The sequence below is a fragment of the Ranitomeya variabilis genome, chromosome 2 (assembly GCF_051348905.1).
Source record: "Ranitomeya variabilis isolate aRanVar5 chromosome 2, aRanVar5.hap1, whole genome shotgun sequence".
NCBI classification, from domain to species: domain Eukaryota; kingdom Metazoa; phylum Chordata; class Amphibia; order Anura; family Dendrobatidae; genus Ranitomeya; species Ranitomeya variabilis.
Genome location: NC_135233.1, coordinates 24,676,288 through 24,820,466, shown reverse-complemented (window position 1 = coordinate 24,820,466; position 144,179 = coordinate 24,676,288). Strand labels below are relative to the sequence as shown.

Genomic DNA, 144,179 nt, shown 5'->3' with positions numbered 1-144,179 from the left:
TTTTCTGTTCAACAACAAAAAAATGGTCAAACCAAGAATTGTTTTTCTGGAGGGAAAATCAGTGCACTCTAAAATAAACACCCTCTTCTTGTCTTTAAGTAGAGGTACCGTCACACTCAGCGATGCTGCAGCGATATAGACAACGAGCCGATCGCTGCAGCATCGCTGTTTAGGTCGCTGGGGAGCTGTCACACAGACAGCTCTCTCCAGCGACCAACGATCAGGGGAACGACTTCGGCATCGTTGAAACTGTCTTCAACGATGTCGAAGTCCCCCTGCAGCACCCGGGTAACCAGGGTAAACATCAGGTTACTAAGTGCAGGGCCGCGCTTAGTAACCCGATATTTACCCTGGTTACCATTGTAAAAGTAAAAAAAAAAAAACGCTACATACTCACATTCTGATGTCTGTCACGTCCCCCGGCGTCCACAGGGTTACGCGCTGCTGCTCAGAGCTTCCTGCACTGAATGTGTCAGCGCGGCCGGAAAGCAGAGCACAGCGGTGACGTCACCGCTGTTACTGCCAGTGCTGACACAGTCAGTGCAGGAAGCTCTCGGCAGCAGCGCGTAACCCTGTGGACGCCGGGGGACGTGACAGACATCAGAATGTGAGTATGTACTGTTTTATTTTTAACTTTTACAATGGTAACCAGGGTAAATATCGGGTTACTAAGCGCGGCCCTGCGCTTAGTAACCTGATGTTTACCCTGGTTACAAGTGAACACATCGTTGGATCGGCGTCACACACGCCGATCCAACGATGGACAGCGGGTGATCAGCGACGAAATAAGGTTCTGGACTTCTAGCTCTGACCAGCGATGTCACAGCGGGATCCAGATCGCTGCTGCGTGTCAAACACGAGATCGCTATCCAGGACGCTGCAACGTCACGGATCGTTGTCGTTCTTGCTGCTAAGTCGCTTAGTGTGAAGGTACCTTAAGACATCCTGTGTTAGTCTTATCTCTTTATCATCTGCATGTCCACTTCAAGTGGGACACTAGTATAGAGGGAGGTGACAAAGCAAGTACAAAATAATAATGGCCATGCTCTCAAGTGAAAATCAATTAAGTGCTCTGAGTCCCATAAATAAAAATGTATTAATAACACATTTTTTGCAGTGATTTTTCAAAATAATATATAATTGGTATAAGTAAATTCTTTATATTCAAATACCGTATTTGAATCATTTTTCTGACGGGATACCCTCCAACCCTACTATGCCAACAATTCAATATTTTTGTTTTTTTTTTGATCCACTTTCAGTGTTTGTTAAGTATTTGGCTTGTTGAGCAGTTGGTAAATTTCCTCATAATAATCTCCTATCTCTTGATGGGCATAATGTTGTGGATTTTTATTATGGCTCATTGCCCCATTGTACACGACACTAGATAGTTCTAACAGGAATGAACATAATTTCTGTTTTGGTAAACCTTTATTATGTTCCCCCAGTTTATAATAATATAGGGGCCAAGGTCGTTAAATGCCATCGCATGCTATAATAGTTCCTCTTTGATTGCCAAGAAAGACCAGTCCATTAATTTTTTTAATTAAATCTCTAATGGGGGTGCCACTAAGGGCTCTTATTTTCTTAATTAGATCTCACCCCAGAGGATAATTTTATTGATATTTACTTTCATATTCCCTTTTCGTATGTCTCCTCTTATTGTCCTGATTTTGAGCTTTTTGTAAACATGACATTTGTCCCTCACACTATAATTTTTCCTGTTATCTAGGGAATCCCCCTGATTTGTTAGAGGTGAATCCTTCCCCTCATCTAAATTATTTTTATTCCATTTATATACAGTTTTATTTATATAATGCTTTATTTTTAAAGCCTTTTTTTAATTCTTTACTTAATTTCTTATATATTTTATATTCCCTTTGCACTTATTTGATAATATCATATAATCATTTTGTTGATGTTTTTCATGTCATATAGATAGGCCTATAGTAAAAATACCAGAAAAACATCATACTCAAAGCATGCTATCTGTATATATAGAAAAATGTAAAAAGCCCCCAAATGACACCTAAATGCCGCAAAAATGCATTTAGCCTTTGCCACAATTTGGTATAGATCTTCAAAAAACACTTGGGTCCAGAATTTTTGTAAAATTGCAGGTAAACATTTTAGTAAAAACACTGCAAAATGGAGCAAACGCTGTGCATGAATCCAGTCTTCATTAGTAGCCCATTGTTCAGCAATCTGTCTTCATTAAGCTCCTGAGCTCCACCTAGTGGTGGCAGAAGAAGGCAGAATCAAGTACATTTTAGTGTAGTTTATCTACCTCTGATTAAAGGAGCGTTCTGGGCAAAACTTATACATTATCTGTAGGGATAGGTCATGTTTAATAATATATCCTTGTTTTTCTTCTGTTTACAGAGCACGTATGAGCTTCACAAAAAGCAATAGCTTTAAAGCTTCATCCATTTATCCTATGGGCTCTGTGGAGAATCCATGGAAGTTTCACAATCAGGACTTTGAAACCCTAAAACAGTTTCACCTGGAGGAGGGCGTCCTATTTACAGATGAGTATTTCCCTGCAAACAAGAACAGTATTGGTATACGCCTGAAGAATGAGATCGATACTAACAATATAGAATGGAAAAGACCTAAGGTTAGTAATGTCAGTAAAGTAGTGTTTTAAAAGATCTGATTATCACCATGGATAAGAATCACAAAAACTGAAACAGCAGGAATTACTGAGAGACATAAAAGTCAGAGCAGAATTCTGAATACAGCTCTGGATGTGCTTGATTATGTAACTGTTATGCTCGCACCCAGACTGGTTGGCGCAGGCGTGCAGGGGTGTGGCCCCACTGTGCCACAGACCAGACTACCCTGGAAGGGGCATAAATAAGTAGCTTCCTAGGTGTTCGCTGGAGCCTCTGATGGTGAGGTCAGACTTGTGCGGAAGGAAGCTACCAGGTACCACTCCAGTGTGGAGTCTGGCTGTGGCTGTTGATCCCACCGGGGAACGGAACATAGACAGGCAAGCGGGCATGGCTGGCACTCTGGCAGACCGGCGGGCATGGCTGGGACACAGGCAGGCGGACGGGTACAACAGAGAAACTGGCAGGCAGATGGGCATGGCTGGCTGTCTGGTAGGCAGGCAGGCACGGCTGGCTCTCTGGCAGGACAGGCGGACAAGGCAGGTACACTGGAAGAACCGGTAGGGACCGGTCTGCAGGCAGGTATGTAAAATAGGTAAGAACCTGTTCAGACAGGAGGACTTATGAATAAGTAGAGAAAGACCACAAGAGCGGATGCAGAGCGAAAGCACAGGAGCTAGAGCCAAGAACAGAGACGCAGGAGGCGGAACCAGGAGGAGGAGCCAAGTGCAGAAACGCAGGAGGTGGAACCAAGAGCAGGAGGTGGAGCCAAATGCAGACACGCAGGAGGCAGAGCCAAGAGCAGGAGGCGGAGAACCGCAAGGAACGTAGCCAGGTAGAACCGCAAGGAGCAGAGCCGCAGAGCGAGTCCACAGAGTGCAGAGCTGAGAGCAGGGCAAAGTCAGAGTGCAGAACGGAGTGCAGAACAAAACTACAGAGAGCAGAGCCGAGAGCAAAGTCACAGAATGCAGAGCAAGGAGCAATGCAAGGTCACAGAGAGCAGAGCCGAAAACAGAGCTAAACAAGACACAGAGTGCAGAGCTGAAAGCAGAGCAAAGCCACAGAGTGCAGGGCACGGAACAAAGCAAGGTCCCAGAGAGCAGAGCCAAAAGCAGAGCAAAGCAAGACAAGGACATAAACGAACATAGGAACAGGAGTAGACTAAGACAGGAACAGGTCAAGGCACAGAGACATGGACGCAAGCCAGGGTAGAACGCCCCTCTGGGTGGCGGACATAGGCCAGGGTACGAGGCCCCACTGGATGGCAAACAAAGGACACAGACCAGGGTACAACGCCCCCCTGGGTGGCGGACATAGGCCAGGGTACAAAGCCCCACTGGGTGGCTACACAAGGACAACAGAGACAAGGCCTGGCACCTCAGCAGCTAAGAACTAACTGAGGGAGTAAGTTGCACAGGCCCCCACCAATGGGTGGGGAAGACTTAAATACAGGAAGCCTCATGGCAATTGGCCGGTGACACCATAGCAAGGTGCACACAGTCTCAATAAGACACAGGAGTTGCCGGTGCTGCCCACTTATGCACACAGACAGAGCATGCACAGAGCAAGCAGCAAACATGAGGCACACAGCATGGAGCTGGCAGCAGAGAGAAGTCACAAGATAAGTGAGTTTGAGTGTAATGCAGGTGAGGGATGGGAGGCCATGCAGTGATGCCAGCAGGGTTGTTACAGTAACCCAAGATCCATACAGGAAGATCAATGTATTGTATATAGAGTATAAAGCTCTCTTTATGTAGTTGGAAACTGTTGTCAAAAGGTTCTCTAAAGCTTAAAGAGGTAGTCCACTTCTTTAACATTGATCAATAGGGGGCGTATATGCAGTACTCCCCTGCTGCCTCTGTACAGTAGATGTAGCTGTGCAGCTCCATAACTGGTCATATCCATCTGCCGACACTGAGAACAGCTGATCGGTGGAGCGCCGCGTGTCGCACCCCAACCAATCAGATGTTAATGACCTATCCTAAGGATTATTGCATTCAATGTATGGTCGGTTTACAGGCAGAATTTTATCATGCAGCTCAATATAAAAACATGGTGGTCTGCGGAAGTCATTCTTTTGAAGAGTTCTAATTTTTGTACTTTCATACAGGACATTTGTAAGGAGCCGTGCTTCACCGTGGATGGGTTCAATCTCTCTGACATTGTACAAAGGAGACTCGGTAAGACTGCTTTCTCAATGCAAAGATTTTTTTTTTGCAATTCAGGTCCTTTATGTAAATTCTTTGGCCAGGACAGGGTGGTTTGCTGGCTTCCTTCTACAACCCAAAATTTTGTGCACATGTTTCTCCCACCCCTGCTTAGGTTCAGCTTCGGGACAGTGTGACCTTAAACAAAAGTGAAGATGGAAGTGTTTTTGGGATGTTGGGCGGTAGGTAAAGTGAGTAGATGGGTGGTAGGTAAAGTTGATTCTTAGTTTAAAAAATTTGTAGCTTTGTTCACATTTGCATTTGGAGTGCATTATTTTGCCAGAGTCTGAATCCCCTAAGCTCAGGCCCAACCCTCACTGTGCAGGATGAATAACTAAATCATTAACGCTCTATTTCACAGGTAACTGCTGGGTACTGTCTGCTATTGGATCTATTACCATGAAACCCAGACTACTGGAAAAAATCATTCCTCATAATCAAGGATTCAAGAAGCGCTACGCCGGAATCTTCCATTTTAGAGTAAGATCTTAAAGATTGTATTTCTTACCTTTCCAGGGGATACAAATTAATTCTAAAAATAATAAGACAGGTTAACAAATATATATCTAAAGCGTAATAGTCATCCTAATTGGTCTCCCATATATCCCACATGATTGCCTACCCATTGTGCACTCATTTTCATTCCTGAATTGCTGATTCTGTCAATCACTGGTCAAAGTGGGCATCCACCTCAGCCAGTGGATGTCTATGATTGATAACGAGCGTTATACTTGGGTAACGCCATCAGATTCATAGACATTGAATGGAGCAGCAATGTACAGGGGATTTAGGACCCTCATTCCGGTGATAAGTGACAGTCCATGAGGTGGGACCCACAGAGATGAACAACGTGACATCCATCCTGCAGATAGATGACAAGTTGTAATGGTTGAAGAACCCAATAAATGGACCAATTGACATACCAAGAAAATGTACTACCCTACTACTCTGCCACCTTTACACCTACCATATTACATACAATTTATCTCAGACATTTTTTCATTTTTGCACTTTCACATTTTCTCCTCTTCTTCCAAGAGCCATAACTTTTTTTTTAAATTGACATCACCATATAAGAGCTTATTATTTGCAGGACGAGTTGAAGTGTTCATTTAACTATGTAACGGACTGAAAAATGAGAAAATAATTCAAAGTGAGGTGAAATAGTGAAGAAAAAAATAAATTCTGACATTCTTTTTTGAATTTTGATTTTACAGTGTTTATTCTGTAGAAAAAAATTACATAGCAATATGATTGTTGGGGTCATTACAATTATTGCGACACCAAACATGTTATCTTTCTTTATAATTTAGTGGTTAAAAAAAGATTCACAACCTTGTGAATGATATAAAAAAGTGTAAGGGATTAAAAAGGGTAAGAAAAAGTTAGCTCACCAATTTGGATAACCTTTATCCGGAGCTTGGGACTCATTGAACGAGTAATGGCTTGGCACAAGCCGCTATGGAGATTAATAGTACAAGAAAAGGAACAATCCAGGGTAACGGTGAAGTCCCAGGACGGTAGTAAAAATTAACATTTATTTCAACATTTAAAATCTGGTTAGAAAAATTCAGACACGGAGGGAAACACAGAAAAAAAGAACCTACATGTTTCGACAATGAGCGTTAATCATGAGTGAGGTTCAATGCTGAAACATGTAGGTTTCTTTTCTGTGTCCGACTTTTTCTAACCTTTATTGAGATTTTAAATGTTGGAATAAATGTTAATTTTTAATACCTTCCTGGGACTTCACTATTACGACGGATCATTCCTATTCTTGTGCTAAAATAAACAGTGTCGCCATTTTTTGAGACCTTGTAACTTTTTTATTTCTTTAGTTGATGGAATTGGCATTTTTATTGATACCATTTTAGGCTGGGATTTTGATATTATTTTATGGTATTTCTTTCTAGGGAAGTGTGGTGAATAAAAAACGTTCATTCAGCCTCTCAAAAACATTTTTCCAGTGTTTAATGTACAATTTAAAAAATTTGATAGATGAGATTTTTCAGACACAAATATATCAAATATATGTTTTTTTACTTATTTCTTTTTTTCAAGTTCTTTATTTTTTATGGAGAAAAGGAGGCTTGAAAAATATTAAACTTTAATATACTATTAACTGTTAAACTTTTATATATTTTTCATTTTTTTAATTATTTTTTTAATCTTTACCTCTTTTAGGAGACTTTATCTGGTGATTGTTCAATTGCTAATATTGCAGTGTATAGTGTAGTTGTATAATTGTGGCTCTACTGTGAAGCCTAGCCTCTGGCTGAGCTTCACAGGAAGGATAAGATGGTACACTCACTGCCCACCGGGTTACCGTGAACACCCTATCTAAATGTCGCTGTCCGACATGATCAGAGTCAGCTGATGTTAGAGACAGATGCTGGCTGTATAACACAGCCGACATCTGCTGTATATGAACCGTGATCAGCTTCTCGGTGTCCTATGACGAAAATGTAGGTCATTAAAGAAGTTAAATATTTAAAATGCTGAAATTAGTTTACTAACTTTTGACTTGCAGTATACGATTGTTCTATCTTTTCCTTTAAATATTCAGAAAACTTTTCAGTTACAAAAATTACATTAACTAAAGTTAAGGAGGAGAAGAGATGGAGGAGCGAGGAGGGGGATGCAGCTGCATATAGTTAGCATTTGACTTCCTGCTGTGAGAGGGGAGAGGGAGCATCTTCTCTCTTCTCCAGATCCACATCATGTAGATCCTGCCCTTTCAGCACAGTTATAGAACAAAAATTCACATGTATAGAAATGAGAAATAGGGATGGCTGAAAGTAAACCAAAATATCTGTAAGGCAACCAACACAGTCACCATCACAGCTGCCTCTTTAGTTGTCAACCAGGTCTAGTATGTCAATGACAGAAACATCGGAAGTCTTTCATTCATGTACTATATGGGGGTTACATTACTGATAATGGAGGCTGTCACCCAATATTCCTTAAAACAATAAAAAAGGTTACAGTTTTTACTGTTTTTTACTACTAAATATCATGACCACCTTTCAGTTTAGACATCCAGAAGGTTCATGAAAACTTGATCTCATTTTTTTGTTTTTCAGCTTTGGCACCTTGGAGAGTGGATGGATATTGTGATAGATGACAGGCTTCCATTCCTAGATGGAAAGTATTTGACTGTGAAGCCATCCTGCGAAAATGAATTCTGGCCTTGCCTTCTGGAGAAAGCGTATGCAAAGTAATTATCCATCTTCTTATTAACTTGAGGATTGAAGGTCGTTTAAGAATGAATTGCATCGCTACCTTGATGTGAGGTCACTCGAGGGTATCTTGGGCCAACTGAGGTTTCTCAGGAGTTTCTCTAAGAACTACTGAGTTTTTACTTCTCTACGAGTCCATGAATAAATTACTTAGAATTCAAATATTGATCTCAATTTTTTTAATTGAGGATTGTACTTAGGTCTTTGTGATTGATGCTCCATTTTAATGACTTGGATCCATGTAAGGTCTCATGCACTCAACATGTACAGTGCAACGTAGAAATCCATATTACAGACCGGTAGGAGCTCCATGTGCCATCATCAGGCATCATACTCAGAATACTTCTAGATGAGAAGAGCTTTGTAAGGATAGGAAAAGATTCCGCCAATATTAAAAAGGTAAAGAAAAATAAAAAGTATAACATTTTATTAATTGATATTTTTTTTTAGATTTCTGGGATCATATGAAAATTTACACTGGGGAGACCCAGCAGGGGCCTTTACTAACCTGACCGGTGGACTGACTATGACACTTGATCTGAAGAGCACCAATGCCAAAAATTATTGGAACATGATTTGGTTGGCTAGTCAAGACACAATGTTGGCTTGTATCAGCGACAAGCAGGTAATGGGAACAAGGTTTGGCTGTAAAGAGGGAGATGACATGCTGAGCTTGTGGGGATCACAATAAGGATATGTAGAGTTTATTTTTGCAGAATTTTCTACACTTTCCTTGTATTTTCCAGTTAAGAAAAAGTCCTCCAAGCTATTTTTTCTTCATTGTTCATTTTTAATATATTTAATGTCTTCTGATTTGCAGGATCTTAAAAGCAAGAATCAAAATGTAAGACCGGTAAGATCCATTGGCTCATTCCATATAATTGTATCCCATGTAATACTTCAGTTCTCCTATGGTGGCACTGCGGGGAAATTAAACCACTCTGGATCTCGGCAGAAGGACACCCCGTGGACAGCATAGTTTGATGTCTTTCAAGTTTAATTTATCCAAAACAGAGAATCCCTTAGTTTGTCATTTGATTCTTTCCTCATTTTTTTTAATTTAATTTTGATGTTATTTCAACCCTACTAATTATGTAAATCTGTATCTTACAGAAGTTCCACGCACGAAAGTGGAGGAAAAATATAATGGAGAATGTAAGTAAAAAAAAATCTTCAGGTTACATAGTAGTCAGTGCCCGGCAACTGTGATTTACAGCATTTCTGAATAACCCCGCAGAAAGTTTTGCTGTTCTAGGAGGATTTTCTTGATGTTTTCTTAGTTACATTTTACATCAAAGGCCATGGTCTGTAAACAGCTGACAACACAGCAAAGGGATGTCAATGTTGAAAAATATCAGTCATGAGAAAGGAACCAAAAAAGGCATTAAACCTATCATGGAGCACTGTGAAGACAACATCAAAAGGTGGCTTAAATTTGGCACAACAGTGACATTACCTAGAACTGGATGTCCCTCAAAATTGATGAAAGTGCAAAAAGTAAATTGACCCAGTAGGTTGCTAAGAGGCCAGCAGCAACATTAAAGAAACTGCAGGAATTTCTAGCAAGTCCTGGTTGTGTTGTGCATGTTACTACAATCTCCTGTATTGTTCATATGTCTGGCCTGTGGGTTAGACAAGATGGAAGCCTTTTCTAATGAAGAAAAACATCCAAGCCTGGCTATGTTATACCAAAACATACAAAAATTCTGCCAAAAAATCATGTGGGAAACTTATTATTTCTGATGAGACCAAAGCGGAAGTTTTTGGTTGTAATTCCAAAAGATATGTTTGGCATAAACAACACCGTGCTTCACAAAATGAACACCATACCCACAGTGAGGCATGGCAGAGGCAGCATTGTGCTGATAGATGCCAATTAAAAAATGCTGAATACTGCCAGAACTTCACAGGGGACTGCATCAAAGTATTAGCCTACTTTGTGGTTGAGCATATTTGTGCAACCACATTATTTTACTTCTTTATTATTAATTTTCCACCCAACAAGTTTGTTTCTCAATGGATTTGTATAGATTATTGAGGACATGAAAGTTGGAAAAAGTTCTGAAATTCTTCCTGGCAGGATTTTTTTTTTATGACAAAAACCTGGTATTTTATCAGGGGTGTGAAGTATACCAGAGACTACCCTCAAATAACTATGAATTTAGGGTATAAGATAGACAAAATGTCAGAGCAAGCTCCACATATATGATGCTGTATACAAAAACTAATATCCATAACTCAAAAGGATAATAAGTCACTGGTCTAAATTATAAGTTAATTATAACACAAAAAAATGTTGAAGGATTCATTTCATAGGTACCCTACAAGGGTATCCTTATCTAAACCTTATCTGTAAAAAGAATTGGTGGCCAAGCTCGATGAAGACTTTCCGTTGATATCCCTAACTTATCCCTAAAAACAGAATAAAAACAATAATAACATACACAGAGCGAGGATTATGCATAAATTCCTCCATACTGTATTACACTAGACACAAAATACCCAATAGAAAATCTAAAGAGATAAACTGGAATATAAGTTGGTGAGCATGCAGCATGTAAACACACTGGCCACAAAACAGATAAAAATATAATAAGCAAATACCCTGCAGAAAATAAATAAACAGCAATAGTGCATGAAAATAATATGGGGTGCATAGTTAACTTAATTTTGATTAAAAAAAATGCAAAATGCCATCCCACCACGCCACGGTGACCCTATTCGAGATGGTCCTAACTTCTAATATTAAAACCATTTTCATAAATGTTTGATTTTTTAAATTATTTTTTTGCATTATTGCAATACAAAAATGAAGGGTAAAAGTTTATACACTCTAAATATTTGTCATTGCTGTCTGTGTCCCTTCCAGAATTGTCCAAGACGGCGGCACTTAGACGTCGTCACTGAGGACTTCCATACAAATAATGTCACAGAGAGCAGACAGGTAAGTGATGTGGATGCGATGATGGCACTGTATTCGTGGGGGGGGGGCGGGAGCGGCGGTCCACACATGAACCTGGACCCATTGATATACAAGATAATGTCATGTATATCGGTACAAAATGACATAATATAATCTTAATACAAAGTTTCCAACCAGCAGACCCCCACCATGATACACTAGATAAAAATCCTCCACCATAACACATCTCAGCCATAACACTCTGTGCAGCTGAGAATCGGGGTCCTCTCACTATGTCGCTGTACCCTGTGATCTCCTACTTGCCTCCCATTTCCCTCCTATTATTACACCGCCACCGGCACACACCATCTTGCGATCAATCACGTCATCACTGGACATATTAATTAACGCAATAAATGTATCATGTTTTTTAGAGAATTTATGTGAATAACCGGAGGAGACGCTCGCAGATGGATGTAAGTAACATTGTGCATCACCGGCTGTCATTCCACGTACACATTACATACTATATATTCGGGAATGATCAAAAACAACTCTGTGTTTTCTTGAGAACTTAAAGGTCATCGATCACCAAATTTCACCCCTTTTTATTACATCAGTGATTAAATAGACAGGTTTCTAAATAGAATTAATTTAAAAAATAATAAAGTAAAGTCATTTCCTTATCATGTGATTTTCCTAGCGCACGGAATGCAAAATGTCCACTTTCTATTAAAAGTCTCCGGAAGTCTCCCAGCGGCGCTGTGTAGCTCCACATGATCGTCTTTCTGATATTCTTCTTTTCTCTATCCCTATGCATTTTAGAGAAAAGGAGAACGATTTATTACAATAACTAAATAAGGAAAAAAGTTTATTGGTCATATTAACAAATGTATGAAATGAAGAAAAATGTAGCCGGTCATGAATAGCAGAAATGGTTAAAAAAAAGAACAAAACCTGTAAGAGGGCCCACACCGTTCCTAATGCAGTCTTATGTGACAGAGGAGCGTTTGGGTCCCCTTAGTGCTATTTCTGCACCCTATAAAGTTAGCCCTCTACTGTTCCTTTTAGAGACATTTCCCTGTTTTTGGACTCTCGGAGCAACAGAGCCACAGTGATGCCACCACCTACTGCACTCTCTAATAAGAATGGTGACATGCCCTGGCATGTGGCTAGATTTGCCCGGTGATGGTGAAGTTCACTTCTTGAGTAGAAATAGGGATGAAATTTACAACATGAACAAAACTTTCCCAATGTGTGACTCTCCTGTCTGTTCCCACCAGAAACTCCGAGAAAATGTCCTCCAGGAGAACGGCATCGTGGAGCGTCATGCCTATACTATAACTGACTGTGCAGAGGTAAATAATGATGATGTGGTAATAAATGATAGTGTTCAGTGTAAGACCAAACATTTGGTACATTGAAACCATCAGCAAGCAGGCTGGCTCATATTAATAGCCCCTTCCTACGCCACAGGCAAAAAGTCAATCAGTGTTGACAATGTAAGAAGCCTCCCTCTGTCTCGTTACTCTAAACCCCGGTATTGGGGAGAAAAAAAAATCTTATAGTTTTCAAAAATCCTGAAGAAGAAATAAGACTGAACTTTTCTAGGAAACTAATAGCAGAACCGAAGGAAACATATCTCATGGGATTTTTTGACAAGGCTCTACAGATTTCCAAAGGGCTTTACCAACCCAATAACAATTTTACTAATTCAAGTTTTACTGAACCCTCAAGGAGTATAGTGACACCACAAGAGTTCACTAATGCCATAAGTGTGACGCTAGTCACTTCTCACGGCCAAGCCGTGAGTCAGAGGGGTCAAGGAGTCCAAAGTCAGAAGCCAGGAGGGTACATCATAAACAGAAGGAAGAGACAAATGCGTAGTCAGGTAACGTTCCGAGATCAGAGTGCCGGGAGGATAGCGGATCAGAGCTGAAGGGGTTAACAGGCAGATGGTCAGAACAAAGTCCAAGGTCAGGCAACAGATCAAGCATACAGAACACAAGGCACAGGAGAACAAACCTCATAAGCTGAATGTACATCTAGTAGAGGTCTGGGAGAAGCTGCTCAGTTAAGTAGCCTGGCAATCACCTGGGACAGTGAACACCTGGAGTCATCCGACGCCACCCAGTCACAGATTGGATAGTTGATCTGTCAATCAACACACTGACAGCTCAGCACGTGCCTGTACCAGATTGGATGGCCATGCTGTCCATCAAAGTACTGACAGCTTCCTTCAACATGCCCCAGTACCAGATTGAATGGCTGAGCTGTCAGTAAGTGCATCCCAGACACCCTGAGGGGTGGAACCATTACTATAAGTACTTTACTGACACCTCAAGGACTTTAATGATCTCACAGGGGTCTTGTTGAATAGGCTGCAATTTCATAATTGAATGTAAATTAGGAAATCCAGCTAAAAAAAAATGTTTCCCTTTTCTTGGCACAGAACCACACTTGTGGAGCTGAAATGTGGGCTGACATTTTATAGGGCTGATTGCTATACTAAAAGTTTTTGACATTTTGCAGAATTAAAGTGGAATTAAATGGGTTTTCTGGGACTACAATATTAATTGAGAAGTCATCAAAGTCTAATGTGGGGTCCATCTCTTTTCACCAAATTAAATTGCCCTTGTGTGGTTGGGGCATAGCTAATAAACCAAAATCAAAACCACCTTATTTTTTTGTCCTCCTGATTCAATTTAGAATTTAGAAATTAATCCAGATGAGCAAAAATAATAAAGTAATGTTTAAGTTTTGTCTCAGGTTCTTTTTAGGAATGAAGTTGTGAGACTCATTCGATTATGGAATCCGTGGGGATCTGGAGAATGGAAGGGGGACTGGAGCAACAGGTAAAATGGACAATTTATGGAGAATTCGTGGACTATCAATGGTGTCTTAAGAGGTACTCAAATCGTGTGTGAAATGCTCCGAATTTGTCAAATTGTCAGACATAGTACAACTCACGTACTGTAACTGACAAACTTCTACACCGAAAATAGTGTCTATAGAAATAATATTTGTATTTAATCCAGTTCTTTGGTACAAATTGTGAATTTTTGCTGTATAAAGCTCCATATATAACATTTCATACAGTTGATGGGTATGTGGATTTTTCGGAACTTTTATTCCATGTGCACACAATGTCTTTTTTTCGGTGGCAACTGCTTGAAAAACGTTCAAAAAGAATGAACATAAGCAATTCTTTGTAAAAATGACTCGCTGTGCAAATGTTCCGGCTTTAGAACTTCTTTTAACCTCTCAGGTCTCTAAAAACGCCAAGCGGTTAAAAGAAGCGACCTGTCCATTCTTCTGGTGTTTACCGCTCAGAAGACGCTCTGTACTTTACGATACCAGTCAGTGGAATATTTTGAACATTTTTTTTTGTTTTTGTGTATTGCTATTACTTTTGCTTAAAAAAAAAAAAAACAGCTGGTAGTTTCTTCATTATTCAATGGAGTGAAAAAAAAATAACAGTAAAAAAAGACATTGCAAAAAACATGGAAAAACCTTTTTTTTAAAAATCGCTGGTGGCTAAAACCATCAGGAGAGAACCCCAAAAAATGACACAAAGGATACTTCAGTTAAAAAATTTCCAGTTTCCTGAAGCATCTTCTGCTTGAAAGACGTATCGGGTTCGCCTGATTTTAAAGACGTAGTGTGCACACAGCCTTAGGTTAAGTTCTCACAATGAGATGTGCTTGACACTGTTAATTTTCACTACACAAAAAGCGCAGCGTCCTACAATTCCAGCAAAGTGGACGGCATTTATAGAGCTCTGCTGCCCACTGTGCTTCTTTTTTTATGCTGCGTAAACTCACGTTCTTTTCGTTTTTTTAATTCCCCAACATGTCAATTTCTCTAGTGGAAATGTGAAGTTTCCTGTTCGGATTTTATTCATAGAATTGTGTTAAATGCAGAAAATCTGCAGGTAAAAAAATCATGTAATCTGCACATGACTGTATGAATAAAGTCTGGTCAAATCCAAATACCAGAAAGTATCAAAAACAAAGCAGCCTAACTTAAAATATGACACCAAAAAGAGAGAAAACAAACAGCGTCAAAAACGCAATAAAAACTCAATGAAAAAAAAATGGAAGTAACTGAATTTTCCTAAAAATCTGCAACATGAAACTGATCAAATACTCATGGTAAGGACTTAGCCTTAAAAAACAACAAAATAATGTTAAGTCTCTCTGCATTTAGGTGCCCGTTATGGAAGGAGGTGAGCGAGAAGGACAGACTGAGACTGCAGAGAATCAATGAAGATGGGGAGTTCTGGTGAGAATCATTGTTATTTTAGGACCAATGTAATTAGTGCATTCATTGAGCAGAAGGAATATTTTTCCAATCAATGTATTCAATTCTTACCTCTATGGTTGAAAAGTGAATAATTAGAGCAGTGTCAGACTGGGGTGCTACGGGCCACCGGTAACATAGACTCTGGGGGCCCACTGTTCAGCTACATGCAAATGATATATCATCCGCATTCACAAATTTACCTCTACTTCTATAATAATAAAGCATAAACAAGCCCTTCACAATGAGGGAAGGGAGATAATAAATATTACTATTTACACATATATATTCATACATCAAATCAACATTAATAAAAGGATGCCTCATGTCAGAGAACTGGCAACAAATAGCTACCCACTCATTGGGAATTATAGAATTGCCCAGGTCTAAATGGCTCCATATATAACATACTTGTAGGTTTTGCTAGATGATAGCAGGTACTATAAAGTACACACTGAAAAAAAAACGCCTATATATACCCTTTGACAGTACGTTAATAAATCATTAACATTTCATATACGTAAAGTGCTTTAGTGCAATATTATTATTATTATTATTTATTTATTATTATTATTATAGCGCCATGTATTCCATGGCTCTTTACATCTGAGGAGGGGTGTACATAATAAAAACAAGTACAACAATCTTAAACAATACAAGTCACAGCTGGTACAGGAGGAGTGAGGACCCTGCCCGCGAGGGCTCACAATCTACAAGGGATGGGTGAGGATACAATAAGCGAGGGCAATATATAGGTATGTATCAGGCAGGTACTGAAAAAGATGTAAACAATGAATGTACAGTCACTCTCAAGTAATCAAAAAAGTGCCTCAGTGCATATAAACTGAGTTGAAACCTAGATTAGAAGCATAAGGAAACCAGAAGAAAAGGAAGGTGCATATACGTTTCTTTACCTTAGTGGAAAGCCAAAAGAGTCTCCCACCCCAACGCGCGTTTCCACTTTCTTCTTCCATACAGAAACTTTACATTCATTGTTTACATCTTTTTCAGTACCTGCGTGATACATGCAGAAATTCCACAGTTGTCTGATAATTAATTACATGTTCACTATAGTTTTTATCTTTTTTAGGATATGCTGGGAGGATTTCATTAATAAATTTTCCAAACTCATTTTCTGCAATCAAGTTCCTGATTTTTTTGATTGGGGACATCAACACAAGAAATGGTACAAAAACATGTTCCGAAGCCAATGGACAAAAGAGAACATTTCCTGGGATAAAATGGATAAAGGTAATTCTGACCAGATTTGGGGACCTCTATAGTGGGAACATTATACTATTTTAGAGATAACCCCTTATAGAATGTGACCGATGGGACAACAAGCTGAATGATTCAGGTCCCATTCCGGGCGCCCCCAGCAAACAGCCAACTAGTGTTATACGGTGATAATTCAAATGAATGACTGTGAATGTAATAAAAGGATGAATTGAATTTGCCAGAATATTTTGACTCATGGAGTAGGGTCCTGAAACATATAGGTCCTTCATAATGTTCATATGACATTATAGAGCAAATTTCCAAAGAATGTTTTGATGAGACTGCTTTTTTAAGAAATTGCATTATTATTTCACTATTTCTGGCTGCAGAACCAGACAAAGGTCCTGTTTTTTTTGTACAGGACCTGTTTCTTACATTTTACAATCTCTTCATTGTCTTTGCTGCAACTTTTTATATTATTTGTTTCATACTTCTGTATATATAAAGATATGATTTCATCACTTTCACTTTAGATTTCTTCAACAAAAATCCTCTGTACAGTATAAGGGTGACCGCATCTAATGTAGTCAAGAGCGGAGTAAATGTGGTTGTATCTCTCATGCAAGCCAGCAGAAACCGCCACAAATATGGTGACTGGCTGCCGATCGGCTTTGAGCTGTTTAAGGTAGGCTGATTGCTCACTGCTCTTAAATATCTAGCTGTTAATGTGGCTCTATCATGTAATTGGGCTGGTCACCCTCTCTTGGAACAAATAACATTGACATCAGTTGGACCCTTCTCCAGTAGACCTTGGTCCACTTTGGATTTCTTTAGAGCCCTGAAGTGCACTATGTACCCCCACTAGTAGCTAGCTGTGATGCAGACACCATTTGCAATTCTTCTTGGTAAAGATTCTACAAGGAGTTGAAATTGTTCTGCAGTAATATTGGCCCAATGGAAAAAAGAAAGTTTATCGCAATTCCTGCAAATCAGATGGAGGAAGTGACATTCTGTGAACAGCCCATTGTACTGCATCTTCAAAAAAGCTTTATCGGAATAAGATCTGGGGATTGTAAAGACCAATGAAGCAATGAAAATTCACTGTTCTTGAAACCAATCCATGTCTATGAAACCCCGGTGGCATGGTGCATCACTCCACAATATAGGACATAGATCAGAAGTTGAACATTGGAGATTTTTGCCATTTCATTTGAAACATTAACTCATTTAGAAATTGATGGCAGTGACACAACTCAAGTTTTGCCCGGACCTTCTTTTTACACCAGCCTGTAATTATCGAAAAAGTGAAGAGACTTTATGTGGAGTTTTGGAGAAGGATCATTGTCCCATTCTTGCCTGATGTTGGATTCTCACTGCTCTATTGTTTTGGTTTTTGCTGGATTTTTTGTTCCTTAATGCGCTAAATGTTTTCCACTTGTGAAAGGCGCGGACTGCAGGCAATTAATTTCTCACCAACACTTCTGAATTTCCATGCTGCTTTGATGGTTGCAGTGCGTGTAGCATTGTCTGGCTAAAATATACAAGATCTTCCCTGAAATAGTAGTTGTCTGGATGGAGCAGATATTGTTCTAACGCCTCTGTAAAATGCACAGCATAGATGGCGCCTTTCATGTGTTCGCGACCTCTGCCATTGGCCCTAATGCAGCCTCAACCATCAGAGATGTAGAACTGTGCGCTGATAACAAGCTGGATGGTCCCCTCTCCACCTTAGTCCACAGGTCACATAGTCTGTAGTTTCCATAAACATTTTCACATTTTGATTCATCTCACCACAGGAAAGTTTTCCATTTTACTTTAGTTCATCATAAATTAGCTTTGGCCTAGAGAAGATGGCAGCATTTCTGGATTTCGCCGATATTTGGCTTCTTCTTTGCATGATTCTGCTTTCCCTTGCATTTGTGGATTGCACGGCAAATGTGTTCACAGACAATGATTTCTGGAAGTATTCCTCAGCCCATGCAGTGATTTGCATGACCATTCATGGCTGCTATCAATGCAGTGCAGCCTGAGGGCCTGAAGATCTGGCAGCTATCAATGCAGTGCAGCCTGAGGGCCTGAAGATCATCTGTATTGACTGTTGGCCTTGACCCTTGGGCACATGGATTTCTTCAGAATTTTTTAAAGATATTATATCCTGTAAATGGTGGGTATTCAAAGTCTTTGCAATTTTTTTACGTTGAGGAACATTTTCTTGAAATTGCTCCACGATTGATAGATTCAGTTGTTCACACATTGGTGACCTCTGACCATCTTTGCTTCTGGGAGACTCTGCCTTTCTCACTTTTTTTTATACAGTCATGTGACTTATGTGAAAATTGACCCTCCAACTCTTTTTCATTAATACCACTTACTTTTTCAACCCTGTCCCAACGTTCTTGAGATTTGTCATTGCCATCAATTTCTAAATGAGTTAATTTATTCAAGTGAAATGGAAAAATGTCCAACGTTCAACGTCTGATCTGTTCTTTGGTGAATAAAATATGGAGATAAGAGATTTTGGAATTATTGCGTCTTGCTTTCGTTACATTTTACATGGTCCCAACTTTTTTTGAATTGGGATTGTATAATATTACAATTATTATTTTCCACATTCTATTCCTATTTTTATTAGCATACTTATTAATATTATATAGATAATGACTCCGGTTGTCCTTGCATTTCACAGTTTCCTGGCTCTCAGGATAAAATCCCAGATTCCCTCTTGACTCCAAAGAACATATCCAGAATTAAGCCTTGCAGGAAGTACAGTATCACTGAAGCTTACAAGCTGCCGGCGGGGCGGTACGGCATCATACCGTATACTGCTCAGAAGGAGCACGAATCTCAATTCCTCTTTCAAGTTTTCCTGAAGAGTGAAGACTGCACAGAGTAAGTAACTCCACGCTTCTTCAGCACCGGGTCCTATGGTCATTATTAGTTCTAGTAAAATGACCCCAAATCGCATATATTTTAGATCAGGAGACCAAAAAAAGATTTAAATAGGTGATTTACTAGGTGCATAGTAGATTATACATAAATGACATCTTAACTTGGTTAAAGTCCCATTTTTGCCCTCATGAAAAATGACAGCAATGCTTTAAAACATTGATCCATTTGTTGAAATTTTGGTATTGATTTATTTTGTATTATATAATTTTCTAGTAGTAAGAGCTCCGCTATATCTGACAAAAGCTCCAAATTCCTTTGTAATAAAAATTATGACTGACTCAAGCCACCTGTAGGGGGAGTCGCACTGCATACAAATGTTTTATTGAGATTGATGTGCGCTCCCCCTAGTGGTGGATGCAATCCTTGCATATGTGATCTGTGTTAGACGTGAGAAAAGCCCATATGGAAACAATATGTCACAGGGTCATTACTCACTATTACCATTAAAACATTAACATGGGCATAAACCAGAATAAATCTTCACTAATTAGATAAATAAAATTGACAACAATAAAAATTAAGTGCTGCTATTTGAATCCGGTGATATACAAAATATCATTACACCAGCCAGGACGTACAGATCACACTAGTATTATAAGTACCTGACATAATTATGACCCCCTGCAACACAGATACCTTAAAAACTCCCTACACATTAAATGGACTAGGTTTGTGTGACATATAATATTATAGTAATTACCAGATTAGGGTATAAAGTGACTGTAAAGAGAAAGTCAACTTTTTTTTATTTAATTCTTCCTTAGGCATTGGGAAGTCATACATTTTTGTAACATAATTTACCTAATTTGCTTTATTCTCTCCCAAACTAATGTTGCAGAGCTGTTGCAACGTTCACTTTGTGCTCCTTTAGAAGCATTTTTTAACTGCTGCTCAGCAAAGATTCATACTGGAAATCTCATCTAAATACAGGGGTGGGAAGCAGACAGGCTCAGATTGGGAAAGTCTTGTACATAGACTGCTTGAATGCACTGGACGAATCTTGGATCAGCAGCAGTTGAAAGCAGCTTCTAAAGGAACATCAACCGAGCAATGAAACAATATTGCAGCACTGTGTTTTGGGAAAGAAGAATGCAAAATAAGGTAAGAAAGTATATGACAAACATTTACTTTGCAATGATTGAAGAACAATTTTAAAAAACAAACAATAGAGTTATTCTATAAATTAATGTAAACATCAAACTTTTCCTCTACGCCTCAAAATACACAAAACAATCAGTGTTTCCTTTGAGGTTAGAAGTGAAAATGAGGCACACACGCCTATTCTAACCCCGGAAGCTCCTGTGGTTTGTGCAGTAAAGGAAGCTTCTTAGGTCATCTGACCAATGAGACTTGTGATCGGCTGCAGCAATCAGATGACCCACGATTTTCCATTCTAGTTACCTGATCGCTGCAGCCAATCAAGGGCCCTGGCGATCAGGTAATCAAAAAATGGGATATCATGCTGAGCCCATCATCTATAAAGAAGATCATTTCACCTCATTTTATTGTTTTATAACGGAACCTTCCATCTTGGAATTTTTCCTAGAAGTTAGACAATCCATTTTAATCATGAAATAAATTGCAATTTATTTAGTAAATTGTATATATATTATATTATATTATATATTTTAGTGTTTCTTTATTACCAACAACCCCTTAAAAATAATGAACTTCTATAATTAATTTAAATAAAATTCCACTTTTTTTTGTTTTTTTTACAGTGGCGGCAATTAATGAAGTAGAATTAATTTATAATCCTAATGGACACTGAATGTGTGAGGAATGGATGAGCAAAGCTTGGGTCCAACTAGCTGCAAGAATCCTGAATATTTCGTAATACCGAACCACTCAGGTTTCAAGAAATTAAAAAAAAATGTAATTTTGATCCATTTTTTTTTTTTTTTTTTTAAAGTGACAAAATTATCCTATTTTTGAAGTTTCAAGTTTTGTACACTACGAAATCTGCTTGTAGAAATTCACATGTATTTTGAAACTCTTCTGTCATGGATGTCCAGTTTTTCTGCCGCCACCATGGACCTGTGAGACTATTAGTGCCCTAAGAAGGCACCGGGATTGGACTCCATGCACATAAATGTTTCCACTTATGTTCTTAAACCTTCAGATAAGTGAAGAGTGAAGACTCCACCAGCTCAAAAAGGGCAAACGGGCAACAACAAATGTCTACGTCCAATATATTTTTTGGGGATCTGTAGGGCGTTTCACCGAAAAGACTTTGCCTGACTTAAGATACAGCAATTTATTACCAAGCCATCATGATCATGTTCTCCCCTCCGGTGATGCTTGTGTCTATCATGTGACTCGTTTTTATATCTTGTCTTTTTATGTTTATACTAGCTACTAACAAACTATACTAACAAACAGATGTATTTTATTATGATATTTATTAGTTGCCCACTTTCAGTTTTGTATTGGGCTTATACTTTACTTCCATGCACCATTTAGTGGTAGCTTTAAATTATTTTCTATACTTTTCACACTTTTGTGCCGTGTTATTATATTGTCTATTTTTGTATTGATTTTAATAAACAGATTGTTGTTCGAAAGCTTGTTTGGTCCACAGTTTAGGCGTACTATTAAAAAAGTTATATTCTTGTACATAGGGGGCAGTATTATAGTAGTTATATTCTTGTACATAGGGGCAGTATTATGGTAGTTATATTCTTGTATATAGGGGCAGTATTATAGTAGTTATATTCTTGTACATAGGGGCAGTATTATAGTAGTTATATTCTTGTACATAGGGGCAGTATTATAGTAGTTATATTCTTGTACATAGGGGCAGTATTATAGTAGTTATATTCTTGTACATAGGGGCTGTATTATAGTAGTTATATTCTTGTACATAGGGGCAGTTTTATAGTAGTTATATTCTTGTGCATAGGAGCAGTATTATAGTAATTATATTCCTGTACATAGGGGCAGTATTATAGTAGTTATATTCTTGTACATAGGGGGCAGTATTATAGTAGTTAAGTTATATTCTTGTACATAGGGGGCAGTATTATAGTAGTTATATTCTTGTACATAGGAGCAGTATTATAGTAGTTATATTCTTGTACATAGGAGCAGTATTATAGTAGTTATATTCCTGTACATAGGAGCAGTATTATAGTAGTTATATTCTTGTACATAGGAGCAGTATTATAGTAGTTATATTCTTGTACATAGGAGCAGTATTATAGTAGTTATATTCTTGTACATAGGAGCAGTATTATAGTAGTTATATTCTTGTACATAGGGGCAGTATTATAGTAGTTATATTCCTGAACATAGGGGCAGTATTATAGTAGTTATATTCTTGTACATAGGAGCAGTATTATAGTAGTTATATTATTGTACATAGGAGGGGCAGTATTATAGTAGTTATATTCTTGTACATAGAGGCAGTATTATAGTAGTTATATTCTTGTACATAGGAGCAGTATTATAGTAGTTATATTCTTGTACATAGGAGCAGTATTATAGTAGTTATATTCTTGTACATAGGAGCAGTATTATAGTAGTTATATTCTTGTACATAGGGGGCAGTATTATAGTAGTTATATTCTTGTACATAGGGGGCAGTATTATAGTAGTTATATTCTTGTACATAGGGGCAGTATTACAGTAGTTATATACTTGTACATAGGAGCAGTATTATAGTAGTTATATTCTTGTACATAGGAGCAGTATTATAGTAGTTATATTCTTGTACATAGGAGCAGTATTATAGTAGTTATATTCCTGTACATAGGAGCAGTATTATAGTAGTTATATTCCTGTACATAGGAGCAGTATTATAGTAGTTATATTCTTGTACATAGGAGCAGCATTATAGTAGTTATATTCTTGTACATAGGAGCAGCATTATAGTAGTTATATTCTTGTACATAGGAGCAGTATTATAGTAGTTATATTCTGGTACATGGGGCAGTATTATAGTAGTTATATTCTTGTACATAGGAGCAGTATTATAGTAGTTATATTCTTGTACATAGGAGCAGCATTATAGTACTTATATTCTTGTACATAGGAGCAGTATTATAGTAGTTATATACTTGTACATAGGAGCAGTATTATAGTAGTTATATTCTTGTACATAGGGGGCAGTATTATAGTAGTTATATTCTTGTACATAGGGGGCAGTATTATAGTAGTTATATTCTTGTACATAGGGGCAGTATTATAGTAGTTATATACTTGTACATAGGAGCAGTATTATAGTAGTTATATTCTTGTACATAGGAGCAGTATTATAGTAGTTATATTCTTGTACATAGGAGCAGTATTATAGTAGTTATATTCCTGTACATAGGAGCAGTATTATAGTAGTTATATTCCTGTACATAGGAGCAGTATTATAGTAGTTATATTCTTGTACATAGGAGCAGCATTATAGTAGTTATATTCTTGTACATAGGAGCAGCATTATAGTAGTTATATTCTTGTACATAGGAGCAGTATTATAGTAGTTATATTCTGGTACATAGGAGCAGCATTATAGTAGTTATATTCTTGTACATAGGAGCAGTATTATAGTAGTTATATACTTGTACATAGGAGCAGCATTATAGTAGTTATATTCTTGTACATAGGGGGCAGTATTATAGTAGTTATATTCTTGTACATAGGGGGCAGTATTATAGTAGTTATATTCTTGTACATAGGGGCAGTATTATAGTAGTTATATACTTGTACATAGGAGCAGTATTATAGTAGTTATATTCTTGTACATAGGAGCAGTATTATAGTAGTTATATTCTTGTACATAGGAGCAGTATTATAGTAGTTATATTCCTGTACATAGGAGCAGTAGTATAGTAGTTATATTCCTGTACATAGGAGCAGTATTATAGTAGTTATATTCTTGTACATAGGAGCAGTATTATAGTAGTTATATTCCTGTACATAGGGGGCAGTATTATAGTAGTTATATTCTTGTACATAGGGGCAGTATTATAGTAGTTATATACTTGTACATAGGAGCAGTATTATAGTAGTTATATTCTTGTACATAGGGGGCAGTATTACAGTAAAAACAAGATAAAGTAGTACAACAACACTTTAACATGGATAAAATAATTTCACGGTTTTATCATTCAAACATTATAAAATCTAGTATAGACTGAATGGTAAAAAACAATGAAACTCCTCACATCACTTGTACACAAGAACAAGTTTCAAACAGCCTAATTGTTCTTAGTCGTAGCAATGTTGAGTTTCACATTAATACAATTTCTATTGACAAAAAAAGAAAAATTTGGAATTACTAAAAAGTTTGTGAGAGAATTGGCTTAAATGGTAATATAGAGATCAGCCAGAGTGTTTATGTTACAAATATTCATTAACCTATAAAATGGCAATAAGCAGCACAATAAATCACTTTTGCAGATTAATTCACATATTACTATTATAGTAATAATGATAGTAATGCAGATACTTAAATATACATAGTAATAATAGCTTATATCATATTACATTATTTGCCATAAAATGTGAAGAAATAAATTTTTTTTTATTATAAACATAATTTTTGTAATTTAATGATAAATCCTGTTTGTTATTGTTTAACCCTTAGATTGTAAGCTGGTGAGCAGGGCCCTCAGTTCAGAAGTCCCCTCTAAAATGTAAAGTGTGGTGGAATATATTGGCGCTATAGAAATAAAATTATTATTATTATAATCCTTGTGGATTTTTAATTACCACTTTAAAATTCCAACATTTTCCAGCGATGGTCTCCTCCTCTAGAGGGAGCATTTAACTCTTTCAACGCCGTGAACAGAAAAAAACTGAACTATTGCCTTAGTGAACAATAGTGAAGAAAAGGGAGTCTGAGGATACATTGGGATCTTTGCTTCCTATGTCAAACACGTGTCTTCAGATGCAAATTTTTGACTTGTAGTGCATCATTCATGTTGTACTTTGTTTTCCAAACATTTCTATTGAACTTTTTAAAGATAAAATATGGGGAGGGAAATTGGGGGGTGGACAACGTAAAAGAAAAATATTTATTACTGGGAGGGAGGAAGGAAAAAAGAGGAAAAGGGAAATTAAGGGAGAACTTGGCTCATATAGTTGAAAAGTTACACCCAAAATAACATCACATACAAAATCAACAATAACATCGCTAAATAATTGTAAACAGTCAACAATTTCCACAGCACAAAAGTGTGCATAGATCTGAAAAAGTCGGAAATATCTGTAATTTTACAGAAAAGAAGAAATCCAACATTCACATTTTTTTGTAAACTTTTTGTGGAAATTATTAATGATAACATATCTATACTCAAGAGTCTTATGAAGTGAGATCTTTTCAAGGATATCAGAGAATTTGGGTGGAGTAGGGTTTTTTTTTCCAGAAAAAGGCGACATAGTTTTTAACTACCAGGAAGGTGTGAATTTACACATATCTATATGACGGGTCTATGTTATCCATATTGAAAGGAGGACTATTTGAGGGATGATTAATAATTTTCTATTGAGTAGTTTATTAATTAAGGAAGAAACATGATCCGATAAATTCGTAAGTTTTGGACAGCTCCAGAAAGTGTGGAGAAGACGGCTATGGAGACCACAGTTTCTCCAACACAAGGGAGAATTGTCCAGACTTATATGGGTAAACCTAATTGGGGTATAATACCACCTGACAAACATTTTGTAAAAGGATTCGTGGAGGTGCATGGAGATGTAGGAGAATATTCTCCCATCCTTCTCGGGGGAAATTTGAACTTTTAGGTCAGTTTCCCATTTAAGCAAATATGAATTCTAGTGTCGTTATTGAAATAATTATATAAATTTCTCGTGCTCCAAAAAATGTTATGGTTAATGCTGCTTAAGAGAATGCCTATAGTTTCCGATAAGGCTACTTTCACACTGGCATCTTTTGACGGACGTCGCAATGTGTCGTTTAGGAGAAAAAACGTATCCTGCAAAGTTGTCTGCAGGATGCGTTTTTTCTCCATAGACTTACATTAGCAACGCATTGCGACGTATGGCCACAAGTCACATCCGTCGTGCGATGGATGCGTCGTGTTTTGGTGGACCGTTGGCACAAAAAAACGTTCCATGTAACTTTTTTTGTGCGTCGAGTCCACCATTTTCGACCGCGCATGCAAGGCCGAAACTCCGCCCCCACCTCCCCGGACATTACAATGGGGCAGCGGAGGCCTTGAAAAACTGCATCCGCTGCCCCGTTGTGCTTTTTTTTCACAGCTTGCATCGGTACATCGGGCCGACGCATGGCGACGGCCCCGTACCGACGCATGGCGACGGCCCCGTACCGACGCTAGTGTGAAAGTAGCCTAAGGGAAATTTGCTTGTTAGAAGTTTTTGCACAAAATCTTTCAACATCAAGAAATACAAAAAATCAGTAGCCGTAAGGCTGTATTTACCGTAATTTTGAGGTCCTTGAAAGGAATGAATTTTTCTCCATTGTGTACATCTCTAATTTTATTTTTAAGGCCAGCTTGAGCCCAGGAAGGGGGAATTATGGATTTGTTCATCAAAGCGATTGAGGATAGAGTGAAATTTTGGATTTGATCAAATTTTGAAATTCTTTTCCTGGGTTTCTCAAATTTTTTTTCCAGATGTTTGCACTAGCTTTGCAAATTAGATGTATAGGCTCATGTAGAGACAGATTAATTAAATGATTGAAAATCAGATCCTGAAGACGAAGATTATTATTCTGATCTTGCTTTAATTCTGACCAGGAAATAGAAAAATCTTGTTTAAATCAGTTTGTACTCTGATTAGATTGGCTAGGTAGTATTATGAATAAAGGCAAATTGATTTGCTGCAATTCAAATTTTTTGGAAAATTTTATGGAAACTGAAGAATTCAAATTTCAAGAGATTCAGTCATTTCTTTTGGCTCAAAATGGCTCAAACATATTGGTTACTGCCATGTGTGTAAAAGTCCAAACTTGAAAACGGTAACATTAATTTTGCATGGTGAATGCCGTAAAACAAAAAATCTGAATCGCAGTTTTTAAGGTACCTAACAGGCCCCAAAAATCAATGAAGTGCATTTAAAGAGTTGCGCTTACCCTAAAATCAACTCAAAGTATTTATATAGAAAATAGGTCAGATGCATCCAGGCTCATTAATGCATTTCTTGGTTAGGAACTGCATTAGTATCTCTCTTTAAACGTCAAGCTCTGCAATTATCTAAGAAGCGCTATCTGTATAGACGATGGTTAGCAAAAAATGGTTATATCTGCACAAAACCCATATAAATGTAAAAAAGTCATTCCAGTGATAACTTCTTAATTCTTTGGAATAAACATTTACCGCATTTTTCACTTTATAAGACGCTCCGGATTATGACGCACCATTTTGAGGAGAAAAAGAGGAGAAAAACTTTTTTTAATAAAATGGTGATGCTTTTTATAATCCATGTGTCTTATTGCTTACTGGGCGTGGTTGCGGTGAACCGGGGGTGACAGGGTCGCTGGTGGAGGAGGCAAGAGTGGAGCGTTGCCCCAGGCTGGGATGAGTGGGTGTTCCAAAGTGCGGGATGCCGCTCTGGGTGTCCCTATGATGGTGCTGCGCTGTGTCCCGTGACGTGCTGCTCTGTGTCCCCAGTGGCGATACTGTGCTGTGTCCACTGTCCACAGTGGCGGTGCTATGCTGTGCTGTGTCCCCTGTGCTGCGCTGAGCTCATCTCCCGAGATCTCGGCGCCTAGATCTCAATCTGCGCATGCGCCGCCTCCCGGCGGCCACTTTCCCGGAGTCCCAGCTACACAGGAGTCAGGAAACCATGGAAGAACATGGGGGGGCTCTGGCCTTTCACAAAATGTCGGCAGAGCCCCCCGAAGCACCGGGGACACAGTGTAGCACTGCCACCGGGATGCAGCACCGCCCTTGGGACACCCGCAGCGGCATGCCGATAAGGTATATCCGCCTTATAAGACGCACCCCCATTTTCCCCCCAAATTTGGGGGGGGGGGGAAAAGTGAGTCTTATAATACAAAAAATACGGTAAGCATTATACCATACTGAATTGCCAATGTTAACACTTACGTGGAAGAGATAACAGTATAAATAATATTGGCTATTTCACAATGATTAACTTTTAACATGTGATCAAGTGAATTTAACTTGTCACCAGATCAAGAGTGGCCATTTTTCTTAATCTTATGTTATGCCTACTGCTCCTCTGAGTATTCTTTATTTTCTTTTTTAGATCTGACACATGGTTCCAGGCATTTTTATTTATCTGGTTTTTACCAAGGGATAATGACTCACAGGATTCTCTGGGGGGTAATCTTTAAGATGCTCCATGTAATTACCCCCCTTGGTAAAGACCATAACAATTAGCACTAAACCAGAAGCCAAATATCTCTGGAACTGTATAGTGGTTTAAAAACAAACAAACAAAAAAAACCTGAATATTCATTGGATGAGCGGGAATAAAATAAGATGAAAAAAAAAACTGACCACTTTTGACCTGATGACACTTTGAGATCCAAAAAAATGGTTTCTTCTTTTCTCACCAGCCATTTTATTATCACCTAAAAGAGTGGGTGGTAATATTAGGTCCTGGGAGTCAAAACCACGAGAGAGTGAAAAATACTATTGGCATCTCTGTACACACTTCATGTAAGTACCTATATTTTATCACGAAATAATGAAATTATGGCGATGACCGTAATAATAAGATGTGCAAATAGGACATAAATAATTTCTCCTCACACATGTCATTCAGGTTTCAACCTTATAATTATTGGAAGGAGGGTGGTGGCTCATTAATAGATATGTGGTAGGAATTCCCCAACTGTTTACTGTTTTTGGAGTCAATTTTTGACCTAATTTCACACCTGACACGTCGACACCTGAATTACAAGTACTAAAAAGGCTCCTATTCTGATCCATAACTAGGCTGTGAGTGTTGGGTTCTTGAGACAGCATTTCTATGGATGAACCAGTGCTCACAAGAAGTGTCGTCAGATTGATTAACTTGACTGCAGGAGGCACTTATGGAGATTCCAGAAGACCAGAAGACGTTTTTATTTTCAAGCTGAATTCTTGTATTGTTCACAATTGTAGTGGGCAAAAAGATAATTCTGAACCAGAGATGTACAGAAATGAACCTCCGACAAATATGGCTGATGAACACTTACACAAGAGGGAGACATGACAAGCTTCTGAAAGGGGCAAACCTGATTGTATAGAAGTATAATAACCACACAATGACTTTACCAAACTGTATGATTCCCAAGTCATGGAACATGACACACGCCATCTGAAATCTTTAGATTCATAATCCAAACTTGACATGATGTCCATCGCTGTTCTTGAAATCTTAAAGACAAAAAAAGAAATACAAAGACATGCAACATTAAAACTACAAACAGATGAAATGTACAAATTTATAGTTGGTGGCCTATACTCCACAACAGTGTGATAATCCAAGTTCAATTGGAAACCCGTCTCCTGATTGGTTAGGCTGCAACTTGCAAACACTTCCACCAACCCAATAATCCAAATGATAAATGTTCCAAGTTCTAACACAGCTGGTAGTATGTGGAGGTATGCTCCCTGTCAAAAGTTGTATCCACCAGTAGTGTCCTACTTCATGCGATGCCTTCTCTTATCAAGGTTTGAGTGATGTACGTCAGACAAGCAACAGATAACAGATAACCAGCTTGAGAAGAGGTCAAAGCGATGAGACATCAGCTTCAATTTTGATACCATTGATGATCGATGTGCAGCGTGTAGAGACGACTGGTCTGATCTCCCCATCGGACTCTAGTTCCACAAATTATTATGCATGGCTGTCATCGATTGAACAATGATTTTCAGATACAGTAGGAAACTTGAAGCTGACGGCCACGTATTGTCATTAAGCCTAGATACAGCCATGAGTCCTGTTCCTTGATCAGTTTTGCCCAGACATGTGGTGCCACCGCTCAGGAGCAGAGAAACTGATGCACTCCACTCTATTGCAAACACATATGCAGAACTGTCCTGTTTTGTTGTTCATGTAACCAAGCACTATTCTACTATCTGCGTAGAATGTAAATGAATCAATTGCAATGTCTATTTAGTCTTTTATAACTTGGGGCAATTTCCACAGCCAGTACAGCATTACAAAGTTCAAGCCTTGGTACAGAGTGTGCGGGTTTTGGGGGTTCATTTGACCTTACACAAAACAAATCCACAATGTACCTTGCTGGTTTCTGAGGTTCTCAGATACTCTACTGCAGCTATGGATGCATCATACAAACATGTGGATTTCTTTCCTGATGTCTGCTGAAAGCAACCTTAAGGCTGTGTGCATGCGTTGCAGATTTGGTGCGTTTTTGTTGTGTTTTGGGTGCCTGGATTTGTGACAAAACCTGATGCCAGCAAAGTGAATGAGAAACCTGAAGTGTCATGCACATGTTGAAAATTTTTGACTTGCGGATTTGGTGCAGAGAATAATCTACAGCATGTAAATTCTCGGTGTGTTGTTGCCCTGCGTTTTTCACCATTGACTCAATGTCAGTTAAAAGAGCAGGGAAAAAAACGCAGGCTAAAACGTGGCAAAAATACAGGTTTTTGCAGCTGCATTTTTCTTGCCAAGAGCTGCACAAATGGTGCAGAAATTTTACTCAACGTGGGCACATACCCAAAAGCATAACAACATGGGACTTGGAGATGATCTAAGACCTTCAGAGACTTCTTCCAGGTCTTCCACCTTCGTTGTTTCTTGGACAGTAGCGGAGTGTCCCAATCTGTGTTCTCAGCTATAAACTAGATATAGAGTGCTCTCAGTGTGAGAGACAAAATAGGAATCTTGAGGGTGTGATACCTTAGTTTTAATGGCCTACAAAATATAGTGAATGATGTCAGAAAGCAAGCTTTTGAGATGGCTTGGGTCTCTTCATCAGGCTGGTATAACAAAATATTTGTAAACTCTATCAGCAGTATCTTGCTTTGAATGGTGATGGGTGCTATAAACCCAAGAGGATCATACCCAGATTGAGGTCCTTCAAGCTCGTTGCATGGTCCTCAGATGGAAATGCTCTAATTATCTCCTGGCTGCTGGAGATCATAATCAATTACCTCTTCACTTGTGGGCAAAGATTTAAGTCTGTCATCTACTGTACATAGAAGTTCTTCTCCACAAATTGACAATTGCGACTGTTTAGCAAGATATGAGTCTTACATGAGAAAATCTTGGTTGGTTTCTTCATCTTATCTATGCAAACATTGCCTATGATAATTCAGCCTAAATCAAATGATAGCGAATCATATTCTCTGTTTATTTGCTGATGTACCTTATACATCTGGAAAATGTCTCTGCCAAGCAGAATCAGGATATCTGCCCTGTTGTCGAGGGCTGGTGTCTTCTTGGCTACAGTCCTTAGATAAAGGTGATGAAGAGTAGCCTCTTGTGTTGGGATCTCCTCCCTATTGGATGGTATCTGGTTGCACTCAACAAATATGGGTAAGGATATCTCCAAGTTGTTTTCAAAAGAAGCTACTATAAGACCACTGGCTCTTCTTTCAGACACCTCTGCACCACCACTTCAGGTGCCAGACCAAAGCGTTCTGACCTTGCAAGTGATCGGTTGCTCTGATCAAGCAGAATTGTGTAAACCTTTGCGGTTTTCTCTGGTCGACTCTTGGGATACACGTTCACCAGGCATATCTTCGCACATGACTTGTCCCAGAGGCCTTCTCCACAGACTTCTGTGCATGAAGAAGATACTATGGTAGGACCTGCTGCTGGATCTGCATCCTCCATGCCATGTGTTCAGGCGGAAGAAGGCATAAGCGGTGCAGAGTTAATTTGGGATGGATGGTGCACTTGTACACTCACTGGCCACTTTATTAGGTACACCTGTCCAACTTCTTGTTAACACTTAATTTCTAATCAGCCAATCACATGGCGGCAACTCAGTGCATTTAGGCATGTAGACATGGTCAAGACAATCTCCTGCAGTTCAAACCGAGCATCAGTATGGGGAAGAAAGGTGATTTGAGTGCCTTTGAACGTGGCATGGTTGTTGGTGCCAGAAGGGCTGGTCTGAGTATTTCAGAAACTGCTGATCTACTGGGATTTTCACGCACAACCATCTCTAGGGTTTACAGAGAATGGCCCGAAAAAGAAAAAAAATCCAGTGAGCGGCAGTTCTGTGGGCGGAAATGCCTTGTTGATGCCAGAGGTCAGAGGAGAATGGGCAGACTGGTTCGAGCTGATAGAAAGGCAACAGTGACTCAAATCGCCACCCGTTACAACCAAGGTAGGCCTAAGAGCATCTCTGAACGCACAGTGCGTCGAACTTTGAGGCAGATGGGCTACAGCAGCAGAAGACCACACCGGGTACCACTCCTTTCAGCTAAGAACAGGAAACTGAGGCTACAATTTGCACAAGCTCATCGAAATTGGACAGTAGAAGATTGGAAAAACGTTGCTTGGTCTGATGAGTCTCGATTTCTGCTGCGACATTCGGATGGTAGGGTCAGAATTTGGCTTAAACAACATGAAAGCATGGATCCATCCTGCCTTGTATGGAGCATCTTTGGGATGTGCAGCCGACAAATCTGCGGCAACTGTGTGATGCCATCATGTCAATATGGACCAAAATCTCTGAGGAATGCTTCCAGCACCTTGTTGAATCTATGCCACGAAGAATTGAGGCAGTTCTGAAGGCAAAAGGGGTCCAACCCGTTACTAGCATGGTGTACCTAATAAAGTGGCCGGTGAGTGTATGTGGTCTGTCATGGTTCCCAATGGCAGGGGAACATCAGGAGCATAGAAAAACGGACAAGCTCTCGGGTGATGGAAACTAGAGCTGACCACGATGCTAAACCTATCACACAACTAATAGTAGCCAGGGAACATATCTGCGTTTTTGCTAGACGTCTCGCACCAGCCGGAGAACTAACTACCCCTGGTAGATGAAATATAGTCCTGGCTTGCCTCCAGAGAAAATCCCCACAGGAGATAGTAGCCCCCCACATATAATAACGGTGAGTTCAGATGAAAAGACACACGTAGTATGAAAGCAGATTTAGCACAGCGAGGCCCACTAACTAGATAGCAGAAGGATACAATAGTGGACTTCGCGGTCAGCTACAAAACCCTATCAAATACCATCCTGAAGTTACCTTAAACTCATGTGCCAACTCATGACACCGGAGTGGTAACTTCAGCCCACAAGAGCTTCCAGCTGCAGAGAATCACATAACTGCAAACTGGACAAAACATACAAAAATAGACTAAGGACAAAAGTGTCCAACTTAGCTGGTCAGCAGACTGGGAGCAGGTACATGCAACAGAATGACTCTGGTTACATTGATGGCCGGCACTGGAAAGACTGAGGAGCAAGGCTAAATAGGAAACTCCCATATCCTGATAGAAACAGGTGGAAAGCACACAAGACACCAGTACCACCAGTGACCACTGGGGGAGCCAAATAACCGAATCACAACAGTACCCCCCCCTTAAGGAGGGGGCACCGAACCCTCACAAGAACCACCAGGGCGATCTGGATGAGCCCTATGAAAGGCACGGACCAAATCAGAGGCATGAACATCAGAAGCTGTAACCCAAGAATTATCCTCTTGACCGTAGCCCTTCCACTTAACCAGATATTGAAGTCTCCGTCTGGAAACACGGGAGTCCAAGATCTTCTCCACCACGTACTCCAATTCACCCTCAACCAGCACAGGAGCAGGAGGCTCAACAGAAGGCACAACTGGCACCTCATACCTCCGCAATAACGACCGATGGAAAACATTATGGATAGCAAAGGACGCTGGGAGGTCCAAACGGAAAGACACAGGGTTAAGAACTTCCAAAATCCTATAAGGACCGATGAACCGAGGCTTAAACTTAGGAGAAGAAACCCTCATAGGGACAAAACGGGAAGACAACCATACCAAGTCCCCAACACGAAGACGAGGACCAACACGACGGATGGCGATTAGCAAAGTGCTGAGTCCTCTCCTGGGACAACTTTAAATTGTCCACCACCTGACCCCAAATACGATGCAACCTGTCCACCATAGTATCCACTCCAGGACAATCCGAAGATTCCACCTAACCTGATGAAAAACGAGGATGGAACCCCGAATTGCAAAAGAAAGGGGAAACCAAAGTGGCAGAACTGGCCCGATTATTAAGGGCAAACTCTGCCAACGGCAAAAAGGTGACCCAGTCATCCTGATCAGCAGACACAAAACACCTCAAATAAGTCTCCAAGGTCTGATTAGTACGCTCCGTCTGGCCATTCGTCTGGGGATGAAATGCAGATGAAAAAGACAAATCAATGCCCATCCTGGCACAAAACGCCCGCCAAAATCCGGACACAAACTGGGATCCCCTGTCAGAAACTATATTCTCCGGGATACCATGCAACCGAACCACATTCTGAAAAAACAGAGGCACCAACTCAGATGAGGAAGGCAACTTGGGCAAAGGCACCAAATGAACCATCTTAGAAAAACGGTCACACACCACCCAGATGACAGACATTTTCTGAGAAACAGGGAGATCAGAAATAAAATCCATAGAGATGTGCGTCCAAGGCCTCTTCGGAATAGGCAAGGGCAACAACAATCCACTAGCCCGAGAACAACAAGGCTTGGCCCGAGCACAAACATCACAAGACTGCACAAAAGCACGCACGTCCCGAGACAGGGAAGGCCACCAGAAGGACCTAGCCACCAAATCCCTGGTACCAAAAATTCCCGGATGACCTGCCAACGCAGAAGAATGAACCTCCGAGATGACTCTACTGGTCCACTCATCCGGCACAAACAATCTACCAGGCGGACAACGATCAGGCCGATCCGCCTGAAACTCTTGTAAAGCACGTCGCAGGTCAGGGGAGACAGCAGACAAAATCACCCCATCCTTAAGGATACCCGTAGGTTTAGAATCACCAGGGAAATCAGGTTCAAAACTCCTAGAAAGGGCATCTGCCTTCACATTTTTAGAACCTGGCAGATACGAGACCACAAAATTAAACCGAGAGAAAAACAACGACCAACGCGCCTGTCTAGGATTCAGACGTTTGGCCGACTCAAGATAAATCAAATTCTTGTGATCAGTGAAGACCACCACCTGATGTCTAGCACCCTCAAGCCAATGACGCCACTCCTCGAATGCCCACTTCATCGCCAAAAGCTCCCGATTACCAACATCATAGTTTCGCTCGGCGGGCGAAAATTTTCTAGAAAAGAACGCACAAGGTCTCATCACTGAACAATCTGAACTTTTCTGTGACAAAACCGCCCCCGCTCCGATCTCGGAAGCATCAACTTCCACCTGAAAAGGAAGTGAAACATCAGGCTGGCGCAACACAGGGGCAGAAGAAAAGCGGCGCTTAAGCTCCCGAAAGGCCTCCACAGCAGCAGGAGACCAATCGGCAACATCAGCACCTTTTTTAGTCAAATCAGTCAAAGGCTTGACAACGCTAGAAAACCCAGTTATGAATCGACGATAAAAATTAGCAAAGCCCAAAAATTTCTGAAGGCTCTTAAGAGAAGTCGGCTGCGTCCAGTCACAAATTGCCCGAACCTTAACAGGATCCATCTCAATAGAAGAAGGGGAAAAAATGTACCCCAGAAAAGAAATATTCTGAACCCCAAAAACACACTTTGAACCCTTTACAAACAGAGAATTGGTCCGTAAAACCTGAAAAACCTTCCTAACCTGTTGAACATGAGACTCCCAGTCATCCGAAAAAATCAAAACATCATCCAGATACACAATCATGAATTTATCCAGATATTCACGGAAAACATTGTGCATAAAGGACTGAAAGACCGAAGGGGCATTTGACAGACCAAAAGGCATTACCAAATACTCAAAATGGCCCTCGGGCGTATTAAATGCGGTTTTCCACTCATCCCCCTGCTTAATTCGCACCAAATTATACGCACCGCGAAGATCAATCTTAGAGAACCACTTAGCTCCCTTAATGCGAGCAAACAAATCTGTCAGCAATGGCAAAGGATACTGATATTTGACTGTGATCTTATTTAAGAGTCTATAATCAATACAAGGTCTCAAAGAACCATCTCTTTTGGCTACGAAAAAGAACCCTGCTCCTAAAGGAGATGAAGAAGGACGAATATGTCCTTTTTCCAAGGACTCCCTAATATACTCTCGCATAGCAGCATGTTCAGGTACAGACAGATTGAATAAACGACCCTTAGGAAATTTACTGCCAGGAATCAAATCTATGGCGCAATCACAATCTCTGTGAGGGGGAAGAGAATTAAGAGTAGACTCCTCAAAAACATCACAATAATCAGACAAAAAAGCCGGGATCTCAGAGGGAATAGATGAAGCAATGGAAACCAAAGGTACGTCCCCATGATTACCCTGACATCCCCAGCTTAGTACAGACATTGTTTTCCAGTCAAGGACTGGGTTATGAGTTTGCAACCATGGCAATCCCAGCACTAATACATCATGTAGATTAGACAACACAAGGAAGCGAATCACCTCCCGATGGTCAGGAGTCATACACATAGTCACTTGTGTCCAGTATTGTGGTTTATTACTAGCCAATGGCGTAGAATCAATACCCTTTAAAGGTATAGGGACTTCCAGAGGCTCTAGATCAAACCCACAGCGCCTGGCAAAGGACCAATCCATAAGACTCAAAGCGGCGCCGGAATCCACATAAGCATCCGCGACAATAGAAGATAACGAACAAATTAAAGTCACAGACAAAATAAACTTGGACTGCAAAGTGCCAATAGCAGAGGATTTATCAACCTTCTTTGTTCGTTTAGAGCATGCTGATATAACATGAGTAGAATCCCCACAATAGAAGCACAACCCATTTTTGCGCCTATAATTCTGTCGTTCGCTTCTGGACAGAAAACTATCACATTGCATACTCTCTGGTGCCTTCTCAGAAGACACCGCCAAATGGTGCACAGGTTTGCGTTCCCGTAAACGCCGATCAATCTGAAAAGCCATTGTCATGGACTCATTCAGACCCGTAGGCGCAGGAAACCCCACCATGACGTCCTTTACGGCATCAGAGAGACCTTCTCTGAAATTTGCCGCCAGAGCGCACTCATTCCACTGAGTAAGCACAGACCATTTTCGAAATTTTTGGCAATATATTTCGGCTTCATCTTGCCCCTGAGAGAGGGCTATCAAGGCTTTTTCAGCCTGTATCTCTAAATTAGGTTCCTCATAAAGCAACCCTAAAGCCAGAAAAAACGCATCCGCATTGAGCAACGCAGGGTCCCCTGGCGCCAATGAAAATGCCCAATTTTGAGGGTCACCCCGCAATAATGAAATCACAATTTTAACCTGCTGTGCAGGATCTCCAGCAGAACGAGATCTCAGAGAAAGAAACAATTTACAATTGTATTTAAAATTCAGAAAACAAGATCTATCTCTGGAGAAAAACTCTGGTATAGGAATTCTAGGTTCAGATATAGGAGCATGTATAACAAAATCCTGTAAATTTTGAACTTTAGTGGCAAGATTATTCAAACCTGTAGCCAAACTCTGAGGATCCATTTTAAGCAGGTGAGATCAGAGCCATTCAAGGGTTAGAAGGAGAGGGAGACAAAGACTGCAATTAGAGCTGAAATGCAACTGATTCAACTATAGAGCAAGTACAGAGGGAAAAAAAAAATAAAATTTGCAGACTTCCTTTTCTCTCCTTTCTTCTGCCAACAGTTTTAACACCAGGCCGGCCATACTGTCATGGTTCCCAATGGCAGGGGAACATCAGGAGCATAGAAAAACGGACAAGCTCTCGGGTGATGGAAACTAGAGCTGACCACGATGCTAAACCTATCACACAACTAATAGTAGCCAGGGAACGTATCTGCGTTTTTGCTAGACGTCTCGCACCAGCCGGAGAACTAACTACCCCTGGTAGATGAAATATAGTCCTGGCTTGCCTCCAGAGAAAATCCCCACAGGAGATAGTAGCCCCCCACATATAATAACGGTGAGTTCAGATGAAAAGACACACGTAGTATGAAAGCAGATTTAGCACAGCGAGGCCCACTAACTAGATAGCAGAAGGATACAATAGTGGACTTCGTGGTCAGCTACAAAACCCTATCAAATACCATCCTGAAGTTACCTTAAACTCATGTGCCAACTCATGACACCGGAGTGGTAACTTCAGCCCACAAGAGCTTCCAGCTGCAGAGAATCACATAACTGCAAACTGGACAAAACATACAAAAATAGACTAAGGACAAAAGTGTCCAACTTAGCTGGTCAGCAGACTGGGAGCAGGTACATGCAACAGAATGACTCTGGTTACATTGATGGCCGGCACTGGAAAGACTGAGGAGCAAGGCTAAATAGGAAACTCCCATATCCTGATAGAAACAGGTGGAAAGCACACAAGACACCAGTACCACCAGTGACCACTGGGGGAGCCAAATAACCGAATCACAACAGTGGTCCTCACTTCACACTTCAAACACTTAATAGTAATTTTTCAGTCTTTAGCAAAGTATTCAGTAGAAGCAGTAGTGTAGCTAGCAGGGGGGCAGAGGGTGCGGTCGCCCCGGGCCCACCACTCACAGGGGCCCACCTGGAGCTATGCATTGCTACACTTAATTATATCAGCATGCACAGACCGCCGATATAGTTACTGTAAGCTCCGTGGTAGAGAAGAGGGAGACATGATCTCCCTGCACTACCGCGGGCAGTGGCTGAAGAGAGAGGAACAAATTCCCCAAAGCAGCCCCCCCATGCAGTGCCAGCACTGTACCTGACAGCTGCCTGCCTCCAGTATACTGAAGACACGCCCACATTGCACGCTGAGTACTGGGCATGTCCGCTGCAGAGCAGACAGGAAGAAGGAGCATCTTTTTCCAGTGAGAGAGGAACAGGACACAGGGGTGTAAGTACAGCTCCCACTACTACTCTACTCTGCTGATAAGACCCATCAGGATTCCTGCGCTGTATCTGCAGTTTTATGGGGGCTGGTCAGTAATGTGATGTGCACTCACCCTGGCTGCAGGACCCCACAGAGGAGGATATACGGTATGTCTCTTTCCTATATATACCATATATGGGAAAGGGTCAAGTATCCTCATGTGTGGGGTCCTGCAGCCAGGGTCACGTTCATGAGTGCACATTACTGACCAGTCTTGTCAATATATATATATATATATATATATATATATATATATATATATATAGATATATACACACACACACACATACATATATATATATAGATATATATATATATAGATAGATAGATATATATATAGATAGATAGATAGATAGATATATATATATATATATATATATACACATACACAAAGACACTGGTCTGATAAGACCCCAACCCATTTATATGTTCTATCCTGTAGCCTGGGTTGGGATCCCATCAGACCAGTGTCTGCAGGATTTCATATCAGTAAATCTAAGGTGGTAAACATGAAAAATAAAAAACACGAAATATGAAAAATAAAAGGTAAAACCTTTTATTAAAAAAGTTGAGGATGAATATATATTTACTATATGGAGACCCGATGCTATGGTGTGTCTGTGTGTGGTGTGTACGGTGTATACAGTGTGTGTGTGTTGCGTATGGCGTATACTGTGTGTGTGGTGTGTACGGTGTATACAGTGTGTGTTGCGTATGGCGTATACTGTGTGTGTGGTGTGTACGGTGTATAAAGTGTGTCTGTGTGTGTGGTGCGTACGGTGTATACAGTGTGTGTGTGTTGCGTATGGCGTATACTCTGTGTGTTTGTGTGTAGTGCGTACGGTGTATACAGTGTGTGTTGCGTATGGCGTATACTGTGTGTGGTGTGTACGGTGTATACAGTGTGTGTGTGTTGCGTATGGCGTATACTGTGTGTGGTGCGTACGGCGTATACAGTGTGTTTGTGTGTGGTGCGTACGGTTTATACAGTGGGTGTGGTGCGTACGGCGTATACGGTGTGTGTGGTGCGTACGGCGTATACAGTGTGTGGTGTGTACGGCGTATACAGTGTGTGTGTGGTGCGTACGGTGTATACAGTGGGTGTGTGGTGCGTACGGTGTATACAGTGGGTGTGTGGTGCGTACAGCGTATACAGTGGGTGTATGTGTAAATGGGTGCGGGTCCATTTACATATACTCAGTCTAGACCACAAGATCCCCAAGGGGGAGAAGAGGAAAAAGGAACAGAAGAGGCAGGGGGTGTACTTTTTTCTTTAGATTGGTAATATTCTACCTCCCCCTCTTTTTTCTGGTTCCATCATTTCCGTTTCCCTCTTTGGGGTCTTGTCCAGACAAGAGTATTCCTTTAGGGTTACCTGGACACATTCAGGGAACTATACCCATATGATGGCCTCTATACACACCCACTGGCAGTTTCTTCTATTTAGGTCTTTCTCATATATTTCAGGGCTGTGCAAGTATCAGCCCACAGAGAGGGACAGACAGTGACCAGAATCCAAGGAGTGGGAGCTACAGCGGGTTCCATTATACAGCGTGGAAGCTAATGGAGGGGTCATTATGAAGTGTGGTAAATAATGTGGGGGCCGGTACACAGCGTGGGACCTAAGGCAGGAGTCATTATACAGTGTGGAAGCTAAACACTATACAGTTTGAAGGCTGCTGTCGGGCCATCATACAGTGTAGGCCATCATACAGTGTGGGGACTACTATGGGGGCCTGTAAAGAGTTTGGGGCTACCGTGAGAGCACAAAGGAGACATTGTACTATGTAAGGGCACAGTGGTGGCATTACTATGTGATGCAGTATGAGGAGCATTGCATTTGTATCACACAGCAGGAGCAGTAATAGGGACACATACGGCAGCAGCGGCTCAGTATTGGGGTATCGGGTGCAGTAATAGGGACACATACGGCAGCAGCGGCTCAGTATAGGGGTATCAGGTGCAGTAATAGGGACACATACGGCAGCAGCGGCTCAGTATTGGGGTATCGGGCAGTAACAGGGACACATACGGCAGCAGCGGCTCAGTATTGGGGTATCAGGTACAGTAATAGGGACACATACGGCAGCAGCGGCTCAGTATTGGGGTATCAGGGGCAGTAATAGGGACACATACGGCAGCAGCGGCTCAGTATTGGGGTATCAGGGGCAGTAATAGGGACACATATACGGCAGCAGCGGCTCAGTATTGGGGTATCGGGCAGTAACAGGGACACATACGGCAGCAGCGGCTCAGTATTGGGGTATCAGGTACAGTAATAGGGACACATACGGCAGCAGCGGCTCAGTATTGGGGTATCAGGGGCAGTAATAGGGACACATACGGCAGCAGCGGCTCAGTATTGGGGTATCAGGTGCAGTAATAGGGACACATACGGCAGCAGCGGCTCAGTATTGGGGTATCAGCAGGATGAGGAGTTTGTGCAGGTTGGGAATAGATGGTGATGGGGCAGGAATATGAGATGTGAAATGTGTCTTTGTTGTATTCTCTGCAGCTGAGTCCTGGGTGGAAGAAGTCGCCATGTCGGTCTGGGCCAGATGGAAAAGTGAACGATTCCATCAGAAAGAACGTCAGTGGTAAGACACCATCTGTAACTGTGCAGTGATCACTTGTATGCTTTGTAGGACTGGTATCTACCCCTATGTGGTCACAATATGGTGGTAATATCAGTATTGGTCTTGTGGAGATTTTTTTTTTTTTGTTGAACCAGGATCATCTGATGAGGTTCTCCTACGTCCACTATTAGGGTGCATCACCATAGTTGTAATCAAAGGTTAGGGGCCCACTCAGATGTCTCGCCCCCCCTGGGCTGAATCCCTAGCTACGCCTCTGAGTAGAAGCATAACATCTGAAACACACCTCAAACTTCTTTAGAAGCTCCTTGTTCCTGGAGCCGTTTCTTTCTGAAGCAGAAGCATTTCTTTAGAGGATGTGGCTTCTTATAAATGGGACACAATCGACTAAGGTTTTTAACATTTTTGCCTTTGTTGCTCTTGTCTCGAGCTGATGTAAGTGTGGGAAGAACATCAGCCTTTTTCATTGACACTGGACCTCTGAGGTTTATGCTGTTAGAATGTGGGCTCTCATATCTAGAAGGAAATAAACCAGAGCCTCTGGGTTCTCCATAGGAAAAGATTGGATCAGTCTTATACTCTGCAATATTCCAAGTCATGGGACATGATAGCTCCAATTGCCTTGCAAAGACACTTATGACAATAATCTTTTGTCTTCACATACTGATCTCCTTCACTGCTGTGCTGTCACACACTCTCCGTGCAGTTTTTTTCAGTGTTTTATGGCTTTATCTCCCTATCTCTATGGCTTAGAAGTGAGGTGTGATGTTGTTTCTAGTGATGAGTGAATATACTCGTTGCTCGGGTGATCTCCGAGTATTTGTTTGTGTTCGGAGATATAGTTTTCATCGCCTCAGCTGAGTGATTTACAGCTATTAGCCAGCTTCATTACATGTGGGGATTCCCTAGCAGCCAGGCAACCCCCACATGTACTCAGCCTGGCTAATAGCTGTAAATCATTCAGCTGAGGCGATTAAAACTAAATCTCTGAACACTAACAAATACTTGGAGACCACCCGAGCGTGCTCGGGAAAACCCGAGCAACGAGTATACTCGCTCATCACTAGTCCTTTCACTATAGAGATTCACCACAAAATGGCTGCTACATTTCCTGCTTAGGCTTTTATACAGGCTGTCCCTTCACATTACCTGTACTATACCATGTGGTGTGATAGATGTAATGCACTACCGGGAAGCACACGTGGCCATATCTAAAGTTGTGTTAATCTTCTCTGGTGGATGTAATCTTTACATGTATAAAACTGTGACGGACAATTTTGCTGATTCAAGACAAGAGAAACACAAGCTGGACAAATTCCCAGCATTCATGAGTTCAATTTGTACCTAACTGATTCCCTCATATCAAGTCCTAGGCCAACAATAAAAATGTTGCCTTTCCTGTACTAATCTGATATGCTAATGATAAGAAATGAAAGACATATACTTGGTCCAATTATTATTTCTTTTACCCTTTGCCCTTATATGTAAAATTAATTTTTTATCTAGTTTGCACCAAAATCAACAGTTGAGGCATTTCTCTAATAAATTGGAAAATTATTTTAGGCAAATTTGAGAGTTTTTAAAAAAATAATTGTGCACAGCTACTTTACCGCAGGGGCGGGTTAGATGACTGGAGCAAAAAATATTATTATATTATTATTTATTAAACATTAACATCAACATTGTAGCTATAAAAATGAATTCTTTTATAAAGTTTGGATGTGAAAGTCAGATTTTTAAATGCAATTTTATATACATTTTGATGTTTTTTCATTTGAATCTATATTCCCGAATGGCACTTTTTAAATATACATTTTCAATTGATGTACAAAGGTTTTTTTTTTATTGCCTTGACGAGTTTTACTTAACGGAATTTTTGGGTATAAAACTGTAAACAGATATTTTTTTAAAGGCGAGGCGACCTACAATTCGTTTTCACTTTATGAAGTTCATCATTTGTGTGATATTTGAATAGTCTGCTCTAGTACAGGTGCAGAAATGCAATTTTTTTCTGTATCTTTCCCTTCAGCCATAAGAAATATTTGTTTTCTTCTGACCATCAGCAGACATTTCTACCACTCCATGCGTTGTTTTGAAGTTGTGCCAAGTTCAGCGTACACTGTGGAACATTTTGATTAATTTGACGCAAATTCAATTGGCATTTAAAAAAAGTTCACTCCAAAAAAGAGACTTCAAAAATTCCTCACGGGAAATTAGCCAATGCTGATCAATATGCTACATGCCACTTCCACTCTGGATTATTTGTCCTTCCTGCATTCCAAATTCTTGCTTTTAACTATCATCATTAATATGTTTCTATGGGATAATGTCAGCAACATTACTGCAGACAAAAACTCCCTAATTTACGTGCCATGTCCTCTATCTTGTTCTGTCAGCTTCTCTATATTGTTTTGTTTTGCATGTTGTGTACGTTCAGATTTTGGACCTTCCCATTTCAAGTATTTAACTGCTGGCATCTTACAGAGAGAAGCCTCAGAAAACAGGACATTTCCTGGAGAAAAAATCAGAAGGAAGAGAAGCAGTGAGTTGTATGTAGCTATGGATATGATATTTAATAGAATTGTATCGTACAATGCACTAGTTATTTATTTTATAGTTGTACTTTACGTTTTTTTGCATCTTTTTGGCATAAGGCACCAGGCATTATCTGTGCTGCTCTATTGTGCCACTGTAGAAAGTCATACATACATTGAGGAGGAAAATAGTTTGTTAACACGGTGCCATATGGGTTTCTATTATATTAAATAGATTTACATAAGAGCAGTGTAGAATTTTTTTTTATATACGGCTTTACCATTTAATTTGTTTGTTTTTGTATTATTATTACAATTATTATTCCACAATAGAGTAATATGGTCGTGTGCAATAAGGATCTCAGAATATTCCATTCCTCAGCAGCTAGCTTAAATATTTATTATTGATATTTATTATTTTACTGTCTTTTTATTTGAACTCTGACAATTATTATTTTTAAATTATTGTTTTATTATTTTTTATAATTAAAAAAGTTCAGTAATAGACTGATTGTCCTGCAGATTAAAATTATGTTTGCCATAACTTGTAAAACGATGCTCACTGCAAACAATCCCTGAATCTCCCATTCCAATGCTGACTTGTCAAATCCACATAGAAAGGAAAGAAAATGTGCGGCACTCACCCAGCTTGCGTGAAACTGAAGTCTTTAATAGTCCAATCAGCTGGCTACAGTCATTGCATGCAGTTTGGCAGAAAATGGTGAGGGTGCGGGGGGTGTGAGTGGGACGACGGCTGTTTCGCACAGTGTGTGCTTCTATGGGTCCATGTAGAAGCACAAACCGTGCGAAACGGCTGTCGTCCCACTCACACCCCCGTACCCTCACCGTTTTCTGCCAAACTACATGCAATGACTGTAACCAGCTGATTGGACTATTAAAGACTTCAGTTTCACGCAAGCTGGGTGAGTGCCGCACATTTTCTTTCCTTTCTATGTGGATTTGAAGATTGAATCATTCTATATACATATGCTGAGCACCAACCTACCAGTGGGGCGTGACGCCGCATGTCAATAGGTAAAAAAAAAAAAAAGGGTGTAAACTGAGAGAATAAAATCTCCTCTATTGTCGGCAGTATTCCTAGTGCCATTCAATCCACCAATGCTGACTTGTCCCCAAGAGGTTCTATATAAAAAAGGCAATAAATATTCACTCTGCTAAGTAGATTCTGAAAAGTCAGTATAACTGGACAGAGGGAATCTACAGCGTGGTCCTGCGCTAACATGATGCTCAGAGGAAGGAGCACCTGTGCACTCTGTCTTCCCGCGAAAACAGTGGCACCTACACAACTAGCGCATGATGACTCCGGTTTCATCCTGCAGAAGCTGGAGGTCCGGTTCCCGGCGATGGCAGTGAGTGCTCGTTGTACCAAGTGGGGTCCTGGATCCACGGATCGTCATACGGGGTGCAGCACAGTCTCTAACACCGGCGGAGCATGACTCAGCTCGGCAGTAATATGCGGGTGAGAAATGACACAGTTCTGCTTGAGTCACCTGGTCTGTCTTAGGCGGCATGCGGACAGTAACCACCGGCCTGGAGGGTCTGTAACTTGCAGACATGGGGGACAATGGGCACCCGGCAGAAGTCTGTCCACAGTCAGTGTAACTGGACACAGGGAATCTACAGCGTGGGCCTGCGCTAACACGATGCTCAGAGGAAGGCGCACCAACCTTCCCCTGCTGAACACTCTGTCTTCCCGCCAAGTCTCCTCTCTTTTTCCCGCGAGGAGGGATGAATTGAAAATGAGGGAAAAATTGCAGAAGGAGGTAGCACTTGGCAGAATGGCTGGACCTTTTGCTACGCCTCCGTTGCCTAATTTACATGTTTCCCCATTGGGAGTTGTTTTGAAAGGAATATGATAAGTTTAGATTGATACACTATTTGTCGTATCCGTCTGGGGAATCTGTTAATGATGCAATTAGCCCGGTTTAGTGTCAGTTTTGTATGTGCATTTTGGTAAAGCGGTGAAGCGGGTTCGTAGTCTGGGCCAGGGGTTTTTGATGGCGAGGACAAACATTGAGTCCGCATTCCGGCTGCTCCCGATGCACCCCGGGAGTTTTCATTTGCTAGGTTGTTTTTGGTATAAACAATTTTATGTGGATTGTTGTTTACCCATGTGGTTTTCAATTTCTTAGCTCTTTTCTGAAGGAGCAATCTGGTGTAGATTCAGTTTTACATTGTTTGGAAGATGTTTTTATGCATTGGACCAGCAAGGTTCCCAGTATGTTTGTAGCTTCTATGGACGTTAGAGCAGATAGCTCAGCGGTTCGGTATCCCTTTGGCACTCGAGAAAACTGAGGGCCCTTCAACTGTGTTGAGGTTTTTGGGAATTTAGATAGACTTGATGAGGATGGAATGCCGTTTACCGGCTGACAAGCTCATGGATTTAAAGGAGAGTGTGCAAAAAGCTTTGCGAGCTAAAAACTTCCAAACTGTCAGTTGCACATCCATAAACAGCAGACCGCCATGACACTTCGTGCTTTTACTCACCAACTCACTCACACTGAATGCACAAAAAGATTTGATTTTTTTATAAGCATTTTTTTCACATTTTGTTTCATTTGCAACATGCGTTTTTTTTCTGATGGTTTTCATGTTGTACAAATAAGCCTACAGAAAAAAAAAATGGCAGGAAAAGTCTGTACTCACAGCATGATACCTGAGTGTTGAATAAAATGTCAGAAAATGTGTCAAATGTGTCAAAAAAGTGTAATTTCCACAAAAATGATACCCCCTTGGAGTCATGGCAGTAATTTCATATAGACCATAAAGTGACATTTGAAAATTTGCAGGAAAAAAAAAGTTTAAATGAAAGCACCACAAACATGGAGGAAATTGAGTGTGTGTGTGTGTGTGTGAATCCTGCCTCACACTAGCTTCATTAGAAGCCCATTATTCAGCAGTCTGTCTTCATTATGCTCCTCACCTCCTCCTAGTGGCGGCTGAGAATAGACAGAATCATGTATATTACGGTATATCTACCTCTGATTAAAGGAGCGCTCCAGGCAAAGCTTATCAGTAGGGGTAGACCATGCTTAATAATATATCCTTGTATTACTCCTTTATTCAGCGCAAAAATGAACTTCACAAGTAGTGGTGATAGCTCGATGGGCTCTCTGGAGGATCTACAGAAGTTTCACAATCAGGACTATGAAATGTTAAAAGAGTTTCACCTGGAGAAGGACAACCTGTTCACCGATGAGTATTTCCCTGCAGACATGACCAGTATTGGTATATGTCTGAATAATGAGATTGATACTAACAATATAGAATGGAAAAGACCGAAGGTTAGTAATGTCTATATATGTCTAATATAATCATATAAACACATCTAAAAGCTTTTTTTGTAAGTCAAAAATCCCTTCAAATGTTAAAATTGTGTTTACCTGCAGACTCCACTATGGGGAGCACATTATTATTATCATGCAACTTTTTGTTGTTTTCAGCTTTGTATAAAAACATGGCGTTCTTAGCAGGTCATTCTTTTTAGGAGTTGGATTTAATTACAATTTTTGTTGTTTTGTGCAGGACATATGTAAGGAGCCGTGCTTCACTGTGGATGGAATCAGCCTATCTGACATTTTGCATAGTAAACGTGGTAAGACTGATTTCTCAAGACAGCTAACTCAGTGCAAGTATTTTGTTTGCGATCCTTTATGTAAATTCTCTGGCCAGGACAGGGTGGTTTGTTGGCGCCCTCCTATAACCCAGAATTGTGTGCACATGTTCTTCCAGACCCTGCTTAGGTTTACTGCCAGTAAAGTAGGACCTTGGCAGAATTAATATTTGGGGATTTTTTTGATGTGGCAGATTTTCTGCACATCTTAGAATTTTTTTCATTGTTTAGTAAAAATCTTCTTTAATAGCTTTGATCTTCCAGGCTATGGGGTGTTCACTGCCTAGAAAATAAGGCTGCCTCCGGTCTTCATTTAACAAAGATTTCTCCTCCCTTTCTCTTCAGAAGCCATGTGTGCGTATTCTTCCTGTTGTCTCTCCCTGTGGGGAAATCACCTTTACTGTGCGCTGGAGATGACTGGGACCAGAAGATACAGTGACTTTCTGGGTCCTGCGCACATCAAGATGGAAGAAGTGCCCACACAAGGGTGGAGCAATACAGAGGAGAGATGGCAGGCAGAATACGCAGGCGTGAGATTTCCGGTGGCGCACATGACGTCAAAGGGACATCTGAAGAGAAGGGGAGGAAGACTAGAGGCAGTGTTATCTTCTGGGAAGCATACACCCCATAACCTGGTAGGTTGAAGCTATAAAAGATGATTTTTACTAAACAAGGCATCATTCAGGAGGTATGCAGGTATGACGAATTTCAGCTGCATGCAACCTGTATGCCCATATTATTAACTCAAAAAAGCTCAAAAGGGATACAGATTTCCTTCAACCTGGGAATGATGGGGGTAGTACTTGATTCGTAGGTAAAGTAAGTTTTAAAATGTTTAGTTTTGTTCACATTTGCTCTTGGAGCCCATTGTTTTGCCACAGTCTGAACTCACTGGAGAATCCCCCAAATCTCAGGTCCAACAATGACTGTTCCTCTTGGTGCCAGTTTTGGCTCTATATGCTTTGATCTTTAGCTATTAGTTGGCTGAATACCCTTCTCGGCCATCGATGCATCCTGGTGATTACACTGAGTGCGAGCAGGATTGATTATCAGATTATTATCCATGTATTTCAAAGGTGATTGCTGGGTGCTATCTGCCATTGGATCCGTTACCTTGAAACCGGAAGTACTGGCAAAAATCATTCCTGAGAATCAAGGATTCGCCAAACGCTATGCTGGAATCTTCCACTTTAGAGTAAGATTTTCATGACTTCTTTCTTTTATAGTTTGCATGGGACACAAATTACTAGGAAAAAGGTTCAGACAAGTTAAAAAAAATAGAAAGAGTAATACTCATCCTTCTCGATCTCCCATATGATGGCATTCTTCACTGGTCTCCTTTTTCTGGCCTCATCTTGAAATGTGTGAATTGCCCTTTCATTCAATCTCTGACCAAAGTTGGCATCCACCTCAGACGTGATAATTTACGGATTGCTGAGGGACTCAATTCCTCTACTTGTCTATAACTGATTGTTAAGCGCTACACTTAGCTATGTCCATCAGTTAAACTGAATGGAGCATCCATGCATAGGGGTCATAGAACCCCCGTTTTTGTGCCCAAGAGGTGTGACCCACAGCAATCAGAAATCTTTTCCATGGATCTGTTCAGCAAAAGTGTTCACTACTAGTTTATATATTGCAGAAGATTAGCAATCTAATCAGACTCCCAGAAATGGCATGGGTCCAATATAACAAAAATCTAAATCCTAGTGAATGTCTAGTTATACCCATGTGAATTACAGGACAGTAAATGTATACTCCCGATACAATTTAGAAACAAACAAAAAATGGAGTTCCATATAATGTGGTAAAATCAAAATGCACAAATACTTTATTGCACATAATAGAAAAATACAAAAAATGACACAAAAATGTATATAAACTAGAATATAAACAAGGAAAAAGACCCTAGTAAAAAGCACATGGGTCCAAGGCATCAAAAAAATGTATATAGTAAATATAATCATGGTATTAGTACAAGGCACCCATCATGTATACAATTGAGAATTGATGTCAGCCACATATATTAAAAATGGAGTTAAATTCCATATAAGCCCATCACGTTAATCATCATACAATGAAACTGCACAGTACATAATAGATTTCCTAAGCTGCCTTAGTGACAGTGTGGCGCCCTCAAAAGGAAAAAGTATAATGCCCCTAATAGCAAAACTGCTTACCCAAGATGAAGAGGTGACTTGATGTCTGGGACCCCGGTCTGCCCCCTAACGCATGTTTCGCGTAAGCTTTATCAAAGAGGGAATCTCTTACTAGGGTCTTTTTCCTTGTTTATATTCTAGTTTATATACATTTTTGTGTCATTTTTTGTATTTTTCTATTTTGTGCAATAAAGTATTTGTTCATTTTGATTTTACCACATTGTATGGAACTTCATTTTTTGTTTCTAAATTGCAGAAGATTGCATCAGCCAGAGAAAGATCCCATGACTTCAGGAGTGGTCTGGGGAAGGCTTACCTATAATGCTTAGCAGCTATCACATCACATGATATAGAACAGCCAATCAGAAAGGACTACCATAGCCTGTATAAAAGCAGAGCCCGGGAATGCAGCAGCCAATTTGTGGTGAATCTGGATAGTGCGAGAACTTCACAGGTCACAGATTAGCCATAGGCACAGGGAGAGAAAACTTTAAAATAACAAATTCTACAGATAGTGTGTGAAAGCGCAACAGTTAAGAGGATTATTGTGTGATCAAAAGGCTTTCAGTTACTAGGAGATGTCAGAGTCTTACACACATCCTTTAAGAGCAATTTGAGTACTTGCAAATGGTTTCAAAGCAAATCAAATTTGTTTGAAAAATTCAGCAAAGTTGAATTGTAAATTTAATCTATACCAAAATCAGACTTTTGACTTGCAGCATGTCATTCATATTTATCAGCCTACAGGATCCCTGTAAATATTCAGAAAACATCCCTAAACTCAAGGAAAAGAGGAGATGAAGGAGTGAGGCGAGGCATGAAGCTTCATTTAGCTGAGAGGGGAGGGTGAGCATCTGATTGGAAGGGATGGAACCAAACTAAATTAACTGGAGGGCAACCAACACGGTCACCATCACAGCTGCCTCTCTAGCTGTCAACCAAGTCTAGTATGTCAATGACAGAACATCGGAAGTCTGACTATATAGACATGCACATTGTTATTCATGTAACCTTCTGGGGTTAAGTTACTAATAATGGAGAAAAAATAACAGTTACACTTTTTACTGTTTTTACCCCTAAATATCATCATGGCCGCTTTTCAGACATTGTTTAGACATCCAGAAAGTGTTCAATGTAGCTTGTTCTCCGTTTTTTGCTTTTCAGCTCTGGCACCTTGGAGAGTGGATGGATATAGTGATAGATGACAGGCTTCCATTCCTAGATGGAAAGTATTTGTCTGTGCAGCCATCCTGCGAAAATGAATTCTGGCCTTGCCTTCTGGAGAAAGCTTATGCAAAGTAATTATTCATCTTCTCATCAACCTGATACCTGAAGGTCTTTTATGAATTAAATGCACTACTACTCATGATGTGAGGTCACTTGAGGGTATCCTGGGCCAACTGAGGGTTCTCAGGGTTTTCTCAAAGAAAACGCGTTGCTTTGTCCTCTTGAGTGCTGTCCAGGAGCATTTATATGTTTTAACATAGAACAAATACATTTTGGATTTTATGTCAATGGAGCTCGAGCATCAAACTTTTTCCATGGTTGATTACGTCTTATCAGGACGGAGTTCCGTGCACCTCTATTAACTGAGGGTGAGTTGGCTATTTCTTTCTTTGTTTCTCAAAGAACTACCGAGTCTTCAAAAACTGTATTTCTTAGCATTCAGATATTTTTATTGAGGGCTGTACTTAGGTCTTCTTGACCAAGGCTCTTGGGGAATCCATTGTATTGACATGGCTCCATGTAAGGCCTCATGCATACAACATGTAGAGTGGCTGCAAAACCATATTACTGACCAGGAGGTAGTCCAAGTGTCATTTCCAGGCATCACACTCACAATACATCTAGAGAAGAACGTCATAATGATATGTTCAGATGTGAATTACTGCAGATTAAGTCAATATGAAGCAAGTAATAGACAAAAAACAACTTGTTTTTTAGGTTTCTGGGATCATATGAAAAATTACATTTGGCAGATCCATCAGAGACCTTCGTGAATCTGACTGGTGGGCTGACCATAACACTTGATCTGAAGAGCAGCAAGGTCAACACTTATTGGAACATGATTAGTTTGGCTAGTCGAGACACAATGATGGCCTGTATAAGTGACAAGCAGGTAATGGAAAGTGGGTTTGGCTGTAAAGAGGTAGATGAATGCTGAGCTCGGACTATAGACATGCATTTTGCAGCTTTTTATGCAATTTCTTTTGTTTTCTTTTTTCAGTAAAGGGAAAGTTCTCTAACATAATTTTCTCAATTTTATAAATCTGTTTTATCTGTTTTCTAGAATCATTCAAGGAAGAATCAAACTTTAAGTCCGGTAAGATCCATTGCCTCATTCCATATACTAGCATCGCATGTACTTCATCTCTCCTGTAGTGGCACTGCAGGGTAAATAATCTCTCTGGATCGGGCAGAATGAGACCCTGTGATCAGTTTATTAGACCACATTCACATGTTCAGTATTTGGTCAGTATTTTATATCAGTATTTGTAAGCCAAAACCAGAAGTGTAACAATCAGAGGAAAAGTATAACATAGACACGTCACCACTTCAGTATTTTTTACCTACTCCTGGTTTTGGCTTAGAAATTCAGATGTAAAATACTGAACAAATACTGAACATGTGAATGTGGTCTAACAAGGTCTTATTCTGCCCGATCCAGAGAGATCCACTGATAGAAATGTGATCATATCCTTGCAAAACTCCTTCCTCTTCTAGAAGTGTGTTATTACGTGTGAACATGACCTTAAGAGACCCTTCGAAACCAATGGAATTATCCTAAGCAGATAACCCCTTGACTTGTAATTTTTTTCTTTCCTTACTTCTTCTATAGTTTATTTTGATTGGTTAAGATGTAATTTCAACTCTACTAATGATGTAAATCTGTTTCTCACAGAGGTTCAACCCAAGCAACTGGAGAAACATCTTCAAGAAAGTAAGCAGACAACCCAACTATATGACAATCAAAGATGAACTTGAAGCTTCTGTGTTCAATGCAAAATCTATGGGTCACACCTGCCACAAACCTTGTTATGTGTTAGAGGGTACTTATTAAGAAACTGCCCCAGTCACAGACATCTCCTCAGTAATAACATTACATGAGTGGACAAGTTATTACCCCCCCAAATGTTCAGTACACTCCTGTCCTGAAATTCTCTGTGTTACTAATAATCCTGCTTCTTCTAAGAAACCAGTTCAACATTTTACACATATAAATTAAAGAGGTTGTCCACTACAATAAATAATGTCCCCATTGATTTGAACAGTGGAAAGAAGTATTTTTGTAAATACCTTTTGTTGCCATTATTGCCTATGAGTGGCGCTATTGCTGACTGCTCACTGGGCATTACGTGACTCTGGCTGCAGCCTGCTAGGACATCTGCTGATGTCATGTAAAGTTGCAGGAACCCAGAGGCATGACCCAGAGGCACGCACCCCCTGAGTGACTGGGCTGTGGGCGGTGTATCGCCGCACGTCACAGCCCAGCATCCAGCACCCGCTTGCGGCCAATGAAGGCAGAGGAGAGAAGGAAAGCGTACTCTGGATGCTGGGCTGTGACGTGCACTATTTTGGGCCCACTATACTGTATGGAGCACTATGTGAGGCTCATTATACTCTATGGAGCACTCTGTGGGGCCATTATACTGTATGGAGCTCTATGTGGGGCCGTTAAACTGTATGGAGCACTAAGTGGGGCCCTTTCTACTATACAGAACACTATATGGGGCTCATTATACTGTATGGAGCACTATGTGGGGTCATTATACTGTATGGAGCACTATGTGGGGCTTTTTATACTGTATGGAGTACTATGTGAGGCCATTATACTGTATGAAGCACTATATAATGCCATTATACTGTATTGAGCACTATATGGGGCCCATTATACTGTATGAAGGACTGTGTTGTCCTATTATACTGTATGTAGCACTTTGTGGGGTCCATTATACTGTATTGAGCACTTTATACTGTATTGAGCACTATATGGGACACATTATACTGCATGGAGCCCTATGTGGGGTCATTTTACTGTATGGAGCCCTATTTGGGGCCATTTTACTATACAGAGTCCTTTGTTGGGCCATTTTACTGTACAGAGCCCCATGTGGACCTATTATACTGTATCTGTAATTATACTGTATGGAACAGTGTATTGTGGCCAATACACTGTATGGAACACTATGTGGGGTTATTATACTGTAATGTGGGACCATTATACTGTATGGTAGGCAATGCAGTGCCCTGTAATACTGTATGGAGTACTATGTGGAGCCCATTATACTGTATGGAGCACTTTTTGTGGCCATTATACTGTATGGAGGACTATGTGGACATTATAATGTATGGAGTGCTGTTTGGGATTACAGTTGGAGAATCATACTGTGATGGGGTCACCATTATTTGTTGGTAGTTTTGAAGGGTGTACAGTAGGGTATGGTATTGTGTGTGTGGAGGGTACTGTGGGGGTATCATACCGTGTTTAGGGGGGCACTTTTGTTTGCATCATATTTTATTATCTGTATTATCCAAACATAGCATACTTTATTATATGGCAATATTTTGTTTCTAACATCTATTAATTAAAATGTACTATGTTCGTGGGACAACTCCTTTAAATTTGTTTCCATATGAAAAAAATTATAGTTATATTTGATGATAAGGAATAACTTCCTCAACTGTAGAGATTTTTTTAATAAATGTCAAGGTTTGCGTTTGATATCCTTGCTTCAGAGCAAACATGTACTTGAAAGAACCTGTCTTCTGGGGGCTCGTGGACTTGCACTGCAATTTACTTATTTTTCCCTGAGACCCAGATGGGGGTCTGCTCCACGCAAAGTTTAACAGTAATAAGCATACAGTACACGTGAACTTGGGCTCATGATGGACTCTGGTACTCAGGTTGGTCCTATGCTCGTGCCTGTCCTGGTAAAGTTAGTTATGTGAGAGAAAATAAGGATTAAACTGAAGTATTTCACATAATCAATACTACTCTAACATGTCTCTGTCCTTTCTGTTCCTAATAGAAACTCCCACAAAATGAACTCAAGGACAAGGGCCTTGTGGAGGTAAAAAAAATGAAGAATCGATAAATGCTAATTACTTTATTCTTATAAAAGCTGTGAAATTATATTGTCTTTTTTCAAGATTTACCAAATCTGCTCCACTTTCTAATTTATATATTCTGGCGCTATATTATCAATAGCTTCAGAAGTTTACACCCCTTAAATAGTTATGTTATTGTCATCGTACTCCTCCCAGAATATCCCAGTCTCATTTAAGGGTTGAAGCTCTCTCTCAGTTACCTCAGATATAATGGAAGTGACTCTATCTCTCATGCCTCAGATAGAATGGAAGTGACTCTATCTCTCATGCCTCAGATAGAATGGAGAAGGCTCTCTCTCTCTCTCTTGTGTCTCAGATAAACAGAGGAGGCTCTATCTCTCTCTTGTACCTCAGATATAATGGAAAATGCTTAATCTCTCTCTCCTACCTCATGTATAATGGAGGAGGCTCTGTTTCTTGTACCTTAGATATAATGAAGGAGGCTCTATCTCTCTTGTACTTCAGATATAATGGAGGAGGCTCTATCTCTCTCTCTCTTGTACCTCAGATACATGGCAGAGGTTCTAATTCATTATTTTACCTCAGATATAATGGAGGAGGCTCTATCTGTCTCTTTTACATCAGATACATGGCAGAGGTTCTAATTCCTTATTTTACCTCAGATATAATGGATGAGGCACTCTCCCTTCTACCTCAGATATAATGGCGGAGCCTCTATCTCAGTCTTGTACCTCAGGTAGATAGCGGAGCCTCTATGTCTTTCTTGTGCCTCATATATAATGGAGGGGCACTATCTTTCTCTTTTCCCTCAGATTTAATGGAGGAGGCTCTATCTCTAGCTCTCTCATCTACTCAGATACAGGGAGGAGGCTCTATCTCTATCTCTCTCGTACCTCAGATATAATGGCGGAGCCTCTATCTCAGTCTTGTACCTTAGGTACATAGCCGAGTCTCTATCTCTTTCTTGTACCTCATATATAATGGAGGGGACACTATATTTCTCTTTTCCCTCAGATGTAATGGAGGAGGCTCTATCTCTATCTCTCTCATACCTCAGATATAATGGCGGAGCCTCTATCTCAGTCTTGTACCTCAGGTAGATAGCGGTGCCTCTATCTCTTTCTTGTACCTCATATATAATGGAGGGGGCACTATCTTTCTCTTTTCCTTCAGATATAATGGAGGAGGCTCTATCTGTCTCTTGTACCTCAGATGCATGGCGGAGGTTCTATGTCTCTGTTCTACCTCAGATATAATGGATGAGACTATTTCTCTCTTGTACCTGAGATATAATGGAGGAGGCTCTATATCTCTCTTGTACCTCAGATACAATGGCTGAGGTTCTATCTCTCTCTTGTACCTCAGATATAATGGCGGAGCCTCTATCTCAGTCTTGTACCTCAGGTAGATAGCGGAGCCTCTATGTCTTTCTTGTGCCTCATATATAATGGAGGTGTACTATCTTTCTCTTTTCCCTCAGATTTAATGGAGGAGGCTCTATCTCTAGCTCTCTCATCTACTCAGATACAGGGAGGAGGCTCTATCTCTATCTCTCTCATACCTCAGATATAATGGCGGAGCCTCTATCTCAGTCTTGTACCTCAGGTAGATAGCGATGCCTCTATCTCTTTCTTGTACCTCATATATAATGGAGGGGGCACTATCTTTCTCTTTTCCTTCAGATATAATGGAGGAGGCTCTATCTGTCTCTTGTACCTCAGATGCATGGCGGAGGTTCTATGTCTCTGTTCTACCTCAGATATAATGGATGAGACTATTTCTCTCTTGTAACTGAGATATAATGGAAGAGGCTCTATATCTCTCTTGTACCTCAGATATAATGGCTGAGGTTCTATCTCTCTCTTGTACCTCAGATATAATGGCGGAGCCTCTATCTCAGTCTTGTACCTCAGGTAGATAGCGGTGCCTCTATCTCTTTCTTGTGCCTCATATATAATGGAGGAGGCTCTATCTCTCTCTTCTACCTCAGATACAGGGAGGAGGCTCTATCTCTCTCATACCTCAGATATAATGTCGGAGCCTCTATCTCAGTCTTGTACCTCAGGTACATAGCCGAGCCTCTATCTCTTTCTTGTACCTCATATATAATGGAGGGGGCACTATCTTTCTCTTTTCCCTCAGATGTAATGGAGGAGGCTCTATCTCTCTCATACCTCAGATATAATGGCGGAGCCTCTATCTCAGTCTTGTACCTCAGATACATAGCCGAGCCTCTATCTCTTTCTTGTACCTCATATATAATGGAGGGGGCACTATCTTTCTCTTTTCCCTCAGATATAATGGAGGAGGCTCTATCTCTCTCTTCTACCTCAGATACATGGAGGATGGTCTATGTCTATTTCTCTCGTACCTCAGATATAATGGCTGAAGTTCAATCTCTCTTTTGTACCTCATATATAATGGAGGGGGCTGTATGTCCCTCTCATAAAACTTCATGTACAATAAGACCACCAAAATATGGCTAGTTGCGAAGAAAGGAAAATGGTGCAGCTTTGAAATGGTAAAAAAGTGCAACATCTGTAAAATAATGTGTTATTTATTATACTAATATCTCATGTGGTAGAGAGGCCTATGGATCCCATTAATCACTAGGGCCCGGGTACAGCTGTTACATCTGCAGCCCCAGAAGTTTTGCTTCTGATGATCTTTCTAGAGACATATCCCCTGATGTACGTGGAGCTTAATGAGTTCCTATCTACTACTAGTGACACTGGCCCATGAAAGCCCAAGGGGCCCTGCTCTGGCATGTACTTGGATTTTCCTGGTGCTAGTCCAGTTCAGTTTTTGACTGGAAATTGGGATGAAATATTTAACATAAGCAAAACTTTCCCAGTGTGTGACTCTCCTGTCTGTTCCCACCAGAAACTCGAGGAAAATGTCCTCCAGGACAACGGCCTTGTGGAGAATCATGCCTATACTATATACACATGTGCAGAGGTAAATAAAGATGATGTGATAATAAATCATATTGTTCTGTATTGGATAACACATTTGGTAAATGGAAACCATCAACAAGCAGGTTGGCTGCTGACAGATCCTCATATTAATAGCCCCATTTCATGTGACTGGCAGGTAGTCAGTCAATGTTGATCACAGTGTTGACAGTAGAAGGAGCCTCTTTTTGTCCCGTTACTTTAAACCCCGGAATCGTTATTGGGAAGAAAATATTTTATAGTTTCAAAAGCCCCGATGAAGACCCAGGGCCGATCTCTTGGGGCGATTCTGTAGGAAAGGATCCCGGTCATCGGGAATATGGCCAGATGACAGTTCATGTATAGAGGATTGGTTACAGGAAGTCTCTGGTGCTGATCATAGTACTAAATGGATACCTGAAAATTGCAGATCCATTAACAGCAACTTGTTGATGGTTTTCAGATTTTATTTTAGAGATAGTGTAAAGCCCATATATTGGAAAACAGAGCTTTGCTTTAAGTTTTTACATGCTACATGGGCAAAACTTGTCACTGACCCAATGGATGTAATGGACCCAGGACTGATAGTTATGAAGTTCTTATCACAGATGGTTTACTAGAAGCTGATGGAAAGAACAAATATCAGGATTCAGGACCACAGTAATGACACCACATGTACTTCACTGAAACCACAAAAGCTTTACTGACCTTTCCAAGACTTAGTGACACCACAAGGACTTTACTGAAGCATCAATGCCCATGGTGACCACACAAAGACTACACTGGCCCCTCAATGACCTCTGTATCCCCACAAAATCTTTACTGACACCTCAAAGGCCTTAGTGACTCCACAGTGATTTTGCTAACCTCTCAATGACCTTAGTGACCCCAAAAGGACTGTACTGACCCCTCAATGATCTCAATCACCCCAGAAGGACTTTACTGACACCTCAAAGTCCTTAGTGACCCCACAGTGATTTTCTAACCTCTCAATGGCCTTAGTGACCCCACAAGCACTTTACTGACACATCAATGGTCTTATTGATCCCACAAAGACTGTACTGACTATCAATGTGTTTAGTGACCCCTACAAGGACTTTATTGACATCCCAAAGGCCTTAGTGACTCCACAGTGATTTTGCTAACCTCTCAATGACCTTAGTGACCCCAAAAGGACTGTACTGACCCCTCAATGATCTCAATTACCCCAGAAGGACTTTACTGACACCTCAAAGTCCTTAGGTCTTATAAATTCTAGTTTTTGTCACTAACACTGGACCAGAACCAAAAAGAGAGTCTGCAGATCCCTTGGTTCCTGGAGTGATCACTTCATTACTTATCTATCCTTTTTTTACTTCCTTTTAAGCACACTTCGGGAGCAAATATATGGGCTGACTAATTGCAATTCAAGAAGCCAAACATTTTAAGAACATTTTGTAGAAAGTTCAGGGACAAAAATATTAATGGATTGGTTGTTGAAATCTAATGTGGTATGCAACTCTTTTCAGCACCACGCACCAAGAACTAGTGCTATGGTGTGATGGGGGGCATAATTAGCTAATCACTGATTTGTAAGTTCTAATCATAATTACCATCTTTTTCTGCCCTCTTGATGCAACATACAATTTATAAATTCATCCTGTTGTGAAAAAATGATGAAGTAATGTTTAAGTCTTATCTCAGGTTCCCGTTGGGAAGGAAGTTGTGAGACTTATAAGATTATGGAATCCGTGGGGGACTGGAGAATGGAAAGGGGACTGGAACGACAGGTAACTTATACCTGGCAAAGTTTACTAACACAATTCACAAGGAAGCATGGTGTTGCAATGTTTTTGTATCAATAGTGTCATAAGATGTATTCAAATGGTGTGTAAAATGCTCCAAATTAATCAAATTGTTGAACATAGTATAAATAGTACAACTCATGTATAAAATTGTATACAGTGTTTGGATGTGTTAAATATGCTTATTTTCACACATTTATTTAATCAAGACTATTCACCAGGTGCATTACTCTTAAAGAAAAATGTCATGATATTCTCATAAAAAAGGTAGTGGTTTGTCCACAGAAAAACCACATTGCAGCAAAACATAAAATAGATGAAATAGTTACGAACAGATTGTCCATGTGTAGATATCAGCGTTTGTTACTCATCTTTCCCAAAGTTCTGAATGGTAAAAGCCGTCTGTGTGTGTGAAATCTGAAGGTCATCATGTCTACCAGCTACCAGCTCTTGCTTCCTTATCTGATGTCCATGGAGAATGATGGTGAAGGCAGGAGGTGACAGCCCCCACGTGACAAAAAGCCCCCACACCCTCCTAGGAGACGTTTATATATGTGTCCTACAGACCACGTGTTGCCCTTTATATGGAGTTGACTTATACTCTGAGCTTCATGCACAGAAATAGCCCTTTGTAATGTCAGCAAGAAGCAATGTGCTCAGTACAGGATTGAATAAGAATAATTCAATTAATAATTAATATTTAACAATTCCCCCTTTTGAGGGTGACAGACATTGATTGGAACCCTCAAATGAAACATATTAATAAGATCTTCTTTCTTCTTTTCTTCTTCTTTGGCAAAATAATTTAATGTTCATAATAATATAAATAATAATTATAATATTGTTATACGTACTCAATAATATAATGATATGTAAATTCATGTTATGGTAAGCCGTGACTAATATTCATATAAAATATATATAATTATACTTCCCTATATCTACTTGAAGCATCTCAGGTCTGATCATCATCTGATGTCATCTGGTCTTCATGTTGATGTCTTCTTCTTGGTTCTTTTAAAACAATCTTTATTATAATTCTTTTGAAACTGTGTGTCATGTGTCAATCAAAGTCCATAAACTCAAATGTTGATAAGAAAACAAAGTTCATAGATGAAATGTAGCTTTAATATCTGTGCAGTGTCACCTTTAGAGACCTGGACTTACATTGGCTCGCCTTGGATCTGGAATCCTTCCATATCATCCGCATTGGTCTCAGAACAGGTGTGACGTCTTTGGTCGGCACAGCAAGGGTTATATTGACTCTTCCCTGCTAAACATAGCACCATAACCAGTCCTTAGTGGACAGGACACATGTCAGGGTTGTAGCGTCCTGACAATTACCTGATTGTTCACCAGCTTTCATGGAAGTCTTATAGGTGATAGGAAACCACTGGAACATAATAAAACATAATAACACCGTTCATCTTAGCAACATTGGATCATTGTCCTCTCCAATTGTTGTCAGTTTAGATACTGTAATCATAATTGTCAGTGATGGATGCTGCCATTGACACAGTCTATTATTACTCAGAAATCATAGCATTGTTACCTTGTGGAACATCTGGATAACGCTTTTTCTTCTTGCAACTTTTAAGAATGAATTGAATTTAGAAATATAAAAAGTCTTTATTAACGTCTTCAGTATCTTGATTGAAGTCTTCATTCCCTATTCTATACCAAAACTGGTAATTTTCCTAACTTATAATATCATAGCTTACCATAGCAATCAATAATATCCATATAATTATTATCAGAATATTAATATGGATTTCATATTTGGAAAAAATAAAATAATAAAAAGTGATAATAATAATACATGATAATTAGTGTTGAGCGATACTTTCCGATATCGGAAAGTATCGGTATCGGAAAGTATCGGCCGATACCGTCACAGTATCGGAATCCAATCCGATACCGATACCCGATCCCAATGCAAGTCAATGGGACTCATGTATCGGACGGTATTCCTGATGGTTCCCAGGGTCTGAAGGAGAGGAAACTCTCCTTCAGGCCCTGGGAACCATATAAATGTGTAAAAGAAAGAATTAAAATAAAAAATATCGCTATACTCACCTGTCCGACGCAGCCGGGACTTCAGCGAGGGAACCGGCAGCGTTGTTTGTTTAAAATTCGCGCTATTACTTGGTTACGTGAATTCCCGGCTTGTGATTGGTCAGGTCGGCCATGTTGCCGGGACGCGGACCAATCACAGCAAGCCGTGACGAAATTACGTCACGGCTTGCTGTGATTGGTCCGCGTCCCGGCAATATGGCCGCCCTGACCAATCACAAGCCGTGACGTCACGGGAGGCTGGACACGCGCTCATTTTAAAATGGGCGCGTGTCCAGCCTCCCGTGACGTCACGGCTTGTGATTGGTTGCGGCGCGGTCAACCAATCACAAGCCGGGAGGCTGGACGCGCTCATTTTAAAATGGGCGCGTGTCCAGCCTCCCGTGACGTCACGGCTTGTGATTGGTCAGGGCGGCCATATTGCCGGGACGCGGACCAATCACAGCAAGCCGTGACGTAATTTCGTCACGGCTTGCTGTGATTGGTCCGCGTCCCGGCAACATGGCCGACCTGACCAATCACAAGCCGGGAATTCACGTAACCAAGTAATAGCGCGAATTTTAAACAAACAACGCTGCCGGTTCCCTCGCTGAAGTCCCGGCTGCGTCGGAGAGGTGAGGATAGCGATATTTTTTATTTTAATTCTCTCTTTTACACATTTTAACATTAATGTTGTTGCGATACCCGATATCCGATACCACAAGAGTATCGGAATCCCGGTATCGGAATTCCGATACAGCAAGTATCGGCCGATACCCGATACTTGCAGCATCGGAATGCTCAACACTAATGATAATACATTATTAACCATATTCTTCATGTGATAGGACATTTTTATGTCATAGGTGTAATTTATTTTTGAACCCATAGATGTCAGTGTGTTTTATTATGTAACAAGTGTTTTCCATATTTATTACTAAAACTTTATTAATAAACTATATTTATTAGATCAATAATGTGTAAGAATGTGTAGCCATGAACCAAAATAAGAATATATATATATATATATATATTATAAATGAATGAATGAGTGAAAGAATTGTTGTATTTAACTCAGAATTGAAACATTTCTTATATAATGAAACCATATGATCACTATATTTGATAAAGCAATAGCCATGTATTAGACATCACTTTATTAAATATTGATTTTTTTTTTGGAGTAAAAAATTAAAAATAAGAATAAAAATTGAAGAAAAAATGAAAAATGGAAAATAAAAATGAGAATAAAAATAAAAATAAGGCCTTATATGTTGATGATAAATGCAGAGGTTATGTCTCAATAACACATTCCCTTAATATTTTCATCATTTAAATGTTTTCATAACCTTGGATTACCAAAATATTGAAATTATGCAGCTTTGCATATAATATCCTTCATTGGAGAAAAAAATGACTTTTATAATACTTAATGTTATTATACCCAATAGTACGTTATTAATATTTCTTCTTTATTAAAATATGTGAAGAGGTATTGATGAAATGTAATGATGTAATCTGGATCAAAAACACATTTCCCCCTTAATACCAAAAAATATTATTTTATGAAAAAAATAATTTGTAAAAACCAAAATTAAAAATAATTAATTTTATAACTGTCATGTCAGCTTGTGCCATATCTTTGTTTGAAGATGTGTATCCATCTATGTAACTAAAAAACACTGAATATAAAAAAACTATAATTTGGAAAAATTATTCTAAATGTAGATTTTCTTGATAAACCATATTGATGTGTGATTGCATTTATTCACTATTAACTATATCAAGAAATAATAATTACTAAAGAAATATAGAAATATATGTTGAGTAAATAATATATATAATACCATGAGGCTGAGAGAGACCTGTACATACTGTACATACATTCCACACTATAGTCACTCTTACATTAACTTCACTCTTAGCAGCTGCTCATACGCTCATCTGTCATCTGTCACTCAGACTGTGACACACATAGAAGTTCACAATACATATTTCACATACAAAGAATAAGAATACATGTATATTAACCCAAAATTTTATCCTAATTATTAATGCACATTGTAAACTATTAAATTTAATATTCTAATATTTTTTGAATATTCCCCAAATATTATCTAACACTATCTACAATTACGCTATGTTCTAACCTATGGATAGGACTCATCCATAAAAAAACTTGAGCATTTGTTCCACAGCTATTCCTGGTACAAGGCCTGCAACTGAATCCATTCTAAAGCTTCTTCTTACAGCTCTAAATTAAAACAGGAGTGTGACATGTCATGCCATGCAGTGGAGAAAAAAAACAAGTTTTAAATTATGTTACAGAAAAATTACAGTACACAAATTTTAGATTGTTAGTTATATATTATTTATTTTCTTAAGTGTTAAATATATAAAATCATGCAGTTATTATAACTTCCTGTGTAAATAAAAACATAAATTCATGTAAGAATTTTTTTGTCCAATTCCTGCTTTGAAATGAAACCTCTAAGGAAAAATAAAAGATAAGATTAATTTCATATTTATTCAGAAACAAAATAATTTAAATATGTTATACATATGTATATATTTAATAAATGTATTTAATGTAATTCTAAATATTATTACTGGATTAAATTCTAATTTCACTATACATATAAAAATACAGTTAATATAATCTCTTCTTATACGAATATGCTACAGTATTTACTGTATACTATATTAATATATATATATATGTAGAATTATATTGTTTTCAAATAATTTTTATTATTAAACATTATACAGAGAAATGTCAAATACATGAAGAAATATACATTTTATAAAGGTAAGGGAAATGGTGGGATAAGGGAGGGGAGGAGGGGAGGGAGAGGGAAGGGTAAAGGGAAGTAAACCAAGGAAAAAACTGGAGAACTTTAATTCCAATATTATTTTCCAAGATGGGATAAGAAGTAAAACCATAACTTCCATTATAAGTAAATACAATCTCAGACATCGCCAACAGGGAATGTAGAAAACCCAAGAACCCACTTAGAAGTTGGTATAACAAATTAGCAATAGAGGAGATACCTAAAAAAAGAAAATCAAATGACCCAATAACAACAGATAAGTCAAAAGACAATCTATGTTTGAGGAAACATAGCATTCCACCTGTCCCATTTTAAACCGTACTTGGATAAGTTTCCGTTTACGACTGCAAATCTGCGTTCCAATGAATTATGGAGATAGAGCCTGTCGACAATGTCAGAGAGTCCCGGCACCATTTTATTCTTCCAATAGAGGGCAATCAGATTTTTTGTAACTAAAAATATGTGTACAATCACATATCTTAGGGAAGGGTGTATACAGTCCAGGTCAATAGAGAGCAAGGCAGATTGAGGGGTGAGAGAAAAATTTTTATTGAGGATTTTATTAATGTAGATGGATATCTGTGTCCAGAGGGGTTTAATTTTTGGACAGCTCCAAAATAAGTGCAGCAAACTACCTGGAAACCCACATTCTCTCCAACAGAGAGGGGAATGTGCGTTATTAAAGTGAGACAGCCTTACCGGAGTCAGATACCATCTAGTCAATAACTTGAAGAAGGATTCATGGAGTGTAAGTGATATATTAGATGTGTAGGTATTGATTATAGCTCTTTCCCAATGCTCTTTACTGATAGGCATTCTCAGATCCTTTTCCCAGCGGTTGAAATAGGAATGTTTAGTAAAAGAAGTATCGTTGTTAAAATAATTGTAAAGATACTTAGTACTCCAAAACAACTTATGGTCAATATTATTCAGGAGTAAGGTTGCTATTTCTGCTTTGGAATATGGCCCCTTTATGAATTTATTAATTTGTTCTTTTAGCATAATATATGCCATGAAATCCGAAGACGGAAGATTGAATTTTGTTTTTAATTTTTCAAAGGTAGTAAAGTTACCGTCATATAAGTCTTTGACTTTCTTGATACCCAGTCCTGGCCAGTTCGCTGGTAACTGGGAATCATAGAGGTCTGTAAGAAGTTTGAGTGGAAAGTTGTATAAATTTTCTGATTTATTGGAGCCTCTCTTGGGTCTTGCCAATTTAATCCAAGCGGCAGAAATAGCTTCTATAATGGGGTGTGAAGAGCTAGGGGGTTTGGATTTAAATATTCTATCATATATACAGTATTTTAGGGGGCGGTAGTTGTTATAAGAGGTTTCCAAATCTACCCAAGCCGGCTTTGAAGAGTGATTAAACCAAGTGTGGCTTTGCTTTATGAGATTGCTAAGGTAGTAGGCCCGAATGTTCGGTAGTCCCAAGCCACCTCTGGATTTATTTTTATATAGAATATTTTTAGCCACCCTCGCTCTTTTGTTACCCCATATGAATGAATTAATCGACTCTTGGATTTTGTTTAAGAGGGCAGTAGGGATTGATAGTGGAAGTGATCTAAACAGGTAAAAGATTTTGGGGAGGACAATTGTCTTGGCTGCAAGAACTTTACCAGTCCATGTCAGCTCAGACTTAGTCCAAATGAGAAAATCTTGTGAGATAGTTTTTAATATTTTCCTAATGTTACTTTTAACGGTGAAAGAGAAGTTTTTAGCGAAAGATATACCAAGATATGAGATTTCAGTCTCTTCCCAGGTGAAGCCCGTTTTTGTTCTTAAGAGATCCTCAGATTGCTTGTCCAAGTTAAATTGAAGTAGCTTGGATTTTTTATTGTTAATTTTAAAGTAGGAAACCCTAGAGAAAAATTTCAGAGTTTCCAACACATTTGTAACTGAAATAACTGGGTCCGAAAGGGAAAGTAGCAGGTCATCTGCGAAGAGACTAATTTTGTGTTGACGATGAGTAGTGCTGATACCCTTGATTAAATCATTGTTCCTGATTTGGATCGCCAAAGGTTCGATAGCCAGCGCGAATAGAAGGGGTGACAATGGGCACCCCTGCCTGGTACCATTACTTATTGAAAAGGTTTTAGACATATGGTTGTTGATATAGATCCGCGCGTTAGGAAAAGAATATAGAGCAAATATGGATGTGATTAATCCATCCCCAAAGCCAAAACGGGTCAAGACAGCTTTGAGATATTTCCAATTGACTCGATCGAATGCTTTTTCAGCGTCTAGTGTAATTATTAAAGAAGGGATTTTAGATATGTTTATTTTATTGATAATATTAATAAGCCTTCTGGTCCCATCTGAAGTTTGTCTTCCCATGATGAAACCCAATTGATCATTGTGGATCAGCTTGGGAAGGACAATCTTCAATCTCTCAGCAAGAATTTTTGAGTAAATTTTAAGGTCACAATTAATAAGAGAGATGGGCCTATAATTTTGGACCTTGTCTAAATCGTTTTGGCTCTTGGGGATCATGACTATAGTTGCCTCTAACATTTCCTTTGGGAAGGAGCCGTTAACAGATGCTCTGTTAAAGATCTTTTCCAGATGCGGGGACAGGGCATCTGAGAAAATTTTGTAATATTCACCAACAAAACCATCAGGTCCAGGGGCTTTTTGTGACTTTAAATTTTGAATTATATTTTTTATTTCATCAGTATGGAAAGGTGCGGATAGGAAATCCAGATCTACCGGGTCTATTTTAGGAAGGTGCATGTCCTTCAAAAATTCTTCAATAGCTGCTTTATCTGGTTGGGGAGTACTGGAATCTAATTTGAGGTTATAAAGGTTATGATAAAATTCTGCAAAGGTATCAGCAATTTCTTTTGGGTGATATTTAAATTCTCCTTGTGGATTTTGAATTTTTGTTACTCTATTTTTAATTCTCTCTCTTTTAAGCTTATTCATCATGAATTTTGTCGGCTTATTTAAAGAGGAGTACACTTTGAATTTAGATGTTTTAATTAATGAATCAAAATCCGATTGGATAGTCGCTTGCAGTTTTTGCCTGAGTTTAAGGATATCAGTATGGATATCCGAAGATGGCGAGGGAAGGCTATTTTGGGCTTCTTCTTTAATTTTAATTTGTAATTGTAGGTTTTTTATGTTCTCTCTCCTCCTTCTGTTACATATGGAAGAGATCTGTATGAGTTTACCTCTCAGAACAGCCTTGTGGGCATTCCAGAGTGTGAAGGGGTCAATTCCCTCAGTGTCATTGTCGACAAAGTAATTCCTAATGGTTTCCTCTAATTCTGTTTTGAATTCGGGGATATTAAGATGACTAGCGTTGCATTTCCATGTGTGAGAATTTTGGAACGGCGGGAAAAGGCTAATTTCCGTCAACACTGGGGAATGATCAGAAAATGATTTATCTAGGATGGCTACTTTTTTGAATTTAGGCAGGGAAAAAATGTCCGTTAAGACCAGGTCAATCCTCGCAGAAGTCTTATGGACAGAGGAGTAGTGTGAGTACTCCCGGGAAGAGGAGTTGAGGCATCGAAAAGCGTCATATAACTCATTATTCCTCATCCAGTCATTTATGGAAGGCGCCAGATGGCGAGTGGCTGAGGAGGAATCAATGCGCCCATCCGGGACAATGTTGAAATCCCCCATTAGGAGCAGAACCCCTTTTTGGTGTGCCTTAATTCTTTTTAAAAGTTTATTGAGGAAGATTTTCTGTCTAGTGTTTGGGGCATAAATGTTGACAATAGTATGTGGATGATTGTTTATCAGACAGACCAAGATATGGAACCTGCCTTGCGGGTCTTTGATTTCTTCTGTTAGCTGGAAAGGAACTGAGTCCCTAACTATGGTGATTACTCCGGCTCTCTTTTTTTGTTGTAAAGAAGAGAAGATATGTGGATAGATTTTGTGTGAGAATGGAGGATGTTTACCTTCAATGAATTTGACCTCTTGGAGGCATATGATATCTGCCTTGCTCTGCTTGATCTCTTTCCACACCGCAAATCTCTTCCAAGGGCTGTTTAAACCTCTGACATTGTACGACAGGCTCTGTAGGGACATTAGACACTAACTGACCTCTCCTCTATAAGAAGCAATGTGAAAAGAACAAGTTTATTACATACAGTTGAAACAACAAAATTATGAACTCTTAAACAGTAAGGAGTGAGAACCCACTAAAGTTCTCTTGAAGGATCTCACTCACAGTGAGATCTCTTCTAATATGGGGGAAAGTTCGTGTAAAAAGAGACTCCCAATTTCCCCATGGTGTATATTAGAGAGCTTCGGAGTGACGCGTATCAAAGATTGCATTCTAGCTGTGAGACTTCTCAGAAATGAAGTTGAGGAAGTCAAGGCCTTCCTCCGGACTGATCAAATGGATTATCCTCCCTCCGTGCGGAACCAATAATTTGGTAGGAAAGCCCCATTTATATTGAATTCCCTTATCTCTCATTTTAGCGGTGATCTCTCTGAAGGATCTACGTACTTCAATTGTGTGTTTCGAGAGGTCCGCGTAAATTTTTATGTGAGCGTACGGCTCGGGGAAGGAACCTTTTTCTCTTAGAAAGTTCTGGACCTTTTCTTTTGTTTCGAAAAAGTGGATCCTCAGAATGGTGTCTCTAGGTTTATCACGGGAGACATTAGAAGGACGTGGGAGTCTATGAATTCTGTCTATAGAAAGATCCAAATCTGTTAGATTTGGTACAGCTGACTTAAAAAGTGATTTGGTATACTCAGATAAGCCTGCTTGTGGAATATCCTCAGGGATGCCACGAATTTTAATATTGTTCCTTCTGCTCCTATCCTCAAGATCAGCCAATTTAAAATGAAGATTTGTGAGTTCTCTTTTCATGTCTGAATTTTCTTTCTCAAGAGTTTCTGTTCTAATTTCTAAGTCCTTCACCTTTTTTTCACTTATTTCCAGTCTTTTTGTTATGCGCTCACATACCACCGAAAACGAACTTTGGAATTTCTCTAGACCACCTTCCAATTTCCTATCGATGAGATCAGAGATTTTTTGAAGAAAACTCTCGTCAGAATCCAATTTCCCCTCATCCAGCAGTTGTTTTGAGTCAATCTTTCTCCGAGTGGCGGGGCTCTCATTAGGGGAAGAGTCTCTAAAGAAATCAGATTCATCAGAACCAGAACCATCAGTAGAGACTCTGTTTGATGTGGACCTTTTATTAGATTTGGAGGTGTCCATACCTTCTGAGAAGGCAGTATTCAGGTCAACGAAAGTTTGTTTTTTGTTCTCTTTGGTGTTTTGAGAACTATTAGTGTTGGTTTTAGTTGATAGAGAGGTCAGGGTTTTTTGCGGGTTTGGTTTCGGAATGCCACTGAAAGTAATCCCAAGTGTTTTGTGTTTATCAGATGAGGGAGAAAATGGTTTGGCAGGTGATCTGGGAGATCTAGGATGGTCGCGTTTGTAACGATTTGAAATATCCTCTGTGGAGTGAGAAAAAGAGTTACGTGAAGATTGTTTATTTTCAGTAAATTTCTTTGTGTCCTTTTTTTGATCCATTTTAGATGGCTAAGTTATAAATAGGAGTAGTGGTAATTTATGTAATAACAATAGTGACTGTTTCTTTAAATATTGAAACTGAATGAAGCTGTAGACTATATGATCCCAGTTGTTGTTAAAATATAATAATACTGCCACCAGGTGGTGCTATGGCATTAAGGCCCCGTCTCACATAGCGAGATCGCTAGCGAGATCGCTGCTGAGTCACAAGTTTTGTGACGCAACAGCGACCTCCATAGCGATCTCGCTATGTGTGACACGTACCAGCGATCAGGCCCCTGCTGCGAGATCGCTGGTCGTGTCGGAATGGCCTGGACCTTTTTTTGGTCGTTGAGGCCCCGCTGACATTGCTGAATCGGTGTGTGTGACACCGATCCAGCGATGTCTTCACTGGTAACCAGGGTAAACATCGGGTTACTAAGCGCAGGGCCGCGCTTAGTAACCCGATGTTTACCCTGGTTACCAGCGTAAATGTAAAAAAAAACAAACACTACATACTCGCCTTCTGATGTCCGTCAGGTCCCTTGCCGTCTGCTTCCTGCTCTCACTGACTGCCGGCCGTACAGTGAGAAGTGAGAGCACAGCAGTGACGTCACCGCTGCGCTCTGCTCTCAGTGTACGGCGGCTCAGTCAGTCAGAGCAGGAAGCAGACGGCAAGGGACCTGGACACCGAAAGGCGAGTATGTAGTGTTTGTTTTTTTTGGTAACCAGGGTAAACATCGGGTTACTAAGCGCGGCCCTGCGCTTAGTAACCCGATGTTTACCCTGGTTACCCGGGTGCTGCAGGGGGACTTCGGCATCGTTGAAGACAGTTTCAACGATGCCGAACTCGTTCCCCTGATCGTTGGTCGCTGGGGAGAGCGGTCTGTGTGACAGCTCCCCAGCGACCACACAGCGACTTACCAACGATCACGGCCAGGTCATATCGCTGGTCGTGATCGTTGGTAAATCGCTAAGTGAGACGGGGCCTTTAGGTCTTCCAAGGCAGTGAGCTGATGTAAGCTCAAAATAATTCCACAGCACTTGCTCCTGTCTCTTTGTAGAGAGTTTATATATACATATATATATAAATATATATATATATATATACATATACATATATATATATATATATATATATATATATATATATATATATATATATAGTATAGCACACTGAATCACAGCGTTTGAAATGCTCTCAGCCACTTTATGATAATAAAAATAGAAATATGATTCCACAACTCTGGCTCCCGCTTATAAATATCTTATATAGGTCTCCACAGCAATAACTCCATGTCTGGGAAGCTCTGTATATTCCACAGCAGTATGTCTCTGTCACTATAATAATACAACAAGTTCCACAGCGTTGCTCCCTGTCTCCTGTAAGCCGACCTGATAGTTCCACAACAGCGCTCCCTATTCAGGAATTCAGAGCGTCCGCTCTGCACGTTATTCTGTCCGTCTATCTAGGGGAGCTTCCAGCACAGGGTTTACCTCAGCCTGCAGGCGTGTTTCTCCGGTCTTTAGTGCCGCTGTGCTACGGGGAGGGAGGGAAGGATTCGGCTCCTAAGCTTCTCCCTTCTTCTGTGCTAGCCCCAGTGAGCAGGGGAAACTAGCACCGCAGACGATGAGCTGCATAAACCAGTCACTTGGTGAGGAGAAACGTGGCCAAGATGGCGGCTCCAGGCTCCCTCAGGCAGGCAGAGAGGAACAGGACAAAACTTCCTCTGCTTTGCAGCTAGAAGCTTGCTCTTAGTCTTGTTTTAAAGCCTATGTAATAAAGGCAGTTTAGTAGCATTAATATAGATGGTTTGACTCTAATATAAAGCTTTTTGGTCGCTTTGGATGGGGTTTTTGAGAGAGCTCCAAGCCTCTGCGTCCTCACATGGCAGAAGCTAGGCCACACCCTCTGTAGAATTATATTGTATAAAATAATTACATATTACTAAATAATACATTGTATAACTCATTTACACATCATATAATATAATTACATTTTTAGCTAATTCCTAAACTAAATCTCAACTCTGTCAATAATTTGTTGAAAAGCGCTATTTAATAAGGTCATTTTTAGACTTATGGACTCTTTGAAGAGCTGTGATAATGGAGTGTTCAGTTCACCCCCTATACTCACCTGTTTTTTTCCTGTCAATTTCCGCCATCTTTACAGAGAGATCTGAACCTTCAGCTTTTAACCCATTCAGAGCAACTTCTTTAATGGACTCATAGGGTTTGTAGCAAATATGTAATTTTCTTCGTACTTCATAGATTTGATTTTGGGTCAGTTTTGGAGATTTTGATTTTGGTTTCTCATAAGATATAATTCTGCCCAGTTTAAAAAACTTAGTATGATTTGTTTTACTTTCAAGATTCTCATGTTTTCTAGAAAAATCAAGGGATTGCGCACATTCAAATAAAGAATCTTTTTGTGACGCAATAACACGAGATACAGGATTTAGGAATCTAAATTTATTTACAAAACAATTTATCATTGATTGTTTATTCAAATTCGTACTGACCATTTTGTACACCCTTTCAAATATGGACATGAATGGAAAAGTACATTCTTTCTGGCCAATCTTCAATTTTAGAAGAATATCAAAATCTGGATAATTTTCTTTTAATCCACAGAATATCAAAATTTTTAATCTTTCTACATCAGTCATTTCTTCGTGGAACTCATCACTCTGCATTTTTAATGAGAATCTTCTGGAAAAAATTACTGGAAGCCACATTTTAAGCAATTGATTTTCTGCTCATTAGTCAAATCAAACTTATCAGCAAAACTCTCAAATATCTCTGAATTTCTGCAAACATGGATTTTGTCATTATATGCAGGAATGATTTTGCATAAGATTTTTCTAGATTTAATTTGGAGTTGGGCTTCTGAGTCGTCTTCTATTTTTAGTGGCCCTTGTACATCTGTCCCTCGTACATCATCTTTGTCAGATGTCATGTCTCCTACGTGTCCTCCATCTTGTTTTTCATCACATGAGACACAAAGTCAAGGTCACATTGAGTGGCCATTAAAGACACGTGCTTCACTTCTTGTTCACTCTCCACATCACAGTCAATCTTGGGAACATCATTAATTTCCATTTCCTTAGAAATTCTTTCTACACAGTCTTTTTTGGACTTCTCTGTAACAAACTCGTTAAATACATAAACCATATGTAATATATTTTTCAGTTGCTCTTTTTCTTTTTTCCTAGATATTAGCTTAGAATCTAACTTTAGATTTGCTATCTTGCATTCTGCAAATAAGCTAAGCCAGAAAATTTCTAAGCTAGATTTGTACAAACTTACAAATTCTGACTTGATTCAGCATATGAATTAATGAAATCCATTTTTCTTACCTTGAGTTCCTTTGAAATATCTCAGCTTGTCTTTACAATGCTGGGCTCTGGACTTCAGCACGTCTATTTTCAGCACTTCCAATGCTAGTGCTTGTAAATCCGTCTGACACCTGTTAAAGTCTCCGTTACTCGTAGGTTCTTATGAAATCTTTGTGACTTGAAGTTTTGAAGTGGAATTCCTGAAAACTTGCACAATATCTAGCGAAGCTCTTCTCTCTTCCCCCGTGCGCAAGATGAAGGAAATTCACACAAAAATAGCACAAAAAATCGAAACTGGCTGGCTTGGCCAATGTTAAATATGCTTATTTTTGCACATTTATTTAATCAAGACTATTCACCAGGTGCATACTGTTAAAGAAAAATGTCATGATATTCTCATAAAAAAGGTAGTGGTTTATTGTATTGTCCACAGAAAAACCACATTGCAGCAAAACATAAAATAGATGAAATCGTTACGAACAGATTGTCCATGTGTAGATATCAGCATTTGTTACTCATCTTTCCCAAAGTTCTGAATGGTAAAAGCCGTCTGTCTGTGTGAAATCTGAAGGTCATCATGGCTACCAGCTGTTTCTTCCTTATCTGATGTCCATGGAGAATGATGGTGAAGGGAGAAGGTGACTGCCCCCACATGACAAAAAGCCCCCACACCCTCCTAAGAGACGTTTATATATGTGTCCTACAGACCACGTGTTGCCCTTTATATGGAGTTGACTTATACTCTGAGCTTCATGCACAGAAATAGCCCTTTGTAATGTCAGCAAGAAGCAATGTGCTCAGTACAGGATTGAATAAGAATAATTCAATTAATAATTAATATTTAACAGGATGTGTGGATTTTTTAGAATTCTTAAAATTAAAAAAAAATCATTATTTATTGTCTCACTGCTCTTAGGTGCCCATTATGGAAGGAACTGAAAGAGGAGGATAGACTGAGACTGCAGAAAATCGATGATGATGGGGAGTTCTGGTAGGGTTCATTTTTACTTTAGATAACAACTCATATAGAAACATCTCATGGTTACATATAGTTAAATAGGTATTAATACCATTAGTACCAAGGACTATATGACCTATCATCATATTTTACATATCAACACTGAAAAGGATGACACAAGGTCAGAGCTATAGCTTAGAAAAAAACTTTATTAAAGATTACAAACAAATGTACGGAGGGAAATATGGCTACACAGAGGGAACGCTATAAAGATGACAGGGAGGCATGTACCTAGGACAGCAAGCCTTAATAATTACACCGCAGTGTTACCCATAAAAAATAATCAAAAAGCTGTATAAAGTAACCTTAAAAAAGAAATAAAAATAAAGAAAAACACATGGATAAAGTCATACTATGCGGTATGCGGTATTTAAATGCGGTATTCCGTATGCAGATTACCATAGGACGCACTAATAATCATAGTAGTATATATAGTCATAGTAAAAAGTCCCAACTGGCAAAGAAAGGCATTATGGCTTAGTTAGTCCGCAATGTTATCCATAAAAAATAAACAAAATGTATAAAGAAACTTAAAAACAAAACAGACATAAAGAAAAAAATGGGTAAGAAAATGCTATGCAGTACTTAGATGTGGTATTACATATGCCAACTATGAGCGGACACAATAGTAGCCATGATATACAGTCACACTAATAGTCCTGACTAGTGGCATAATACTAGTATAGTAAGTGCGGCTCAGTGACCAAGTACCTACCGCAAAGAAAAGGCTGACAATCCCAGGGACGTACCTCCCGCCTCATTTTTACTTTAGGACTGACATAAATTATTTGACTCACTGGAGAGTCATTCTCTCTGCTCACCCATCGAGTCTTCTGTTACCTCTATGGTTGGACAGCAAATTTTCAGAACTAGGAGAAGTCTCCTTGTATATTATTGGTGTGTATTTCCAACCTTCTTGTTCCAGCAGTCCTGGAGTTTAACTTTCGCTCTTGCCAAAGAATCACTGACCCATCTAAGAATGAGGCACACAGGTGACTTCACATGAATCACAATGTGGTTGGGTGAACCAGGCACTCTACATGGGGTAGTTGTGCCCACCTAAAAAAGTAGGATACAGGGGCCTTTAATGGTATAGTGGTTTCAGAGAAGAGTAATAGAATACAGAGATACAAAGGAGAAAGTTGCTAATGGTTACAAACATTCTCTAATGAGAAAAGGCTTTAACAGAGTAAGAATAATTGGCATTTACAATATCAGTGCGCTTGAGCTTGGGACAATTTACACAACTGTTGGAGATATCTTTAGCATTTTAATCCTTTCAGAGAAATAAGCCTCTATTCTCCCTTCTATGGTGAATCTCTCTGCCCTCTCTCCTGTGTCTCAATGTGTCTCACCTCTACTGGTAGAATAAAGGAACTTTTTATTTTATCACATTATCAAAGGCATGGGCACGTATTCTCTCACCCTATCCTGTCGTCCGACACAGCCATTTCACCAGCAATTTAACTCCTGAAAGGACACAGTGCAAAACCCTCTCTTCTAATGAGTGGTACCTTAGAGCTCCTCATCAAATTCAGCTTTACGCTATGTAAGATGCAGACAAACCAATTTTAAACCCTATTACAGCACATTTTCCCTGCACAACACTATTTTAACAAATTGTATGGAGTCAAAAACTACTTGGGCCATGGTCTAGTGTGGCTGGGATTTTGAGTTGTGTGGGCTTTGAGAGGAAAGAGGGAAAAAAAGTACTGTGGTAGTTCAACTCACTCAGCAGTACACTGAGGTAGAAAACAGGAACACTGTCTCTTTAAATCTTTGGTTGGTTTACTATATGATGACATAAGCCAACAAGAAGGGGAAAGTAAAACACAGCCCTTAAGGCAAAAACAGGAAAACAACAAAGAAAACAAAAAATGTTGTACACAGTTCATACATTTCCTGGGAGCTGCCCGCTCTGGAGCAACACAGGTTCAGTCTTTCCTCCTCAGGACACAAATCACTGGAGATCTTCTCTCCAGCCCTGCTGAACCAAGATTGCCTCTGGAGCCCAACTAGTTAAGCCCCAGACCACACCTTGGGGTGGAGATAAGGTGGACATCCACCCACCCGCTCTATGGATGTCCACATAAAAGCCAGCCCATTATATATTAGGCTAACCCCTCAAGGCACTCAGTGTGCTGGAGGATATAAAACTCCGGGTTTTATATCACTGACGCCATTAAGCGTAGTGACACATATCTCCCCTCCAGCACTTTACCAGTGACTTTGTCACAGTAGTAACACAATTTGAGTTCCAGAATATCAGCTAATGATACAGACAAAAGAAACGAGATTTCTCCCACTCGATAAAGGTCATCCTGATGATGTAGTTTCTCTACCATGACACAGATCATTTTCGGATTTCCACAGTCTACCAAGAAGACCAGTATTTAGGAAACACAACCAAACTGACCAACAATCAGTAAAGTAGTCATTATACCAAATTCACCAGCAATAACAGTTATCAACTCTCACAACCAATATAGTTCTGTGCCATTATGAGACCCCAATGGATGAAACTATAGGTGGTCTCTTTACCAAAAGTTAAAGAGACATATCATTAAAAAAATCCTATTAAAATTCTGACTATATCTACCTTTAGATAATGGCTGCACTCAAGTTTATTGTGCTAAAGCAAGGAAATGTGCAATACATGAAATGTGAACAGCATAATGGCTTGTGAAATTTATGAAAAAACACATGAGATTTTTAGCACAAAATTTGGCCAAATATTGTGAGCCCATTCACCAAACGTCAAGGTAATCTCAGATCGAATGGGTAACTAACCTGTCTGCCTAGTGTGAACACCTACCTATGGCTAATAAAACGGTAAAGCCTGTATTTATAGAGGAGGTTAGAACCAACTGTGTTTGGATGTAGTTAAAATCACAGCATGGTGAAGGGCGGGGCGTTCAAGTCAGAAAAAGCAATACATAGTAAATATAGAAAAACTGACTGAACAGCCATCTAGTCTGAACTGGTGCATAACCAAAAAGTCTTACATAGCAAATAGATAATGGCTGCACTCAAGTTTATTGTGCTAAAGCAAGGAAATGTGCAATACATGAAATGTGAACAGCATAATGGCTTGTGAAATTTATGAAAAAACACATGAGATTTTTAGCACAAAATTTGGCCAAATATTGTGAGCCCATTCACCAAACGTCAAGGTAATCTCAGATCGAATGGGTAACTAACCTGTCTGCCTAGTGTGAACACCTACCTATGGCTAATAAAACGGTAAAGCCTGTATTTATAGAGGAGGTTAGAACCAACTGTGTTTGGATGTAGTTAAAATCACAGCATGGTGAAGGGCGGGGCGTTCAAGTCAGAAAAAGCAATACAGTCAGTTTTTCTATATTTACTATGTATTGCTTTTTCTGACTTGAACGCCCCGCCCTTCACCATGCTGTGATTTTAACTACATCCAAACACAGTTGGTTCTAACCTCCTCTATAAATACAGGCTTTACCGTTTTATTAGCCATAGGTAGGTGTTCACACTAGGCAGACAGGTTAGTTACCCATTCGATCTGAGATTACCTTGACGTTTGGTGAATGGGCTCACAATATTTGGCCAAATTTTGTGCTAAAAATCTCATGTGTTTTTTCATAAATTTCACAAGCCATTATGCTGTTCACATTTCATGTATTGCACATTTCCTTGCTTTAGCACAATAAACTTGAGTGCAGCCATTATCTATTTGCTATGTAAGACTTTTTGGTTATGCACCAGTTCAGACTAGATGGCTGTTCAGTCAGTTTTTCTATATTTACTATGTATTTCTACCTTTAAATGCACAATTTCTGCACTGCACACTCAAGAGTTGTTTGATTATTACAACTATACTAAAGACTGTATTTTTTTTCAGGATTTGCTGGGAGGATTTTATTAAAGAATTTTCCAACCTCATTATCTGCAGTCAAGTACCAGATTTTTATGATTGGGGAGATCAACACAAGAAATGGTACAGAAATATGTTTAGAGGCCGATGGACAAAAGAAAATCTCTCCTTTAATATATTAGATAAAGGTAATTTTGTTTGGATTTGCGGACGTCTATAATAGGTATATTACGGGTGGTGCGGTCTTTATTTTTACAGATGATTTCTCATATAAAATGTGACCGAGGGGGGTGTATTTTTGAATATAAAAAGAAAGACTCTCATTTCTTACACGACGCAACCTCTTCATTGTCTTTGCTGCAACATTTCTACTATTTGTCAAATACTGTGTATATAGATATGGTTTCATCACGTTTACTTTAGATTTCTTCAACAAGAACCCTCTGTACATAATAACGGTGACCGCATATGATGAGGTCAAGAGCGGAGAAAACGTGGTTGTATCTCTCATACAAGCCAGCAGAAACCGGCACAAATATGGCGACTGGCTGCCGATCGGCTTTGAGCTGTTTGAGGTATGTGGCACCTCGCCGGACGATAACTGGTTCTCAAGTAGACGAGGACGACAAAGAAAATTTATGAATATGATGAAGTAGATATATAATAGTATATATATATATATATATATATATATATGATGTCATGTATGAGGGCTGATCTCCCTCACCTGGAACAAACAACACTGGCATCAGTTAGGCTAGTTTCACACTAGCATTTCGAGGAGCTGCGGAGGGCTGCGGACTTCCTCCGTGAAGCCCCGCCCTCGGCCGCACCTCCGCCACTAGTTCCACCTACTTCTGCATGCGGCCTGCATGCGGCCTGCGTACCTATCTTTAACATTAGGTACGCAGGTCGTGCCGCTGTATGCGGATGCTTCCGCATGCGTCGTTTTGACGATGCGGAGAAAAAAAGAAATTGCTACCAGCTGCGTCGTACGCTGGTCGCCGCATCGTCAAAACGACGCATGCGGAAGCATCCGCATACAGCCGCACGACCTGCGTACCTAATGTTAAAGATAGGTACACAGGCAGCATGCAAGCCACATGCAGAAGTTGGCGGAGGTAGCGGCCGAGGGCGGGGCTTCACGGAGGAAGTCCGCAGCCCTCCACAGCTCCTCGAAAGGCTAATGTGAAACCGGCCTAACATCAGGACCTTTCTCCAATGGACATTGCTTCACTGAGGACCTTCTCTAGCATATGTTACTCACACTCACTACTAGCTAGCTGTGATGCAGACATTCTCTGCAGGTTTCCATTCCTTTGCCAGACTGTTAGTCTGAGTATGTCTAATGTCTACTTCCACACAACAGGACAGTGTCACCTTATGTTTACTATTATCATTTTTATGACACTAATCCTATTATTATGTTTCTTAAATTAATATATATTAATTATTGTAGAGATAATGACTCCGGTTGTCTTTTGGTTTAACAGTTTCCAGACTCTCAGGATAAAATCCCAGATTCCCTCTTGACTCAAGAGAAGATACCTAGCATTGAATCTTACAGAAAGCACAATGTCACTAAGGCGTTCAACATCTTGCCAGGACGGTACGGCATCATAGCGTATACCACCCAGAAGGAGGTCGAATCTTCATTCCTCTTTCAAGTTTTCCTGAAGAGTGAAGGCTGCACAAAGTAAGTACTTCTAAATTTGTTCAGTAAAATGGCCTCAAACCTGATGTTGATTCTGGAGACCAAATAATAAATAAGCAGTTTAAATAGGGGCTGATTAGATTATCAATAAATAAAACTTAAACGGTTAACCCCTTCATGACCAGAGGTATTTTCGGTTTTGCATTTTCGTTTTTTGCTGCACTTCTTCCCAGAGCCATAACTTTTTTATTTTTTGGTCAATATGACCATGTGAGGGCTTGTTTTTGCGGGACAAGTTGTACTTTTGAATGATTCCATTAGTTTTAACATATCATGTACTGGAAAACAGGAAATAAAATTGCAAGTGTGGTGAAATTGCAAAAAAAGTGCAATTCCATTTTTTTTTCTATTACCATGTTCACTAAATGCTAAAACTGAGCTGCCATTATGATTCTTCAGGTCATTATGCGTTCATAGACACAAAACATGTATAGGTTCTTTTTTATTTAAGTGGTGAAAAAAAATCCAAACTTTGGATAAAAGAAAAGAAAAAAAGGGCGCTATTTTCCGAGACCCGTAGCGTCTCCATTTTTCGTGATCTGGGGTCGGTGGGGGCTTATTTTTTGTGTGTTGAGCTGATGTTTTTATTGATACACTTTTTGTGTAGATACGATCTTTTGATTGCCCATTATTGCATTTTATTGCAATGTAGCGTGGACCAAAAAAAAAAGTAATCGTGGCATTTTTCATTTTCTTTCTGATTGTACCATTTAGCGATCAAGTTAATTCTTTCTTTATATTGATAGATTGGACGATTCTGAACGCGGCGATACCAAATATATATATTTGATTTTTTCTTTATTGTTTTATTTTGAATGGGGCAAAAGGGGGGTGATTTGAAATGTATATATTTATTATTTTTTTAATATTTTTAAAAGCATTTTTTTTACTTTTTGCATGCTTCAATAGTCTCCATGGGAGACTAGAAGCTGCAGTTGTCTGATCGGCTCTGCTATATACAGGCGATGATCAGATCGCCTGTATGTAGCAGAAATACATACTTGTTGTCACGGCTCCCGGGTATTAATGCTGCAGGGAGAGCTGCACACAGCAGCAAAGGAGCTGAGCTAAACGCCAGGTTACTAACCTGGTAACCTACACCTTAGACATGTGACAGAGTGGGAGGAGGTCAGGGGGAGGAGCCAGATGCCGGGGAACAGAGAAGGGATAAACACTAGAGAGTCATCAAACAAGCAAAGATCGGAGCCAGGAGATCACGAGGTACCAAAAAGGAAGAGACAGGGGATAGTCAGAAGCAAAGCCAGAGTTCAGTAATCCAGAAGAACAAACAGAGTAACGCACAAAGCAAGATAAACACAATGCAAACCGGGCACACACTCCAGGGGTCAAGCACACAGACTAAAGCAGAACATATAGCTGACAGAGAAACCCAGCTAGGAGTGAGTATAAATACCCATCCCATCTTGAAAGAGAGACCAACAACATTAACGCTGAGGGAACAGGACATTAACCATGTCCTAACCATGACAAATGCTATGACAACCATAGAGGTCTGCTGGAGACCTCTGGTTGTTATGCCTACCCATTGGTGACCCACGACCAGGTCACCGATGGGCGATATTTCCGGCACTCTTCCCGGAAGCATGAGTTAACAGCCGCTGGTGGATTTCAATTCTACCTGCAGCTGTTAGAGGCACATGCCAGCTGTTCAAAACAGCTGACATGTGCAGGGAAAGATGTGGGCTCAGCGCAAGACTGGGGAGTGGCACTGGCACCGGGCCTCCCTGACTTATGGTTACTGGCCCTGATAGCTATTAAAGTGAAATTAATATTCACCCCTCTCCACGCCCATGGGGGCATGGGGAAGAATGAATATTTGTTTCTCATTAGCAGTGGGGACAGGCTTTAGCCACAGCATCGGGGGCCCCCAAAGCAGCTGCATGGTGTGCCGCTGTTAGTGACATGCCGCTGGCTGTGGGCCCCTGGAGCAGCGGGGGCCCTAGGCAGCTGCTGGCCCTATATGCCAGCAGATGTCAGTGCCTGGGCCCACCAGAGAATCCTCCGGTTCTCCGGTGGGCCACTCAGACCCTGCCTCCCCACACGAAATCTCAGGTCCTCATGAAATGTCCTTCTTGTATGCTCCTCAAGTAACCATCTCCAAGGTTTCTCCTGTGCTTCCCTTGAACTTTGAAACTCCTTACCCAACTGGTCAGACAATCCTCTACCAAATGCAACCAGAAAAGCTTATAACCTAAAAAAACCTTGCTGCCTCCAAACCATCAGCAGCTCCTACCTTCTCCTACTGCCTTCTTACTCCTTCCCTGTGGATTGTAAGCCCTCTGGGGCAGGGTCCTTCCTCTCCATCTACCAGTCTGAGTTTATCTGTACTAGTTTTGTACCTTCTTTTGTAAAGCTATGTTTATGATATGTCATGTAAACCCTGTGTCCACATGTACATTGCTCTGGAAATAAGAGAGCTTTAGAATAAATAATAATATCTTGGACAATAGAGTTATATTTAAACTGGGTTTGTCAAAAGAAAACTCTATAAGAATTCAAGGTAAAAAAAACAGGAAAAACTAGCTAAAAATGGAAAAACTATTTTAAGCAGTTATCAGAAAAAGCAATGATTCTCATAAAGCCATGTATATATCTGCAAGTCCTTTTTCTAAGTTTGCCGTATGGTGGTCTTCACAAAGAATAACACAATTTCCATTGTTTTGTTGTAGTAAGATGAGTCTTCGGCAGAGCAGTAATGTACGTATAGCATGACTGATATAATTCCCGTGTGATTGCAATATTCACTCTTGGAAGATTAGCGAAGGATATTCTATGGAGACAATGCATAATTCAGCAGCATTCAGTAAAGCCTATTAGAAAGAAGTGTCACCAATTTAGTGTTGATTCATTTATTATTATATCTTTATAGCGGTCATATGTCCATTTTTTCCAGTTTCTAATCCTTTGCAGCCATCACTAGAGGGAGCTCAAGAGTTTCCTGCATGCAAAACAGTATGCAATAAACTCCCTCTAGTGTTGTTGGCGGGCAGCAGAATTTTATCATTTAATTCGATGTTTTTGAAGGGGATTTGGAGCTCTTTGACATAAAAAGGTGTCCTCAGCATTATACAGATTTAGTAAAAAAAAAATAATAATAATAATAATAATAATATTTATTTTACACTTCAATAACCAGGACCATAACTTAAACTATGCAGCATGATTCCTGCCAGCTAAGTGCTTTTTTAATATTTTTGGGGTATTTTCTTAAGGGGTAAAAGGGCTTTAGGTGAGGGCTCAGGTATGACTGCTTCTATTCCTTCCCACTCTGGTTCCTGAAGTGGAATCTATAAAAGAAAAATGAGGCAATTAAAATTTAGTCAAATGCTGCTAAACTATTAGGCCTGTGTCTGTTATGGGCAGAATTGTAAATGCAGCTCTGGATGTTACTTGCTTTATAATATAACTGAAGTACAGCCAGGTATATAGGTGATATTGAGATGAAGAGGGAAAGATTCAGAATATGAATGTGATCACAGCTACGCGATTTCCTTATGTCCTCTTAATTTTTCACTTTACTTCTTGATATTAGGATCCTGAAATAATCTTCAAAATGTACTCCTCTAAGGTAAAGTTTTTATCCCTCCCTATATTTCTGTTTAGACCTGAGGATTGTAAGCCTTTATAGGTGATTATTGCCAGATCAGTCAATGTCCGGCAGCTGGGACCTCACTGATCGTCAGAACTGGGAGATTCTCTATTATTTAGCTCAAGTCAGTTCCAGACTTCAAAATAATTTCCAGGATGATGTGAAGGACACAAACAGGCAACAATTTATTTGCAGCATTGACAGAAATGCCAACCTCAATATTCCACATATGACTAAAAGGACAGGGGTGCCAGGTACCAGAATATGCCATAAAGCGTCAGAAAAGGCTGTTATGCTAACGTTAAGAATGTTTATTCATCATCTGTGATACCCTCCTTGGGGAAATCTGGTCACAATCTTATACTATTGTCACCAGCTTATCAACCAGTCATTAGTAAACAACCTGCTACAATTAAAAAAATCAGAAATTGATCTCCGGTAGCAAAGGAAGCTTTACAAGAATGATTTGATCTTACAGACTGGGACTTGTTGTGTAGGACTATAGGAGTCAATGCTAATGTAGCTGATGTGAATGACGTGGTTGGAATTAATAGTGCTATCATACCGATATGCTGGGGTCTATAAAAGAGATTAGATGTTTTGCAAATAAGCCCGTAACATTGTGACTGTCTTCGGTAAGGAAGGGGCCTCAAACTGTACCTGGAACTGATACCCTCTCTGTCCTGGGGGTACTCTTGAAGGTAGAGAGGCCCAAGTCTCCGACCTTACCATGCTCCTGTTAATGTCCTAAGCTGCCTCCTCACCATCCCCCATGAGGTCTGGGACAGATATGTTAGTATATAAGCACATAAAACAAACAGGGATAACAAAAAGTAACTTACATACAAAAACACTCACCAAGGGTAGGGAGAAATATAGGGAAAGATAGGAATGTATTAACCAAATGGGTATAGGATAATGGAGAAAGCATACACTCAAAAACAGCAGACAACAATCTCCAGCAGCAACTACAAACTCCAACTTCAGCAGGCCAACTCCAGCAAGCCAGGAAGTAAACTTTCACAGGCAGCAATGAGAAGGTCTGGCTAGGTTTTATAGAGGAAAAAAGGGAGCAGGTCAGGGGCCTCTATGAAATGGAGCTGCATCTCTCTAACCAGCATACAAAGAGTCATTAACCTCTTCAGTGCCAAAGGAAACAAAGTCCAAATTTTATGAGGAACAAAACTCACAATCTAAATGGAAGATCTGTGATTCACAGTACGTAAAGATCGTAAAGATCGTCTAACCCCAGATCTCCCAAGAGGACATGAAACACTCATGGCAAAGCCCTGGATAACAAAACAATTAAAACATTTACAGGAAAAAGATGCCATTTAAATTGAGGGACAAAGAGAAAATTAAAATGATACAACGAGACTTGAAGAACAGAACTAAAGATGCCCAGGAGGCTTTCAGAATTAAATTAGAAACAAAACCTGCCATATAATAACCCCGGGGAGGTTTGGTCGGGAATTAAACTATTGACTGGGTTTATCTGAGGCGGGGAGGAGGAATGGACAGGGCTAATGAAATGAATGAGTTTTTAAACAGATTCACCAATGCATGTGCAAAACCAACAGGGAGAGGTGCTGGAGCTGGGGGACGATCAGCAACATTAATAGTAGGCATGAGCGAACTGATTTCAAAGTCTCCCAAAATGATGTAAGGAGACAGTTTAGGAAACTAGACATAGGTAAAGCAGCAAGGCCAGAAGGACTCAGTCCACGTATCCTTAAAGCGTGTGCAAACCAGCTGTTTAACTGGAGTCTACAATCACAGAGGGTACTGGTGTTATGGAAGACTTCCCACCTGGTTCCGATTCCCAAGACTACTTTCCCACCATCCCTAAACGACTATCGTCCCATAGGCTTAACATCGTATGGTATGAAATCCTTGGAAAGATTAGTGCTCGCTTACGTGAGTTAGGATTAGGGCTTTTGCTGTCCCCCTACAGTTTGCTGACCAGCATAGAATGGGGGTGGACGATGCTGTTGTGTCTCTGTTACATACAGTACATTCACTTTTGGACGAGCAATATTCTTTGATTTCTCTAGTGCGTTCAATACATTGCAGCTACTTTCACTAAGCAAAAATATGATTGATATGAAGGTGGAGGAGAGGATGAGAAATTGGAAGCGGACAACCTGTCAGACCGGCCACAGTTAGTACAGATGGGAGCGGTGGTGTCTGGCAGATTATCGAGCAGTGTAGGTGCTCCTCAAGGGCGGTGCTGTCACCTTTTCTATTCACCTTGCATACAGCTGATTTTCAGTACAAATCAGATTTTTGCTGCCTTCAAGATTTCTCAGATGACTTCGTGGTTTTCGAATGTATTAGGGGGGCTGGGGAGACGAGGAATATAGGAGAGTGGTGTCGGGTTTCGTGGAGTGGTGCCATGCTATCTTATTACAACTAAACATAAAGAAAACTAAGGAGCTGGTGGTGAACTATAGCAGGAGAAAGATGGACGGTTCACCTGTCACTCTTGCTGGTCAGGGCGTGGAGCAGGTGTACAACAATTACCAAAGAGAACAATCCTTAAAGTGAATTGTTATGACATCTATCTTGGTGAGAGAGAGTCAGTGAGTGTGAATGGTTCGACCATACATAGGATGATATTGAAGGTTTTGTTCTGCCGTTTTTTGCTCTCAGTTCTCCGTACAGTTAGGGTACCGTCACACATTGAAATTTCCATCGCTACGACGTTACGATTCGTGACGTTCTAGCGATATCGTTACGATATCGCAGTGTCTGACACGCAGCAGCGATCAGGGATCCTGCTGAGAATCGTACGTCGTAGCAGATCGTATGGAACTTTCTTTCGTCGCTTGATCACCCGCTGACATCGCTGGATCGTTGTGTGTGACAGCGATCCAGCGATGTCTTCGCTTGTAACCAGGGTAAACATCGGGTAACTAAGCGCAGGGCCGCGCTTAGTAACCCGATGTTTACCCTGGTTACAAGCGTAAACGTAAAAAAACAAACCGTACATGCTCACCCGTCGGTGTCCTTCAGGTCCCTTGCCGTCTGCTTCCTGCTCTGAGTGCCGGCCGGAAAGTGAGAGCAGATCACAGCGGTGCTGCGCTCTGCTCTCACGGTACGGCTGCACTCAGAGCAGGAAGCAGACGGCAAGGGACCTGAAGGACACCGACGGGTGAGCATGTACGGTTTGTTTTTTTACGTTTACGCTTGTAACCAGGGTAAACATCGGGTTACTAAGCGCGGCCCTGCGCTTAGTTACCCGATGTTCACCCTGGTTACCCGGGGACTTCGGCATCGCTCCAGCGCCGTGATTGCAACATGTGACCGCAGTCTACGACGCTGGAGCGATATTCATACGATCGCTGCGACGTCACGGATCGTGCCGTCGCAGCGATGAAAATTTCAATGTGTGACGGTACCCTTAGATATATATTTATTTTCTTCAATATAGTGTAAATAAAATGTGATGCAATGTAATAATGGAGGAATCTTATCTCCTGACTTATCCTGTAATAGGAATCCAAACTCTTCGTCTGGAATCTGAAGAGACTTCTGAATAATCAGTTAATTAAAGGTAAGAAACCTGTGCATGTAATGATTAATATACTGTGTATATATATATATATATATATATATATATATATATATATATATATATATATATATATATACACTCACCGGCCACTTTATTAGGTACACCATGCTAGTAACGGGTTGGACCCCCTTTTGCCTTCAGAACTGCCTCAATTCTTCGTGGCATAGATTCAACAAGGTGCTGGAAGCATTCCTCAGATATTTTGGTCCATATTGACATGATGGCATCACACAGTTGCCGCAGATTTGTCGGCTGCACATCCCAAAGATGCTCCATTCAAGGCAGGATGGATCCATGCTTTCATGTTGTTTACGTCAAATTCTGACCCTACCATCCGAATGTCGCAGCAGAAATCGAGACTCATCAGACCAAGCAACGTTTTTCCAATCTTCTACTGTCCAATTTCGATGAGCTTGTACAAATTGTAGCCTCAGTTTCCTGTTCTTAGCTGAAAGGAGTGGTACCCGGTGTGGTCTTCTGCTGCTGTAGCCCATCTGCCTCAAAGTTCGACGCACTGTGCGTTCAGAGATGCTCTTAGGCCTACCTTGGTTGTAACGGGTGGCGATTTGAGTCACTGTTGCCTTTCTATCAGCTCGAACCAGTCTGCCCATTCTCCTCTGACCTCTGGCATCAACAAGGCATTTCCGCCCACAGAACTGCCGCTCACTGGATTTTTTTTCTTTTTCGGACCATTCTCTGTAAACCCTAGAGATGGTTGTGCGTGAAAATCCCAGTAGATCAGCAGTTTCTGAAATACTCAGACCAGCCCTTCTGGCACCAACAACCATGCCACGTTCAAAGGCACTCAAATCACCTTTCTTCCCCATACTGATGCTCGGTTTGAACTGCAGGAAATTGTCTTGACCATGTCTACATGCCTAAATGCACTGAGTTGCCGCCATGTGATTGGCTGATTAGAAATTAAGTGTTAACAAGAAGTTGGACAGGTGTACCTAATAAAGTGGCCAGTGAGTGTGTATATATATATATATATATATATATATATATATATATATATATATATATATATATATACTAGATGGTGGCCCGATTCTAACGCATCGGGTATTCTAGAATATGTATGTAGTTTATTTATGAAGATTTAAAGGGAACCTGTCACCCCCAAAATCGAAAGGTGAGCTAAGCCCACCGGCATGAGAGGCTTATCTACAGCATTCTGTAATGCATTCTGTAATGCTGTAGATAAGCCCCCGATGTATCCTGAAAGATGAGAAAAAGAGGTTAGATTATACTCACCCAGGGGCGGTCCCGCTGCGGTCCAGTCCGATGGGCGTCGCTGTCGGTCCGGGGCCTCCCATCTTCTTACGATGACGTCCTCTTCTTGTCTTCACGCTGCGGCTCCGGCACAGGCGTACTTTATCTCCCTGTTGAGGGCAGAGCAAATTACTGCAGTGCGCAGGCGCTGGGCCTCTCTGACCTTTCCCAATGCCTGCCCTCACAGACCGACCTCCATGTTATTCTCTCCCTCACAGACTGTCCTCCATGTTATTCTCTCCCTCACACACTGTCCTCCATGTTATTCTCTCCCTCACATTGTCCTCCATGTTATTCTCTCCCTCACAGACTATCCATGTTATTGTCGCCCTCACAGACCGTCCTCCATGTTATTCTCTCCCTCACACACTGTCTTCCATGTTATTCTCTCCCTCACAGACTGTCCATGTTATTCTCGCCCTCACAGACTATCCTCCATGTTTTTCTCTCCCTCACACACTGTGCTCCATGTTATTCTCTCCCTCACAGACCGTCCTTCATGTTATTCTCGCCCTCACACACTGTCCTCCATGTTATTCTCTCCCTCACACACTGTCCTCCATGTTATGCTCTCCCTCACAGACTGTCCATGTTATTCTCGCCCTCACAGACTGACCTCCATGTTATTCTCTCGCTCACAGACTGTCCATGTTATTCTCACCCTCACAGACTGACCTCCATGTTATTCTCTCCCTCACAGACTGTCCTCCATATTTTTCTCTCCCTCACACACTGTCCTCCATGTTTTTCTCTCCCTCACACACTGTCCTCCATGTTATGCTCTCCCTCACAGACTGTCCATGTTATTCTCGCCCTCACAGACTGACCTCCATGTTATTCTCTCGCTCACAGACTGTCCATGTTATTATTCTCACCCTCACAGACTGACCTCCATGTTATTCTCTCCCTCACAGACTGTCCTCCATATTTTTCTCTCCCTCACACACTGTCCTCCATGTTTTTCTCTCCCTCACACACTGTCCTCCATGTTATTCTCTCCCTCACATACCATTCTTCATGTTATTCTCGCCCTCACACACTGTCCTCCATGTTATTCTCTCCCTCACACACTGTCCTCCATGTTATTCTCTCCCTCACAGACTGTCCATGTTATTCTCATCCTCACAGACTGACCTCCATGTTATTCTCTCCCTCACAGACTGTCCTCCATGTTTTTCTCTCCCTCACACACTGTTCTCCATGTTATTCTCTCCCTCACACACTGTCCTCCATGTTATTCTCTCCCTCACATACCATTCTTCATGTTATTCTCGCCCTCACACACTGTCCTCCATGTTATTCTCTCCCTCACACACTGTCCTCCATGTTATTCTCTCCCTCACAGACTGTCCATGTTATTCTCATCCTCACAGACTGACCTCCATGTTATTCTCTCCCTCACAGACTGTCCTCCATGTTTTTCTCTCACTCACACACTGTCCTCCATGTTATTCTCTCCCTCACACACTGTCCTCCATGTTATTCTCTCCCTCACACACTGTCCTCCATGTTATTCTCTCTCTCACAGATTGTCCATGTTATTCTCACGCTCACAGACTGAACTCCATGTTATTCTCTCCCTCACAGACTGTCCTCCATGTTATTCTCTCCCTCACAGACCGTCCTTCATGTTATTCTCACCCTCACACACTGTCCTCCATATTATTCTCTCCCTCACACACTGTCCTCCATGTTATTCTCTCCCTCACAGACTGTCCATGTTATTCTCGCCCTCACAGACTGACCTCCATGTTATTCGCTCGCTCAGACTGTCCATGTTATTCTCTCCCTCACACACTGTCCTCCATGTTATTCTCTCCCTCACAGACTGTCCATGTTATTCTCTCCCTCACAGACTGTCCTCCATGTTATTTTCTCCCTCACAGACTGTCCTCCATGTTATTTTCTCCCTCACAGACTGTCCTCCATGTTATTCTCTCCATCACAGACTGTCCTCCATGTTATTTTCTCCCTCACACACTGTCCTCCATGTTATTCTCTCCATCACAGACTGTTCTCCATGTTATTCTCTCCCTCACAGACTGTCCTCCATGTTATTCTCTCCCTCACAGTCTGTCCTCCATGTTATTTTCTCCCTCACACACTGTCCTCCATGTTATTCTCTCCCTCACACACTGTCCTCCATGTTATTCTCTCCCTCACAGACTGTCCATGTTATTCTCATCCTCACAGACTGACCTCCATGTTATTCTCTCCCTCACAGACTGTCCTCCATGTTTTTCTCTCCCTCACACACTGTTCTCCATGTTATTCTCTCCCTCACACACTGTCCTCCATGTTATTCTCTCCCTCACAGACTGTCCATGTTATTCTCATCCTCACAGACTGACCTCCATGTTATTCTCTCCCTCACAGACTGTCCTCCATGTTTTTCTCTCCCTCACACACTGTTCTCCATGTTATTCTCTCCCTCACACACTGTCCTCCATGTTATTCTCTCCCTCACAGACTGTCCATGTTATTATTCTCACCCTCACAGACTGACCTCCATGTTATTCTCTCCCTCACAGACTGTCCTCCATATTTTTCTCTCCCTCACACACTGTCCTCCATGTTTTTCTCTCCCTCACACACTGTCCTCCATGTTATTCTCTCCCTCACATACCATTCTTCATGTTATTCTCGCCCTCACACACTGTCCTCCATGTTATTCTCTCCCTCACACACTGTCCTCCATGTTATTCTCTCCCTCACAGACTGTCCATGTTATTCTCATCCTCACAGACTGACCTCCATGTTATTCTCTCCCTCACAGACTGTCCTCCATGTTTTTCTCTCCCTCACACACTGTTCTCCATGTTATTCTCTCCCTCACACACTGTCTTCCATGTTATTCTCTCCCTCACAGACTGTCCATGTTATTCTCGCCCTCACAGACCGTCCTCCATGTTATTCTCTCCCTCACACACTGTCTTCCATGTTATTCTCTCCCTCACAGACTGTCCATGTTATTCTCGCCCTCACAGACTATCCTCCATGTTTTTCTCTCCCTCACACACTGTGCTCCATGTTATTCTCTCCCTCACAGACCGTCCTTCATGTTATTCTCGCCCTCACACACTGTCCTCCATGTTATTCTCTCCCTCACACACTGTCCTCCATGTTATGCTCTCCCTCACAGACTGTCCATGTTATTCTCGCCCTCACAGACTGACCTCCATGTTATTCTCTCGCTCACAGACTGTCCATGTTATTCTCACCCTCACAGACTGACCTCCATGTTATTCTCTCCCTCACAGACTGTCCTCCATATTTTTCTCTCCCTCACACACTGTCCTCCATGTTTTTCTCTCCCTCACACACTGTCCTCCATGTTATGCTCTCCCTCACAGACTGTCCATGTTATTCTCGCCCTCACAGACTGACCTCCATGTTATTCTCTCGCTCACAGACTGTCCATGTTATTATTCTCACCCTCACAGACTGACCTCCATGTTATTCTCTCCCTCACAGACTGTCCTCCATATTTTTCTCTCCCTCACACACTGTCCTCCATGTTTTTCTCTCCCTCACACACTGTCCTCCATGTTATTCTCTCCCTCACATACCATTCTTCATGTTATTCTCGCCCTCACACACTGTCCTCCATGTTATTCTCTCCCTCACACACTGTCCTCCATGTTATTCTCTCCCTCACAGACTGTCCATGTTATTCTCATCCTCACAGACTGACCTCCATGTTATTCTCTCCCTCACAGACTGTCCTCCATGTTTTTCTCTCCCTCACACACTGTTCTCCATGTTATTCTCTCCCTCACACACTGTCCTCCATGTTATTCTCTCCCTCACATACCATTCTTCATGTTATTCTCGCCCTCACACACTGTCCTCCATGTTATTCTCTCCCTCACACACTGTCCTCCATGTTATTCTCTCCCTCACAGACTGTCCATGTTATTCTCATCCTCACAGACTGACCTCCATGTTATTCTCTCCCTCACAGACTGTCCTCCATGTTTTTCTCTCACTCACACACTGTCCTCCATGTTATTCTCTCCCTCACACACTGTCCTCCATGTTATTCTCTCCCTCACACACTGTCCTCCATGTTATTCTCTCTCTCACAGATTGTCCATGTTATTCTCACGCTCACAGACTGAACTCCATGTTATTCTCTCCCTCACAGACTGTCCTCCATGTTATTCTCTCCCTCACAGACCGTCCTTCATGTTATTCTCACCCTCACACACTGTCCTCCATATTATTCTCTCCCTCACACACTGTCCTCCATGTTATTCTCTCCCTCACAGACTGTCCATGTTATTCTCGCCCTCACAGACTGACCTCCATGTTATTCGCTCGCTCAGACTGTCCATGTTATTCTCTCCCTCACACACTGTCCTCCATGTTATTCTCTCCCTCACAGACTGTCCATGTTATTCTCTCCCTCACAGACTGTCCTCCATGTTATTTTCTCCCTCACAGACTGTCCTCCATGTTATTTTCTCCCTCACAGACTGTCCTCCATGTTATTCTCTCCATCACAGACTGTCCTCCATGTTATTTTCTCCCTCACACACTGTCCTCCATGTTATTCTCTCCATCACAGACTGTTCTCCATGTTATTCTCTCCCTCACAGACTGTCCTCCATGTTATTCTCTCCCTCACAGTCTGTCCTCCATGTTATTTTCTCCCTCACACACTGTCCTCCATGTTATTCTCTCCCTCACACACTGTCCTCCATGTTATTCTCTCCCTCACAGACTGTCCATGTTATTCTCATCCTCACAGACTGACCTCCATGTTATTCTCTCCCTCACAGACTGTCCTCCATGTTTTTCTCTCCCTCACACACTGTTCTCCATGTTATTCTCTCCCTCACACACTGTCCTCCATGTTATTCTCTCCCTCACATACCATTCTTCATGTTATTCTCGCCCTCACACACTGTCCTCCATGTTATTCTCTCCCTCACACACTGTCCTCCATGTTATTCTCTCCCTCACAGGCTGTCCATGTTATTCTCATCCTCACAGACTGACCTCCATGTTATTCTCTCCCTCACAGACTGTCCTCCATGTTTTTCTCTCACTCACACACTGTCCTCCATGTTATTCTCTCCCTCACACACTGTCCTCCATGTTATTCTCTCCCTCACACACTGTCCTCCATGTTATTCTCTCTCTCACAGATTGTCCATGTTATTCTCACGCTCACAGACTGAACTCCATGTTATTCTCTCCCTCACAGACTGTCCTCCATGTTATTCTCTCCCTCACAGACCGTCCTTCATGTTATTCTCACCCTCACACACTGTCCTCCATATTATTCTCTCCCTCACACACTGTCCTCCATGTTATTCTCTCCCTCACAGACTGTCCATGTTATTCTCGCCCTCACAGACTGACCTCCATGTTATTCGCTCGCTCAGACTGTCCATGTTATTCTCTCCCTCACACACTGTCCTCCATGTTATTCTCTCCCTCACAGACTGTCCATGTTATTCTCTCCCTCACAGACTGTCCTCCATGTTATTTTCTCCCTCACAGACTGTCCTCCATGTTATTTTCTCCCTCACAGACTGTCCTCCATGTTATTCTCTCCATCACAGACTGTCCTCCATGTTATTCTCTCCCTCACATACTGTCCTCCATGTTATTTTCTCCCTCACACACTGTCCTCCATGTTATTCTCTCCATCACAGACTGTTCTCCATGTTATTCTCTCCCTCACAGACTGTCCTCCATGTTATTCTCTCCCTCACAGTCTGTCCTCCATGTTATTTTCTCCCTCACACACTGTCCTCCATGTTATTCTTTCCCTCACAGACTGTTCTCCATTTTATTCTCTTCCTCACAGACTGTCCTTCATGTTATTCTCGTTCTGGTATATGTATGTAGTTTATTTATGAATGCTGATTGGTCACGGGGTTTACATCTCGAGCCAATATCGCTGATTGGTCGTGGCCGGCCGGGCGCGACCAATCAGCAACGCGGGATTTTGGTTACAAACAAACAGACCATTAGACAATTATATATATAGATATAGATAGATGGAATGATGAATACGATGGATGGATACATATGATGGATGTGATACATTTATTTTTCATATTTATTAATGTACTTTTAAAATAAAACTACAGGACATGAATTTATTACTTATTAGTTTACTATTTTCTTCTAGAATATTTGCATCCATTTAATGCAAAATTCACCATTGATGGCTGCCGGGAGATCCTGGCATCAGTAGACGTATCCTTTACTACTTATTTATTACTTTATTAATAGGGGTGAATGGCATCACTAGTGTTTCTGACCAGTCAGATATACGGCTTCTTGAGTCATCGGTCCCTGTCACCTGTGCACCGGTGGGAAAGTGAACACTCAGTAGTTTCATATAACACGTGGCTAATTTGAACTTTATGGCCGTGTATAACTTCTAAAAAATCAAGTTGTCCCCTAAGCAAAGGAAGGGGTAACTTGCTGATGACTGGAGGTCCAACCATTAGGACTCCTAGTGATCCTAAGATGGAGGCTCTGGGACCCGGTGTATACAGCTCTGTCGGCCCATCCTGAATGGAGCGGGGAGGTGAATGCTTGTCCCCCACTCTATTCACTGTCTATGGGACTGAGTGCTCAGCACTCTATGGCCACATAGACAAGGAATGACGCAGGGGATGAGCGAGGGCACCTACGCTCCACTTAAGAGGAGGCTGCAGATCTCCATTCTTCAGCTTTACAGAGCCCTGGACTCAAGATCCCTGGAGGTCTCAGTGGTCATACCACCGGAGATGAGCAAGCTATCCACTGTTATAGAGATAACTTTATATTTTATGAATATACTTTTAGGACGGAAGGGGGGGGGTGGCATCATAAAATCACAAACTTGGGCGCCATGTTGGAGGACGCTGAATCTAATCCTACTTGTGCATCCATCCAGTTCTTTTCCTGTACATAGTGATGTAGAAATACTTGGCACTCATATAGGTGTGTTCAAGAACTTATTTATTGAGTGAAGAAATTCCGGAAAAAATGAGACGTTTCGGTCAATACCTGACCTTCATCAGTCATCTGGATAGAGGAGATCTGTGTGGCAGCGCGCTGTGTGAGAGTCTGCAGAGTCCACTGCTAAGACAGGAAGCGCTGGCCTTTCCTGTACATTGACCATTTTCCTAAACACGCATGTAGATCTCCAAGAAAGCAAAACTTGATGCAGGAACATTTGCTAAATTGTGGAAAATGATAACGCAATATAAGGTAAATAAAAGTTACATAAAGTAAAAAATAAAACTAAACCGTTTCTTGGCATTGTCTTTTCGTTGTGACTGTGACATCTACAACATGGCTGGTTTGGATTTAATCCCAGGACCGCTGCATTGCATGGCTCAGTGCTAACCACTGGGGCACTGGGAATTATACTGACTTCAGATAACAGAGCGGTAATGTAACAATATACTATTTTCCAATATACTTTCTGTATCAATCCTGAGCCATTTCCACGATCCCTGCTCGGTTTGATCGACGGCACAATTCTGATACCTGCATTGCATCTGTGACGAGCCGTGAGCCTGTGTGCCCATCACATGGCTGGGACAGATGGAAGCACAGCGGGAAGTTTCCTTACAGCAAGCAGAGATCTTTAAATGTGAGGAATTAATGCAGAAAGTATTAAAAAATATATATTATTTTCTGAAATTGTAAATCACTTTAACATGCATTCAGTGTGGGAAATGCTACGTATGAAGCCTTAATATGTTTCTTTTTAAGGATCATTTTAATCAAGTGAATACCAATGGCAGTGGATACATCAATCTGACGGAATTACGCAAAATAATAAAACAAACAGGTACAGTGCGGATCTGCTGAATCAGATACTATGGATGAACAGATTTGTAATAGGACCTTTATTGCCACATATGTATCTATACTCCAGACAAAAGTGATACAATGTTACACTGAGAGTGGAGCGCGGCATAAGGACTCAAAGAACCCGATGCAGCGCTAGGTGTAATAATGTATCACTTCTGCATCTCCCTAAATGCTTTCTACATTGCTACATTTATACACATGGTCACGGAAGGTTCTGCCATACAATGCACCACCTCTCCCTTCTGCACAGACTTGATTGGGTTGACTCGACCAACCTTACACAATCACACAATCAATAATACTGCTATAATGGAGCCCGTCTGGTTCCCGTCATAATAGATCATTTCTGATGTGAACAGTGCCTAAGATGTGTGACCACTCCACCCCTCCAGCAGATAGCTAAAATTAGTGTCAAGCCCCTTCCTCTTACCATTGGTGGGCATCTTTCCTGTCTCCTCTGGCAGAATATATAATGTCAGAGAAGACGTGAAACATTTTTTCGCTGCACTTTGTAAATGCTCTTGCACTTAATCGCTAAATAACAGCAAACAAAACGTCTCCTATTCGACATTCCAGGTTCTCCGCTCCCTCGGGTAGCTGAGAAACCCTAGTTTTTGTGACATTTGACGGGTGCTAAGGATTAATATGGACCCTTAATGATCGTTGTAAAAAGGTGTATTGGTGGCCATTAATGAGTTAAATAGTTTACTGCACTTGGATGTAACTCTGGATCTGTTATCAAAGTCAGGGTTGGTCTTAGATTGGATGATGACCTCGGCCATACCTTCTCCTTCTATTGTGTCCCCTGCCTTACGGGGTACTATATAGTGCCCAAACACAATGATACAACGTCCATATAACACTGCGCCACTATTCATATAATGCACTATTCAGTGTCCAAAATAATATTTTCCAAGCAACATTGCATTAGATTGGGGTCAAGCATCTTGTTAAGTGCCACCACTTAGTAGTGACAAGTTAAAGGGTCCCGGCCAAAATCTTCCATCCCATTCAGTGAAACTCAGCGCAAACCGCCGACACTTACTGTATATATTTATAGGGGCATCATTCTATCACAACCTGGGTCCTGCCCAGATATTTCCTGCTCCTCCATGGCTCGGCATCGTATACATGCACATGGCCAAAGATAAAGCCAAATTTATTGTGAATGTTTGCCAGTTTATGCGATTACTCCGGTGCAACATTGTAAATGCGCTGTACAGACACTACCATTGAGAAATGATCCCACGCGTTTTATATCACTACCACATGGCGGCCACGTTGTCACTAATGGATGTGTGACTACTTGTTTGATTCTCTTATTATCTAGGGCTCAATGTCCAAAACGATCTTCTGCAGCAGCTTTTTGCTCGATATTCAAACGATCAAGGGAAATTAAGCTTTGTTGACTACCTGGTCTGTACAATGCGACTGATCGGCTTTATGGGTAAGTTCTGGACCAATTAGTTTATAGACTAATGAAGTGAAATAATGGGTATTGTGGTGTACAGAAATAATATCAGTCCATCCACACGAGTATCAAGATGGCAGCGATGGGGACCTTCAGCAAGCCAGTGTTGGCCGTGGTAACCCAGCCGGAACTCATTTTTAGCCACAGCTATTAGACACGGGTGACGGCTATGCAATATACCTGGCTTCTACTCGGGGTGGAGCGGGCTCGGCTTCTGAGCCTGCTCCACACTTGCAGACCCCTGCCCAGAACGATTATTACCATCCTACAGCGGGAATGGGTTAAAACAGTACCAGAATTTGCAGCCGGAACTCCTAAATGCTTTCAGTGCCCCACCAGTACAAGGTGACCATCTTCCACCCAAAATTCTCCTGTCTTCCCAAAATGGTGTTAACTTTTCACCTTTAAGGAAGTCTGCAAGCACAAAATGAGTATCCAAACTAAAGGCAGCCTCCTGTATGGGACAAAGTCCTAATAAAATTATCACTTGGGTGCTTTAATCCATTGCTGTTTTTGCATGAAATTCTCCTATTTTTTCAAGTATGCTAACGAGGTACTTGGTGCACCCTTGGTGTAGCCAAATGGTTGGGTGCCCCTTCCCAGCTCTTATTCAAGATAATAACAGCTGATCAGTGGGGGGTGCTGGGCGTCAGACCACCACCGATTTGATGCTGATGACCCATCAAAAGGAAAGACCATCAGTAAGAGATACCCAGACAGGCCTTCTTAAACATAAAGCTATCTTAATCCACCATGCATAATGGTTATCAATATTAGGCCCTTTCATCACCAAATTCCACCAAAGATATTGGATATTAAAAACTCAACCACTTTAGACCTCCATGGATATTACCAGGAATACAATCAATAACAATGCAAAAATGTATCAAGTTGGGAAAGTGAACATTGTTGGAGGTTGTGTGTGGGGGAAAGGATACTTTGTAGTCTCTTCTGTGGCCACCATTATACTTGGCAATCCATCTTTGGAAACATTGTATTTGTCTCTGGAGACTCAACCTCTCCTTTGGAACTGGAAGATGTATGCAGAGAAGGTAAAAATCTACTGCTCATATACTTGACGTGTGTACATAGCCTAACAAGTAGCACTTGTTACACCTGAGAGGAGCACAAGACCAATGTGGAGGCAGCCATTACAAAAGTAAAATGTTAAATACAGTTACTCAGCAACTTTTAGTCTATGTGCACACATAGAATGGTCCACTGCGGATTTTTCCGCAGCGGATTTGATAAATCCGCAGGGCAAAAACACTGCATTTTTCCTGCGGATTTACCGCGGGTTTTGTGCAGATTCCACTGCGGTTTTACACCTGCGGTTTTCTATTATAGAGCAGGTATAAAACCGCTGCGGATTCCGCACAAAGAATTGACATGCTGCGGAATGTAAACCGCTGCGTTTCCGAACGTTTTTTTCCGCAGCATGGGCACAGCGTTTTCAGTTTCCCATAGGTTTACATTGTACTGTAAACTCATGGGAAACTGCTGCGGACATCAAAATCGCATCGTGTGAATGTAGCTTTAGGGTTTCTTCATATGCTGCATTTTTCCTCAAGTTTTTTAAGGTTGTAAAAAAAAAAGCTGCAGTTTACATTACCGGCAAAGTGAAAGAGATTTCTGAAATCTCAGTTTATTTTTATTGTACATTTGAACCATTATAACGTTTTTTCCCCATCTACAGCTTGTCAATTCTTTCAGTGTTTTTGCAGTGTTTTTCTCCTTGTCAAATTTAAGGGGGGGAACACATCAAAAACGCACATAGAAAGACACTAATTTTACACACCATTTTTCTGGCCAACACTATGCATTTTGGTGCTGAAAAATCTGCTGCATATACTTGACGTGTGCACATAGCCTAACAAGTAGCTGTAATCTGATCTCTCAGTGAGCAGACAGACCCTCTTGTCTTGAGCAGGAGACATTTTAGCTTTTTTTCCCAGAGTGAGTGATAAGACCCGGAAGCAAGGGTTGAGGGGGACAGAAGCGGCTCATAAGTGGAGAAAGAAGCAGATTTCTCTCAATATACTGTATATTACAAATCCTTATGTTTGCTTTTTCTACTGATGTACACAAAACTTATTGAAAAGACAGTGAACATTTAACTTTTTTTTTCACAATTTCAGAAACTTTTTCTAAGTTGTCAGCTGATGGTAAAATTACAAACATGAATGTTGAGAAGGTGAGTGGTCATAAAGGAAGACAGACTGTATATGTATATGTGCATGGCATGTAATATGACAAGACACGGCAAGTGAAAAGGGAAATGCTCTGAAAATCAACTTCTGATTTTCTACAAGTCAGACTTTCTTCCTTCGTTAGCGTCCCCGGCGCCTGTGCTGTTATTTTTTTTTTCGGGCATGCGCAGTTGCGCTGCCCTTCAAACTTACAGCGCAGGCGCCGGGAACGCTAATGAAGGAAGAGGAGGCGGCGCCGGGCGCGCAGAGGCCATGAGTGACGGCTGTGGTGCGTCTGTGTTAAAGGGGAAAGACCTGCCCCAGGGCAATTTCAAGGTATGAGGGCCAAATTTCAAAAACGATTATTTCAGCAGTGCCAGGAACAAGAACTAAAAGCCACCTTGTCAGAACGCAGCATTAGTGCTGCACAAGATGGCTCTTTTAGTTACAAATGCCTGGGGGGGTGACAGGTTCCCTTTAAGGCCTCATTCACATACTGCAGATTTGGACAGTCTTTTACAGCAATATTTTGAAACCATAATGAGGAACGGATGCAATGAAGAGAAGTCTGATAAATCCTTCCACCCTATGCTTAGGATCCACTCCTGGTGTGGGCTTACAAGTGCTGATGCAAAATACTAATCAAGTCTGCAATGTGTGAATGAGGAATCAAGAGTAGCCATAGATCATGTAATGTGGGTATGATGTGCAAATGTAAAGATCGCTCAAGGATTTTCATGTTTCCCATTAGAGAGTAAGTAAGCTTTTTTTATTGACCTCCCGGCCCGGGCACTGCAAAGTTATGACTGTTTGCCATACACTTCATTACCTTATTTTGCTTTCATCTTTTGCAGACTAAGCTGCAGTGCTGTTTCAGTCGATGCTCCTTTAGAATATGTTCTCAACTGCTGCTTGGCAAAGATCTGTATGGGAAATAATAATCCATTAGCATGGGAGGTTGGGAAGCAAAGGGGCTCAGACATGAAAAGTGCTGTACGCAGAATGTATATAGTGTACAGACACTGCTGAGCAGCAGCGGAAAGCAGCTTCTAAAAGGAGCCTGAAGTTGACTTTGAAGCAACACTGGGGTTGGAAAGAAAGAAGCAAAATAAGGTAAATATGGCAAAAATGTATCACTTAGCAATGCATAAAATAATATATATTGTAGGGATCCACTCTTTCAGGTAGGCATTAGGTGGCAATCACATATGCAATGTGGTTTGGTCCAAACATATGCAGCTTTATTGCTTTCATAAAACTCCAAGGTATTAAAAAACTAAACAGCCTCTTCTGGGCACAAAAGTAACACAGCAAATAATCAGTTCATTCAGCAGTCACATATATGTCAGTACAGGCTCACCCAAACAGATTGCAGTCATCTCTCCATGAGCAAACTTCATACACAGAAGAGGTACAGTCCTGTCTCGGTATCACCTTCAGCCTGAGCTCCAACAGCTTTCAGCACCAAACAGAAATGTTCAATGCCATGCACAGTTCACACTGAACAAGCTGCAGCTTCCACACATTGCTCTGCAGCTCCAACACACAAACTTTTCAGCTTCCCTAGCTGACCCATGCACTCTCCATACAGAGAGAGCCTCTGATTTGTCTCTCTCCCAGCTACAGCTCACATTTTGTTTGGCCACTCACCAGCTTCAACACACTCGACTCTGCTCAACCCGCAGCAGACTAACACAAGGTGAACCCATTTACTTGTTCTTTGTCAAAGCTAGCCAGGGGCATCTAATTAAGACCTGTAGTCCCAGGGTTCAATACAATCCTACCTGGCTTTGCTACATAATTGAATATAAACATATATATCTATATCTATATATATATATATATATATATATATATATAGATATATACACCGTAGGTTCTGTATGTGTATATATATACATATATATACATATGTGTGTATATGAAAACATTGTTTAGTTGTCCCCTAAATATTTGTCCTCTATAATCAGAGATACGTGCAAATTTTCAATAACAAATAATTAAAAAAATATACATTATAATCATTATTATTTTTACGCTAGTGCTACACAGTGACACACGGTCACAAGTGGGTGGCAGAAAAATTAATACAACTTTATGAGCATCTTCTTTGATTCACTTTTTGGGGAAAAGTAATAATTCTGATAATAAAATGAGGTATGCTCGCCTATAAAACAAGAAGTTTCTTAGGTCATCTGACCACTGAGGCTCATGATTGGCTGCAGCGATCGGTTAAATGAAAGAGAATATCATCTGAGGCACAACCCATGATGTTCCATTCTGGTTACTTGATCGCTGCAGCCAATCACAGGCCTCAGCAGTCAGGTGATCACTTCCTGTGCCGCCGCAGACCACCGGAGCTGCTAGAGCTGAATCTACAAGGATGACAGCAGATGATTCTGTTGTTGTTTTAGAACCCTCTCTTTAATTTTGGAAAATGATCTTTGAAGTTTGTCAACCCATGTAATCAAAAAAACAATTGCAGACTATTTAGTAAATTATACTTTAGTCTTACTTTGCAGCCAACAATCCCTTAAAAATAATTAATTTCTATTATTAATTCATTAATATACATAATCCCACTTTCTTTCTTTTTTGTTTTTTTACAGTGGCTGCAATTAATGATGTAGAATCAATTTATAATGCTAACGGACACTGTATGTATGAAGAATGGATGAACAAGGTTTGGGCCCCTCCAGGTCGGTGGACATTGACCAGAACTTGGCCAGAAGTGCAAGAATCCTGTAACTTATGTATTACTGAACTACTCAATATATATCAAAATGAAAAAATAAAAGACAGAATTTTCATCCTTTTTCTCTAACAATTTCTTAACATTGCTAAAATTATCCCATCTGGAAACTTTAAGTAATTTCCACTATAGAATTTACTTGTAGAACTTGACATGTGTTACAGGACCTTCCTAAATCTGGTCACAGACATGTGAGTTTGGTCAGCTGTTTCATGGATGACTGCTTTTTAGGCCACCACTTGTGAGGCCTTTAGTCCATTTGGAAGTCACCGAGATCGGACTCCGTGCATGTTTTTGGAACGCCCGCCGGGGCCGTGGGGTTACTCGGTACCGGGTCCAGTCGCAATTAAAGGGGTGGTCACGGTGGCAGCAACCCAGTCCGTGGCCCTGGGCGCCCAAGTAAAAGGGATAGTTTTTAAAGGGAGTTGTAAAGCAATAAAAGTTTGTGACGCCACCTGTGGTTCTCGGTCAGAGGTGACCAACGCTGCTTAAAGGGGTCCTCTGGGGCGATGGTGCTGCAGCAAGGGGCTCCCGGTGTGTTTGGCAGGGATGGTGAATGCCGGCAAATAAATGGAGGACACAGGGTTGCAGTCTTCAACTAGTTTACTGATGTTGAACAGCCTCAGTCCAGGGTACCGGCAACAGGTGTCGATGGAGTCCAGGCAGCCTGAAGAAGAAATCCCTTTGCCAGGCCAGTTTGGGAGCCTTCCACTTTGCGCTGACTATTAGTCCCTTGCTGCCTGTAGTGTCCTGACAAGGTCCTCGGTTACTCTCTGTCCTGGGACAGTCCCTGCATGGTAGGCAACTTGAGCCGTCTCTTGGGGTCTCTGTACACGGTGACTTCGGGCTCTAATTGTTGCTGTACCTCAGGTATTATGTGGGCAAGTCACTTTTAGTTTCCTGCCCTCCGGGTCTGCTGTGGGACCTGTAGTTCCTCACGACCTTGGGCTCTCGGTGCCCAGTTCCTGCACTCTAGCTTAGAGGGGCCCAATCGCAGCCCTCTTCTAGCTCTCAAGTTCCTCTGTGCTCCTTCACTGTCTAGTACAACTGCCAACTGTCTGCACAAGACTAACTGACTCCTCCTCCAGACCAGGATGTATATAGGGAAGTTCCCCTTAAATTGGATTTAGAGCTCCCCCTTCTGAACTGGAGTCAGAAAGTGTTGCATATAAGGTTACCTGCCAAAGGGATCCCTCCTGTCTCCAGGCATGGCATTACCCTCTCCAAGAGGAAGGCAGCACCACTGTGGTACCCGAACTCCTGGGGTGCCACATTTTCACTCTTGTTCTTTGACCTTCAAGTAAATAAAGAGTGAAAAGTGGTACTCCAGTTTTAGTCCAATAGGTCAAATAGGACAAACTGGCAACAAAAAGGGTCAACGAGGGATCTGAAGGACAGCACCTAGAAGATGTTGCATCATATTTGCAAATGGTTGAAATTCTTGATTTTGCTGTACTTAAATGTGATAACGTGCTGATAATCTACAGTGTAAAGATTCATCAGAGATATAATATGCAGCATTGGATCTCTTCAGGCCCCTCCTGAAATCCTTCTTATGGGTTTTTTGACACATGTTCATATCAGGCTTCTTCATACTGCAACTTTATCAAACCAAGAGGGATAAAAAACATTTTTTTTCTACTGGGGGATATAAAATCAGATGAACAGGATCCAATGACCCTTCCTCTCAAATAAGTGGTTGAGTAGAAAATCTGACAGCTGTAGGTGCAGCTGAGCTGCTGTAAGGATTTGTTCTTCGCTTTGGTAGAAGTGAACCTTAGTAACAATATCCTGGGGAGGACCTTCTCAATATGTTTTTGTATGGCCCAGTGGATGAAATCCATCTTGAGGTGTTCAATGGGAATCCATGGTAGGAGGTCTTAGAATAGGCCTGAAGCTGTCGATTGCAAGTCTGTGTTTCCAGAAGGCTTCTAATTTGTAGGATGCTTCTGCAGGCCAAGTTCTCCCAGTTCTCTAATTTACTTGTGACAGTGTTGAAATCTTTTTGCAACATTTCCGTTTCTTTTTCATGAGAAACAAGAGCTTCTAGGACTAAGATGTGAGTGCCCAGTTTTCCTATTTCTTAAGTCTTTGGTGAGTTTATCTGACATTTTGGACAGTTTGTTATGCAAGATAGATTGAATTTGGCCCAATAGAGATGACTGATCATGTGAAGATCCATTTGACATGGTGGCTACAGACATGGAGTTGGTCTGTATTGACAAGTTTTTAACACTAAAGTTCGGATATGGCTTTAAAGAAAGCTACTACTTGTGATATAAAACAAGTTTATTTCAAAGTACAAAATTAAAGGATTAGTATGACTGCATACACTTTTGTATATTTTAACATACAAAGGTTAAGTACATATAAAGGTTAAGTACATATACTCACATCATCACCAGTGAGCTTTTTAAACATCATCCGTCTGGAATATCAGAGAAGCAACCACCAAGACAGAGAACTCCTGGAAATTTCACAAAACTGCATAGGTGTCCCCACTTATGCAGGTATTGCAACACTGTACACGCATAAGTGCAGTGCCCCAGAGTCCTGGTCGTTGCAGTAATGTCGTTCTCCCACCAGGGGGAGTGATGTTACGTCTGATGGTACTAAAGGAGTTCACCTGACGAGGTATCACAGTCACACACTACACTTCACACTCCGGCCACCAGGGGGAGCAAAGGTTCTATCTATTAGGCCACTCCTCACACACGGGTAAAACTGGTGGGTTGGATAGGAAGTCAGTCAGAAAGCTACCTGGGTTCGACCCAGAGAAGACCTGTCAGGCAGACAGGGGGAGAAGGAGGAACAACTGAGCTGCAGACAGAGGTCCCTGTCAGGGGTGGGATCCTGACAGAGACAGAGCACGAGATAGAATGTTACGGAGCTGCGCCTGCACCCATTGCAGCAGCATCCTAAGAAAGGACACGAAGCGAAGTATATTGTGGAGAGTGAGAAACAAGATCACAGCACAAGGAGATAACATCCTTCTGAGGTGCGTAGCCGGTGGCCGGAACACCGAGGGAGTAATAAGCTCTACGCATTACTTTGAAACACGGCAGGACAGTTAGCTCCTAGTTGGCTGCCCAACCTTTACACCTATGAAGACAACGGAGGCAAATTGTGGGAGAGGGGCATCACTAGGGTCCCTATAAAACAGCTCCAGGCCTACCCCATCATACGGGTCGTCCTAGCCATACCATCTGGGGGACGGAGAGAGAGAACATCAGAAACATCTACGAAAGTTGTGAGGACTATCCCGTGGTGCTCAGCAGGGAAGTACTACAACACACAGGTGCTAGTAGGAAGGCTACTGATTTCCACCTGCATAGGGGAGCTCTGCAAGAAATCCGCATTTTTTTTTTGTGTTTTTTTTTCGCGTTTTTTTTTAGCATTTTGCAAGCGTAATTAGCTTGCAGAATGCTAAAGTTTTCCAAGCGATCTGTAGCATCGCTTGGAAAACTGATTGACAGGTTGGTCACACTTGTCAAACATAGTGTTTGACAAGTGTGACCAACTTTTTACTATAGATGCAGCCTATGCAGCATCAATAGTAAAAGATAGAATGTTTAAAAATAATTAAAAAAATAAAAAAAATGGTTATTCTCACCTGCAGACAGCCGATCTCCTCAGCGGCTTCCGTTCCTATAGATGGTGTGTGTGTGCAGGACCTTCGATGACGTCGCGGTCACGTGACTGCGACGTCATCGCGGTCATGTGACCGCGACATCATCGCAGGTCCTACACACACACCATCTATAGGAACGGAAGCGGCAGCATGCACTGATGAGAGGCGGGAAGACTCCGGGGGCCATCGAAGGTGAGTATATGACTATTTTTTATTTTAATTCTTTTTTTTTTACCAATTATACGGTGCCCAGTCCGTGGAGGAGAGTCTCCTCTCCTCCACCCTGGGTACCAACTGCACATAATCTGCTTACTTCCCGCATGGTGTGCATAGCCCCGTGTGGGAAGTAAGCAGATCAATGCACTCCTAGGTGTGCGGAATCCCTGCAATTCCGCAAATTTAATGAACATGTTCTTTTTTCCGCGATGCGATTTTTTTCGCGGAAAAAAATGCAACATTTGCACAAGAAATGCGGAAAACACTGAAAATAATGGGAGGCATATGTAAGCAGTTTTTTTGCATTTTTTTCGCGTTTTTATTACGTTTTTATAGCGAAAAAACGCAAAAAAACCACGAAAAATACTGAATGTGTGCACATGGCCTCACAAACAATAAACATAGGACTATTTGTGAGGTAAAAATCTTCAGACAATGGGAGTAAACAGTTCTCAAGATTTTGTCACTATGAACATTGTCTGTAAATGTATGACCAGTAATGCTGATCTGTCATGGTTTGCATGCATTCTGCCTATTTGAATATGGACTCAAAATATCAATTTCTATGTTCCCTCTACACCCCCTCAGAGTATAATGCAGCACCCCTCATAGAGTATAATGTAGCCCCCTTCTGAGTACAATGCAGCTCCCCTCAGAGTAAAATGCAGATGCCCCTCATAGAGTACAATGCAACCACCCTGAGTATAATGCAGCCCCACCATAGAGTAAAATCCAGCACCCCTCATAGAGTATAATCCAGTGCCCCCTCATAGAGTATAATGCAACACCCCCTCATAGAGTATAATACAGCCTCCTCAGAGTATAATTCAATCCCCACACACACACAGTATAGGGCAGCCCCCCACACACAGTATAATGCAGCCCCCCACACAGTATAATACAGCTCCCCACACACACAGTATAATGCAGCTGCTCTACACAAACAGTATAATGCAGCCCCCCCACACACAGTATATTGCAGCCCCCCACACAGACACAGTATAATGCAGTCCCACACACACAGTATAATTCAGTACCCCCACACTGTGTAATGCAGTCTCCCCACACAGTATAATGCAGCCCCACACACACAGTATTATGCAACCCCCTACACACGGTATAATGTATCCCCCCGCCCACACACAGAGTATAATGGGGGTTTGCTGCACCTCATCACCAGGTAACGTGTTGTGAAATTGGATTTTGGGCTCCCCCGGTGGCCACTGGTGGAATTGAACTGGTGTGCATCATCCTCTCTGTTCACCTGTTTCCATCAGGATGTGGGAGTCGCTATTTAGCCTTGCTCCTCTGTCACTTCCATGCCGGTCAACATTGTAATCAGAAGCCTTTCTGTGCATGTTCCTGCTGCTAGACAACTCCCAGCTAAGTTGGACTTAGTCCTTGTTTGTTTTTGCATTTTGTTCCAGTTCACAGCTGTAGTTTCGTTTCTGTGTCTGGAAAGCTCTTGTGATCTGAAATTGCCACTCTGATGTTATGAGTTAATACTAGAGTCTTAAAGTAATTTCAGGATGGTATTTTGATAGGGTTTTCAGCTGACCATGAAAGTGCCCTTTCTGTCTTCCTGCTATCTAGTAAGCGGACCTCAATTTTGCTAAACCTATTTTCATACTACGTTTGTCATTTCATCTAAAATCACCGCCAATATTTGTGGGGGCCTCTGTCTGCCTTTCGGGGAAATTTCTCTAGAGGTGAGCCAGGACTATATTTTCCTCTGCCAGGATTAGTTAGTCCTCCGGCCGGCGCTGGGCGTCTAGGGATAAAACGCAGGCTACGCTACCCGGCTACTGTTAGTTGTGCGGCAGGTTTAGTTCATGGTCAGTTTAGTTTCCATCCTTCCAAGAGCTAGTTCGTATGTTTGCTGGGCTATGTTCTCTTGCCATTGAGAACCATAACAGTTTGACCGGCCAAAAGGGTTAAATTAATTGACAGAGAAAGGAGAGAAAAGAGAAGTCTGCTGAAGATTTTTTTTTTTTTTTTTTCTCAGTTCTGAGTGTGCTTGTAATTGAATCTCTTGCAAGTCTGCCTATATTGCAGCCTTTCTCTCTCTCTCTCCTTCTAATCCTGGAATGGCTCTGTGTTCACCTGTTTAAAATGGATATTCAGAGTTTAGCTGCAGGTTTGAATAATCTCACCACGAAAGTTCAAAACTTACAAGATTTTGTTGTTCATGTTCCTATATCTGAACCTAGAATTCCTTTGCCTGAATTTTTCTCGGGGAATAGATCTTGCTTTCAAAATTTCAAAAATAATTGCAAGTTGTTTTTGTCCCTGAAATCTCGCTCTGCTGGAGATCCTGCTCAGCAGGTCAGGATTGTGATTTCTTTGCTCCGGGGCGACCCTCAGGATTGGGCTTTTGCATTGGCTCCAGGGGATCCTGCGTTGCTCAATGTGGATGCGTTTTTTCTGGCCTTGGGGTTGCTTTATGAGGAACCTCAGTTAGAACTTCAGGCGGAAAAGGCCTTGATGTCCCTATCTCAGGGGCAAGACGAAGCTGAAATATACTGCCAGAAATTCCGTAAATGGGCTGTGCTTACTCAGTGGAATGAGTGCGCCCTGGCGGCGAATTTCAGAGAGGGTCTCTCTGATGCCATTAAGGATGTTATGGTGGGGTTCCCTGTGCCTGCGGGTCTGAATGAGTCCATGACAATGGCTATCCAGATCGATAGGCGTCTGCGGGAGCGCAAACCTGTGCACCATTTGGCGGTGTCTACTGAGAAGACGTCAGAGAATATGCAATGTGATAGAATTCTGTCCAGAAGTGAACGGCAGAATTTTAGACGAAAAAATGGGTTGTGCTTCTATTGCGGTGATTCAACTCATGTTATATCAGCATGCTCTAAGCGTACTAAGAAGCTTGATAAGTCTGTTTCAATTGGCACTTTACAGTCTAAGTTTATTCTATCTGTGACCCTGATTTGTTCTTTATCATCTATTACCGCGGATGCCTATGTCGACTCTGGCGCCGCTTTGAGTCTTATGGATTGGTCCTTTGCCAAACGCTGTGGGTATGATTTGGAGCCTCTTGAAACTCCTATACCCCTGAAGGGGATTGACTCCACCCCATTGGCTAGCAATAAACCACAATACTGGACACAAGTAACTATGCGGATTAATCCGGATCACCAGGAGATTATTCGCTTTCTTGTGCTGTATAACCTACATGATGTGTTGGTGCTTGGATTGCCATGGCTGCAATCTCATAACCCAGTCCTTGACTGGAAAGCTATGTCTGTGTTAAGCTGGGGATGTAAGGGGACGCATGGGGACGTACCTGTGGTTTCCATTTCATCATCTATTCCCTCTGAGATTCCTGAATTCTTGACTGAATATCGTGACGTTTTTGAAGAACCTAAGCTTGGTTCATTACCTCCGCACCGGGAGTGCGATTGTGCCATAGATTTGATTCCGGGTAGTAAATACCCTAAGGGTCGTTTATTTAATCTGTCTGTGCCTGAACATGCTGCTATGCGAGAATATATAAAGGAGTCCTTGGAAAAGGGACATATTCGTCCTTCGTCATCTCCCTTAGGAGCCGGTTTTTTCTTTGTGGCTAAGAAAGATGGCTCTTTGAGGCCGTGCATTGATTATCGGCTTTTGAATAAAATCACGGTTAAATATCAATATCCGTTGCCACTGCTGACTGATTTGTTTGCTCGCATAAAGGGGGCCAAGTGGTTCTCTAAGATAGATCTTCGTGGGGCGTATAATTTGGTGCGAATTAAGCAGGGGGATGAGTGGAAAACCGCATTTAATACGCCCGAGGGCCACTTTGAGTATTTGGTGATGCCTTTTGGTCTTTCAAATGCCCCTTCAGTCTTTCAGTCCTTTATGCATGACATTTTCCGTGATTATTTGGATAAATTTATGATTGTGTATCTGGATGATATTTTGATTTTTTTCGGATGACTGGGACTCTCATGTCCAGCAGGTCAGGAGGGTTTTTCAGGTTTTGCGGTCTAATTCCTTGTGTGTGAAGGGTTCTAAGTGCGTTTTTGGGGTTCAAAAGATTTCCTTTTTGGGATATATTTTTTCCCCCTCTTCCATCGAGATGGATCCTGTCAAGTTTCAGGCTATTTGTGATTGGACGCAACCCTCTTCTCTTAAGAGTCTTCAGAAATTTTTGGGCTTTGCTAACTTTTATCGTCGATTTATTGCTGGTTTTTCTGATGTTGTTAAACCATTGACTGATTTGACTAAGAAGGGTGCTGATGTTGCTGATTGGTCCCCTGCTGCTGTGGAGGCCTTTCGGGAGCTTAAGCGCCGCTTTTCTTCCGCCCCTGTGTTGCGTCAGCCTGATGTTGCTCTTCCTTTTCAGGTTGAGGTCGACGCTTCTGAAATCGGAGCTGGGGCGGTTTTGTCGCAGAGAAGTTCCGATTGCTCCGTGATGAGACCTTGTGCTTTTTTCTCGCGTAAATTTTCGCCCGCCGAGCGGAATTATGATGTTGGTAATCGGGAGCTTTTGGCCATGAAGTGGGCTTTTGAGGAGTGGCGTCATTGGCTTGAGGGGGCTAGACATCAGGTGGTGGTATTGACTGACCACAAAAATCTAATTTATCTTGAGTCCGCCAGACGCCTGAATCCTAGACAGGCGCGCTGGTCGTTGTTTTTCTCTCGGTTTAATTTTGTGGTGTCCTACCTGCCGGGTTCTAAGAATGTTAAGGCGGATGCCCTTTCTAGGAGTTTTGAGCCTGACTCCCCTGGTAATTCTGAACCTACAGGTATCCTTAAGGATGGAGTGATATTGTCTGCCGTTTCTCCAGACCTGCGGCGGGCCTTGCAGGAGTTTCAGGCGGATAGACCTGATCGTTGCCCACCTGGTAGACTGTTTGTTCCTGATGATTGGACCAGTAAAGTCATTTCTGAGGTTCATTCTTCTGCGTTGGCAGGTCATCCTGGAATCTTTGGTACCAGGGATTTGGTGGCAAGGTCCTTCTGGTGGCCTTCCCTGTCTCGAGATGTGCGAGGCTTCGTGCAGTCTTGTGACGTTTGTGCTCGGGCCAAGCCTTGTTGTTCTCGGGCTAGTGGATTGTTGTTGCCCTTGCCTATCCCGAAGAGGCCCTGGACGCACATCTCGATGGATTTTATTTCGGATCTTCCTGTTTCTCAGAAGATGTCTGGGTGGTGTGTGATCGTTTCTCTAAGATGGTCCATTTGGTTCCCCTGCCTAAGTTGCCTTCTTCTTCCGAGTTGGTTCCTCTGTTTTTTCAAAATGTGGTCCGTTTGCATGGTATTCCGGAGAATATCGTTTCTGACAGAGGTACCCAATTCGTGTCTAGATTTTGGCGAGCATTCTGTGCTAGGATGGGCATAGATTTGTCTTTCTCGTCTGCTTTCCATCCTCAGACTAATGGCCAGACCGAGCGGACGAATCAGACCTTGGAGACATATTTGAGGTGTTTTGTGTCTGCAGATCAGGATGATTGGGTTGCTTTTTTGCCTTTAGCGGAGTTTGCCCTCAATAATCGGGCCAGTTCTGCCACCTTGGTGTCTCCCTTTTTCTGTAATTCGGGGTTTCATCCTCGATTTTCTTCTGGTCAGGTGGAATCTTCGGATTGTCCTGGAGTGGATGCTGTGGTGGAGAGGTTGCATCAGATTTGGGGGCAGGTAGTGGACAATTTGAAGTTGTCCCAGGAGAAGACTCAGCTTTTTGCCAACCGCCGACGTCGGGTTGGTCCTCGGCTTTGTGTTGGGGACTTGGTGTGGTTGTCTTCTCGTTTTGTCCCTATGAGGGTTTCTTCTCCCAAGTTTAAGCCTCGGTTCATCGGCCTGTACAAGATATTGGAGATTCTTAACCCTGTGTCCTTCCGTTTGGACCTCCCTGCATCTTTTTCTATTCATAATGTTTTTCATCGGTCATTATTGCGCAGGTATGAGGTACCGGTTGTGCCTTCCGTTGAGCCTCCTGCTCCGGTGTTGGTTGAGGGCGAGTTGGAGTACGTTGTGGAAAAAATCTTGGATTCCCGTGTTTCCAGACGGAAACTCCAGTATCTGGTCAAATGGAAGGGATACGGTCAGGAGGATAATTCTTGGGTGACTGCCTCTGATGTTCATGCCTCCGATTTGGTCCGTGCCTTTCATAGGGCTCATCCTGATCGCCCTGGTGGTTCTGGTGAGGGTTCGGTGCCCCCTCCTTGAGGGGGGGGGTACTGTTGTGAAATTGGATTTTGGGCTCCCCCGGTGGCCACTGGTGGAATTGAACTGGTGTGCATCATCCTCTCTGTTCACCTGTTTCCATCAGGATGTGGGAGTCGCTATTTAGCCTTGCTCCTCTGTCACTTCCATGCCGGTCAACATTGTAATCAGAAGCCTTTCTGTGCATGTTCCTGCTGCTAGACAACTCCCCAGCTAAGTTGGACTTAGTCCTTGTTTGTTTTTGCATTTTGTTCCAGTTCACAGCTGTAGTTTCGTTTCTGTGTCTGGAAAGCTCTTGTGATCTGAAATTGCCACTCTGATGTTATGAGTTAATACTAGAGTCTTAAAGTAATTTCAGGATGGTATTTTGATAGGGTTTTCAGCTGACCATGAAAGTGCCCTTTCTGTCTTCCTGCTATCTAGTAAGCGGACCTCAATTTTGCTAAACCTATTTTCATACTACGTTTGTCATTTCATCTAAAATCACCGCCAATATTTGTGGGGGCCTCTGTCTGCCTTTCGGGGAAATTTCTCTAGAGGTGAGCCAGGACTATATTTTCCTCTGCCAGGATTAGTTAGTCCTCCGGCCGGCGCTGGGCGTCTAGGGATAAAACGCAGGCTACGCTACCCGGCTACTGTTAGTTGTGCGGCAGGTTTAGTTCATGGTCAGTTTAGTTTCCATCCTTCCAAGAGCTAGTTCGTATGTTTGCTGGGCTATGTTCTCTTGCCATTGAGAACCATAACAGTAACGCATGATGCACTTTGGCTGTATATGCCTATGGGTCTTTTTACAGTGTACTTTATAACTAAAGTTTGATGGACTGATTCTGTGACAGCTACAGTGCCTACACTCTGCTTAGGATTTTTTCCTGTGTTATTGAGCATTCACCATGTAGCACTTTGTGGATACCACTAGTAATTGTCTCCTAACTGTTTGGCTACCTGACTTTTGTACTATACAAGATTGATTGGAACACTTTGCTATTTCCTGTGTTTTCTTTAGTGCCATTGTCACGCTGCTGCAATGCAGGAAGGTGCAAGCTCCACTAGATGGCTATAGAGTGGAAGGAAGGTTGCACCTTGACAAAGCAGGCCTGTCGTGCAGCAGCGAGGCTACCACTAGGTGGCAGCAGGAAAGTCAAACAAGCTGGGTAGATATAGTCAGTAGTGCAGTACCAAAGGAATAGACAAAACACAAAGTCAGAGACAAGCCAAAAGGTCAGTAACAGCCAGGAGCGGATAAGCCAAAGACAGAAGCAGGTCAGGATACAAGCCAAGTCAAAACGAGGGAGTAAACACATAAAAGGGAAACACTGAGTCAAGACGGGGATAGGGGAAAACAGAGACATGGGTTTAGGCAGCTAACACAGCAGGACAAATCAGGATATAACAGAGTCAGCTACACACGCCGTAGGCAGAACTATAACTGACATGGTCTGCAGGACACAGCGGGGATAAATAGCAAAACCTGAAACCAGACTGAGGCTGAGAAATGTTAACCCGACATGATCAGATAGGGAAAAGTGAAGACAGGACTCAAAACCCAGTCTGGATCATGACAGCCATCAGCCTTCCCTTCTTGGACACTTGTTTAATATGTTTAACATGTATTATGCCTGTAGACCCTGTATGTTCCTGGTTTTAGGACACTATATGACTCTTCTCCTTATTTTTTTAACTAATTTTTTAATTTATTCTCTTAAATTCTCTCTCAAAAAGTACTGTTTTTTTGTTTTAGTTCACTGTTTACTTCCGTTTTTTGTTGGGTTCTCCCCTACACACACAGAATAATGCAGCCCTCCCACACACAGTAAAATGCAGCCCCCCACACAGTATAATGCAGCCCCCACACACAGTATAATGCAGCCAGCTACACACACAGTATAATGCAGCTCCCACACACACACAGTATAAAACAGCCCCCCATAAGCTCACACAGTATAATGCAGCTCCCCCACACACACAGTGCAAAACAGCCCCCCATACACTCACACAGTATAATGCAGCCCCAACACACAGTATAATGCAGCCCCTTCTGCACACACACAGTATAATGCTGCCCCCTACACACACAGTATAATGTAGCCCGCGCACACACAGTATAATGCAGCCGCCACACACAGTGTAATGCAGACCCCACAGTATAATGCAGCTCCCCACACTGTATAAAGCAGCCCCCCCACACTCACACAGTATAATGCGGCCCCCTACACATACAGTATAATATAGCCTGCACACACAGTATTATGCAGCCCCCAACACACACAGTATAATGCAGCCCTCCTACAAACATACAGTATAATGCAGCCACTCTACACACACATAGTATAATGCAGCTCCCCACACACAGTATAATGCAGCCCTCATACACACACGGTATAATGCAGCTCCCACACACAGTATAAGGCAGCCCCCTTCATATGCACTGTATAATGCAGCCCCCCACACAGAGTATAATGCAGCCCCCACACACAGACTATAATGCAGACCCCCTACACATACAGTATAATGTAGCCTGCACACACACAGTATTATGCAGCCCATTACACACACAGTATAATGCAGCCTAGTACAAACATACAGTATAATGCCGCCCCATACACACACATAGTATAATGCAGCTCCCACACACAGTATAATGCAGCCCTCCAAACACAGTATAATGCAGCCCCCTGCTCACACACACGCAGGAGTTCTGTATATACTGTCAGTGTACAGGTAATACAGTGATCACCAGTGATATTATACACAGGAGCTCTGTACATGGTGTATAGTGTACAGGTAATACAGTGATCACTGGTGACATTATACACAGGAGATCTGTATATGCTTTCAGTGTACAGGTAATACAGTGATCAGTAACATTATGCACAGGAGCTCTGTATATAGTATATAGTGTACAGGTAATACAGTGATCACTGGTGACATTATACACAGGAGCTCTGTATATGCTTTCAGTGTGCAGGTAATACAGTGATCAGTAACATTATACACAGGAGCTCTGTATATATCATATAGTGTACAGGTAATACAGTAATCACCAGTAACATTATACACAGGAGCTCTGTATATAGTGTCAGTGTACAGGCAATACAGTGATCACTGGTGACATTATACACTTGAGCTCTATATATAGCGTATAGTGTACTGAAAATACAGTGATCACCAGTGACATTATGTACAGGAGCTCTGTATATACTCTCTGTGTTCAGGTAATACAGTGATCACCTGTAACATTATACACAGGAGCTCTGTATATAGTATATAGTGTACAGGTAATACAGTGATCACCAGTGACATTATACACAGGAGCTCTGTAGACAGTAATAAACAACAATGACATTATACACAGGAGCTCTATACATAGCATCAGTGTGCAGGTATGCAGTGATCACTGGTGACATTATATACAGGAACTCTGTATATAGTGTATAGTGTACAGATAATACAGTGATCACCAGTGACATTATACACAGGAGCTCTGTATATACTATCAGCGTACAGATAATAGAGTGATCACCAGTAACATTATACACATAAGCTCTCTATATAGTATATAGTGTACAGGTAATACAGTGATCACCAGTGACATTATACACAGGAGCTCTGTATATATAGTCAGTGTACAGATAGAGTGATCGCCAGTAACATTATAAACAAAAGCTCTGTATATATAGTGTATAGAGTACAGGTAATACAGTGATCACCAGTGACATTATAAATATTGTAGGAGCTCTGTTCATAGTGTCAGTGTACGGGTAATACAGTGATCACCAGTGACATTATACACAGGTGCTCTGTATGTAATGTCAGTACAGATAATACAATAATGGCCAGTGATATTATACACAGGAGCTCTGTATGTAGTGCATAGTGTACTGGTAATACAGTAATCACCAGTGGCATTATACACAGGAGTTCTGTATTTAGTGAATACTGAACAGGTAATACAGTGATCACTAGTGACATTATACAAAGGAGTTCTGTATATAGTGTCAGTGTACATATACTGTAATACAGTAATCACCGGTGACATACACAGGAGCTCTGTATATGCTTTCAGTATACAGGTAATACAGTGATCAGTAACATTATACACAGGAGCTCTGTATATAGTGTCAGTGTACAGGCAATACTGTGATCACTGATGACATTATACAAAGCAGCTCTATATATATAGTGTATAGTGTACTGAAAATACAGTGATCACCAGTAACACTATACACAGGGGCTCTGAATATAGTATATAGTGTACAGGTAATACAGTAATAATCACCAATGACTATATATAGCATCAATGTGCAGGTATACAGTAATCACTGGTGACATTATACACAGGAACTCTATATATAGTGTATAGTGTACAGATAATACAGTGATCACCAGTGACATTATACACAGGAGCTCTGCATATACTATCAGTATACATATAATAGAGTGATCATCAGTAACATTATACACAGAAGCTCTGTATATAGTGTATAATGTACAGATAATACAGTGATCACCAGTGACATTATACACAGGAGCTCCCACAGAGCGCCCACTGCCCCTCTTAGCTGCTCACCCCTGCTCCTCCAAAACCAGCTTCTCCACCATGACAGAAGATCAGCTCTCCACCCTCCTGTCAAGATCACACTTCACCACCTGCACGCTCAACCCGCTCCCGTCCCACCTCATCCCTAACCTTTCCACGGTCTTCATCCCAACCCTAACGCACCTCTTCAACCTCTCACTCACAACAGGTGTCTTCCCCTCATCCTTCAAGCATGCCAAGATTATTATTATTATTATTATTTATTGTTATAGCGCCATTTATTCCATGGCGCTTTACAAGTGAGGAGGGGTATACATAATAAAAACAAGTACAATAATCTTGAACAATACAAGTCATAACTGGTACAGGAGGAGTGAGGACCCTGCCCGCGAGGGCTCACAATCTACAAGGGATGGGTGAGAATACAGTAGGTGAGGATAGAGCTGATCGTGCAGCGGTTGGTTGATCGGTGGTTACTGCAGGTTGTAGGCTTGTCGGAAGAGGTGGGTCTTCAGATTCTTTTTGAAGGTTTCGATGGTGGGCGAGAGTCTGATGTGTTGTGGTAGAGGGTTCCAGAGTAGGGGTGATACGCGAGAGAAATCTTGTATACGATTGTGGGAAGAGGAGATAAGAGGGGAGTAGAGAAGGAGATCTTGTGAGGATCGGAGGTTGCGTGTAGGAAAGTACCGGGAGATGAGGTCACAGATGTAAGGAGGAGACAGGTTGTGGATGGCTTTGTACGTCATGGTTAGGGTTTTGTACTGGAGTCTCTGGGCAATGGGGAGCCAGTGAAGGGATTGACAGAGGGGAGAGGCCGGAGAATAGCGGGGGGACAGGTGGATTAGTCGGGCAGCAGAGTTTAGAATAGATTGGAGGAATGCGAGAGTGTTTGAGGGGAGGCCACAGAGCAGGAGGTTGCAGTAGTCAAGACGAGAGATGATGAGGGCATGGACTAGGGTTTTTGCAGATTCTTGGTTGAGGAATGAACGGATTCGTGCAATATTTTTGAGTTGAAGTCGGCAGGAAGTGGAAAGGGCATGGATATGTGGTTTGAAGGAGAGATCAGCGTCAAGATCACACCCATCCTCAAAAAGCCCTCCCTTGACCCATCCTCTGTCTAGCTATCGCCCGATATCTCTTCTCCCTTATGCCTCCAAATTGCTGGAGCAACACGTCCATCTTGAACTGTCCTCCCACCTCTCCTCCTGCTCCCTCTTTGATCGGTTACAATCTGGCTTCCGTTCCCATCACTCAACTGAAACTGCGCTAACTAAAGTCACCAATGACCTACTAACTGCCAGGAGCAAGCGACACTACTCTGTCCTCCTTCTCCTGGACCTGTCTTCTGCCTTTGACACTGTGGACCACTCCCTTCTGCTACAAATCCTCTCATCTCTTGGCATCACAGACTTGGCCCTTTCCTGGATCTCGTCATATCTGACAGACCGGACATTCAGTGTCTCCCTCCCCCACACCACCTCCTCACCTCGCCCCTTGTCAGTCGGTGTTCCTCAAGGCTCTGTTCTAGGACCCCTACTCTTCTCCATCTACACCTTCGGTCTGGGACAGCTCATAGAATCCCACGGTATGCAGTACCATCTCTACGCCGACGAAAACCAGATCTACCTATCCGGACCTGACCTCACCTCCTTACTTACCAAAATCCCGCACTGTCTGTCTGCTATTTCAGCCTTCTTTTCTGCTCGCTTTCTACAACTGAACATGGACAAAACAGAATTCATCATCTTTCCCCCATCTCACTCTACCCCTCCACCAGACCTATCCATCAATGTCAATGGCTGCTTACTTTCCCCAGTCCCACACGCCCGGTGCCTCGGGGTGATCCTCGACTCTGCCCTCTCTTTCAAGCCACATATCCAAGCCCTTGCCTCCTCCTGCCGCCTCAAACTCAAAAACATTCCTTGACCGTGACACTGCAAAAACACTAGTGCATGCCCTTATTATCTCCCGCCTCGACTACTGCAACCTCCTACTCTCTGGACTCCCGTCTAGCACTCTGGCACCACTCCAATCCATCCTCCACTCTGCTGCCCGACTAATCTACCTGTCTCCCCTCTATTCCCCAGCCTCTCCCCTATGCCAAGCCCTTCACTGGCTTCCTATCGCCCAGTTCAAAACCCTCACAATGACCTACAAAGCCATCCACAACCTATCTCCTCCATACATCTGTGACATGATCTCCCGGTACCTACCAACACGCAACATCTGATCCTCTCAAGACCTCCTTCTCTACTCCCCTTTCATCTCTTCTTCCCACAACCGCATCCAAGACTTCTTCCCCCATACTCTGGAACTCTCTACCCCAGCACATCAGACTCTCGCCTACCATAGAAACCTTCAAAAAGAACCTGAAGACTCACCTCTTCCGACAAGCCTACAGCCTGCAGTGATCCTGAACCTACTGAACCGCCGCACAACCAGCTCTACCCTCTCCTAGGGTATCATCACCCATCCCCTGCAGACTGTGAGCCCTCGCGGGCTGGGTCCTCCCTCCTTATGTACCCGTGTGCCTTGTTTTTTGCTCATGTTTAATGTATTTGTCTATATTTGCCCGTATTTCACATGTAAAGCGCCATGGAATAAATGGCGCTATAAAAATGTATAATAATAATAATAATATACTATCAGTGTACAGATAATAGAGTGATCACCAGTAACATTGTACACAGAAGCTCTATATATAGTGTATAGTGTACAGGTAATACAGTGATCACCAGTGACATTATAAATAGGAGCTCTGTATATAGTGTCAGTGTACGGGTAATACAGTGATCACCAGTGACATTATACACAGGAGCTCTGTATGTAGTGCATAGTGTACTGGTAATACAGTGATCACCAGTGACATTATACACAGGAGTTCTGTATATAGTGCATACCGAACAGGTAATACAGTGATCACCAGTGACATTATACAAAGGAGTTCTGTATATAGTGTGAGTGTACAGATAAGACAGTAATCAACGATGACATTATACACAGAAGCTCTCTATATAGTGTTAGTGTACAGGTAATACAGTGATCACCAGCAGGGCTGCCATCAGGGGCCTGGAGTGGCCTTCTGCTCACTGTCCCCAGTGGCAGGATTCTGATGGCTCAGTAACTGAACATGCGTCCTTAGACGCAATCACAGGCCAGCAGCTGACGATTACTGTCATATGCCGGAACGATGGTCCGCGCCTCAAATGAAATACCAGAGAACACCGCTGGACCTCGGCCAGGTAAGGAGAAACTTTTTTTGTTTTTTGTAAAACCGCAGTATGGGGCTTTACACTGCTACACCCCCCCCCCTAGCAGTACATTATACTGCTAGGGAGGTACATTATACTACTATGGGGTGCACTAGACTACTATGGGGTACATAATACTGCTATGGGCATGCATTTATGGGGGGGCATTATACTCCTATGGAGGTGCATTATATTGCTATGGGGTGCCTTATACTTCTATGGGGGTGTCTTTTACTGTTATGGGGTGCCTTTAACTGCTATGGAGGTGCATTATATTGCTATGGGGTGCGTTATACTACTATGGGGTGCATTATACTACTATGGATGACTATATGGGCAATATAGAGGAACATGGGGCAATATAGAGAGACATGAGGCTGAATGGGAGGGCACATGGGGTCCAGTAGGGGAGGACACAATTGGGTCCAGAATGGGAGGACACATGGGAGCAGGATGTGGGATATTATCACTGTAGGGGCTAATTAAAGGATATTATTTTTGAGGATGCTGTTTTCAGTGTAGAGGAGGAGAGGTCCTGTACTGTGCAAGGTGATACGGTCGCTTTTTTTTTCTTCATCTGGTGTAGGGTATAGGTTGGGGAAAAAATGGGCAATATGCTTTAGATAACTGAGTCATTTTCTGCAAAGACGAGTCCTGGTTGGAAGAAGTGATGGCGATCTCTGCTGGATGAAGATGAAGTACTTCAACTAGAGATGTCACCGATGAGTCAGTGTGTTTCTTGTACCCTTACACTATACACTGTATACTATATACAGAGCTCCTGTGTATAATGTCACTGGTGATCACTGTAATCTTTATTTTATTCATTAAACACTGACACTATACACTGTGTACTCTATACAGAGCTCATGTGTACAATGGCACTTATGATAAAATTAGTATTGTGTTTTTTTTTATTAATGATCAGTATTGTAGCATTCGGTCACTGTGGTTGTAATATGCGGTCTGGTGATGGTGTGGCGGTATTTGTCCCTTGTATGTGTTATTATTTGGTAACTATGTGGTGATAATATATGGTCTGGTCATGGTGTGATGGCATTTGTTCCTTGTTTGTGGTATTATTTGGCCACTATGTGGTGGTAATATATGGTTTGGTCATGGTGTGGCGGTATTTGTATGTGGTATTATTGTTTATTTTAAAAACTGTATGTGACATATTCCCTTAAAGAAACATAAAGAAAAATATATCTAAAAAGAGTACAGGATACTTTAACAAATGTTTATTTTTAAGTTACAGTAGAGTAGTGTGATTGGTGAGGAAGTAGTGCAGAGTTTTTCTGAGAGGGTGGATGGGACTGTGGAGGGTTTGAGGGTTGGAGGCAAAGCTGGGGTGGAGCATGGGTGCAGTCTCAAGGGGACCCAAAAATGTTACCAGTATGGGACCCCAAAATTCCTGGTGGCAGCCCTGCTCACCAGTGACATTATACACGAGCGCTATGTATATAGTGTCAGTGTACAGGTAATTCAGTGATCACCAGAGACATTACACACAGAAGCTCTGTATATAGTATACAATGTATAGTGTAAGTGTGCAGGTAATACACAGAGTTACCAGTGACATCTCTAGTTGAAGTCCTTCATCTTTCTTTTCTTCTTCATCCTTCTTTGCTTTTTTGCCTTGTCTCTGCATAAAATAACAGTTACTTAGATCACAGCTTAGAGAGCGAATTCCCAACTTTTTCCCTTTCTTCTACACTACACAGCTGTATACAGACGTGCACCCAGCATTAATATATAATTAGTTATTATAAAACCCACAATTCCAAATATAACTTACAATCCGCCACTGTGCCCCCACCAATTATAAATAGCCACTTTCCCCATCTAATAAATATATAAATTAATTAGCACCTGTACTCTTTCCCCCAATTTAATACCAGTCACTGCATCCTCAACGCTCTCCACTATGTACCTCCTGCTCCCCGATTCATTATATTTACAGTACATGCCGCTTCCGCCACAATTCATTATGCTATGTCTTCTCTCTCTCCCACCCTCACCCTCTATTCATTATCAACTTCTCTCCCCGCATTGAATACATCATTTACTCTCCCAATCCTCAGTTTATCATTATTTGCTTCCCCACCCCCAATTCATCATCATTTACCGTTCCCCACCCCCAATTCATCATAATTTGTTGTCCCCCACCCTTAATTCATCATTTACTGTCCCCCATCCCCCAATATCAATACATCATCATTTACTCCCCCACGTTCAAAATTTATTATTTTCTCTCACCCCAGCCTCCAAGTCATCATTTGCTCTCACCACACCCACCCTCAATTTATCACTTGCTCTCTTCAACTCCCCCCAGGCGGCACCTGGCAGTGATGTCACATTTTGTACTTGCCAGCAGGCTGAAGTCATAGAAGAGATAACAAAAGACTGACTGGCACATCCAAGCTAGTCCATACTAGGAGCAGCCACCTCCATATAAAATATACAAAAAAAGTTGCACTCTATTGTGCTAAAGTATGTCAATGTGAAATCTATGAAATATAATTTGGCCAATTCATGCAAGCCCATCATCCAACATTAAGGTGATCTCAAAACTGATGGGTCCCTACATATCTTATGTAATTACCTCTCTCAGGCTGAAGTCTGAATTCCTGGGTGAATGTGGACATCTCTCTCAGCAACGCCTGCATTTATGGGTAGGTAGGGTCCTGCTGTAATTAAAACCAACACATGTTGAAGGGCAAAGTGCTCAGTCAGAGAGCTTACATAGAAATAACAAAAGACTGACTGGCACATCCAAGCTAGTGTGACTAGATGCATACTAGGAGCAGCCACCTCCATATAAAATATACAAAAAAAGTTGCACTCTATCGTGCTAAAGCATGTCAATATGAAATCTATGAAATATGAATAGCAATAGTGATTCTGAATACTAGGAAAAATGAGACTCTTAGCACATAATTTGGCCAATTCATGCAAGCCCAATGATAGGCGTCTGTTGGGGTTAGGGTTGTGGTTAGGGTTATGGTTAGGGTTAGGGGTGTGGTTAGGGTTATGGTTAGGATTGGAATTAGGGTTAGGGGTGTGTTAGGGTTAGGTTTGTGGCTAGGGTTATGGCTAGGGTTGGGATTAGGGTTAGGGGTGTGGTGGGGTTAGGGTTGTGGTTAGGGTTATGGTTAGGGTTGGGATTAGAGTTAGGGGTGTGGTGCGGTTAGGGTTGTGGTTAGGGTTATTGTTAGGGTTGGGATTAGGTTAAGGGGTGTGTTGGGGTTAGGGTTGGAATTAGAATTGGGAGGGTTTCCACTGATAGGTACATCAGGGGGACTCCAAACTCGACATGGTGCCACCATTGATTCCAGCCAATTTTGCGTTCTAAAAGTTAAACAGTGCTCCCTCCCTTATGAGCCCTGCCATGCACACAAACAGTGGTTTACCCCTAAATATGGTGTATTAGCGTACTCAGGACAAATTGCACAACAATTTTGGTGGTCTATGTGCCGTCATTGAGTGACGGACCCTGAGACACGGGCTGCAGCGTTTCCGGGTCCGTCACTGCTAGCGCAGATAGAGCTAGCAGATACTCTATCTGCGCTAGCGATGTGCCAAAGTCGGCACTTGCGTTACAGCAGCCCGTTAACGTATGTGTTGAACGGGCTGTTGTAACGCAGTGTGAACTTAGCCTAATTCTGCTTTGAAAAAGTCAAACAGCACTCCTTCCTTTTCAAGCTCTGCCGTGTGCCCAAACCAGAGGCGTAGCTAGGGTTTTGGTTCAGTGGGTGCGAAACTTCTGAGTGGGCCCCTAACCAGATAACCATGATTACAACTCGGTGACACACCCTAATAGTGGAGGAGGACCTCAGCAGATGACTGCGCTATTACTGAAGATAATCGCTATATAAAGACCAACATGGATATTACCGCCATATGGTCAGTGGTAAATACCAGCCCTGCACAACATATAAGAGATCACTGCACAGTTACAGTCTTTTCCATCTGGCCCAGACCGACATAACAACTTCTTCCAGCAACAACTCAGCTGCAGAGAATACAACAAAGACACGTTTCACTTTGCACATTCCAGCCCCATCACCATCTATTCCCAACCTGCACAAACTCCTGATCCTGCTGATACCCCAAATACTGAGCCACTGCTGCCGTATGTGTCCCTATTACTGCACCTGATACCCCAAATACTGAGCCGCTGCTGCCGTATGTGACCCTATTACTGCACCTGCTGTGTGATTCTCTGTGCCCTCTAAATTCTAAAGCAACCCTCTCTAATATAGTAATGCCGGGTGCAAGTGCCCTAGAATACAGTGCCCACATTTTGCCCCCTAGAAAGTAATATTGCCCTGTGTGCCCCTTTAATAGTCACAGTAACCTGAGTTCCCCTATAACAATAAGTGCCCACTTCACCTTGAATAATGTCCCGAGTCTCCCCCCCTGTACAGCTCCTCTATACACAGCATGATGCTCTCTTATACATACCATAATGCCTCCGCACTGTAATGCACCCCCACACAGTATACTGACCCCTTAGTAGCCCCCAAACTGTTTGATGGCTCCAGCACTGTATGATGGCCCCTTCACTGTAATCCCCACACTGTACAATGGCCCCCTCACTGTAATCCCCACACTGTACGATGGGCCACTAGAAGGCCTCCATATAGTATAATGCACCAGATAGTCCTCAATATAGTATAATGCAGTCCCCATAGGCAGACTCTATAGCACAAGGCAGCACCCCATAAGCAGACTCTGTAGTATAAGACAGCACCCCCATAGGCAGACCCTGTAGTATAAGACAGCACCCTATAGGCAGACCCTGTAGTATAAGACAGCACCCCATAGGCAGACCCTGTATTATAAGGCAGCACCCCATAGGCAGACTGCAAACAGTGGTTTACCCAAACATATCAGGTATCGGCGTATTCAGGAGAAATTATACAACAACTTTTGTGGTTCATTTTCTTTTTTCACACTTGTGAAAATAAAGAAAAATTGGTTCTGAAATAAAATGTTTGTGAAAAAAAGTTTAAATGTTCAGTTTTTTCCTTCCACATGGTTTCAGTTCCTGTGAAGCACGTAAAGGGTTAATAAACTTCTTCAATGTGGAAATCGCTGGTCAACTTTTAACCCTTATAACTTCCTAACAAAATAAAAATGTTTCCAAAATTGTGCTGATGTAAAGTAGACATGTGGGAAATGTTATTTATTATGCATTTTGTGTGACATACTGTATCTCTCTGATTTAAGTAAATAAAAATTAAAAGTTTGAAAATTGCAAAATTTTCAAAATTTTCGCCATATTTCTGTTTTTTTTTCATAAATAAACACAAATCATATCGAAGAAGTTTTACTGCTAACACAAAGTACAATATGTCATGAAAAAACATTCTCAGAATCAGCGGGATCATTTGAAGCTTTCCAGAGTTATAACCACATAAAGGGACAGTGGTCAGAGTTGTAAAAATTGTAATTGGCTCTGTCACTAAGGGGTTAAAGCAGACTTAACTTATCAGAATAAGAGGAGGTGATCCAAGTACCCTTACCCCCAATCAATGGCAGCTGTCAGAGAAGCTAAAATACTAGGTGGGAAGTTCAAGTGTGCACAATGCTCCAGCTCTGGATGGCCAAAACTTTATTAGGGGTCTCCTGCCGACATTTTACAGCATTTTCCCAAACAGTTTTTATACCAAAAAAATCTACTATAAGTAGATAGATATGGAATGCATTTTTGTGCCATTTTCTCTCGCTTTTTTGGGATTTCTTTGGCTTTTGGTATTTTTTCAAAATGCTTGAGGTTCTAAGGTAAAAAATCTTTTTCATGCATTTCCCATAGGATTCTTTTCAGGAAACAAAAATGTATGAAAAGAAAAAAAAAAATAAAATAAATAAACTTAATATATTGTTATTTAGCTTCAATCAACCGATGAGAAAATCTTGTGCATGTCTGTACTTATAACAAGGTCAAATTATTGGGGAGGAGGCGAAAGTGGGAAGCACATGTATGTATATGTGGCGACGACATATTACGTGCTACCTCACTTTCTTCCACTTTCCTACATGTTTTTATTTCATCATTATTGTGTTTCTAGTAATGTCATTTTCCTCAGAAATCCTCGGGGCATCTGCCGTGTGCTCTAACTTGTTCTGTCAGGTTTTTTTTAAATTCATTTACATATTGTGAACAGTCATTTATTGGACCTGCCCATCTCATGTACAGTTGAAACCAGAAGTTTACTTATCTAATATATAAAGCTGAATGTGTGTGTGTGTGTGTCCGGGATTGGCATCTGCACCGTCGCAGCTACAGCCACAAAATTTTGCACAGTCACACGTCTGGACCCCGAGAGCGTCATAGGCTATGTTGTGAGGCAAAATTTTAACCCCGCGCTTTCCAAGACTGCTACGACCCATAACCGTTTACTCCCATTAAGTGACACCAACAAATTATCAAAATTGAAGACTTTATTGGGAAATATAGACATAAAATTTCCATCTTTTAACTTTGGGTAAAATATTTGGTCGCAGCTTATAAACTCAGGCAATATCTGCCAACAAATTTGGGTGTAGGGAGATTAACTGCCTTCCGGACTCCCGGGCAGGTATCTTCACCACCAACAAAACTCCACCCTTACGCCAAGGAGGAGCGAATACAGAGAGCTGCGACCCCCCCAACGAATGCATAGCCTGTACGACACCTTCACGAAGCCCATTGAGGAAGATATCCAAACCCGCCTCGTACAAATGAACTCCGTCTGGAATAAGAAAACCGGAAATATCTCCCTCCAGACGGTGGTGCCTTACCACTACACCATTCTTAAATCTCACGAAACGCGATATCCTCTGATTCAAAGTGCGTCTGGATCTCTCCATAGCATCCAATTCCCTGGCACCCCGCCACACCAGTTTTGGGATAACTTCGGACCAGACTAGTCGCATCAGCGGGAAAAACTCGGGAATTTGTCCATATCAGATCTGATAAGCGTAAGCAGCTCGGCAAGTGGAAACGAAGCCAGGTCATTTCCTCCGGCATGGATAACCACAATGGCGGGAGATGAAAACACCCTTGCAATGTGAGCGACCTCCGGCAGCACTTGGGACCACGTCAGACCTCTCATACCACGCCATATCACATCGACATCATCAAACCCCAAGGATCGCCCTCCTGGGCACAATTCAGCACGACGAGCTGCCCAATAGATGTATGAGTGACCCACTATCCAGACACTGGGTCGCACTCCATCTAGGAAATAAAGTATACAATTAGCCAACATATAATAACCAAAACACTAACGATAACTTCTCCGATTTGTATCTGGAGCTGCTTCTATATTATTATTAGACAAAACAAAACCAAAACTAAAATTTTTTTTATTATAACACTAAGTCAGGCTTGATATATCTGGCAAAACAGCGGGATTTCCATCTGCCCACCCTTTGAATCTCTGATTCAAATAAACCCGCCCTGGAAGCTTCAGTCGCTGCACCTATACGAAAAGAATGAGTCCCAAATTCTGCTGCAGGCATTCCCAAAAAAAGATAACGCACGTCTCAATATGGCTAAGAATTGGCCCAACACTAGAGGGAGACCACCCACATGCATGAAAAATTGATCACCATCCTTTCTCACCTGCATGTAGTTCTTGATTAACGTTAATGGACAAACGTCCTTATTGATGGCAAATATCGGGAACCACGTCCCCAGCCCTCCTGATCAGTTTTAGATTTACATATCCTGATCCTGAGATCGTAACAAATCAATACATCATCACACCTCAGTCCACCTGGTTTATTTAGGGCCGTGGGAAAGATCTCACTGACCCGCATGGCCCCAAAAACGCCAGTCCAAAAGCCGCTGATGTAAGTGCAGCTTCATAGTTATAATCGCAAACTGATACTGCGGATTTAACCAAGCTAATTAGCAAATCAAAGGAGATAGGACGCCTGTTGTCGCAGTGCTTATCCACTCGGCGCCAACCTTTCAATAGCTGGCTGACTGAAAAAGAAAAATGTTTTGTGGAATCTGACCATCCTCGCAATTTAAAATGGAAGGCTAACGCAGACACACGGTTGCGCGCTACCGCACCCGATACTCCCTTGGCATGCAATTTGGATAGAAATGCCATGGTCACCTGCATCCGAACATCATCCGAAGACCCCACTGGCTTTCCGTCTGCTAAAAGCCACCACTCCTCCCACGCCTTACCATATGCTCTCCAGGTCGACGGAGCTACCGGTGAGCGTATTAGCGGCATCAGGTCCCCAGGACATCCCAGATCGAATGTGGGCAATCCACCTCCTCCAAACGCTCCTGAAGAAGCAAATCCCATAGGTCCTGTGAATAAATCGCAGTTACTAACTCTGGAACAGTCTCATTGTTATCAGGTAATGTATTAGATTTAAACCAAACATTAAACATTAAACATTTTAATACTATGGATCTGATCAGGTACAAAACCAAAATGAAGGAGATGCTAGGTAGCTGATGGCATGCGCCCCGCCAACGGTTTCAAGGTGTAAGCGGATTCGCATGTTGGCCAATAGTGGGCCCCATATTTACATGGCAAGCGCAACGGGAAAAGGTCAATCAAGGTTGGGTCACCGTTCCACTCCTTGGCAATCCAGGAAGCAGGCCATTGGGCGGAGCATATTTGGCTGCCGAAACGAACACTGAAACCCGTGTGGCCTGACGCTGCAAACAACAAAACCATATCAACGTTTGAACACGCTGTATCCTGAAAGCAAGTCCTACCATTGTAATTGCTGAGAAACATCTTCCATGTGTTTAAATCAGAACGTAACTGAGCTGTGATCCTGAATCTGTGATGACGTTGTTTCACTCCTCTCGTGGCAAAGGTCAATCTGCGAGAAAATATCCTGCCCGCTGGCATGAACCTGCATGCAAAGTTTAGTGAGCCAAGAAGTGACTGCATTTGCGTCAATGTGACTTTGCCAACCGAAATGCATCCATTAATGAGGTCCAGCGATTTGTTGATTTTGTCTTTCGGCAATCTAAATTCCATGGCGACCGTGTCGATTTCAACCCAAGGAATGTGATCACTGATGCTGGCCCTATCGTCTTCTCGGGGAAAAGTGGGACCCCAAAATATGTCATGGCATCTTTGAATTGTGCCAGCGCTGTGGAACAGACGTCTGAGTCGGCTGGGCCAACTATCAAAAATCATCAAGATAATGAGTAATGGCGGTTAGCCGAGTGATCTCGCGGGCAACCCACTCTAAAAACTTGCTGAATAATTCAAACATAAAAACAGGAAATTGAGCACCCCATGGGAAGACATGCGTCGTAATAGTAAAAAAAAAATCCTCAAATTTGGCTCCCAGTAATTGGTAGCAATCCGGGTGAACCGGAAGTAGACGGAAAGCGGATTCTATGTCTGACTTGGCCATAAGGGCCCCCGGACCAGCATTTCTGACTAAATCCACCGCTTTATCGAAGGATATATAAGTAATGGCTGAGTCCTCACTGGGTATGCCGTCGTTGACTGACATCCCCTTGGGGTAGGACAGGTGGTGAATCAACCGGTACTTGCCTGATTCCTTTTTGGGAACCATACCTAGGGGTGAAACACGCAAATTAGGGAAAGAAGGTGTCTTAAAAGGACCGCGGAAGCGACCCAACCCGATTTCCTTACCCAATTTCTCTGCTAACACGTTGGGTAACTCCCTAGCTGATTGTAAATTTGGGGCTGACTGCGACTCGAGGGACCAGTTAAATGGGATGAAAAAAACCATAGGAAAAACCGAACCGCAGTTGCGCCGCAGCCGACTTATTGGGGTATTTGTCCAGCCACGGCCCCATTCTTTCTACGCTCACTGGCGTCGGTAACCTCACCTGTAGAGGGGTTTTTCCGGGGTTAGCTTTTGGGGCTGAACACTCGTGCTTATATTTGCAGAGCCCGTAGAACTTACAGTGTCCTTCATTAAATAACCAGCACGAACCTGGCCTACGAGTAGATGCTACTGCCGTGTTGCTATTGGACCCGACAGCGGGCACATGAAAGGATTGAGTCGTTCTTTGGGCCATCATCAGGCGAAGCCACGAATCCGTGGCTTTCACACCCAGCCTAATTGGGGATTGACGGACAGACGACGGCGGAAATCTTCATCATATTTCCACCATGCTGATCCCCCGTGGGCCTTGTAGGAATTATAGATGCTGTCTAAGTATATAAAAAGCTCAGAGCACCTCTCCGGGTGCTTCTCCACCATAACACATCCTAGGAGGCCCAGGTTTGTTCCTTGATGGCGCTGTCCTAGTGAGCCCCTAACGGAGGGACACCACAAAACAGACCATCCTTAAAAACGTCCGGGCGAGGAGGGAGGGGCTGCCTGCACGATCCTGACGGTTGTAGTATTTTGGGGTTAACATAAAACCTATTCCCTGTGGCCGCATTGGCTACTGTGTCTGAAAGGATGGTGTTGGTTCTCTCCCCCCCCCCAAGCCCCAACAAAGGGTACTCACCAATTGGTGCACCAACCTCCGAACGGCTTGTGTCCCGTGCCACGGGAGTCATCGAACCTTGACGCTCCATGCGATGTATGGACCTACGATGAGAAGACTCCTGCCTGTGCGACCTGCTTGAAGAAATGCCTGATGACGAAGGCGAGCGCCAACGCGACGCTCTAGAATGCCTACTGCGCCGGTTGGACCTGGATCGATACGAACGCCGCTTGCTGTCAGAACGACCGCGCTTCCTATGTCTATTCCTACGGTGCCCTCTTGGGGATGACGATGATGACGATGATGATTTGCGCGCGGAGAGGATACCCGCACTCTGTCTGTTATCCAGAGCCAGGGTGCCAGCCCCTGAATTGGGGGACGAACACCGGTTGCCATCAGCGATAGCGACGCTAGGGGGTTCAGATGTTCGGCTACCGCTGCCTGAGAGGGAGCTAAATGCCCACCCGGTATTTGCGAGTACAGGGTACTAAAATGAGTGGGTAGGATGGAAACTGTGACCCTCCCCCTATACTAGACTGGGAGTATGCGCTGTGCTGTCCGGGCCCTAGTATTATGTGAGGTGAACCCACATTCTGCTGCACTGGGGCTGCCGTATCCCTGCCCCTGTCAGTATTGGCCATAACTTCCCCCATGTTCCTAGAAAGTGGTGGGATGCCCCCCTGCGGAGCCTCAGTCTCCTTCTCTGCAGAACCTGCATCCTGTGAGGAAGCAGACGTTCCCTGGGCCCCCCCCCATGCTGTTACCAAGTAAGATTGCAGTGCCAGGTAATAAGGCTGGCACTTGCAGGCCTGCACCCTTTCCTACTGTAACTGGGGCAGCAGGGGCTGAACTAATGTGCGTGTCACGCAGCGCCGATCCCTGCACCTCCCCCACCTGATGTACGACGCTGCTTCCCGCCGTGCTAATGTGCCTGGCGCCCGAGTTAGAAGAAGCGCGCGCACGTGAATTGCGCGCGCTTTTCTTTGAATGTAATGGCGGGCTCAGCCGTGCCGGAGGCCGGGTGGCTCTGCGAGAGCGCCGGCCCTCCGGCGGCACCGCCGTCACCATGGCAGGGAAGGAGTCGCTCCCGGTCAGCAATGCTGCTAACCAAGCGCTACCTTCCCTGCTAATCCTGTCCCTCACCGCTTCTCCCAGCGGGTCCATGATGCCGGCTGCCATCACAGGTCCGGGTCCAGGGATCGGATGTGCTATCGGCACTTCCGGGTGCCAGAAGCAGAGGATAAGCCCCGCCCCCTCTGCGGGGAGTTAACCCCATATCCCATTTGGGCTCACTAAATGGGAGATCTGCTTTTAACACAGGGGGGAGGCGCAGCAGTCAGGGGACAGAGGTGTAAGCCGCAGTGTCCCAAATTCACCAAACAATTTTGCCCCTATCTACATAATGGGGAAAAAGTGAAAGGAAAAGTGTTGGAGGCAAATTGACAGCTGCCAGATGTGAACAAGGGGGACTTAAAGAATGAGAGCGATGGCGCCAAAGAGTATATACCGTACAGTTGCTAAGGTGGGGCCCCGACATGGGATAATCACCTCCCCACCACGGGGATATGAACACACACACAAAATGCGCCACACACTACCACGTGCTCGAACACATATACCACCCTCAGCGCACATTTCACCACACATACACCAACCTCGCCACATAAAAGTTGAAACACAAAAGTCGCCGCTCAAAACTCGCCACGCGCAATACTCTCCACATGCAAAACTCACCACGTGCAATACTCACCTCATGGAAAACTCGCCACACGCAAAACTTGCACACACGGAAAAATTGCCACATGCACAAAAGTTGCAACACATGCAAAAGTTGCCTCACACAAAACTTGCACATACTCAAAAGGCACCACACATAAAACTCGCCACGCGCAAAACTCGCCATGCGCAAAACTTGCTGCACACAACTTGCTACACTAACCTGTCACATGCAACTCGACACACAAAAAGTTGCGACACGCATGTCGCCACACAAAACTCATCTCACAAAAGTCGCTACATGCATGTCGCCACACGCAACTCAACACACACAACTTGACACACGAAACTCGCCCTAAAACACACACAAGTCTGGTATTATCCTTCAAAAATAAAAATCTGATTAATAAGCAGACAAACTACAAGAGCAACAAATGTACCATATAGGAATCCGGCAGCTGTCAGTCACATGACCTGTCTATTATGTGTATGTGTGAGCTAATATATACTGCCAGGGGGTGGGCTTACTGTTGGCTGGGGATTCATCAGGCTGCCAATTTAGCTTACAAATACTGAGGTAAAAATACTGACCAAATAACGTGTGAACGAGGTCTAATACAGGAGGAGATGACATACAGATATATACTATATACAGGAGGAGATGACACACAGGTATATACTATATACAGGAGGAGATGACACACAGGTATATACTATATACAGGAGGAGATGACACACAGGTATATACTATTTACAGGGGAGATGACACACAGGTATATACTATATACAGGAGGAGATGACACACAGATATATACTATATACAGGAGAGATGACACACAGGTATATACTATATAGAGGAGGAGATGACATACAGGTACATACTACATACAGCAGGAGATGACATACAGGTATATACTATATACAGGAGGAGATGACACACAGGTATATACTATATACAGGAGCAGATTACCTACAGGTATATAGTATATACAGGAGGAGATGACATACAGGTATATGCTATGTATAGGAGGAGATGACATACAGGTATATACTATATACAGGAGGAGATGACACACAGATATATACTATATATAGGTGAGATGACACACAGGTATGTACTATATACAGGAGGAGATTACATACAGGTATATACTATATATAGGAGGAGATGACATACAGGTATATACTATATACAGGGGAGATGACACACAGCAGGTATATACTATATACAGGGGAGATGACATACAGGTATATACTATATACAGGAGATGACATACAGGTGTATACTATATATAAGGGAGATGACAAACATGTATATACTGAGGTGAAAATGAGAGGTGTGAGGTGAAAATGAAAAGGTGTGAGTGCAAAATGAGAGGAGTGAGGGAAAATAGTGGAGTGATCGGAAAATGACAGATGTGAGGTCGAAATGACAAGTGTTAGGGGGGAATGAGAGGAGTGAGGGGGAAAATAAGAGGAGTGAGGGGGAAAATGAGAGGTGTGAGGGAGAAAATGAGAGATGTGAGGGGGAAAATGAAAGATGTGATGGGGAAAATGAGAGGCGTGATGGGAAAATAAGAGAAGTGAGGTGCTATAACTAACCACAGATATTTACTATGCCCAGGCAACGCCGGGCTCTTCAGCTAGCTTAGATTTACAATCTCCATGCTTTTCTCATGGTCAACTTTATGTGGCCTGTTCAAGAGTTGGAACAGCCAAAAATCTGTTTGTCTTTGCACCTGAAGGAAAAACTAAGAATGTCGTTTATCAAAAGGCTCTCGAATAAGTAGTAGAAGATTACTTCACATTACTTGGCCAATTTAGTTAAATCTGTGTGGAATATCTCTGGTGTTGAAATATATGTTGTAAAATGCTTCTATTAGCTTAGTTTTTGCCTAGTAATAATTACATTTCTGTCTATTTGGTTTGTGTTTTTTTTGTGCAGAATAAATTTTTGTTAACACATTCTATTTTGCTAACAGCAGTTATTACCCCGGGCGAAGCCGGGTAGTACAGCTAGTCCTATATAAAAAGACACATCTGCAGGTTGTTCTCAATATCTAACATGAAATCAGAATAAACCTTTCCCGTTTTAGGCCAAATAGGATTAACATAATTACTAAAATTTGCCAAATGCCAGAATAATGAGAGAGAGAAGTGTGTATTCGCTGTACAAGAGGTTCAGTTCTTAGATTTCCTAGTGCCAGCCACAGGTTTCCGCCTGGAACCCCCTAGAAAATCTAAAAGCATTACAACGCTTTTTGGGGTTTGCAAACTATTATCGGAAATGTATCCGAAACTTCTCATCTATTGTTAAATCTCTCACTGACATGACTAGGTACGGACTTCTCAAGGTGGTCCGACTGCGCTCGGCAGGCATTTAATTCTTTGTTTTTCCTCTGCGCCAGTACTCATCCAACCCGATGCTTCTCAACCATTTATTGTTAAGGTTGATGCTGTTAAAGTGGGGGTCGGGGCTGTATTGGCTTAAGGTTTGTCCCCTGGATAAAAGGCATTAATGTGCCGTCTTTTCCAAAAAGTTTCTGTCAGCCGAAATAAACTATAATGTAGGTATTAGGGAACTCCAACTCTAGTATCGCTTGCTGCTGTTTGTACAGTCTCCGAAGCATGGGCAAGGTGGAGTTCCACCTTGTGGAACATCACATATGAGGCAGTGAGCAGGAAGGCAGAAGTGAAGCTGCAGAACAGTCAGGTGAGCAGCATCAGGGTGAGAATTCCGATTTCACATACAGACAGCCTGCTGTTTCAGCAGCAGCTCTGACATATCTGTGTAATTTTTAAGAAATAATACGCCAAAGAAAGTTGCTTTAAGGAGACCCTGCCACCCCCCCAGGCTTTTTAACTAAAAGAGCCATCTTGTGCAATAATCGTTTTTATACTTTGCCCACCATACCTGTAGTCTGCCCGGGGGGCATGTCTTTTCCCCCCGGACACAAACGCCTCCCAGCCATTAGTCATTTGCTCCATGCGCCAGGCGCCGCCTCCTCGGCGTTCAATAACGTCCCCGGCGCCTGCGCTGTAATTTTTTTTTTCCGGGCATGCGCAGTTGGTGCTGCCCTTTAACTCACATCACATGATGGGAACTTACAGCGCAGGCGCCGGGGACGTAAATGAAGGCAGAGGAGGCGGCGCCCATTGCACAGAGGAAATGAGTGATGGCTGGGAGGCCTTTGTGTCGGGGGGGGGAAAGACGTGCCCCCCGGGCACACTACAGGGGGCAGTGGGCTTCATACAGTCTGATCAGAATGTTAAACTGAAAACCTCATATTCAGTTATAAAAAATTTTGCCTAGCGGCTTTAGATCAACTTATGATTTTTGGAGGTGCGGTTCATGCTCTTTTTTTTCCTTTTTGTGCAAAGCATAAAAATGATTATTTCAGCAGTGGAAGGGACCCCAAATAAAAGAGCCATCTTGAAAGAATGCAGCATTAGTGCTGCACAAGGTGGTTCTTTTAGTTAAAAACACCTGGGGGGGGGGTGACAGGTTCCCTTTAAGAGCAGCTAGAGAAAACTATTAAAAGTTCAGTTTATTGTAAATTCAATTAAAACAGTGAATGAAAGAGTCAAACACAACACAAGTACAGAATGCTAGGTGGGTACACCCGGAAATAAAGAAGTAAATGGTCCTGGTAAAAACATCACATACAAGGAAATATTACTGTATAAATGTGCAAAAATAAGTAAATAGGTACAAATATTAATAGTGATTCATTATCATATTGTATATTTGCACATAAATATTTTAAGTATAAATACTAAAATAGTCCAATATACACAACATAGTCGCAATCATAATAAAGAAATAGAGATCTCAAATTCCAGGTAATAGCATGAGTCATAATGCACTAAGCCCTGTAATGTAGCAGCATAATTGTGGATATATACATAGTGTGTCAAAAGCAGTCAAAAGCCCATTATGTAATATCAGAACTGAGAGGTATACTTTCCTTAGGACAATAAGCGGGGACCCACCATACCCGATGCACGTTTCGCTTGAAAAGGCTTCGTCCAGGAGTGGTTGGAAACTGGCCAGTTACATATTTATATAGCAGGTAACCAATAGGCTTATGTAGCACCCCAGGTAACTGGTTGATACAGTCATGTTGCCTTTCCTTCATTGAGGGTAATATCATGCTTGGAGGCAATGGAGTTCTCTTTACCAGGTAAGGCACCCACACACAACACATTCCAAATCCAGGCCAGGAGGGGGAGCTCAGGACCCAGATTCAGGGGAGCTTCCTTAGACTTTATGTATCCTGGCCTGGAGGAGGAACTAGTTAGTCTCCAGGAGGGAGAGATAGAGGAAGGACGGCTGGAACAGACAGAGAGGCCTAGCAGCCACGTGGGAGCTGCAGCCTCTGAAAAGAGAGATAACCTGAAGGGTTGTATGTGGTGAAGTTACAGAGGAAAGGAGCAGAGGACAGATAAAGGGCTCAGAGGGGAACTGTGACCGGGCAACCTCAGAGCCAGAGCACAGCAACTGGGCACTGGGAGCCCGAGGCTTTAGTAGGACTCTAGGACACTTAGCAAAACCAGAGGGCTAGGAACTGTGTGTGATTTGCCCACACCACACCTAAGGCTGCTTTCACACTAGCGTTTTTCTGTAGACGTCGAAATGCGTCGTTTTGTGAAAAAAACGCATCCTGCAAAATGTCCCGCAGGATGCGTTTTTTTCCCATAGACTTGTATTGGCGACGCATTGCGACGGATTGTCATATGTTGTGTACGTCGTACGACGGATGCGTCAAAAATTGGCGACACGTTGTCGGCAAAAAACGTTGATTGTAACGTTTTTTGTCTCCGCCTAAAAAACGTGTCGCGACGCATCCTGCGGCATGCGTCGTTGGCTACAATGGAAGCCTATGGGCGCAGGATGCGTCGGGACACGTCGTGTTGTGAATTCTGCTCTTGGGTTCCCTCCGGTGGTTGTTGGTGGTAATGCAGTTGTCCCTGGGTTGCAATCCTGGGCAGGTGTCCCTGCTGATTGCAGTGCGGACTGGGGTATTTAAGGTTGCAGGATTCATTAGCCCTTGCCAGTTGTCCATTGTACTTGGAAGGTTTGGATCTCAGTCTGTTCCTCCTGCCCTGCTGCCAATTCAGTAAAGATAAGTGGCTGTTTTTTGTTTCTGTAGCACACATGCTCTGTGCTTTATGATCAGTGCTATTCATTGTTTTTTCTTGTCCAGCTTTGACTGTGCCAGGATTTTTCCAGTCAAGTTGGATTCTCAGGAGATGCAGATATATATTCCATGTCTTTAGTTAGATGGTGGAATTTTTGTATTATCTGCTGTGGATATTTTCATGGTTTTATTACTGACCGCTTAGCATTCTGTCCTATCCTTTCCTATTTAGCTAGAGTGGCCTCTTTTGCTAAACTCTGTTTTCTGCCTGCGTGTGTCTTTCCTCTACTACTCACAGTCAATATTTGTGGGGGGCTGTCTATCCTTTGGGGGTCTGCTCTGAGGCAAGATAGGATTCCCATTTCCATCTATAGGGTTATTTAGTCCTCCGGCTGTGTCGAGGTGTCTAGGATTGTTAGGTACATCCCACGGCTACTTCTAGTTGCGGTGTCAGTTTAGGGATTGCGGTCAGTATAGGTTCCACCTACTCCTGAGAAAGTCTCATGCGGCTCCAAGGTCACCAGATCATAACAGTACAACTGGCCAACAATGAGTTAAATGCATCTCAGAAGAAGGGAAGAAAAGTGTTGAGCCATTTTTTTTTCTGTAGCCTGCTTGGTCTCTTCTTCCCTCTTTTTCTCTGGGTGGCTGAGGAGTCTGGTGCTAGCATGGATTTTCAGGGATTAGCTTCTCGTGTAGACCAGCTTGCTGCTAGGGTACAGGGTATTTCTTATTATATTGTTCAGACTCCGGTTTTAAAGCCTAAGATTCCTATTCCTGATTTGTTTCTTGGGAACAGGTCCAAATTTCTGAGTTTTAAAAATAACTGTAAACTGTTTTTTGCTCTGAGACCTCGATCCTCTGGTGATTCCATTCAGCAGGTTAAAATTGTCATCTCCCTGCTGCGTGGCGATCCTCAGGATTGGGCATTTTCCCTGGAAACTGGGAATCCGGCCTTGCTTAATGTAGACGCCTTCTTTCAGGCTTTAGGATTATTATATGATGAACCAAACTCTGTGGATCAAGCAGAGAAGACCTTGTTGGCCCTGTCTCAGGGTCAAGAAGCGGCAGAATTGTATTGTCAGAAATTTAGAAAATGGTCTGTGTTGACTAAATGGAATGATGATGCTTTGGCGGCAATTTTCAGAAAGGGTCTTTCTGAATCTGTTAAAGATGTTATGGTGGGGTTTCCCACGCCTTCAGGTCTGAGTGATTCTATGTCTCTGGCCATTCAGATTGATCGGCGTTTGCGAGAGCGCAGAACTGTGCGCGCTGTGGCGTTGTCCTCAGAGCAGATGCCTGAGCCAATGCAGTGTGATAGGATTCTGTCTAGAACGGAACAACAAGATTCAGACGTCAGAATAGGTTGTGTTTTTATTGTGGCGATGCTTCTCATGTCATTTCAGTTTGCCCTAAGCGTACAAAGAGGATCGCTAGTTCATTTACCATGAGTACTGTACAACCTAAATTTCTGTTATTGGTGTCCTTAATCTGCTCATTGTCTTCATTTTCTGTCATGGTGTTTGTGGATTCAGGCGCCGCTTTGAACTTAATGGACTTTGAGTTTGCCAGGCGTTGTGGTTTTCCCTTGCAGCCTTTGCAGAACCCTATTCCTTTAAGGGGGATTGATGCTACACCTTTGGCTAAAAATAAGCCTCAGTTTTGTACACAGGTGACCATGCACATGGCGCCAGCCCATCAGGAAGATTGTCGATTTCTGGTGTTGCATAATTTGCATGATGTTATCGTGCTGGGTTTTCCGTGGTTGCAGGTACATAATCCTGTGTTGGATTGGAAGTCTATGTCTGTGACTAGTTGGGGTTGTCAGGGGGTTCACAATGACGTTCCTTTGATGTCAATCTCTTCTTCTGCCTCTTCTGAAATTCCAGAGTTTTTGTCTGATTTTCAGGATGTATTTGATGAGCCCAAGTCCAGTTCCCTTCCACCGCATAGGGACTATGATTGTGCTATTGACTTGATTCCAGGCTGTAAGTTTCCTAAGGGCCGACTTTTCAACCTGTCTGTGCCTGAACATACCGCTATGCGGAGTTATGTTAAGGAGTCTTTGGAGAAGGGGCATATTCGGCCATCTTCTTCACCGTTGGAAGCGGGATTTTTTTTTGTTGCTAAGAAGGATGACTCCTTGAGACCCTGTATTGATTATCGCCTCTTGAATAAGATCACGGTCAAGTTTCAATACCCTTTGCCTCTGCTTTCCGATTTGTTTGCTAGGATTAAGGGGGCTAGTTGGTTTACTAAAATTGACCTTCGGGGGGCATATAATCTTGTTCGTATTAAGCAGGGTGATGAATGGAAAACTGCGTTTAATACGCCTGAAGGCCATTTTGAATACCTTGTGATGCCATTCGGGCTCTCTAATGCTCCATCTGTTGTTCAGTCCTTCATGCATGATATCTTCCGGACTTATCTTGATAAATTCTTGATTATATACTTGGATGACATTTTGATCTTTTCCGATGATTGGGAGTCTCATGTGAAGCAGGTCAGGATGGTATTTCAGTTCCTTTGTGATAATGCTTTGTTTGTGAGAGGGTCTAAGTGTCTCTTTGGAGTGCAGAAGGTTTCTTTTTTGGGCTTCATTTTTTCTCCCTCATCTATCGAGATGGATCCGGTTAAGGTTCAGGCCATTCATGATTGGATTCAACCCACATCCGTGAAGAGCCTTCAGAAATTTTTGGGCTTTGCTAATTTTTATCGCCGTTTCATTGCTAACTACTCCAGTGTGGTTAAACCCTTGACCGATTTGACGAAGAAAGGCGCTGATGTGGCCAATTGGTCCTCTGCAGCTGTCTCTGCCTTTCAGGAGCTTAAACGCCGATTTACTTCTGCTCCGGTGTTGCGTCAACCGGATGTTTCTCTTCCGTTTCAGGTTGAGGTTGATGCTTCTGAGATTGGCGCAGGGGCCGTTTTGTCCCAGAGGGATCCTGTTGGTTCCTTGATGAAACCATGTGCCTTCTTTTCCCGTAAGTTTTCGCCTTCCGAACGCAATTATGATGTCGGCAATCGGGAATTGTTGGCTATGAAGTGGGCATTTGAGGAGTGGCGACATTGGCTTGAGGGAGCTAAGCACCGTATTTTGGTCTTGACCGATCATAAGAATCTGATTTACCTCGAGTCTGCCAGACGGCTGAATCCTAGACAGGCTCGATGGTCCTTGTTTTTTTCCCGTTTTGATTTTGTGGTCTCGTATCTTCCGGGTTCTAAGAATATTAAGGCTGATGCCCTCTCTAGGAGTTTTTTGCCTGATTCTCCTGAGGTCCTTGAACCGGTCGGCATTCTGAAAGAAGGGGTGGTCCTCTCGGCCATTTCCCATGATTTACGACGGGTTCTTCAGGAATTTCAGGCTGACAAATCTGACCGCTGTCCGGTGGGGAAACTGTTTGTTCCTGACAGATGGACTAGTAGAGTTATTTCTGAGGTTCATTATTCTGTGTTGGCTGGCCACCCTGGTATTTTTGGTACCAGAAATTTGGTTGGTAGGTCATTTTGGTGGCCTTCTTTGTCACGGGATGTGCGTTCTTTTGTGCAGTCTTGTGTGACGTGTGCGCGGGCCAAGCCTTGTTGTTCCCGTGCTAGTGGGTTGCTTTTGCCATTGCCGGTCCCTGAGAGGCCCTGGACGCATATTTCTATGGATTTTATTTCTGATCTTCCGGTTTCCCAGAGGATGTCGGTTATCTGGGTGGTTTGTGACCGGTTCTCTAAGATGGTTCATTTGGTGCCTTTGCCTATGTTGCCTTCCTCTTCAGATTTGGTTCCGTTGTTTTTTCAGCATGTAGTTCGTTTGCATGGTATTCCGGAGAATATTGTGTCCGACAGAGGTCCCCAGTTTGTTTCTAGGTTTTGGCGGGCCTTTTGTGCTAGGCTGGGCATTGATTTGTCTTTTTCCTCTGCATTTCATCCTCAGACAAATGGCCAAACCGAGCGAACTAATCAGACCCTGGAGACTTATTTGAGATGCTTTGTGTCTGCTGATCAGGATGATTGGGTGGCTTTCTTGCCATTGGCCGAGTTTGCCCTTAATAATCGGGCTAGTTCGGCTACTTTGGTTTCACCCTTCTTTTGTAATTTTGGTTTTCATCCTCGTTTTTCTTCAGGGCAGGTTGAGCCTTCTGACTGTCCCGGTGTGGATTCTGTGGTTGATAGGTTGCAGCAGATTTGGGCTCATGTGGTGGACAATTTGGTGTTGTCTCAGGAGGAGGCTCAACGTTTTGCTAACCGTCGTCGGTGTGTTGGTTCCCGGCTTCGGGTTGGGGATCTGGTTTGGTTGTCTTCTCGTCATGTTCCTATGAAGGTTTCTTCCCCTAAGTTTAAGCCTCGGTTTATTGGTCCTTATAGGATTTCTGAGATTATTAATCCGGTGTCTTTCCGATTGGCGCTTCCGGCCTCTTTTGCTATCCATAATGTCTTCCATAGATCTTTATTGCGGAAATATGTGGTGCCCATTGTTCCCTCTGTTGATCCTCCGGCCCCGGTGTTGGTTGATGGGGAGTTGGAGTATGTGGTTGAGAAGATTTTGGATTCTCGCTTTTCGAGGCAGAGGCTTCAGTACCTTGTCAAATGGAAGGGTTATGGCCAGGAGGATAATTCTTGGTTTTTTGTCTCTGATGTCCATGCTGCTGATTTGGTTCGTGCCTTTCATCTGGCTCGTCCTGATCGGCCTGGGGGCTCTGGTGAGGGTTCGGTGACCCCTCCTCAAGGGGGGGTACTGTTGTGAATTCTGCTCTTGGGTTCCCTCCGGTGGTTGTTGGTGGTAATGCAGTTGTCCCTGGGTTGCAATCCTGGGCAGGTGTCCCTGCTGATTGCAGTGCGGACTGGGGTATTTAAGGTTGCAGGATTCATTAGCCCTCGCCAGTTGCCCATTGTACTTGGAAGGTTTGGATCTCAGTCTGTTCCTCCTGCCCTGCTGCCAATTCAGCAAAGATAAGTGGCTGGTTTTTGTTTCTGTAGCACACATGCTGTGTGCTTTATGATCAGTGCTATTCATTGTTTTTTCTTGTCCAGCTTTGACTGTGCCAGGATTTTTCCAGTCAAGTTGGATTCTCAGGAGATGCAGATATACATTCCATATCTTTAGTTAGATGGTGGAATTTTTGTATTATCTGCTGTGGATATTTTCAGGGTTTTATTACTGACCGCTTAGCATTCTGTCCTATCCTTTCCTATTTAGCTAGAGTGGCCTCTTTTGCTAAACTCTGTTTTCTGCCTGCGTGTGTCTTTCCTCTACTACTCACAGTCAATATTTGTGGGGGGCTGTCTATCCTTTGGGGGTCTGCTCTGAGGCAAGATAGGATTCCCATTTCCATCTATAGGGTTATTTAGTCCTCCGGCTGTGTCGAGGTGTCTAGGATTGTTAGTTATATCCCACGGCTACTTCTAGTTGCGGTGTCAGTTTAGGGATTGCGGTCAGTATAGGTTCCACCTACTCCTGAGAAAGTCTCATGCGGCTCCAAGGTCACCGGATCATAACAACGTCGTACGACGCAATGCAGCGCTGCAATACGTTTTTTTACACTGAGCATGCTCAGAAGCAGGATTTTGTAGCCAATTGGCCAGACACCCCCAAATCTATATAAACCTGGCCTGGGCCTTGAACCCCACATATGCCAGCAAGACCCAGAGAAGAGAAGAAGCCTGCAAACAAGACTCCAGCCAGCCTGCCACAAGACTCCAGCCAGCCTGCCACAAGACTCCAGCCACCATAGAGCCAGTGTGAGTATTTTTGTGTGCGTCTGTGTGCGTGTGAATTTGTGTCTGTATGAGGTATTGAGTACAGCAAGAGCTTAAAACCTGAATATAACCTGAGGCCTGCCATCGTCCTGCAACAGCCAGTGCCCTGCTAGAGTCCAGATCCACCCTGAGGCCTGACACTGTGAAGACATCCAGCTACAGCCGGAGGACTGCCAGCCTTTTTTACGTGTGTGTGTGTGCGTATGCGTCTTGTGTTTGGGTCCGCCTGTGTGCTTTTGTGCATCTGTGTGTGTTTGAATAATGCCTATGTGTTCTTGTGTGTGTGTGTGTGTGTGTGTGTGTGTGTGTGCAGCGCCCCAGAGTCCTGGTTGTTGCAGTACTG

The 144,179-nt window shown here is 42.0% G+C and overlaps 2 protein-coding genes across 4 annotated transcripts; both read left to right on the top strand.

Moving 5' to 3' along the window:
- Positions 1 to 2,389: 2,389 nt before the first annotated feature.
- On the top strand, positions 2,390 to 19,373 carry LOC143803647 (calpain-1 catalytic subunit-like). The gene is made up of 14 exons (XM_077281429.1): positions 2,390 to 2,617; positions 4,723 to 4,792; positions 5,181 to 5,299; positions 7,903 to 8,036; positions 8,509 to 8,683; positions 8,879 to 8,950; positions 10,928 to 11,002; positions 11,395 to 11,436; positions 12,244 to 12,318; positions 13,730 to 13,815; positions 15,170 to 15,244; positions 16,353 to 16,513; positions 17,014 to 17,165; positions 19,167 to 19,373. The coding sequence occupies exons 1-14, from the start codon at positions 2,390 to 2,392 to the stop codon at positions 19,371 to 19,373; spliced, it is 1,671 nt and encodes a 556-aa protein (XP_077137544.1).
- Positions 19,374 to 44,358: 24,985 nt separating this feature from the next.
- On the top strand, positions 44,359 to 103,056 carry LOC143809037 (calpain-13-like). Of its 3 annotated transcripts, none has more exons than XM_077292204.1 (24): positions 44,359 to 44,438; positions 47,519 to 47,735; positions 47,977 to 48,046; positions 49,141 to 49,259; positions 51,388 to 51,521; positions 52,168 to 52,342; positions 52,514 to 52,546; positions 53,126 to 53,164; positions 55,254 to 55,295; positions 58,177 to 58,251; positions 59,910 to 59,995; positions 74,627 to 74,701; positions 78,603 to 78,763; positions 78,999 to 79,150; positions 80,069 to 80,271; positions 82,980 to 83,007; positions 83,843 to 83,878; positions 87,398 to 87,455; positions 94,900 to 94,967; positions 95,904 to 95,972; positions 96,483 to 96,561; positions 97,915 to 98,031; positions 100,194 to 100,249; positions 102,854 to 103,056. In XM_077292204.1, exons 2-24 carry the CDS (start codon positions 47,526 to 47,528, stop codon positions 102,872 to 102,874), a joined length of 2,106 nt encoding a protein of 701 aa, XP_077148319.1. In that variant the 5' UTR covers positions 44,359 to 44,438; positions 47,519 to 47,525; the 3' UTR covers positions 102,875 to 103,056. The 3 variants fall into 3 exon arrangements, with proteins under 3 accessions (XP_077148319.1, XP_077148317.1, XP_077148318.1); XM_077292202.1 differs by having other exon boundaries at positions 44,392 to 44,445; XM_077292203.1 differs by lacking the exon at positions 44,359 to 44,438 and adding an exon at positions 45,771 to 45,910.
- Positions 103,057 to 144,179: the final 41,123 nt, after the last annotated feature.

Excerpts from the sequence above, each read along its gene's own strand:
- LOC143803647 (XM_077281429.1), top strand. The coding sequence starts at position 2,390 with ATGAGCTTCACAAAAAGCAATAGCTTTAAAGCTTCATCCATTTATCCT. Across the intron at positions 5,300-7,902 it reads CCGGAATCTTCCATTTTAGA|CTTTGGCACCTTGGAGAGTG; the intron begins GTAAGATCTTAA and ends TTTGTTTTTCAG. Across the intron at positions 15,245-16,352 it reads AATGAAGATGGGGAGTTCTG|GATATGCTGGGAGGATTTCA; the intron begins GTGAGAATCATT and ends TATCTTTTTTAG.
- LOC143809037 (XM_077292204.1), top strand. The coding sequence starts at position 47,526 with ATGAACTTCACAAGTAGTGGTGATAGCTCGATGGGCTCTCTGGAGGAT. Across the intron at positions 53,165-55,253 it reads GGAGAAACATCTTCAAGAAA|AAACTCCCACAAAATGAACT; the intron begins GTAAGCAGACAA and ends TGTTCCTAATAG. Across the intron at positions 79,151-80,068 it reads TCGGCTTTGAGCTGTTTGAG|TTTCCAGACTCTCAGGATAA; the intron begins GTATGTGGCACC and ends TTGGTTTAACAG.